Source organism: Lampetra fluviatilis, chromosome 3, assembly GCF_964198595.1.
Source record: "Lampetra fluviatilis chromosome 3, kcLamFluv1.1, whole genome shotgun sequence".
Taxonomy (NCBI): Eukaryota; Metazoa; Chordata; class Hyperoartia; order Petromyzontiformes; family Petromyzontidae; genus Lampetra; species Lampetra fluviatilis.
The window spans coordinates 28809259-28931154 of record NC_136277.1 but is presented as its reverse complement, the minus strand read 5'-3'; the positions used below and the strand labels follow the sequence as shown (position 1 = coordinate 28931154).

The window sequence follows — 121896 nt, the reverse complement described above, 5'->3', positions numbered from 1 at the left end:
TTGCTCTCTCTCTCTCTCTCCGCAGCTCCTCCTGGCAGCCACACCGCTGCCTCTAACAAGCAGCCCCCTCTCTCTCTCTCTCCGCAGCTCCTCCTGGCAGCCACACCGCTGCCTCTCACACGCAGCCCTCCTGGCTGTCTCCTCCCCAGCTGCACACCACTCCGCAGCTTCCTCTTATCTTCGGGGTTGGCTCCCGATGGCCGTCGGCGCCCCCCCCTCTCCACACTTGCCCGCGTGGCCTCACTCTTTTCCGCTCACACCCCGACTGCCTTCCCCTTCCGGTTTACCCGCTTAAGGCCCCCGAACCTTCCCCCCACGTCACATGACTCCACCCCCCGTGACGTCACCTCCGGAAGGTCGCTTACGCCCGCATTACACCTGTGTTGCTCTCGCTATGTATCTTGGTGATATCTGTCTGCTAATATGTCTGTCTATAGTTTTCTGGTTAGATTTTATGTCGCTATTTCATTATACCTGATGATGATTGCTTGTGTTGCAATCGAAACGTCGTATTCTATTATTTAATTTAATTTATTATTTTATCTTTAGACGTGACTTAACCGAAAGAAACAAATAATAATTCCTGCAGTCACGAAAGTTCTAAAATTAAGATTGTCATTTTATCTGATACATAGTTTTTGAACTTGAAATACACATTTGTCATTGGGGGAATAAAGGTAAAGTTATTTTTGGTATAAAATATAATTTGGGAATGTACTGTATACTATCACTGCCTGGACATGCTTTAAAACCTCATGCCCATTGGTCTGTATTCCATGGGTCAGAGGAGAAATTGGTACCACCTATGGTGAAAAGTCTTTAGTTATTGAACAGTTATAATATGTAAAGCTATAAACTTTTATTTATCAGGTCAAGCCCGATCAGCTATTAGCTCTTTTTCAGAAGCAACCTGGTCACATATAATAGCGCAACGAAGTGCTTATCATGTGACAATTTATAGCAGCTAAATAAACGAAACAAATGTTTTTAAAGTTGAGGGGAAACCACAAGGGAGAGAGACACGCAAACTCCAAATATCAGCAGGCGTCAGGGTTGGGATCGAACCCACGACCGCTTGCATACCCAGCAAGGGAGATAATTTTACACTGCGGTACCCCTCTCGCCACCTAGTTTTGGGAGAAGTGGATTCAAGCCATACAATTTAAATTCCATTTGCACATAAAAGCAACTGCTGAGGTGGCATTGCACAAAATATCTTGAATATCCCTAAGCGCCATGACCATAATCACCAACAGCACTATGAGATTGCTCAGTTGTAAGTTACAGCCATTTAACGAGCATCTGCTGAATGAAAACCTCCCAATTCAATATTGGTCACAGGGGTTGTTTGACCATAATTCAGCATTATGGGCAGTGCAGGTTAGAGAATGGTGGAGGATACCGCCCGCCACAAACGTTGGCCGTGACCAGGAATTGAATTCGGGTCGCCGAGATCATAGCATAGCACGCTGACCACCATTGGCACATGCAGACTGCGTGAAGATCATCACGTGTTGCCAGCAAATGGCAGTATAGATATTTGTCATTATATATTATGTGTAGGTGTTCGCTCATAACTCTGCTTTCGTATGACACAAAAGACTAAAAAAACTGAGTTGGCTCGGTGGCTCAGGAATTGAGCTGGATTAAAACAAATCCCAACTGGTGTCAGATATCAGCCTCTTATTATTAAAAAGAGGCATTACTTCAGCACCATGGTTCCACCTAACTTTATGACTAACCTGACCCAACTGGTCATCTGTGAAAAAAGAGCTTCATAGCACATCGGATTCCTCCAGGATGAATACTGATTCTGATCCCTCCTCTGAGGAATGACTTGGCTCAAAACCCTCATGCTCGTCACTCAGAGCTTCACTTTGCCGTTGACGATGCCCTCGTAGATTTGTCGCGTTAGCGGCGTGTAGCTGCACGCTGCATTGTCCAGGTAAAACAAGGGCGCACGGGTGAGCGCCGGGTTGAAGCCCTCCTGCAAGAGGTGCGTCTTGATCTGCTTGAATGTGCTCGTCAATTCCAATGCTTCCTGTGTGACAAGGGGTTCAGGGTGTGACATCCGGAATGGTAAAATAATTAGGAAAACACACTACGAGTAAACAAAATAATCACAGATAAAACCTGCCGCTGCTAGACATCTGTCAAAATGAGTTTTGTAGCTCATCGTTTTCCTCCAATATAAATAAATATTCTGACTATGATTTTGAAATAAAAATAAAAATGTGTAAACAAACTAAAGGATGCCTGCTGTTCTTTGGTATAGATTGTATCAAATGCCCATATGTTCATGTAATGATGTTAACATTTTGCGCATGTACAGCAAATATTATTTACAACATTGCCATGATCTGAAAATAACTCCAAAAGCCAGAGTTTTTCTACTCGAGTAACCATGGGGCAGTGATCATCAGGAGTATGTAGCCCTTAGCAAGTGGTGGAAAGTCTACATTCCTATGGCAGGGTGAGCTAGTATGTACTTCTTTTGCACCATACGTAGTCAACCGTGCTAATCGGAGAGATGTGGGGGAAGGAAAAAAAATCAAACACTGTAAAACTCAGTGGTAGCACAGTGGTTGAGTGCAAGCTTTGCAATCAAAAGGTTTTAAGTTCAAAGCCCTGTTGGGGATCGACCTGAGCCCTTCATCCACCCATCCATCACGATCAGCTATAATCAAACTGCTGGATTAAGGCCTCTCCATATCTCACAGTCCGGCGACGCCACTCTGTAGGCTCCATGGCGGACAACCTCTACCTGCAAGCGGATGAAGGGCGGGCGGGCGTAGGTTGGCAAGTGTCCTACAACGTGGCGGTACAGCTCCGGGCCGTCGAGCGAGTGGCCCTCCTCGAGGATCACAACTGCCATGCCGGCCCGGCCCTCGTTATCTGAGAACAAAAAACGCAGCCACCAGCAGTGGTGGTGGTTCATAGTGATATTTTTTATGGTTTCAAACTAATGTTCAAAGCGTTTATGCGTTCGCTCTGTCCGTCCAGAACTACAACTCTCATAAAGATGATCCAATATATATGGACCGGTAGTATAAAGTTGTCTAGCTATTTTGGACTTGCCTTATTGAAAACAAGATAAACTGATAAAAGAATTACTCAAAACGTTTGCCCTAAAGGTTGCCCATCAATTTCTGTACTGATAATTACACACATTGGTGTAAGAATCCTCTATGCTTAAGTGTTACTTTTTATAACTTGTTTAACTACGTTCATTATCAACAAGAACAACGAGTGAAGACAAAGAAAACGTTCATAACATCACAAAATAGAAAATAATATACATTTATTCAGTGCCTATAAAACGTTTCTTAGCATGTGGTTACCCCCATGAATATTATATTGACGACAATGATTGATGACCACTTATATATAATGCGAACATATTGTTAATTTGGTGAGGGCGATCCGATACATGTTTTACTTCAATAACTAGGGGAAAAAATGAGATCAACATTGATTAAGCTCGTGATATATGATTGCCGAGGACAGGCCCAGAGGCCCAACATGCAAAGCGGCCAGCAACACCCCACCCCGCATTATTGAAAGTAGATAGGTCATCGTTAATACATCTCTTGAATTGAGCAAAGTTATAAGAACTTGAACAGTTGCGAGGGAATAAGAAGACAGAGGTATTTTAAACTGCAGTGTGGTGTGGATGAGACAAGAGTAGTCTGAATAGGAATATTTATTTATACTGGAGGAATTCTACGAGCTATACAGTTATCTTTCACAGATGTCCAATAGGGGCAGGTAAGAACGTTACAACAACAATCGATACAAAAACACGATAGCAGTACAAAGTACAAAAAAGGTAAAGAAATCAGCCAAAAACATACAAATAAAACGAAACCATCCCCACCCTACCAGGCGAAGCCCACTGAGGTATTAATTAGTCTGGAAGATTGAGTCCCCAACATGGGAGCAGGAGGAATCACTGAGTGAAGTTCACGGGGGCAGAAACCATGGTAGTAGCGATAGAAGAGTGGCGAGAAGATGCTGAATCATTCATCAATCTGCTTTCCATTGAAGTTTTGTTTTAAAGTCGATCATTAGCTGCGCCACCAACTTGGGATGGTGACACCATACACTGTGACTTCCTTGATGAAGTCCAGGTCACTCAGAGTGTCTGCCACCTCCATGGTCGAGACGTTCTCACCTTTCCACCTTATGGACAGAAACAAGGAATCCACACGAGTTCAAGCCAGTCGGGTGTACCCGAGGTCGCTCGCAATGGCCTAGCTCTGATCACTGAGCTGACATTTCCAAAATAACTACACCTACATATATGAACCATAACCAAAAGTAGGAATACACGACTTCCATTTGGGAGGAAACTAAAAACCACAACTGTAATTTGATGATGCTGATGATAATTCCAGATGCTGATGATTGATGAGTGTCCTAGGTACAGCATTATAATTTATCTGGAGATAATCTAATAGAACACAATCGATGAAGACCAGGGGAAATCACCTCTACTCTGCTTTCTGGGATCATCCAAAGCAGGGACAGAGGGGAAGCAGGAGGTAGATGAGACATCAGGAGCGTGAACTATGGACCTGTCTCTTATGCGTTGAACTGAAGACAGAGATAATGAAAATGAGAGCGACAATCACCTGAAAGTATCCCCAACCCTGTCGATGAAGTAGATGAAGCCTTCTTCGTCGATGCGCATGATGTCTCCCGAGTTGAAGTAGCGGTCCACATGCATGCAAACGTTGTGCAGAACCTTCCTCTGCGTGAACTCGGCGTTCCCCAAGTAACCATCGAATGGCATGTGCTTCGAGATCAGGGCCACCAGGAGACCTGGCTGTCCTGCTCCATTAACCCACATGCCGACAAATACAAATATCCCACATATAAGCTTTAACAAACTTAGGGCAAGTACTGTTCGGGAGCAGCTATGAATGCAAATAATATTTATGAATCTCCTCTTGGTGTGTCTGCCTTGTTATTGAGCTATGGTCGTCAGTGTCTGGCGCCCTCACCTCTGGGTAAGGGGATGCAGAAGCCTTTGTCATCACGCACTGGTCCATCCTTTTCATGGTCATACTTAACAAGAACATACTTTATGAGGAGCTGAAACGAAGTAAAGCCACACGAACAATTTCAAGGTCACTCATCTTTCCCTTGTAGTCCTCCCGCACAAGGTATAGTTACGTAGTGCCGTAGATGGGCCGCACTTACCGGTAGTGGTAGACGGGGCCCATCTGCAGGCGGTACCTCATACCGCCAATGGAGGGGCTGCAGTACCAGCCCAATAGGGGAGGGGCTGCTGGGGGCTCAGGATCCCAGACAGCTAAGCCCCTCGGTGCTACCAACGGGGGGGGGGGGAGGCTGCTGCATAAAAGGGCACCTCCCCAGCCGATCGGGACCCAGTAGAAAACAGAAGCCGAAGACCAGCTAGATAGGACCCTGAGACCCCTAGCGCGGCAGTCCTTATCAGGGCCGGGACTCTGTGCGGCTCAGTGGTGAGACCCTGGGAACCCCTGGCCCGACGTCCTTGTAAGGGCCGGGTCCAGTGGGTCAGTGGTCGGTACTCGCACCCTGGCTATGGCGAGTTAGAATAGCCTCCCCCTACGCACCCAGAGCCGGAGGACCCTGAGTGTAGTCCTGTGTTAGGGCACGTTAGCTCGGAGGCAGTACCTCCCCAGACAGTGGTATAGGAGGACAGTAACCCTGAGTGTTCTGGGACTGTACTGCCGAGCGAGGTGGTTTAATAAATACTGTTGCCTCCAAGAACCGTCTCTGGCGTCTCCTGAATCCACAACACTACAGTTGTTACCTTTGACTGCTGGGGCAAAGACTGTCTTACAAATATTTTTTAGGTCTATCTTTAATTTCAATCAGGAGACTTACATTTTTGTGAATTTTAAGACACTGTAGATTTAAACTACTTTGTTTGCTGCCTTACGATTATGATAGTTAATTTTCTGCAAATTATACTTTGTAGTGTATTTCTTCTTGATTTGCAGTTCATGTCTTGCTTACCTTGTGGTATGTATTCATTTGCATTCTTAATCATACAATATTCAACGTGCCAAAGTCCATCTGTGTAAGATGCCTGTGGATTTGGCCAGGGCTTACCTATCGACCGTTGCTCATGATGATCCCAATTTGAACAAAACCTGGAGGGCCCCACTCAACAAGGTCTAAATGCTCAGCAACAGCTAAAGCAGCATTTTCACCTCTCATGGTGATCAAGAGTGTTATGGGTCGATATTAACCAGGAAAATAGATTATTTACGATACTGTGTTGGCACAAGTAACCCAAACTCAACACGTTTCTTAATAACGCTGCCTTAAAATTTAAATATATTAAATATTTGTGCTATAAAGAAGGGCCATTGCCCTACACATCACCAATTTCTACTATTTTCCTTTATAAGGTCATAGTGTGGTTGACGAACGTGTTGAGTTGTTGTTAACATCGTCCCAAGACAGCACACCCAAAATAGAGGCACACTCCCTAAGCTAACCTTGATCCAGGCGGTCTGCGAAGAAGGAGGTGTGGCAAGAAGCCAGGATTTGACAGCGGAATGACAACAATAATAACAACGGCTGAGAAATTACGACGCACACGCAGGAAGGGCAGGTCCCGGCCGCAGGCCCCGAGCTTTCCATCCACGTTGACGAAGCCCACGTTGCCCTCAGTGGCGCCGTAGAGCTCACAGAATCTCACGTCCCCGTGCCGCTCAAGAAAACGCGCCCACACGTCTGCTCGCATTCCGTTCCCCACGGCCATGCGTACCGAGTGCACGCGGTCCAGCTCGTTCTTGACACGGCACGCGAGGGAGGCAGGGAGGGTGGGGAAAAGAATGTTCCTTGAGCGAAAGTTCGTTTTCGTAGCATCTATGGAGAGGACATGATAGTGTGTGTGCCATCACTGACAATGCAGGAAATTTATAAGGTGGTGTACTATCACTGAGTAGGTGTTTTGGCACTTATGCTGTACTGTCAATTGCTCCGATGTGTTGTCGGTGTTGTTATCGTGTGTCGTTGGGCATTATGTCTGACATTTTGCTCTGCGTGCCTAGGAGCTTCTTCACTGAATTTCTGAACTGAATTCACTGAAGTATGTTCAACCCCCCCATGACCCCCATGCCATTGAGAAGCACTCCTCATGCAGCAGTGCCTTGACAAAAAGGGCCGTACATGTCCACGTACATGGTCCTTATTTTGAGAGCCCATCACCTGCAATTGCTTGATCCAAATATAAACGCGCATTGATCGGTAACGAGGCAGCACTTGGCACCTTGGTCTGGCTGAGGAGGTAGCGGCAGATCTCGCCGACGTACTGGAATACGGTGACGCCGTGCCGGCGGCAGTCTCCCCAAAAGTGGCTCACGGAGAACTTCCTCCGCAGAACCAAGCGCGCACCTGAAGCCAGGGGATGAGACGACGAGACAACACGGGGGGTGGATAATGGGATCAGTGCTGGTGTCAGTTTAACACGTGGTAGGCTTTCGCGACCAATATCACCCATAATAGAGGTTGTTTTTTTGGGTTAGATTGCGTAAATATATAATTGTGCCGTTAAGCCCGCCACCACTCGACACAGCAAACTAGTAAGGGTTGTCACGTAAACAGAACATGCCAATTCGTCATTAGTACAGCACACCGGTTTGTTGGAGAGCCAAGCCACAACATTTACAATCTGAGTACGAAGTTTCGCCAGTAATTACAACTAGCTTCATTAGGCGACAGCCAAATTTGTGAAGTCTAACTCTTTCGTTCCTTATATAGAGGCGTAGATGTGGTGATCACGCTTCTGCACTCTTGCAAGGTCAGGTGTGTGCGAGGTCAGGTATCATATGACCTCAGTCAACCTACGGCACCTGGGTCTGTCCCGTGACCTCTTGCCAGCGAGCCTTTGACCCGGGCTTCAAAGTGCACCTGGCCTGGAATAAATGCCATAACGTCACCGCCACGTCGTGGCGAATTGCGGATGCTGTTGTTGGTCTGGTGTCATCCCATAACCCGAACGCAAACTCTAGACCTTGTCCTAATCTTAACCCAACCCAAGCCGTAACCCTGTGCTCACCCTCATATAAACCCATGTTAAAACCCTATTCATACCCGACTCCTCACCTCAACCCAAAGCCTCCGGTTAACCCTATTCGTTATGCCCTACATTCGTGGTTCCCACCCTGTGGTCCGAAAAGGCTGTGGGAAGTGGTCCATGGAACTGGTCGATTTTTTTCTTCTTCACAAAGCACCGTATTTTTTTTACTGCCCATTGTACAACTATTTCGATTGTATCGCGACTCGTACACACAAGTTGGCGATTGACTGAATGTGCTCATTTGCTGGCATTGGTTTACTGACGTTATAACACATCAGATTATCACGGTTGGCTTTGTACGATGCGAAATAAGTTCAACATACATGCATATTTGCATGGTGGTCCACCAAACTAATCTTAGCACCGAATCATTTTCTTACCCTCAGCTTATTTCCAACAACACGAGCAATCACCCTCTCCAAACCAGGGCAAAGATCCCCCGTGTAGCCTTTAACAGACTGTTGGGGCAAGTGCTGTTAGCGAGCACCTGTGAAGGCCGGCACTTGTGGCACACGAGGGGGTGTGGTTGGTTAGCGCCACACCCGGTCACCTTTGTCTCCCTCGTGTGGCGATGTTGACACATCAGACCAGGTACTCATTTTAACGCTGAGTCGACCTTTCAGGAGGAGGCCCAAGAACGGTTCAGATAATCGTCACTGGTCTTGACCGTGAGCGGGAATGGAACTCGGGCGGCTGGGTTCGTCGTGCAGCGTAGCGCTAACTGCTCCCAACGACATCTCCCCACGCAAGCAGAGAAAGTGAGACGCACAGTGCCCCCTCCTGGATAAAGTTATATAAGTGCGCAAGATGAGCAAGCAGCCAACGTTCATCATTGGAAGTCCCTTGTCAGGATCAAAATATAAGAATAGGTTTTACCCTTTCCGGCAATAAAACAGGTGTGAAGATGTATAAACACCAAACTGTGGTAATATCTGGTTAATGCAGACATGATTCCTTGCAAAAGGTTTCAGTTTGGTGTTTAAACATATTAACACCTGTTTTATTGCCAGAAAGGGTCAAACATATTCTTATAGCCAACGTTCAGTTTAAATCTGAACAATGTAGTGTGTACATGCGAGGCAATGCAACTGACAAATATGCAACTGCCATTGCAACCGTGATTGGCTCTGCTGGTGGAATTCAGTGTAATAAACTCCTCCAGGATAAATAAAGATTCTGAGTAAAGATTCTAAATGACATGGTCAGGTGCAAGTTCAATGATATCAATTAGCAGTAAACATACGTTTGCATGTGTAGGAATTTGTTTCGAGTTTATTTTGTTGAACCAAGCGAGACAGTTAAGAGACCAGGATAACTTCATTTTCAAGGGTGACCTGGGACACTGTTCTACCTGCAGAGGGCAATGTTTGCTAAGTTGAGTATTTCAGGTAATTTTATAACTTGGATCCTGACAGAGGCGCACAATGGCCTTCTCGTGCGAATGACGTCAAGGGATATTTAACATCCACTATCAAGCATACGGCGCATATTATTATCGTTAACCAGGGCAGTCGCTGGAATTGAACCGTGAACCTTTGCAACATGCGGGAACACACTACCGCTATAGGTTTGGCTCCATTTCTAAGCGACAGGAAAAAGTGATCAAAGCAATGCTGCTAATCATGTCACGTTTTTTGTCGACTATGGATTACTCAAAAGATTAGGAGCGATTCACGAGTATAGTGGCATAAAATGGGTCACTAGGGCATGTAGCGCTAGTTACTGGCAGAGAGGGGGATCTGTGGGTGTAGCAGCCCAGTCTGCCAGCAGGGCATGTGATAGGCCGGGGAAAGGGATGTCAGGCAAAGGTGACGGAGGGGACACGTGAGGTGAAGCTGGAAACCTTCTGGTAGGTTCCAGAAGGGGGCGTGGCCGAGGGCAGAGCTAGGCCACGCTGGGGGGGATGAAAGGGAGGCCCCGACTCAGGGTTGGGGCTGTTGTCTGGAATGGAACTGGTCGTGCTACCAAGTCTTCGTCTCCGTCTTCGTCCTCATCTTCACCTCCTCGGCGTTGTTGGTGAAGCAGTGTGCTAGCTGTCCTGACCATCGAATAGTTATCCCCTGTACTTGTGATGGCTAGAATAAAGCAGAGTGCCTCCTACTATTAGTGTCTCTGAAGTTAATCACAAAATTTGGTGCCAGAAGTAATAAAAAAAAGACAATTCTCTTAATTGTATTTATAGGGAAATAAAAGTTTCCTTTACAATATCAAAGTAAACGAGGAGGAAAGCTCTTACCGTAGCGTCATTGAAAGAAGAAGATGACGGGGAGGTGATCGCCCCAGACAGCCCTGGAATTCGGGACCCCGGTAACTGGTCCCAAAGAGGCGGTACCGGTAGAGCAGCGGGCAGGAAATGACGACTCTGTGCTGCCGTCGTCTGGAGGAGGACGGCTTGTACGCAAGGCGCGCCTCGCGGACCTACTATCCGCGGCAGCAGTGCTGGTTGTGCACCTGGAGGTGGAGGAGCCGGAGGAAAGGGGCAGCGAGCAGACAGCCCTACCGTCGCTGCCGACCAAGCGCAGGAAATGGCGGAGCTCCGGCCCGCTCGAGCGTCCGCCATTTTGTCGATCAGGCAGGAATCGCTTCTCCCCAAATTCGACCTGCCGCCAACATCTCGCCTGGAGGTGCCTTCCCTCAAGAAGCGGCTGTTGTTCGTGAGGGAGTTTCGATGGACAACCATCAAAAATCATGCGGGAACTCTTTGAGATATGCATCTTAGTTAAATGAAGACATTTGGAAACGTTTTGAGAAAACAAGATGCAAGGGTAACAATACAAATGTACAAATTTACCTGAAGTAATAATTTAAATAGTTTATTACACAATCATTACAGCAAATTAAGTATTTACATTTATATAAAATCGCGTAATGTTAAAGAAAACGTGTTAATGGATATATTTTAAGATATGTAAGTAAAAAATATATATTCAATGAATAGGGGGGTCCAGGGAAGATCAGATATTGCTTGCCACGAATGTTTAACATGGCCAGACTTAATTTGGTAAGACTTAATTTGGCCCAAAAAGTATTCATATCTTTTTTATTTACAGAATAAAAAAACATGTGCAAGAAACATTTTTTTTTTTATAAATTCAATATACAATTTATTTGCAAGCTGAGACTGTAGGTAGGTTATTTGATTCAAGTAAAATTCCTTGTTTTATTGGTTATTGAGCAGCTCCAACACTATTATTAAAACTATGGTAATAAGGGGACCGTTTGTGTTTTGTAACTGTTGATGCGTGATCTGGGCCAGGCATTTAACCCGGCCTCCACGGAGCTGCAGATAGTGATGACGGACTGGCTGGTGAACATGCTGTTCCTCCCTGACACCTTTCGACATGATCACCCAGACGGATGTGGAGGTGGGGTCATACAGGTCCTTCATCTATATCATCATATTTGCAACACTTTGGTTTACGAAGCAGTACATTTAAAATCTAAATACATCTAAAACGATCAACATATTGCCAGAATAGGCAAGAAAGATTAGAAGCAAACATTTAAGGGGTGGAGAATGGAGACAGACAGTAGACCATAATTAAAAGAGTATGGAAAGAGTAATAGAGTATGGATTCCTGCAGTCATAAAAGCTTCAAATCAAAATAGACAGGAGAATTGATAGGATGGCGCTGTGGGAAATACAAGTTGGAAGTGATGTGTTTAAGAAGAGATTTTAACGCTAGAAGGGGCCAGTTGATATAAATGAGTGATAGCAATTGTCATATTAACCGCAATGTAATAGTGACATACTGTCACATGTGTTCATCAGGGTGCTTGCATGGCCTGCATGTGTAGCACAGTTGCCTCCAAGGTCAGTGGACCATTTTTTGTAACTTTTGATCAATTATAATTATTAATGGATCAATTAGTTGCACTCATTCCAAAAATATGTGTGCGTGTGTACAGAGCTCAGTGAGCGATTCTACCATGCTGGCCCTCCTGACGGCACGGACACGCGCTCTTACACAGTTACGCTGGGATGTCCGCCAGGATGTCGGCAATGACGCACTCCTCAGCTCACGACTTGTGGGGTACACCTCAGACCAGGTGTGCCAGTCTACACTCTCTAATGCCCGTGTTCACCTTATGTTTCAAAATGTATTTCCCTCCCCACAAATTGTAATTTTAATAGAAGAACATTAAGCATTATCGTACGCTTTTGATGAATGATGCTTCAATCAGAGGGTGTGGAAAATGCTCCCTGCTTCTCATTTTCGTAACTTTTGGCTCTCAAAACTTATACCTAATTGCACCTCCGACTAGCACGTTTGGCTAAGGACTGTGCGAACGACGTTCAACATACATCCATACACAATTACTGAATACGAATGAAGGTGAATTTTTACTCCCGCCAGGCTTACTCGTCAGTGTTGAAGGCGAGCCTCGTGTCGCTGGTGAGGCTGCGCTCGCTGCCCATGAACTTGGAGTTCTCGCTGCGCGGGGAGACGCTCCGACGCGCCGTGGAGGAAGACCGAGCACAGGGACTTGTCCCGTTCTTCGTGAGTTACTTAACTCCAAGCGTGAATTTGTTTATCGATGCAATGTGCACCAACATTTATTATTACAGTACTGCACTTTATTTGATTACCCAGAAAAAAACCCCATCACTGAGTGTCTGGGGCCAATTAGACAATTTGTTTTTAGAAAATTTTCATATGTTTATAAGATACTGGAACATCTAAGAGCCTACACATGTGTAGAGGTGATAGCTACTCATTATTCGGGGACCTACGGTACAGCGTTGCCTCCCTCGGTAAACGGTCGGGGTCAGGGAGAGGTGAGAGCGGATCGTAATCACAGATTCCTGCCAGACAAACGGCCAAGGGTCAGATAAGGTGAAAGAGGATCCAAACGACAGATTGGGAAGAACCAATCAGAAGGGTCCACAAAGTAGCGTGGGATTGGACAAGCCCAGCCACGAACCAGTATAAAAGCCAGAGCGCTGAGAGCTCTGGCCCGGGCTGAAGAAGATAGGACCCTGGACCAAGCCTTCTCGCCCTTCTAAGGGCTGAGGCTCAGTGTTCCAGCGGTCAGGGGAGAATAAGTCCTGGATAGGCAGGACCCTGTGTCCCAGCCTTCCAGCCCTTCCAAGGGCTAAGGCTCGGCTGTACGTCCTTAGGTTAGCAGGTAGGCTGTGTGTAGGTCCCGCCAAGCCCGGAGGCTGTACCTCCTCAAGTTAACGGGTAAGGGAACCATATACCCCTTGTGTGTTTGGGACCGTGTCGAAAGAAAGGCAATAAACAGTGTGTGCTTCAAAGGAGTTTATTCGTCTGTGATTCAAGACACTACAATTGGAGTCAGAAGTGGCTGAATAAAAGATGGAAACAAGACGAACAGCCCTCGTGCAAGGTCCGGACGACGAGAACTCCGACTTACCTGCGGGGGTTGAAAACGCCACTGAAGATACCAGCGTGCTGCCGGCCGCCAGAGGACCCGAGAGCGTGACCGGTGTCAGGCACGCTAGCCATAAGTTGTATTCCCGTACGGTGTGTTATAATAAACAAGTGTGCCTCCAAGACAAGTCTCCAGAGTCTGCAACACTACATATGCAACACGAACAGTATGGCTCAGATGATGATAGCTCTCTTGGTAAAATAACTACGTGTGTATAATGCTTTCGTGCTCTCACCACCGTGCATCTTGTGCGTGTATAGGTGTGCGCAACCCTTGGCACAACAGGCGTGTGCGCGTTTGACAACATGGCTGAACTGGGTCCATTCTGAGATCTGGTCTTTGAATTTCTCTTATTCCTAACACCCTAAGTTCATAACCGTTATAATCGCACCTCCGATTATCACGGTTGGCTACGTACGGTGCGAAAGAAGTTCAGCATACATACACAAATAAACTGAGCCTCGTCTCAATTGGTGCTTGACCAGAGGACGCCAAAAGGCGTACAGCTCAAAGACAATGCACTATGAAAGTAATGAGAGCTCGGGGTTGTCAAAAGAAAGCCGTCTCTGGTGTGGACCAATCAGTTTCAAGGACAATGCATATATTATCAGAGTGTGTTTTTTGTTTGCATTTTGACCACAAGTATTGTGGTTAATGCACACACGATTCCTTGTAAAAAAAAGATTCAGTTTTGTTGCCAGAAAAACGGGGAAAACCCTTATTATATTTTGGTACTGGCAAAGGAGGTCTAATGATGTAGACACTTTAGGTTTGTTTATTTGGATTTTATTTTTCACTGCTCAATGTCAGATATTTATATGACCTGGAAATCATATATACCTGTTTAATATGCTTAGATTTCCTGTCTTCTCGGAAGTGAAGTGCCAAAGAGTGCTGTGACAGCATTCCCACCCCACTGGCAATCGACTGATCGGTTTCTCGAATGCTACAAGGGCATTCAATTTAAGAGATCCCACCCACTGACACCTCTTGAACCAACTGTCACAGTTCAACTACGTAATCGCATGCCTCTTATTGGCCAGCCTCCCACACTTGACTGCACGCTAAGAGCCCGACTCACTGTGCCAGGGTGGCGGACAAGCGGAGTCTGCAGAGCACGTTCTGCGTGGAGCCGCACTAACAGCACGAGCACTCCGGTTCGGTCACAGACTTCATGGTGGGTGAATCTGCTTCACTAAACATATTTTGTTCGTAAAATGGCATGCATTCGTGGAAGAGAACAGTTTATGATCCATTACATTATGTCTAGGCATACCAAGCCAACAGCTCTGATATTCTTGGTGCAAAGAATATGATCGTCTTTATACAATCTTAAATAATTTCACAAACACACCCGAACATTTTATGTGGGTATATTTGCTCTGAGAACACAGCAGATAACATCCTAAAGCACCATCTTGGCAAGATGTCAATAAAATCAGTTACTCTTGCTCTCTTTAAAATAACATAGTTTAGCTAAGCAAATTGACCTTAATATGAAAGTCTATTCTGATGTATTTAACAGCGGTTCCGTTGTATTGAACATGTTTCTCTGCATTCTGTAAGAAAAACACATACAGTGGAACCTCGGTATACATCGTTAATTCGTTCCAGAAGGTAGGACTTATACCGAAAATGACGGATACCAAACGAATTTTTCCCATAAGAAATAAAGAGAAAGGGAATAATCCGTTCCAGTGGAAAATAAATGATATTTTTATGGCATATACATTAATGGGGTTGTATAAAATAATTTAGACACGAATTACTAAAATGCATACAGAAGCCACGTGACCGCGCTGCTGCCAGCTGCGCTGGTCACGTGGCGTGCCTCAACCCCACAGGTCGCGCGCGCCTCGACCCGGGGCTCCACCCTCCATGGGGGCAGCCCCCCACGTCCCCCGCCCCTCTCCCCCACATCCCCCACCCCTCTCCCCCACGCCCCCCGCTCCTCTCTCCCACGCCACCCCGCCCCTCTCGCTTTGTTTCAGTCGTGAACGGGGCATACGTGGATACTGAACGCGGTGACTCATCCCGACCCATACAAGTTCTAGCAAGTGCGTCGTATCCCAAGCAAGACGTCGTATCTCAAGACATTTTTTCTTGAAAAAACACGACGTATACCAAATTCGACGTATTCCAAAGCGGTTGTATACCGAGGTTCGACTGTATTACGTAATCCAAGCACGTGGTGCTGCTGGCGGTGGTTGCCGCGTGTGTAGAGCTAGGCCTCGGCAAGGTAAGGTAAAAGTTAAAAACAACGTGCCTACCTTTACCCTACCTTTTACCTTACCACAATACAATCACTCTACCCTACCTTTTACCCTTTAGCAGGTAAGGTAAAAGGTAAAAAGCAACGAGCCTACCTTTTACCCTACCTTTTACTCACACCCCATACAAATTACCGATTACAGGGTAATTACTAGGGGACTACACATGAACAAGGTTTATAACGGTAAATGCCAGGTAGAGCGCTTTATTCATATAAAATACTCTCGATGATTCCAATTTTACACACTTGTCATCGTCGTTGCTGTATCCTCAAATCTTGTAACTCAATTTTTACCCACTTCCTAATGTGATATCGACTGCAGACTTGGTATGCTTATGTCATACTGATGACAACACTATATTCTATCATAAAATATAAAACATTTTAAACATTATTTTTTATATGTTATGTTTCGGCTTGGATCTAATTGTCCACGCTCAACGGACGTTGGCTGTAATTGGCCACGGTCCCTTACGTTATGGCAAGCTTCGGGGCCACTTCCTGGAGTCGTGGAGTTCTGCCATTACTAGTACATTTCATAAAAGCGTGTTTTAAAAAAGTTTTTTTTTAATATTACTTATTAAATGGAGGCCACGGACTGCGCCACTGAGCTTTTAGCAGTAAACTAGGTACTGTATTTACCGGGTAATTCTTCCGAGCTACCTTTACCCTACCCTTTACCTTACCACTTGGCATGTCGACACCTTTACCCTTTTACCCGGTAAAAATGGTAAATTACCTTACCTTGCTGAGGCCTATGTAGAGCTGCGCCGCGAGGTACGCGGGTACACACGTGCATATTCATACAGTGGTAGGTGTGGTGGCGGTTATTGTGGTGGTGGTGGGCATTGTGGTTGGTTGTACGGCTAGTGGGGCTCGTGCTGCTATTTTTAGAGTCGGAGCGTACGAGGTGAGCTACGCGCTGGCAGCTGCCGCGCTACTTTTAGCGCGTGCACGTGGTGGCCAATATGCGCGGGTGGCTGCGCGTTGAGATCGCGTAAATACATTCAGTAAATATTTATGCGATCTAATCCAAAACACTTATAGTATAGCTCACCAAGCGTATCACGACCTGCCAGCAGCACAATGGACAATGATGAATACCGAAATCGAGGTGAGTTGAATTTACTACACAACGGTGCCAATTATAATGATCATAACTAGTGTAATCGGCCGTTAGATGACAGGTATTTTCAGATCGTAAACGATCCAGTGTTTCTTGACTTCGTAAATTACGCCATCTCTGCTGTCTTTCTCTGTTTAATCGACGTCTTCTTTTGTGTGTAGACCCTTCTTGTTTCATCTGAATGAAATATAAATTACGGAATGTGATGTACTGAATTTAATTTACTCATAGTAATGTATTACAAACCTGTAAATAAAGAATTACAATTGCAAATCACCTTCATCGTAAGGTTATAAGAACAATATGTTTAAATAAAAAATTGGTTTTCCAAACTTAACATTTTCCTCACCTGTGAGAGTGAATAAAAGAATATAAACACTTAGTTCTCGACTTCTGTTTGATGCAAATGTGCAATTGTTGTAGGAATTGTTATAAGTATCGACTGACTGCATTCTGTTTTGATAATTCAAAAAATAAACTATTTCATTTTCGCTAAAAATGTGAGCAGAAGGTCGCTTTAAAAAAAATGAACTTCCACTCAGTTACAATAGCTCACTGGATTCTGAATTGATGTGAATTTGAAAAAAGTTACTACAGTACTTATTATTGATTGGAAGGGGAGAGGTCGGTGTTCACTAATTCTCACAAATTTCCACTATAAATGCGAGCAAAAGTCATGAAAGTGACACTCCACTGAGTTCAAATTAAAAGTGATTCTGCTTCTTTATTTCAATTTCTATTCGATGTCCAAAAAAACTATTGTCACACACAAATTAACTGAATAGATTATTTATCATTATTCTCTAAAGGTGTGTAAAACGAAAAGATAAAATACAAAAATAAGGGTGCACTTAGGTTTTATCAAAAGCGGAGCTGGTATATTTTTGAAAAAAAGTATTATTCTTGTAACAATCCAACAATTATTAGTTACAATTGTAATAAGCCTTTAATGAAAATGTGTTTTTATTGCATGAAAATCCACGTAGCCTACCCAGCGTCACATACAGCGTACAGGGTGTCAGGCGTTAGGCACAGATCACCAAAACTATATAATGATAAAAGGAGTTTCAATTGGTAAAGAAACTGAATAATTCCGTAACTTATGTCAGTGAGATTTCAGTCAAATTATAATTCCCATAGTGAATGACGCATGGGCATAATACTTACATACATTATGATCAATACTTTATCAGTAATATACCAAGTGTTTCACACGATCAAATAAGGCCGTACCCTTGCACAACTGCATATTAGAAGAGCAACGAGATGTTCATTGTGGAATGCTTTGATGTCTGCCAGCCGAGTTGCCCTTGAAAAAGGGCATCTTAGCTCAATGGGCTTTACTTGGGAAAAACCCCCTTCTAAATCTGAATTTAAAAAAAGTGTCCTCTAAAGGTGTAAAGGAAAGTGGAATATAATTGAGTTAGATAATTATAATGACTGATTACAAATGGATGGAATGGCTGCAATGAGTTTGTGATGATGCCATGAGAAAATGCAATTTGGCCAGCTGATCTAGCTTTCTCTAAAAAATTATAGTAACCTATGATAGTATATTTCTCCATGATTTGAATTCATATTTAAGAATATTGTACAAGGTCAAAATTCAGATGTATTTCCATTTACCAGGAAATAGCCTATTGATGTCATGGTTTTCAGACAGCACAATGAATTGGTTTTGGTGCTATCTTTCAGACGGTTTTAAAATGGTGTCAATTGACAATATGTCAGGCACAAAAATCCAAATCACAAAGGGTGCTCCACAAAGTTTGATGCTTGGTCTGCTTTTGCGAGAGCAAAAAATCCTTGCCAGTTGACTCAAAAACTGAATAGACAAACGAACAACACTTGGCAAAGCTTGCAATGCGTCTAGAGAAGCCGTTGACGGTATTAATAGCAATGGAGGGTTTCTAAATGCAGCTTGACATGTTTTGGGATTTCATTTTCGCAGCTATAGTGTAACCAGTTCTTGCTTAACAGTCCCGATAAATACACAACCACGACCCAGGTTAACATTAACATTAGGTGATGGGATTATAGCAAATGTGACCAGCACTGGCAGGCATCATCACGTTCTTTGCAAGAAATTGCAGGGCTGCACCATTACCTTAAGCACAGTTTACCACACCTATCCCTGGCACTATCCCCGGCGGTGCGCGCAGGTAAGGAGATGGTGGACTACATCGCCATGTATCTGCGTGAGCTACGTAAGCGGCCCGTGAACCCCTCCGTGCGGCCCGGCTACCTGCGTCCCCTGCTGCCCCCTGGCCCCCCGCAGCAAGGAGAGCCCTGGGAGAGAATCTTTGAGGACGTGGAGCGGCTCATCATGCCTGGGGTAACGCACCCAGCCACAGAAACATGGATAAGATGTAGAAATTGAGGGAAATATTAGAATTGAGACCGATCACCACTGAACAGCATGGAGTTATGTGTTTGACCACATAGATACTATTAAAATTATTGCTATGAAATTCAAAACAGTTTTTATATATATCGGAGAGTCTTCCAGTGGGTTGTTTGGCTAATTATATTCACGAGTGGTGTGAGCGATGGAAACCAGAGGACCTGAAAACCCACGCATATGAGCATGGGACACTCAAAGCCCTGCACAATTTGATTCAATAATCTATAGCTGTTCAGCCATCTCCTGGCTGCCTTACAGCCCAATTTTTCAAGGCCTGGTATTGCCAGTCAGTCTCATCTAAGTATTAACCAGTCTCTAATCTGCTTATTAAAGAGATTGGGCTCATGCAGTGTGATTTGATGGTTTCCGCACCCTGCGTGCATTATTTGAGTTTGATAATGGCCATGCAGCAGATGTTGACGATTTAGCAGAAAATCGTTTTAAAAAAGGCACTGGTGGCCCACTCCTGTAATCCAGCACTGTGCAGGCGAGGGTTGGTGCATCGCACAAATGTTGCAAAACTCCCTTCCCGTGGCCGTCAAGGTGTCATACCCTGGCTTGCCAGAAGGCAGGACACCAAGTGTGGACTCAACCTGTTCCATCTGTATGGGATAGAGTGGGTTTCCTGTTGGTGCTGTGGTTTCTTTCGACATGTAAAACACTCATTAATTGGCCCATAAAACCTTTCATATATAGTATAGAGAACCACAGAGCTTGCGCAATTGTTGGTTTCGGCTCATCACGTGGCTGCCTTCCTGCTTGTCTGTGATTCCTCGTGCCTCTGAGTTGTTCTCTCTATGAGAGTCAGCGAATACTGTGCACGTTACAAGCTGAAATTGTTATTATTGATAATTTGTTGGATACTCTTTGGTTCTTTCGGTAGAGTCACGTAGTTAGAAATAAAATAAAACAAATCACGACGTTTCGATCGCAACACAAGCGGTCGTCATCAGGCAAAGGAGTCAGCCTCTAAAGGCAAACTGTTTATGAAACGTGATTTATTTTATTTCTAACTACGTGACTTTACAGAAAGAACCAAAGAGTATGGATTCCTGCAGTCACGAAAGCTTAAAATCAATATCTGTTGGATTTTGCATTTGACCACGTAGATTGCTGCATGAATGTAAGTCAATTGTGCCGTGTGCAGGTCGTACACTGGCAGAGCCCGCACATGCACGGGTACTACCCGGGGCTCAACTCGTACCCGTCACTCCTGGGTGACATGCTGGCGACTGGGATGAACGGCGTTGGGTTTACATGGGTAGGTGTACGGCTGGGAGACTTATCCATGGGTCCGCCTCTCTGTAATGCGACAATTGATCACATGTTATGATTGAAGATATATTTATTTTTATGAATTGAACGCCTCCAGCGGCTGCAGGGGTCATATGAACCTCTTATATACAACATATTTAAATGCAAAATAACTGATTATCAAATACACACCTAATTGTCTGTATTGTGAACACAATAATGCATTGTTAAAAGCATAATGGATTCGTAAGGCATACAAATATTGCATAAATGTGTTAATCGTTGTGCACGGGTACGTCTACTCACTGGAGCCTGCTGTGATGGCTCACTTGATCAAAATATCCAATTTGTTAAATAGTGGTGAGATGTGACTCTGACAGTGCCTTAATTCAGTCACTCAGTTGATGACACTAGGCCATATCGATCCCACCACAATACAAGAAGCTTGGCCAAAAATCCAGCTTTCCAAAGAGTCAACTGGAGTAAGAGTTTACCGGAGGTAGTCAACGCGAAGATAAATTTTATCAATGTCATGGTGGTTTCTCTGACATTGGATGAGTCTTGTGTCGAAGAAATATGTATCTCTTACACACAGATAGGAAACGTTCACAAGGTTCACGGACAGAGCTCCGTGACTTCTCTCATTGCTTCCACTGTTGAACTGCAGTAATGGTGCGTGTCGTATCTATCGCCTCCTTAATTCGTTGATGTGGCAGAGCAGATAGGTACAAATGAGAACCGTAGACACTCCATTCCGTTCAGTCAGACATCTGGCATACACCGTCCAGCCGGCAGGTGTCAGGCAATAACTGCACGGTGAGTCGACAAAACGAGCAACGTTAGTGGGCGGTGTTGGGGTTGAGCGTCGTGTTTGTTGTTGTGGGGGATGCGTGACCTGGGTCAGGCGTCGAACCCGGCTAGCACGGAGCTGGAGATGGTGGTGACGGACTGGCTGGCGACCATGCTGTCCCTGCCCGACACCTTCCGGCACGACCACCCAGGCGGACGTGGTGGCGGAGTCATGCAGGTGCTTCATCTAAAACACCATCGTCGTCGTCATTCGAAAACGATTATCATAACAATCAACATAATGCTTCTCTGACTTATTCATTTTCAATAAAAGTAGTACAAATGTCCAAACTTGTACAAATGTGCAAGGGACTCGTGGTGATTTGCGTGCTCTAACACAAACCTAACAATCTGGGTTCAATGCTTGGCCATGGTCACCAATGGCAATTAGATGAATGAATCTTTCTTACGTCGACTCAGCCTTGCACTACGTGATGAACAATGGAAATGGAGATATGAAGGTGGAGAGGTGCAGTGCTTGCACCACTCCCTCTTGTACTGTTCTGGGTTAGTTAGGTGCTCAAGCTAATTGCACGTGTCCACAGTCTTCTTTGAGGCGACAGTGTCTGTGTGTCCCACAGACGGACCAGTTCAATTCCTGCTCACGGCTAACTCCAGTGACGAATATCTGACCCGGTTCTGGGCCTAACCAAGGTCGACTGAGACTCAAGAGCTGCTTTTAAAGTGTTTTTTGTTGTTCTTCCCCCGCACCTTCGATTATCACGGTTGGCAATGTACGGTGCGAAAGAAGTTCAACATACATACAAATGAGTACCTGATGCAGTGTGTAAACATTGCCACTGGGGAGACAAAGGGGATCAGGCGAGGTGCTGGTTGCCCACCTCCCTCGTGCACCGAGCCGGCCCTTCATAGGTGCTCGCTTAAGAGCACTTGCCCTAAAAGTCTGCTAAGGCTATACGGGGGATCTTTGTCTCTTTCTGTGTCCCGCAGACCACGGTGAGCGAATCCAACTTGCTGGCGTTGCTGGCGGCACGGACGCGCGCTCTCACCCGCCTGCGCGGGGATGCGCGCGTGGACGTGGGACAGGACGCACTCCTCAACGCGCGCCTCGTAGCGTACACCTCCGACCAGGTGCGCACCTCTGCCCGGATAATAACTCGTCCTCTAACACGCACCGATCATTATCACCCAGGAGCGCTGCGGTTGTGAAAATCAGATGGTGTGATCACGGATCGACATTGCGATCGTTATCAAGGAGAAAACTACCGTTGGTATTTTTTTGTCACATCAAGCTATATTGCCACACATGTTGAATAACATTGCTTAAAACTTGAATGAGTATTTCGAATGATGAATCAAATATTTTGGCGGCTCAACCGGAATAATGACAACAGGTGAATTTAATGAAGAGCTATGGCAAGCAAACTTGTAAAAATCTATTTTATTTTTGCTGGAAAATTATTATTTTACTGAGACATACCATCAGTCTTCAGGCTAGCTTGGCGTACACTTCCGACAAGATGGCCCCCAACGCGATCCACCCACAAATGTGAACATTGCTTACAAAACAAAATAAAAAAGATATCCCAATGGGGTGAAGTGGTGGTGCAGTGATTAGTGCACTGCATTATGGACCCAACAAAGTTGTTATATTCTTTGGGTCTTTCGGTAAAGTCACATAGAACAAAAAAATTAACAACAAAAAACTACGACGTTTCGATCGGAACACAAGCAATCGTCATCAGGAGGAGAAAAGAGGGGAAAAGCTGCTGAGGCAGGCTGTTTTAAAGGTTTTAAATGGGTGTAGCCCAAAGTTCTTAAACGAAGTGGGCAGGGCTAGTGATGTCAAAGTGAGAAATTAGCATGTTAATGTAAGATCGGAGGGCTTCTTCCACGGCGAAGGCACGGAGGTGGCTATTGTAATGTGAGAGATTAGCATGTCAATGTAAGATCGCAGAGCCGCCGCCACGTCGAGGACGCGAGCGACAGTGGCTGTGTTAGTGTGAGACATTTAACCTGTTAATGTAAAATCAGAGGATCGAAAATACACACGTTGAATATTTCCCAGTGTCATTGACGAATGTGTTTAGTTTTTTATTGTGCGTTATGTACAAATTACGTGTTTTGTAAATGTTTGTGCACATCCGCCAGGCTCACTCGTCGGTGCTGAAGGCGAGCCTCGTGTCGCTGGTGAGGCTGCGCTCGCTGCCCACGGACTTGGAGTTCTCGCTACGCGGGGAGACGCTCCGACGCGCCGTGGAGGAGGACCAAGCACAGGGCCTCGTCCCGTTCTTCGTGAGTCGCTTCACTCTTTGCACAAATAATTTGCGCGTAAGTTGAGGCTTCATTTATACCATGATACTACCAATTATTAAAAACATCAAACTGTTAGCTTGTTTTCACAATGGGAGAAGGATAAAGCTGGTAACCCCTAATTCTGTACAAAAATGTTCTACCTTCTACAATCTTCTACATCTCACGAATTTATGAATAGTTTTGATGATTTTTCTCAGTTTCTTATTTTAAAGTAAATTTTATTTTGGCATCGTTATTTCATTAAAATCTTTTACGAATCAGATTCATTATATGCAAGGTTAGTTGTGTTAACATATCACAGACGACCAAGTTATGGTTAATGTATCAGAGAGCCTTGGTGCCCAGGTCCACCCTGAATATAAAACATCTATTTATTTCTTTTTGCCTCGATATCTCTCTGAGTTTTTTTTTGTGCCTTTCAATGTGTATCCGGCTCTCTGTGTCTTGTGTCTCTCTATTATTCTCTGTGCCCCTCTCTTCCTCTGTCTGCAACTTGTCAGTGTCCATTAGACATTTTCAATGCCTCTTTATGTCTTACGTCTTGGGTAGCCACTCAAATCACCCACCCCTAAGGTCTGGCCTGCTCGCACTGAATATTGAGGATTTCTATGCCAGTTTGTTTTCTTGGGTCGATCATCCGCTCATCTGTGTGCTGGTGGTGGCTGTTCTGACTGCTGTGCATCGTTCCCATGCTCCCTGTAGGTGTGTGCGACCCTTGGATCGACGGGCGTGTGCGCCTTTGACAACTTGTCCGAGTTGGGCCCTGTCTGTGAGACACCATCTTTGAAATGCACCGAATGCCAACACACCATCGTCACACAAATATTATGGACAGAGCGAGGAGACACAAAGAGTAGTTGCAAACACAAACAGTAGTTGCAGGCTCTTTAGTTGGCCTACTTTGGGTCCCATACATGGTGGCCAGGAGACCTGCATGGCAGTCCTACTACTTCTTGGCAGTACAGCAAGCATAATAATTAATCTGCCTGCCTAGAACTGAGTGGAAATTCCAACCGTTGAATAATAAATAACAGAGACAATATTCTTGGTTCTTTTGGTAAAGTCACGTAGAAGGGAAATAATAAAATAATACAAATATAAAACAATAAAATTATCACGACGTTTCGACTGCAACACAAACAATCATCATCAGGTGATGATGATTGCTTGACTTTACCGAAAGAACCAAGAATATGAATCCCTGGAGTCACGAAAGCTTTCAATCCAAACAGAGACAATGTGTACACAAATTAAAGACATAGATTTTTAGGAGAGGTGGGATTACACTTTGCAAGGGGGGATGCTGACTGGTGTTTAATACTAACGATAGATTGGCAGTCCTTGAGGGCTTCACACAGCATTGGATAAATAGCTCATGTTGATGTTGAAATAATCGAGGCAAGCTTTAGTGTTGATACAATTTCTTAGGCATACTGATTTTGTTACTCGTAATAGAAAGCCAAAATGTTAAACAAATGTTTTACTCTTGTTCACGTATGTATGTATGTTGAACTTATTTCGCACCGTACGTAGCCAACTGTGCTAAATTAAGGTACGATGTAAAATACTTGTATTACTGCACAATACTTTCAACCAGTGCCGGATTTAGCTAGTGTGGGGCCTGTAGCATATGTTATAAAGGGGCCCTAAAGTAAAAAATACACGTAAATATTAAAAAACATTTTTTACTTGCATAGTAAAGAAATAGGGTTTTTTCATTTGCTATACAGCCAGATAATACGACAAATTAAACAGCCAGTTGTTCATAAAGGTTGAAGGCTGTATCGTACTATAGTAATAGAGCAAGTGCAGAATCACTAAACCGGAATTTATATTTTATTTTGTTTTATACCTATGTGACTTTACCGAAAGAACGAAAGAGTATGGATTCCTGCAGTCACAAAAGCTTCAAATCAAGACGGAATTTATAGCTTGAAAGCATTTAGCAGTGGGGCCCTTGAAAGTGCGGGGCCTGTAGCATATGCTGTTTTTGCTACTAGTGTAGAAGAGTGAAATACGCGGTGTGCACAGTTAACCGAGGGCAACTGAGGCCAAACAGGTGTGCATGTGCAACATGGGGTTTGCATGGACAAACCGCCAGTTGTTAAGGGGCGAAGCAAGTGCAAACGGGGTCGACTGGTTGTGCATGTTGATACCGGAGGTGTTGCCAGGGAGACGGGATATAAGGGTTGATTGATGGGCCAACAGGTGCCAGCCTGGCGAGAGCCTAAAGAGAAGCATGAGAGGTCTCAGATAATTAGCAGAGGGATGTAAGGGTGTGTGCGTGAGCAGAGAGAGGGTTGTTGCCGGGGTCCAAGTGTGAAGACATCTCGCCTCTGCCGCTCTAGCCGCCAACGGGACCTCAACCCTCACGCCGTCGCCGGGCGGGTGTTAGCTGATCCCCCCGCCCGGGTCAGATGGGTGAGAGTGGGTCTGAGGGAGCGTAGGTGAGAGCAGCGGTGGAGATGTAGAGTCGCTGTGTGCGAAGACGCTGTGTGTAGAGTCGCTGTGTGCGAAGACGTTGTGTGCGGAGACGCTGTGTGCGAAGACGCTGTGTGCGGAGACGCTATGTGCGAAGATGCTGTGTTCGGAAACACTGTGTGTGGAGACGCTGTGTGCGGAGATGCTGTGTGCAGAAACGCTGTGTGTGAAGACGCTGTGTGTGGAGACGCTGTGTACGGAGATGTTGTGTGCGGAGTCGCTGTGTGCGAGGACGCTGTGTGCGGAGTTGCTGAGAGCAGAGCTGCTGAGTGCAGGATAAGGGAGGTGAAAGGTAGATAAGAGTAGGGAGAGGTTAAACATAAGTGACCGTATAGATAGTTATAGGAGTTCCTACAACTGGTGCAATAATAGGTGAATAAAGTGTAAGCAGGTGACTTGTTACGTGTCGGTCTGAGTAATTTCTGAAGACACAACATTTGATGTTATAAGTGCCAACGAACCGTCATGTCCAAGTCGGCGATGAAACATAAGAACCCACCTGTTGCGTCGTCCAATGAGGATGCCGAGCAAGACGTCGTTCCTCCAACAGCTCCAGTTGCTGGAGCTCTGAGCGCCCGCACCGACGACGTGCTTCGGTCGGCTCTGGAGTGCATGGCAAGTCCAGCCCAGCCACCTCCGCAGAGCTGGCTGGACATCGGCGGTCACCTGGGGAGATTGCTGTCGGTCGCCGCTCATCTTTTTGAGAAGATGACTGCTGCGACTTCCACTGGACGCCAAGATGCACTTCCCGCCACTGTCATGACCGAGGCGACTGGAGAGCTGGGCCTTCCCGCCATTTCTGGGGCTGCAGCCATGCTCCACTCGGCTGCCATTTCGGGCGATCGGCCCTCGCCGCAGCAGCAGCCGCCGGCTTCCAAGTTGGAAGTCGTTCCCAAGTTCCGACGGCTGCCGCCGGTGCGTCAGTTCACTGCTGCAGGAGGAGATTGGATGGCTTTTTGCCACCGATTCGAGGCCGCCTACATCTCCTTGGGATGGACATCCCAGGAGGCGCTTCAAGCTCTTCCCACGGCCCTCGACGATGACTCGTTAGCCGCTTTTTTCACTATCCCCGAGTCAGATAGAGCGACCCTCGCACGCGCCTACACCGAGATGGCCGTTATTTTTGATCCCCCGTCTAATGTTCAGAGAAGATTCAGGCTGCGGCGACGGTGTGAGAGCGAGACGCCGCTGGCCTATCACAGTGCACTCCTCGCCTTGAGGCACGCGGTTTTCCCTCGCATGTGTAGTGCTTGAGATACGCGTCACGCGCTGGGTCGGTATGCGCGCACGTGGCGGACCGTGAGGGCGAATGAGGACACAGGGCGCTGATTGGCTGGCCGTTGTTGTTCAAATTAAGGTGGCGTGATAGTTAAGGGGGCCGCAGGTGGCCGGGGGTAATTAAGGATGCAGGGCGTTGATTGGATGAGAGGGGCTGTTGTCTGAGATTGGCGCCGGCGTGTCTGGAAAAACAACGCCACGTGGCACTGGGGGCGAGTGGCGTCGCGGGGGATGACCTAATTAATTAGGGGTAATTGGTTCAGGGATAAAGTGAGGGATTGTGGAGTGAGACGGGAGTTGGTGCCTGGGAGCAGAGACAGACGGATGGAGAGACGGAGCAGCGGATAAAGTGAGTACAGCGTAGGGTAGCAGTAGATAGTGAGTACAGCATAGGGTAGCAGTGGAGAAGAGTGAGGATAGTGTAGGGTAGCAGCGGAGTAGCGCAAGCATCAGAGAGACGACGGAGAGTAGGAAGCGGCTGGGTGTGGAAGGAGAACGGAGTTGGTTACGCCGGAGTGGGACGGCGGAGTTGATAAAGAGCAGCCGAGCTGGAGAGAGAGAAAGAGCGGGGAGGAGAGTCGACGGAGGAGCAGAGGGGAGCGAGCGAGGCCAGCGGAGGGCAGCGAGCGAGCGGAGGAACATTGAGCGGTGTTGACGGAGAGTTGTGGGTTGGTGTGAACGGAGGAACATTGAGCGGTGTTGACGGGAGAGATGTGGAACTATATACGTGAATAAAGAAACGAGGAAAGACAAGAAGCTGTCGTGTCGGTTTGAGCACTACACATGGACAGAGTCGCCTTGGATTCCCTCGCCTTGGAACGGCTTCTCTCCTTGGCTCGGGAGTTGGGGGTCACCTTCATGGTGGCAGAAGAAGACGACCTGACTTCTCTGCAGGTAGCCTGCGGTATCCAAGCGCACCTCAACCTTAAAGACTGGCCGGTGGTGGTGGCCGGCGCAATGGAGCTGGCCGTACATGAGCAGGCATGTGCCTCCTTCGCCTGGGGAATGGAGGAAAGGAGCGCTGGCCTGCACCCATCAGCACGGGAATGGCGCCCCAGGCTGAGCCAGCCGCCTGGGCGTCCTTACCGTACCTGCTACAGGTACGGCTGCACGGGCCATATCGCCGTCGATTGCCGCCGCGGGACTGGAGGGTTCACGCAGCATCCATCCTCCTCCCGCAATCCAAGAACCGGAGAGCCTAATGGCCATGGACGGAGCATTGAGGACTCCTGCAGTGGACCATTCTTCACACCCGAGCGAAACCTCTACCCGTGGGGACGGTCCTGCCACACACACTCGCTCGCAACGCGTCACTTTTCATTAATAGGACGGTTTGTTCATGCCATCAATTCCCTTGTTACTGTTTATTGTTGTTGTTCTTTGCTCTTTCATGGTCACTGCTTATGATTACGTTAGTTCATGGGTCGGTCACAACACATACGCGCGCGCTTGCATAGATATGACAGCCGGGACGGATGCGTTTTTATTCGTGGGGGTAGAGGAGTGAAAATACGCGGTGTGCAAAGTTAACCGAGGGCAAATGAGGGCAAACAGGTGTGCTTGTGCAACATGGGGTTTGCACGGACAAACCGCCAGTTTTTAAGGGGCAAAGCAGGTGCAAACGGGGTCGACTAGTTGTGCACTTTGAGACTGGAGGTGTTGCCAGGGAGACAAGGGTTGATTGATGGGCCAACAGGTGCCAGCCTGGCGAGAGCCTAAAGAGACACATGAGAGGTCTCGGATAATTAGCAGAGGGATATAAGGGTGTGTACGTGAGCGGAGTGGGGGTTGTTGCCAGGGACCAAGTGTGAAGACATCTCGCCTCTGCCGCTCCAGCCGTCAATGGGACCTCAACCCTCACGCCATCGCCGGGCGGGTGTTGGCTGATCCCCCTGCCCAGGAGAGACGGGTGAATGGGTCTGAGGGAGCGTAGGTGAGAGCAGCGGTGGAGATGTAGAGACGCTGTGTGCGGAGACGCTGTGTACGAAGACGCTGTGTGCGAGGACATTGTGTGCAGAGTCGCTGAGAGCAGAGCTGCTGAGTGCAGGATAAGGGAGGTGAAAGGTGGGGAGAGATTTAACATAAGTGACCGTATAGATAGTTATAGGAGTGCCTACAACTGGTGCAAGAATAGGTGAATAAAGTGTAAGCAGGTGACTTGTTACAACATGTCGGTGTGAGTAATTTCTGAGGACCCTACACTAGGATAATCCAGCACTGCTTTCAACAAATGGTGCTACACTATTACAATAGGAATCCAGACATCCACGTGTAATATGTGTAAACACCCACTTTGCCTCCACCTATGCTCCCCGCAGGCCACCAGGAGGGGCTGTGGCTGCACGTGGACGCGGCGTATGCGGGCACTGCCTTCGTGTGCCCCGAGCTGCGCGACCCCCTGCACGGGATCGAAATCGCCGACTCGTTCGTGGTCAACCTGGGCAAGTGGATGATGGTCAACCTGGACTGCGCGGTCTTCTGGTGAGAAGTGACGTCAGTAACGGCTCAAAACCGGCGGCTTGAGCAGAATGCCAAACTTTTGGAGGGCCGAGTCACGATTAAAGTGATGTTGTTATACCTGTTTACCATCAATATTATTCATAGCAAAGTTTGTTTTTGGGTAGATTACGTAAATATAAATGTGTCGTTAACCCACCACCACCCGACACAGCCAACAAGTAAAGTTTGTCAGATAAACAAAACGTGCCAATTAGTTATTATTTCAGCACACCAGTGTGTTGGAGAGTAAATCCCCACTCAACCCCGTCTCGACTCACTAGTCTCTCTCCGTGCCCTCAACTGGTTACCCATCGCCAGTAGGGTAATATACAAGATCGCCTGCCTCTGCCACAATGCCTTCACATCTGCCTGCCCGCCGTACCTTCATTATTGACAACTTGCAGCTCAGCACACGGCAGATGCCTGGCAAGCGCGACTCACGACCTCCTCTTGATACCAAGATCCAGTTGGTTATGTCTATGCGCCACTTCTCGGTGGCAGCCCCAACAGTCTGGAACGCTATCCCTCTGCACATTTGCAGCATCACCTCTATCGCCTCCTTCAAGAGAGACTTAAAAACTCACCTCTATAACCATGCTTTCGAGCGACTCTGAGCTGGGCTCCGCGCCTCTGAGTTGCGGCCCTTACGTCCGCAAATTTGCGCGTGTTATAATTTGCATTATTAACATTTACAATTTGAGTATAACGTTTCGCTGGTGATTACAACCAACTTCATCAGGCGATTTATCAAAATTGTGAAGAAGTCTTCCTGTTTCCTGTCTTGTTATACCAGTGCCGGTGCGGAATCCACTCTGTTTAATGATGGAGCCAAATTCGTGCACGTCTTCATTTATTTGGGTTTCAAGTAGAAACCCACTTCGTTTTTCAATCCACTGCTGGATGGCCTCCCCACACGGCGTCGGTTATGGAGGTTGTTTGACCATTCTTCATCATGTTGTACAGTGTGTTGTTAGCTGTGGTCAGTTGTACCCAGCAGAATCAGAATCTTTATTTAGACTGGAGGAATCTGATGAGCCAAAAAGATGTCTAGTAAGGGCGGGTCAGTAGAATGCGCAAACGACTGTGCCACCCCTGCCCTTGCACTACATTTAACTTCCTGGTGCCAGGTTGTACAAGTATTTGCTGTATGCAGGTAACGATGCACCAGTTCATGATGCACCAATCAAATCGTTTATGTAGTAATCTGGTGAGGTTTATTCAAACCATATATTAATAATGTTGTCACTTTTAGGATAAAACTGTGATAAAGTGATACAACAGTGAAACTTCAAAAACGTGACGGTAAAAACGGGACAAAACATAATCTCTTCTTGAGTCGAATCACGACTCTGAATAATAATTAATTGCATCCCTGTGAGGATGAATTATTCGATGCCCAACTGCTGCACCCTCACCGCACGCTAAGAGCCCGACTCACTGTGCCAGGGTGGCGGACAAGCGGAGTCTGCAGAGCACGTTCTGCGTGGAGCCGCACTACTTACAGCATGAGCACTCTGGTTCGGTCACCGACTTCATGGTAAGTGGATTCTGTCCACCTGCAATTTATATATATATTTTTCAATTCGTTTAATTTAAACTAATTGTCTTTATTTTATTAAGCGATAATCCCAGTGCATTTCAGATAAGTTTCAAGTGGATATTGGTTAACCAGGTGAAAACTCCTGACGTCTTGTGCAGCACTGGCAGATCCCCCTGACTGTGCGTTTCCGCTCGCTCAAGCTGTGGTTTGTGATTCGCTCGTTCGGGCTGGACGGCCTGCAGGAGCACGTGCGCAGGGTGAGGGCCTCGTGTGACACTCGCTGGCATTGCCGAATGTGTAAAAACCTCACCGCACTCATTCATTAATCGATGAGTAAATGAACGCATAATATACAGGCGTTTAAAATTGTGTGTTTCTGTGTGCATTTTTATTACAAACGCAATGTTAAAAAATTGCACGTGGTACATATTACTTTGTATATGTAGTGGGTTCTTCAGACGCCGTAGATGGATAGTTGAGGCAACACGTATGCATTATAACACCAACTTGTTAACACAACACAACACCTTCTAACAGGAAGGTAACGGCCCTTCCACCCGCTAGCTAAGGAGATACACTTCTCCACGGAACTCGCCCTATTCCTAAGCTAGGGTCTTGGGCTAGTCTGACCTGACCGCGCCAAGGTGCAGGTCTTGACCACTGGTTACACGGACCCGGCCCTGACAAGGACTGCGGGCTCCGAGGCTCCAGGTTTACACCACTGGCGCAGTCTGCCCGGCCCTGACAAGGACTGCGGATCAGACGAGTCCAGGGTCCTAGGCTAGCCGACGTTCACTAGTTCTGATGCAAATCAATTTATAACATTTTTGACATGCATTTTTCTGGATTTTGTTGTTGTTATTCTGTCTCTCACTGTTCAAATAAACCTACCATTAAAATTATAGACTGATAATTTCTTTGTCAGTGGGCAAACGTTCAAACGCAGCAGGGGATAAAATACTTTTTTCCCTCACTGTACATCTCCCCACCGAGGGGCGGGGTTCTATGGGATTCCAGGACATCCCGCAGCCCCCACCTGTTGGGAGGGGCACGGGGGATCTAAACACCCCACAGCCCCCTCCCCTCGGGAGGGGCCCCAGGGGATCCCAGGACACACCACAGCCCCCCCTGCCCTGGGCTAGGGATATCGTGATTTCCCCCTACTGGTAAGCAGTGGGTGCTAGCCGGAGATGGTGTACGTTCGTCCAATAACACCATTACACATACACCGGTGGAATGTTATTAAAATACTAGCCTTTTGCACGTCCAAGGACGGGTGTATTGCAGTAAATCTGAAACTTGCAAGCAAAAAGCAGACCGCGACGTGATATTCATTGCATTAATGCGTGTGCAATTTGTAAGGGCGCGGTGACACAGACCAATTTCGCTTCAAGGTTATAATCCCTTTTTCATCATGACGTCCTTTTTACGTTTGTAATAAGCGTCTCCGACACGGGTTAAACTTCAGTTGTATTTATTCTCAAGTTGCAGTACAGCACGTGTCTCCCTCGTTCCTTCGCGGCCTGCTTCTTTTTTGCTCTCGGGACGCGGCTCACGCTTGCCTCTCTCCGCCCCGCCGCTGGCTGACAGCGTGTCGGAGAGAGGGGAGCCTCTGCTGGTGGAGCCCGCCACATGGCTGATGGTGGGAGCGCATGCGGTGACGACGTTCAGACCCAGGCTCTTCACAGAGATGACCCCGAGTCCTTTGCTCCTTCTGCTTATATCCCTCTCGGCGGGGCTAAATCCCGCCTCTAGCCAAGCCCCTATCAGAACCTTCTAGAGGGCTCTCGAGGCTTCCCGCTAGCTCCGCCCATTTACCTTTCACCCAGATGGGATCCCCCTTACTGATTGGATGTGAGACAACATAGCAGATGTCTGCAATAACCCCCCCGGTCATCCTGTAGGTGACTATTGTAAGTGACGCACTCTCATTACACTTTGATGTCTAATTAGCGTTACGGAGATCGCGTGATGTGAGAGTTCCCGCCATGTGGAGTGACGTCAACCACTAATTATTATGAATAGGGGGGGGGGGGTGTCCATTTGGAAGACGTCAACTTATAATGATTATTAATGAGGTGGGAGGGTGCTTAATTTGGAGTGATGTCATCTGCTCATGATTATTAATGAGGGGGGCTGGTCGATGTGGCGTGACGTCACGAGCGTTAAGGACAGACATTCCTGGGTGATTATAGTAGGTCTACTTTCATTGACAGCCTTGCATGGATGTCATATTTCTTTAGCAGGAGTAAGTCAGAGTTGTTCACCTGGTTAGACAAAATAAACTGATGAGTCCTGTACAAAACCGCAGTTGACTTCTCACCAAGTGATTTATGATTTATCGACACCAGATTATGGGCCGAGTTAAACTCCCGACCAGGATTGATTTAGAATCACGACGTTACAATTCGGAGTTGAGTGCTTTAACTGACTAAATCATAACTCATCAGATTCCAGTTATTCGACCTGGCCACAAGTGATAGCTCAATTCATAGCAACCAACGACTCTAAACGCATGTTTTTACATCTAACACACGAACATCGAAGCGTGGGGCCCCTTAAAACACGGGGCCCAGAGCGGTCGCTCCGATTCGTTGTACCCTAGCAACGGCTCTGCTGGGAGACTTGTGAAAGAGTTCATTTTCTTCATAAAACTGCAGCCATGAGCCACCATAGACCATACTTTAGTGACAATGTATGGAAGGTGAATAGTGTTGTCATGTGTTACAGGGCGTTGAGCTTGCCAGGTATTTTGAAAGACTCGTCATAGATGACCCCCGGTTTGAGATACCAGTGAAGAGAAACCTTGGACTTGTCGTGTTTCGCCTCCAGGTGAGTTGCAACAGCCATGCTTCTCTCATTCATCATGGAGTATTTAAGGTGTTGACCCCTCCAAATGCAGTGGGATAATGTTGGTATGAGTACTGGGTGCAGTTGCACCTCCTGCACACTTGTTACGGCATAGGCTATTTGGCAGCTACCTGGTGTGTGAATACCTGTTATCATCCTTAAAGTCTTCTTATTCAGAGATATACCATCAAACCTAAGCTTGGAATTGTAAAGTATCAATGAGATGGCTGGGTGGCTGAGGGGGTGGACACTTTTAAGACCACTGGCTGAGCCAGTACCACTGAAATCCTGGGTTCGAATATAAAAAAAACACCCAACGACTATAGCAGCTTCTCCAGTATAGCAAGTTGAGCCTGGTCACAAAATACTGCACAAATTAAATAATAACTTCTTGAAATTGGTTTCCACTAAATCATATTTCTAGCCGAGGATTGCACAATTTTGGTTTAATGCAATAAACAATTCCATAGTGGGCCATGTAAGAAGGTGCATCCCACCCAATGAGGATAACGGGTAATTATAGAGACCTTAGAGGTAATCTTTTGAAATTACCTTCTGGGTATCAATCCTTGAGTAAGGAGTGATGCACTCTGTATGAGTGTCCTAATGGAAATATATCTGCATCTTGGCCAAATCATGATAAGCACAGTTATAATATACAGTTAAGAGAAAAGGCCAAAACTACATCTTAAATACTTTTATTATCTCTTGACAAGGCCATTTGTAATGGCTGAAAGTGTGAGAACGTTTTTAGGGCCCACATGGTCACATCTCTTTCAGTCGCTACGCACGTTTTCTCTCTTCACTTTGAGGCTGTTCTCATTGCAGGGCCCTAACGAGATGACGGAGAAACTACTCAAGAAGCTCAACGCATCGGGGCAGCTATTTCTGGTGTCAGCCATGGCTGGAGACAAGTTCGTCATCCGCTTCACCATCACGTCCCAGTTCACCACAGAGGCGGACCTGCTACAGGATTGGAGCCTCGTGTCACAGGCCGTCTCGGGCCTCCTGCAGGGCTTGGTGGAGAATGGTGAAGAAAGCGCTGAGGGTTAATCTGTTTAGATTTGGATATTGGATTTGAGGGAAAAGGTGGGTCGGGAGGTTGTTCCAGATTAATGGAGTCAGGATCAGGGCCTCTGGAGACCTTGATACTGAAGGCAGATGTCCATTTATACATATAAACGCCTAGCTTTATCTGTGATGAACGCTGCACTTCCCGTCGTTTTCATGCAGGGGGCGTGTAGGTTTGAACAACGGAGGCGCACGGACAGACGTTCGATTACGTTGGAATCGATCTGCAAAACGAGGTGGTTCTGTGTAGATTCCCAGAATCGATTCCCAGAATCAACTTGGCCCCCACCGACACGACTTTGTCATTTGTTTGGCGACAATTTTTTATTTGTGATGCCGTAAGGGCAAATTAAAGTTGCCAAAGCAAAAGGACATTAACAGAATTGAGCTGTAATATCCTGAGTTTCTCCACGCATTGCTGACTGACCCAACTCATCTGAATCACGCTCACTTCCGCGATCACATACGATCCTACAACAGCGCGGTCTCCTTCGCGTCGATGGGAGTGAATATCGTCGATTTGCCAGGACGAGGCCCATATGTCATCAAGGTCCACGGCCAGACATATCACCGCACATCTCACCTGCAGCCACTTGACAATCAAGCACCGCAGTACGCGCAGCTGTACGTGCTTGACAGCACGCAAGCAATGGAGATCCGTCAACAGCACACGGAGAATGCTCAGTGTCGTCAACCTATCCTGGACGAAATTGATCGCTTTTTCCGCCGGCACAACAGATTTGCCAACAGCTACCAGTTGATGCGCGACGTCGAAGCACAAGAAGCTGACTGCACTTCAAGTGGGAGAAGAAATTCCGTTGGTCAGCATGGTGCTGAGACGTGATCGTCAGTCGGATCAACGACGATACAATGCACCAACATCAAACGAAGTCACGATGGTCTTCGTCAATGAGCATGGCAAGCCGCTGTTCGAGCGTGACATTCGCATCTACCCGAGGAATCCACAGAATCCCAATCAGCAATTCATCAACCTCAATATTTTGAGTCCCAAAATGGATCCCATGATGTACGCGATTTTGTATCCGTACAGCGATCCCGGATGGCAACCGAACTGGCAGTGCGAGGCTTACGAGGGAGCACAACTGAATAGAGTTCGGAACATCAGTATGCTTCAGTGGAAAGCAGCTCAAAACGGCAATTCGAGGCAACTTCAATCCAGTCATGAGTGCCGGAAAGCTGACTCAACAATGGTTAGTGGATTCGTACCTGCAAGTCGATGCAAACAAGCTCAACTACAACCGCCAAAATCAGCAGCGACTGCGAGCACAGCAGTACCAAGGTCTCGTAGACCACGTCGCAAACTTAGCCCAAAACGTAAACATTGCAGCTGGCGTTGCAGTCATCCTCCCTTCGAGCTTCGAGGGATCACCGAGAAACATGCGCGAGCGATTCTGCGATGCAATGTCGATCTTTGCGAGATGGGGTGCACCCAACCTCTTCATAACATTCACCGCAAATCCAAGCTGGCCAGATATCACCGACAGCCTTCGACCGGGCGAGCAGCCATCAGCTCGACCCGACTTGTTGGTACGTGTATTCAAAATCAAGTTCGACGCTCTGATTGACGATCTGACCAAACACGGTGTGTTTGGAGAATCAAAGGCGCATGTCTACACCATCGAGTTCCAGCAGCGAGCCCACATCTTGGTTACTCTGCGAGCTCAGGACAAGTTCACAACTGCCGAACAGATCGACTAGTTTGTGTGCGCCGAAATTCCAACGCAGGACCATCCACGACTGCGTGAGATTGTCACGAGATGCATGATGCACGGTCCGTGCGGTGCTGCAAACCTACGCACACCCTGCATGAATGACGAAAAGTGCAGCAAGGAGTTCCAAAAAGTTTTCCACAACACCACAATCCCCAATGTGAGCGGCTACCCACTCTACCATCGTTGATACGCTGAGCAGGCAGAAGTCAGAGGCGTTTCGATGGACAATTGATACGTCGTGCCATACAACCCCTACTTGACGCTCAAGTACAATGCGCACATCAACGTGAAAGTGTGCAATTCCCTTCAAGCCATCAAGTATGTTCTGCCTCACGGCAGGTTTGGGGGTGTGTGTACACAGGAATTTCCTGTTTTGATGCTGAGTTTGGTCACGTGACCAGGAAGTTACGATTTAAGATTCCCTCTCAGCCACGCCGCAGAGTGTCAGCCATTACACAGAGTACAAAATGGTGGCACAAAGAGCGTCCCCGTGAAGACATATGCAACTGTTCATTGTGGGACTTTAAAAAGCATTGTCTGTAAGTTCGTTTATGTTCTTATAATACTGGGAATGCTGTTATAATGTTAGAATGACCGTTATAATGCTGTAAATGCCTTTATAATGATGTTAAATTGTTAACAACGAAGCCTGCAACTTGCCTTTTGTGAATGTTACTTGTAATTGAATAAGTCGAGTCAGACTTGTACCCATGTAACCTTATTGCGATCTTGAGAGCAAGGATGATGAAATATCTCATCCACAGTTCAGTGTTATGTGTAGTGCTGTACATTTAGGCTGCAGTATGGTGATTACACGAAGTGCCGTTATTTAACACAGTAGCTTATTCTCTTGTATAGCTGTTCAGTACTAATGTGGGTGCTTGATCCATCCAAGATCTATTGTTGAGTTTCAGGTTATCTAAGACAATGTTATGATGCTGTAGTATTCATTCATTGTATTGATATTCCCAAGTATTAACAGATGCTGTATTTGTGCTGTGTTTTTCCATCAGTTTTACCTCGTTCAATTCATTAAATACGTTTGGAGTCGGATGTTCACCCTGGCTCTGAAGGTTTATTGAATACGAGGTTATCTACTCGGATAGTGGTGCAACGTAGCGCATAGTGAGGCCGAGACAAAGTACATATATAAATACATCTTCAAGGAATTTGATTGTGCCAACATTGCTCTTACTTCGAATGGACAGCTGGAACTGCGCTACGATGAAATCACCATTTTCATCGATTGCCGGTACGTGAGCACTCCAGAGGCAATATGGCGGCTCCTCAACTCGAAGATGCACGATCGCTCGCACACGGTGATGAGACTGCCGGTCCATCTGCCCAACCAACAGACAATAATGTTTCAAGCTGGACACGAGGAGGAAGCTCTGCTAGCAGCACGTACCAGTAGCACAAAGCTGGAATCGTGGTTCTTGCTGAATGGAAGCGATCAAGACGCACGTCAGTGGCTCTACACGGACATCCCGCAGCACTACGTCTACGTTCAAGGCAACTGGCAGAAGCGGCAGTGAGGAGCCGACAAGATCGTGTTCCACATGTACACGGTCAGCGTCAAAGACGAACAACGTTTCTATCTTCAAATTCTGCTGTTGCATGTTGGAGGCGCGACCAGCTTTTAGTCGCTGCGGACCGTCGACGGAATGGTGTGCGAGAGCTTCAAGGCAGCAGCTTCAGCGCGAGGTCTTCTTGATTCCAACGACCAGTGGGATCGCTGCTTGACAGATGCCGGCACCTACATGATGCTGAAGCAGTTGCGCGAGATGTTTGCTTTCACCTGCTGCTTCTCTCAGCCTGCATCACCTCAAGCTGTGGGAAGACCATAAATTGGACTTAACTCTCGACTACATGCGAAGAGATTCCGACGACACCGCCATCAACAAAGCACTTCACATCAACAGCGTTCTGCTGCAGCACGGATTCTCTTACAAAGCATTTGAATTGCCAACACCAAAGGGAAACCCACCGGAAAAAGATGTGTATGACCAATTTGAGGAAGAAAACGAGGGTGTACGACAGGCATGTCCAAAGTCCGGCCCGCGGGCCAATCACGGCCCGCGGTCAGATTTCATACGGCCCGCAGCTTCGGTCTTATAATGTGTTATTTATGGCTCGCGAGCTCTGTCAGAATAAATAAATCATAAAACTTTAAAGATGTTATTTTTCTTTCCGCCACACGGTGGCAGCACCATTCTAATGCTATCTGGCTGAATGCGCTGAATGTTAATCTTCAAGGGAAAGATGCAGTGGTGAGCCAGCTATATGCTCACACCAAGGCCTTTCGAACCAAACTGCAACTTTTCCAAAGACACTTGTCCCAAACAGAGCCCTGCACCACGCACTTCCCAGCTTTAAAAGAGGTCATTGACAGTTTCTCACAGGACAACATCGGTGCGCAAATGAAGAGTTATGCAACAGCTATCGCATCTCTGTGGAATTTAACAAACGCTTTCGGGACTTTGCAATTATTAAAAAGGACATGTTGCTTTTCTCTTCTCCCATCTCCATGGACCCTGATCATGCTCCTCCACAGCTGCATCTGGACCTCATTGAGCTGCAGTTTGATGATGAGTGCCGCGGGAAACACCAGCAGTGTTCTCTTGTTGACTTTTACCGGCAGCTGGACAAAAGCAGGTTTCCAAAAATGCGGTCATTCGCTAAGAAAATGCTGAGGTTATTCGGCTCTACATATTTGTGTTAGCAAACATTCTCAGTCATGAACTTAAATAAGAACCGATTTAGGTCAAGGATGAGTGACTCCAAATTGCGTAGCATTTTATGCATCTCAACCACTGCCCTCAAGCCTGACCTGGTCTCTTTACTGAAATCTAGATCTCAGTATCACCCTTCTCATTAGTGTCAGCAAGTTATCTGTTCCTTGATCAATCTGAAATTGAGTGTTTTGAACGGTAACATCTGTCACTATTAACAGTGAAAAGCCTAAAGCACACTAATGCACTTGGACTTATGGCACTTGTTTTTATTAAACTCTTGAATAAGATTTGGTTATAACTGTTGATGTTATGTACCTGTAGATGCGACACAAACTCTTGCTTTCTGAAAGATCTTGTAAAAGACAAAATTCACTTGTTTTAAAGTTTAATGATAACAGACCACTTTGCATTACTTATAACTCCTGTTTAAAATGTTCATGAGGCAAATATATTTAACTCATGGAAATTTAAGGTATTCTATACAGTTTGTTCAATGTTATCTGACTGAATGAAAGGCAGAATTGTGTATTTAGAGTTGTTCACGTCTGCCTGAGCGGCTTATATTTGGTTACATTGTCATTTGAAAAATAAAGGTAATTGTGACAATGAAAATGGTTTTATAACGGTGTCTTTTCACGTAACTTTTGTGGTAAAAATGTCGGAATGAACTATTGGCCCCCGGGACATCTTCACTTTAACAAATTTGGCCTTTTTTTGCAAAAAGTTTGGACACCCCTGGTGTACGAAGTCTCGCAATGCTCAACGAGAAGCAGCTCGACGCGTTCAACAAGATCATTATGGCTGTCGATGACGCGAATGTAACGAACCGATGGTTCTATCTCAACGGTCCCGGAGGTTCGGGCAAGCCCTTCCTCTACACAACTCTCATGGCGTACATCCGGGGTCGAGGACAAATTGCACTGCCATTTGCAACGACACGCATCACCGGCACAATGCTCAAAGGAGGACGTACTGTTTACAGCGGATTAAAGCTTCCAGTTCCCTTGATCAACACTTCAGTCTCTTCCATGCGGCCTGCATCACCACAAGCCAAAGTTCTGCGCAAAGCTTCGCTCATCAACATCGACGAAATTACTATACTGCCGAAGAACGGACTTCGCTGCATCGACAAGCTCTTGCACAAGGTGATGGGCAACGATAAACCATTCAGTGGCAAAGTCTTCGTTGTAGGCGGCGACTTCCAACAGACTCTTCCCATTGTGCAGCGCAGAACGCGAAGAGACTTCGTTGAGTGCTGTATCAAGGCAAGCCGGTTGTGGAAGAACTTCACGCAGCTCGTGCTTACGACAAACATGCGCAGCGAGGGACACAATGAGCACAATGAATGGCTGCTTAAAGTTGGAACAGGCACCTTGCCCCCAGTGCTGGGAATCTTCGAAGAGGGCACAATTAAAATCCCCGAGCAGATGGTGGCAACGGAGGATCTCATCAAATCCATCTTTGGCAGCATTGCAGACATGTCAATAGACGACCTTTCAAAGCGAGTCATTGTAGCACCGACCAATACACAGACACTCAAAATGAACCGCAAGATCATCGGACAGATGCCCGGCGAGCCCGCCATCTACTACAGCGCCGATTCTGTCGTGAACGAAGATCTCAGTGACACAATACATTTCCCAGTAGAGTTTCTCAACGACCAGACGCCATTGGGAATGCCACCACACATCGTGATGCTGAAGAAGGGCATCATCATGCTTCTGCGGAATCTCCACCCAAAGAAAGGACTTTGCAACGACATGCAACTGATTGTTGAGGAGCTCGCGAGATCTTTCATCAAGGCGCGGATCATATCCGAGTGTAACCCAGGCGATTCGGTGTTTATTCCCAGAATCGACTTGGCCCCCACCAACACGACTTTGCCATTTGTTTTGCGACGACGACAATTTTCCATTATGCCCGCATACGCTATCACAATCAACAAGTCGCAGGGACAGACTTTCGATTACGTTGGAATCGATCTGCAGACGGCGGTCTTCTCGCACGGCCAGCTCTATGTCGCCTTATCTTGATCTCGCAATCCCAAACAGGTGAAAGTTCGCATCGAATCAAACCCCCAGCAAGGACATCTACTTAACGACGAGAGAAAATTCACACGAAATGTCGTTTTCAATGAAGTCTTCCAGATGTAAAATTATATAAGCTTTTAATGAAGAAATAACATTTTCTACTTCTAAACATAATACATTCAGAGATCTTTCATTTTAAAACTTAAAAATGGAGCATCGGGTGCTTGCGAGAATGCGTCATTTGTGTGCAAATTTTGTGACTTTCCTAGCCGAAGGCCGGAAATGCTTTTGTGAGGGGGTGCCATAGGCGCCTCCGAACAACTAGTGTTATTTAATTGTGCTGGACCCAGTGATTGCTTTTCGTAGTTTTGCCTTGGGAAATTGTCTTATGAAGGTAAAACATGGGACACCAAGGATGAATGTAGAACCAGATGGAGACGAAGATTCTTACTTAAGGCTGCTTGCCGTTTATTTACTCATGCACACTCTAATCACTGTACACTCACTGCTACCTTACACTTTCTGCACTCGACGCTTACACCCGTTATGGCGCACGTCAGGACTCTGTCCTTCACGCGGACATCTCTTCATTTATCTATGCCCCGGTATGGCTCCCCTTTGTCTACCCACTCGTCTGTCCCGGGCAGGGGATCATCCAACACCACCCGGCGACTAGGTGCGACCTCTACATCCCAAGCCCTCTTTGGCTGGGATGTCGTCCTCTCTCTCCCAACGACGACGACGAGCTCACGCACACTCCTGCTTATATATCCCTCCTCATTCTAAGTCTGCACGTGCTCCCACTTAAGCTGCAGTCTCCATGGCGCTCCTCGCACTTGTTAATCCTTATCATCACTCCCATCTCCACGGCGCCAACCCCGTGCTCCCACGCGCACACCTGTTCGCTCCCAATTGCCCCCACTCACAGAGTCTTGCGCAAGGTGGCATCATGCATGCCCTTGCACGACCTTTCCACAAACTCACACTTTGTCGCGCTCGCCCCTCGCGGTACTCCTCTACAAATGTAATCCAATTTGTTTAAATATGGTTGGCTGCTAGTAGTGTCCTTTAGGATACACTCAAATTTTAAGGCAGTACCAATGGAAGGCAACCCCATTTATAAAGTCAACACTTGAATTTCTTGCATTAAGTACTTCAATGTTTTCTACTGCATATATATTTAAGATATATTTATCTGATTCATAACTCGTTGAAATAATATATCGGTCGACAATAAATAAATTACATTCAGTTTATGAAGTTCGGAACGAATACAACTAAAAGGTCCGTAGTGCCAATTGGGATTTCCAATGTTTTCAGTCTTCATGCTGTGTCTGCATTTTAGAATGACTATTTCCTTATATTATGATGACCTGTTATGTAGTTTTCTGTTAACAGACATTGTTAATGATAAAAGCCATCAATGTCCTCTGAGTTGTCCATAAAGGTACAATCCGTCCTGGAACATGCTCTTTCCAATTAGCATCTTCGCTCGTTCGGGCTGGGCGGTCTGCAGGAGCACGTACGCAGGGTGAGGGCCTCGTGTGACACTCGCTGGCATTCCCAAAAGTGGAAAAACCTCACCGCACTCATTCATTCATAAAACCAAAGTCCAGGGAGGAAGCAGAGCAGATCTAATATATTTTTGAATGCTCTACATATTAACTTGGAACACCCATACACTGCACTTTAAAAAATCCCCTGCAAACGTTATGCCGGTGTGGTGGGGAAAATGCATATTTGGCAGCTTGAGGAGGCCTTTTTCAAAGCGTTACTCAAAAGACATGTACACTGTCATCGATATTCCCTTACGAAACACATTTAATGTTCGGTATTATTAAATAGTAATTGTTTCAATCATATTCTGTATTTTCATACTAATAATGATGAGGACAATTATGAATTGTTAGTTAATTGCTAAGTATAGATTTCTTTCGTTGAGGAAACTTGGCACCACAGACAGGAGTTTTTACTGACTTGAGAGCTTTGTTACAATGAGAACCCTGTACAAATGCAATGAGGTTGGTTCATAATGTGCTGGAGATACTCCCTAGTAATTAGCTCCGCTGCACAGGGACACAAAACGCTAGGACAAAGACACCTATTTTTTATCTCCAAAAAATGAAAATTAACTATGACCAAATCTAATAATAAGCGTAATCCAATCAGACAATAAAATTGGTTTTCAAATCTTAAGTTACAGGGAAAGCCTATACAAATAAGTGAGTTTACAATAAAACGGCTGAAATAGAGTAACTGCTCAAGAGGTATTGTGGTGAAGCAGTTGAGAAGGTACGTAGTAAAACATTGAAGAAGTTAAAATAATATTTTAAGAATAATATTGAGCCAATATATATGGCAAGTGAGATTACGGAAACTAAAAGTGAGTAATGGAGAAGGAATATTGCAAGAGAAGACAGATTTGCTTACTAGAGAACGGAACTGCTACAGGATCATGTGCCATGGAAGATGGGAGCTAAAATAAAACCGTTGAAAAAAATGTAAAAACAACAAATCCGTCAATAATTATCCCAGTGAAGGAACATCTCTACGTCGGATATTGAGGAAAGGTCAATCGCGCTATGTAACACGATTTTTGTTCCTGTGACCAGCACAGTGAGATTTTGAAATGTACCTATTTTCAATGAGAAAACGTGTGCATTTGTGTCATTCTTTCACATAAAGTCCTGGTCACAAAAGCAAAGTTTGTGGGGAATAATAGCCATTTTCTGTTCTTTTGAGGCATAAGCAATTAGGAAATAACACTTACTACCCAGGAACAAAAAAAAATACATTTGTTACGCAGTGTTATTAATGGAGTGGATTATTAACTTTGCTTTCGTGTCCTGGTCACAAAATAAAAGTTTGTGGGGAATAATATCCAATATAGATTTTCTGTATTTTTGAGGCATAAGCAATTAGAAAATAACACTTACTACCCAGGAACAAAAAAAACATTTTTTTGTTACACAGTGAATTATAACTCTTCCAGGGAGTGAAGCTTAGTAGCTAGCGTATACTGTTTGACGGGAGATACACTAGATACACAGGAGCGAGAGACACGGTTATACAGTTACCGAAAGGGTAATGTTTCTTGTTGCTCCGTTGTTTAATAAATACTTAGGTTGAGAAGTAATGTGTGCCGTGTGATTACGTGCCGCCAGGAGTGTGAATCCAGAGGGGAGAGCGGGACAGCAGAGCGCGGGGTGAGATGTGAATCAAAGTTTGTAGCTAACGACGCGTGTGGTGCTTGTGTGGGGGTCGCTGGCCCCCGAGATCCCTCCCTCGATAATGCTAACGGCCGGGCTAACATCATCACTCGCCCCCCCGCTGCTATGCGAACCGCTGCTGGGTTCCTCACCCATGGTGTGGGAGCCGTCGCTCGAGGATTCCCCTCCACCGCGGGTCCGCGTAATAGGCATGGTTACTTACCGAGTAATATTCTGCCCCTCGCTACTACGATACCTCCCTTTCCTAATCGCGCGCCTGCAACCCACACGGAGCGAACGTACGCACGCCCACACACACACACGCCGCTCCGCGCACTCCAACTCAACACTGACTACTCACGTTATGATCGCGCACCTGTATCGCACACGGAGTGAACGCACACACGCACACATGCAGCTCCACACGCGACACACTGATCAACAAGATCACACGAGACCACGTTTCGCTATTAGTGATTTATTGTCTGCTACCTGCGAATTGATGTTAAATCAGTGAGTCGACGAGGCTGGCCTATTCCACTACCCCTGTACCTATTCCCTATTTATCGGCTATGATCCTCCTTCCCCTCCTTACTTACTGTTAGGTGCCCACGGCGGTTCGTTGATCCCGTACTCGCAGCGTACCTCGATGCGTCTCACGGACGTTCGGGTCGCTGGGCTGGAGCTGCGTCTTGTCGCCTGGCGCTAGAGTAAGAGAGCGATTTCCCCTTTGCGCCCCCTTTTTATCCTCCCTACATCAAAGGGATGCAGCTCTCAGTTTTTCCTTAACAATGGGCTCGCGTTTCGGCACGCGCACGGCGGCTCTGGGCGCCTTTGATATGCTAATCGGATGTGCTGCGGCACCGATTCCAAACACACTCCTTCGGAGTGGGCAGGTAGGAACTTGGTTGGACAGCGCATTCGTGCACGACAGACAGACCAATAATTCCTGGTGGGCAGTGTGGAACATTGTTCCTACCTGTATTAATCTTCCTCTCATGCATGGCGCCGTGCTCCTGCGCACCCTAACTATGCCGCCCCGTCCCTCCTCCGCCTGTCTCGTCGACCCGTGGGGGTGTGTGTGGGGGGAATGCGCCTCAACCGCGGTGGCCGAATGCCCCTCGCCGCGACCATACCATATTAAGGCCGGTCGCAGCGCCGCGGCGCAATGTAGCGTCGGGGGAGGTTGTCCAATTCCCTGGTCGCCGGAAACCGTGAAAGTCAATTCTGATAAGGGCTTCCCGGATAAAAACCGGTCGATCAGGTGATCTCCCCTTCCAGCTCTATGGGTGGGGGGAAAATGCGTGCGGGTGTGTTCATGTGAGGTGAGGTGAGGGGGACGCGGGATCGGCTCCGTCGCTTGGTGGTGGCGAGGTCGCAGATGGGGCGCCTGCCGAACGGCTTCGTGGCGGCGGCATCACGCATTAACAAGGCCACAATGGGTGCGTAAAGCAGAATTGTTGCATTGCTGCTAAAGTAAGCTTGCCATACACAAGTGATGAGACTTTAAACAGATAAGACTTCATTTTAAGCAGGGATGCAATGAAACGCCATGCCCCCCTCACCACCTGGTAACATCGTGATGTATTGTCCAAGGGTAACGGTCGAGCAGAGTCTGCAGAGTATTTTAAAAAAAATACTTTTATTGAACTTGCCCTTTTATTTGTTTATATTCTTTCAAATCTTTGACCTTGATATATTCAGATCTACGAGGCTTAACGAGCTGAAATTTTCTACACAGACTCATCTCGCGGATAACCAAAATCGTGAATAGCTTCTTCCTAGCATTGTTCCCGCTGTGGCGCAGGGTCCGCTTTTCGGCATTGTCTTCTCCATTTGGCTCGGTCCAGGGCATCTTCAGGGGATGCGTTGACCATCTTCATGTCTTCCTTTATTCGGTCCATCCATCGCTTCTTCGGACGCCTGCGTGGACGGCGGCTCTCTGGCTCAATACGCAAGGCAGTCTTGGCCACTGATGACTCTTCACTTCGCATCACATGGCCGTACCACCGAAGCCTTGCCTCAAGCATCTTGTCCGCAATGGGGGCCACACCAAGTCGCTTCCGAACGTCTTCGTTCCTGACACAATCCCATCGAGTGAGCCCGAGGCTCCATCTGAGCATCCTCATCTCCATGGTGTGGAGAGCTTGTTCGTGTACAGTTGTGGCTGGCCAGCACTCGGATCCATAGAGTGCCACCGGTCGGACGATGGTCTTGTTCGTGAATAACGAATGAACTAGGAGAGCGCATTGAAATATAAATCCATATTCATGTAGGAGCAGTTATTTGTGTTGTGAATCATATCTTAATGATATTTACATAGCACCTTTACCAAGGCGCTTTACCGCAATTATAAAATTGTACATAGCAAGACAATAATTTGAAATAAAGAATTGGGTTATTGTACGTGGTATAGATTTTATGCAGCAAAGCAAGATGGATTGATAAAGAGGGGTTGGGATAGGTACAGCCTTGACCCGGCTTGCTTGCCATGGATGCGAAACTTCCCTCCATCTCCGGCATGCTGATACAAGAGGACCCCTGGTGGGCGGGGGGTCAGGCACAAGATGAGGGAGGGGAGCAGCACCGATCGTAAGGGGCAGCGAGGAAGCCGCAGGGTGCGGGCGACGATGCGGACCAGCGAGGAACCAATGGCAGCCAGGCTGCCTATAGGATGCCCAATGGGCACGGGGTAGGCAGGAGACGTGGTCGGGGAGTGGCGCCTCCAAAAAACAAAGGTGTCGCCAAAATAATAAATAAAATAATAATGGTCGAGGACGGAAAAAAGAAGGGGAAGAGAGGAGAGAGAGATCGGGGAGGGAAGGGATGGCAGAGGGAAAGTAGGGATCGAGCAGATGGCTGCTGCTGCTGCTGCAAGCTTGCACAGCGCTGCCGCCATCTTGCTCTAGAGAAAAATTATTAAAAACTTAATTTTAAATTGTACCGTGGAATTTGCTCTGTAACTGAACGCTTCTATAATTGTGGCAGAAAACCCCAAATATGACACATCTGGTGATTTGAGAAACATCTCGTTCAACATTGGCAGATACCGCTGACTGTGCTGCCATGGCCTAAGGTTGTGGTTTGTGATTCGCTCATTCTGGCTGGACTAGCTGCATGGTGAGGCCTCATGCAAGACACGCTCTTGTGCTGTTACATCTATGGTGACGTCATAGAGAGAGGCAGGGCGATCGTGGCGCTTCTGGGAGAGGAACAGAGCGGGGTGACGCGTAGGCACTGAAGGCTCTCCCCATGGACCTGAGCGACGACGCTTTGATTATTTATTCCTCCATACCTTACAAGCTCAAACTTAATTTGGAGCTTCCGTGACTGCAGGAATTACTCTTTGGTTCTTTCGGTAAAGTCACGTATAAAGAGAAAATAATAAATTAAATACTACCATACGACGTTTCGATTGCAACACAAGCAATCATCATCAGGTATAAATGAAATAGAAACACAAATCTAGTATTTCTAAGTATACTAGATTTGTGTTTCTATTTAATTTATACCTGATGATGATTGCTTGTGTTGCAATCGAAACATCATATGCTAGTATTTAATTTATTATTTTATCTTTATACGTGACTTTACCTTACAAGCTGCTTATCGAGAGATGGTTGAGATTTTTGACCCACCATCCAGTGCAAAAAGACGATTCCAAAACAGTCGGTGGGAAGAAGGAGGATCAACCTTGGCCCACAGAAGCGCTTTCATGGCCCTGGCTTCTTTCCTGGGCCTGGGTGCAGGGGGCCTTGGACTTTATGGTTGCTGAGCAAATTTTAGCACTGGCACATGCCTTAAGAATAGTTTAGCCAGTCAATGATGAGGACAAGCAGACCTCCTTGTGGATTGCGAAGAGCATAAGAGCCCATGAGGAGGTGATGAGGCCATAACGTATCGTCACGCAAATAGCAGATCCATCAACCCATCAAGGACTAGAGGGGGTTCAGAGAAAATGGAACGTGAAAGAAGACGCCGAACCGGGTTGTATTTAGTCGAGGACGACTTTTCTTCAGAAGGGGGGGAAGACTTGATGTAGTACTGATACTTACGTGATCCGAGGGTAGAAATACACGCGTGATTTAAGGGTAGAGTATCAGAATGACATCACGAGAAAAGAGAGAGAGAGAGTGGTGACGTCATCGAGAGAGGCGGGGCGATCGTGGCGTTTCTGGGAGAGGAATGGAGCAGGGTGGACATGTACGACGTGAGCCCACGCGAAATTAAGAAAAGTGTCGACCCTCAATATTCATCTGGTGGACTCTCTGCATATATATAAATTTCCAAAATAAACTACTGGCATGTGGAGTAAAACATCAGATAGCATGCAGTACCATAATCACCAAATCTACAATCAACATCACCATAATGACGTGGGAAACATACGAATGCATACTTGATTATGTACGTCATGGCCGGGAAATAATGCGCATGATCCGTCGATTATGGCTTGCTTTTGTGAAGGACTTACTGGACGTCCGTGAAAAAGAGCTTAATAGCTCATCACATTCCTCCAGTCTAAAGAAAGAGTCTGATTCCTTATCCACAAATAAACATGAATAATTAGGATTTACTTTCACTTCCAAGCAGTGCAATGGCTCGGATATTAATGATCGTGGATTGATAATAGGAAATAGCACAGATCACTTGGATAGTATGGATAATAGAAAACATGTATAACACGTATTCCTAGGTTTTTTCGGTAAAGTCACGTAGGTAAAACATTAAAATTAATGAAAGTAAAATAAAACAAAACAAAAAAATAAAATTCACGACGTTTCGGAGGCAACACAAGTCTCCGTCATCAGGTGGGACCGTCACAGCCGAATTAGCTGCATCAAGTGAAGCAATGATTCAAGATGTAATCCCTTATAAGCAAGTTGAAGGGAGGTGGAGAGGGGGGGGAGAGCTTATCAGGCTGTGGTAGCCAATGAATGGAAACGTATCGAGAGGGAGGAGGAGCGGTGATCAAAGACTGCACGTAGTGCTCAACACAATGAATGGAGACGTGTCGGGACGGAGGGCGAGCGGCGATCAAAGACTGCACGCAGTGCTCAACACAATGAATGGAGACGCGCCGGGACAGAGGGCGAGCGGTGATCAAAGACATCACGTAGTGCTCAACACAATGAATGGAAACGTGTCGGGACGGAGGGCGAGCGGGGATCAAAGAACAATGAAGAGATTACTGTTAAACACTGGGGATGTTAACACTCGGTGAAGTAAATTAAAATAGTGCCTGTCAGATAAGATGACAGGCACTATTTTCTGACAGGCACTATTTTAATTTACTTCACCGAGTGTTAACATCCCCAGTGTTTAACAGTAATCTCTTCATTGTTCTTTGATCACTGCTCGCCCTCCGTCCCGACACGTTTCCATTCATTGTGTTGAGCACTACGTGATGTCTTTGATCACCGCTCGCCCTCCGTCCCGGCGCGTCTCCATTCATTGTGTTGAGCACTGCGTGCAGTCTTTGATCGCCGCTCGCCCTCCGTCCCGACACGTCTCCATTCATTGTGTTGAGCACTACGTGCAGTCTTTGATCACCGCTCCTCCTCCCTCCCGATACGTTTCCATTCATTGGCTACCACAGCCTGATAAGCTCTCCACCCCCCCTCTCCACCTCCCTTCAACTTGCTTATAAGGGATTACATCTTGAATCATTGCTTCACTTGATGCAGCTAATTCGGCTGTGACGGTCCCACCTGATGACGGAGACTTGTGTTGCCTCCGAAACGTCGTGAATTTTATTTTTTTGTTTTGTTTTATTTTACTTTCATTAATTTTAATGTTTTACCTACGTGACTTTACCGAAAAAACCTAGGAATATGAATCATTGCAGTCACGAAAGCTTCAAATCTAGAATTAATGTATAACACGGCCTCGGTTAAGATTCAGGAGTATCAGTATACAATATTTACGCTGTGGTTAATGTAGCCCAGTAGAATGTAAGTGCAGAAAAACGAAAGTTGATTATAAAGCTGTGTCCACGAGTGTTCATTTTTCCACAGCTTTAAGTATTATTGTGAATAATGAACTATATATTTGTGCGACAAACACATTAAATGTATCAGATATTCTACCAATGTGGTGATGGGCATAAAATTGTTATTAATGTATTGGGGAATAGACTATAATTGGTGATTGAATCTACAGTACTTGTCAAAAAATAATGAATTAATTTGATTTCCCAATATTCTGTATAATGTAATGAATTCATAATTGTGAGCAATCCTGGTTAATCTGACATTTTTGTGAAATTTCTCCAAATGACAAATCAGAAGTCGTTGCTAACTAAACTTTATATTTCACTAGCTTTACTACCCGGCTTCGCCCGGGACTTGGATTCACCACGCCCGGCCCACCTTTGTCTCCCCAGTGGCGATGTTCACACACCACACCAGTTACTCGTTTGAGGCTGAGTCGACCTAGGGGAGACCCAGGACCGGTTCAAATAATCGTCACTGGTGGTGGCCGTGTGCGGGAATCGAGCTCGGGTGGCCTGGTTCGTAGCGCAGCGTGCTAACCACTACACTACAATACGTTACGCTTCCACATGCGTGGGTCACGTGACAGATTTGACGTCACAGATCACTTGCCGTGCAAAAATATATGCATTATTGAGCTCCCCCCCAAAAAAAGTATATATTTATAATTTTTGCATGGTGTACAGTCTGGAAAGTACCCACATGGCAAATTTCCAGTTTGTTGCATGTCGGGAAGTACGCTAAACATTTTGAAAATACACACATTCACAACTTTGCCTTTTATATATATGGAGAGAAATGAATGCTAAACAAAACTTCAGTCAACATTGACTGATTCACGTATTCTCATGATTTGGTCGTATTCATAACTCTGATCCAAAATTCAATTGTATTCATTTATACCAATTTGTTTTTCCAACATAATTCGTTATAAGTTTATGTTTCAATGGACACCATAGAGTTTAGAAGATCGTGTCTTCACGTAAATTGCTGGAACGGTGTTTAGCTGTTTAATCCTGGAATGTCACGCAAGAACAACAAACGTTCTGGTACTATTAATTGTGGAATATGTGCTGGTACCTTAACCTACAATATACAATACCGAGCATTCATTATTTATTTTGTCAAATATAAAATGGACACGGGAATTACATGGGCAAAACATTTTCTCAGACCACACCGACGGGCCCACTGCACGTCCACAGCTGCTCGTTCTATAATTATGTAATAAAGGTCGTGGAAGCGACTTCTGGAATCAGGGTCTTTATTTGTCTTTCGTTCATATAAATTCCACTCCTGTCTTACTCCTTCACGCTACTAACAGACAGCGTGAGAGGGAGAGAGACTCGTGCTGCCACGTTGCAGGCCTGGACCCCCACTCCAGCGTGGCCTCACCCTTCGTTCGTTCCAGATCTGACCACGTGTTGTCCGTCTCCACCCCTTTTAATACCCGGGTCACGTGGTACCTTTCCACCAGTCCTGGTTAACCTCCATGGAATCTTCCAAACTCCGTCGTACGATCCCAGGACCACGCCCCTGACTCGTCCCCCCATTGGCTGTGGTTTAAGCCAGCAGATCCAATCCTCTACTTGCAGATGTCACCTTCCCATTACGTCAGGGCCACGCCCCTAGACTTCTCCCCATTGGCTATGGGCCAGGACCGATAGAGCCAATCATCGTAACGAGGTGTGATCATTCAACCCCCCGGCTATACCCTCACATTACAATTGATCTGAGTTTAATCTTAATTTTAGAACTTTCGTGACTGCAGGAATTATTATTTGTTTCTTTCGGTTAAGTCACGTCTAAAGATAAAATAATAAATTAAATTAAATATTAAACATAAAATTAAATTACATTTCTGGTTAGATTTTATGTCGCTATTTCATTATACCTGATGATGATTGCTTGTGTTGCAATCGAAACGTCGTATTCTATTATCTGAGTTTACCAGTCTGTTCAACAGCGCAACAGTTGAAGTGTAGTCTCCAACTTAACAACTCGGCATCTACATCAACACCAGCCTGCCACAGCCATGGACGCCGAGGAGTACAAAGTTCGAGGTGAGTTGATGTCTCGAAATAAGCATGGCACCAATTAGCCAAACTTAAGTCGTGGTATTTCCCAAACGTGTAACAAGTTGCTTGGGTTTTTTCTCTCCATGCTTCGATGTCCTCTATAACAGTTTGGAATCTATCGAGACCAAAAGTGTAATTTCTAAGGGCAAAACAATAGCAGTACAGCATTAAAGAAAAAAAGCATTTAAGGTACAACACGGGCATTACAGTATTGTCAAGTTTACAATACGTATTTGATTTACATGGAAGTTGATGTAGTATTTTATGGTGATTATTGTACATGGGTATACAGTACTTTTAACGATTTATAGTGGTTGGAAATGATGCATAAAATATGCTTGGACTTATGGGTGCATACAAGATGTAATTGTTAACCTATCCTGTAAAGTAAGGTTTACATCCACAACTTGGAAAGAGTCTATAATCACATCAGGGTTAACATTTGGAACGAGAGAAATGGGAAAGCATGAATTAATACGGGCACACGGGTAAGAATTTTAAAATAACCACTTTTGCAATTGTATGTATGTTGAACTTCTTTAGCACTATACGTGCTAATCGGAGGTGCGAATTTACAGTGGCAATTCAGTACACTATTGTACATTTTATAAATTGACATTGTAAACAAAAAAATTACAGTACACAAGACAACACAACAGAGGTACAAAATGAAGAAATTAAAGACATTTTACTTGGTTAAAACTCCAAACCAAAGATTATACAAATTCTAATCACATTCGTTAATGACACTGCCTTCCGAACATCCTCAGAAAAATGTAATAGGTCCAAATTTTTTTGAATTGTTCATCTATAACACGAGCGTTTTAACGTACTTTTGACACGGGCGAACTGAGCTCGATTACCGGCCATGATTAACATACATAAGTGGATTGGTAAAATCCTGTAAATTATGAAACAAATGTCGACAACAGAAAATTGTTATCATCAGTCTGAAATCGGCTTTAGTATTTATACTGTATTCCTGTCCATTTATATAATAGAAACATGTAGTTAGTATAAACTTTGCAAAATGTACATATCTACAAAGTATTAAGGTCCACCCTATTGTTTTGTAATGATTATGTGAATGGTATCACAATGCCCTTGTCCAATCATCAGAAACTCTTCTGCGTTGCGTCATATTCAGAATAAATTTTCTTTTGGCATCCAGTTTGGACTGAACATTTGATAATCACATGTCATACATCATTAATATTAACCCGCATATCTGACAACCATCAGTAGTCATAATATGCAACTGATGCCACAATCCTCCGGATTGCATCAACACCTGCATAGGTATGTAGCCATTAGATAAGGAACGTTGGGTCAACGTTGGCTCAACGTTGCAAATTTACTGGGTTTTGAGCACCTGTTGTGGTAGGTTCAAGTACGGTTACAAGGCAGATTTTTTAAGTGATGAACTTCATTAATGAATTTCGATTTAAAGCTTTCGTGACTGCAGGGATTCATCTTCTTGGTTCTTTCGGTAAAGTCACGTAGAATGGAAATAATAAAATAATAAAAATAAAACATAATAAAATAATTCTCACGACGTTTCGGCCACAACGCAAGCAGCCGTCCTCAGGTGAAGACCAGGTCTGTCGGGGAGACAGCGTCTGAATGAAACACCACCACGCTTGAAGCGTATATTTAAGCTGGGTTGGAAGGGGGGAAGGGGCGCCTTGACAAAATAATTTATACAGCAGTGTGATATACAGTAGGGTGGATAGAATAATACATAGTGTAATATTACACTATGTATTATTCTAAGGTATAGGGTGGTGTATAGTAATACAGTATATAATTTAATGTTGGGTTTGTCTATGGCAGCATATAGTACGGGGTAGACCCGTGTGATGTAAGGAAAAAAGTTTAGCTGGAAGCATATTATAATTTTTGCGACATAGAATTGAAATGTATTACTTACTGTTAGTAGCTCAGCTTATTGGAGAGTATATTTAGTATACTGATGATACTATGTAGTTTATACTTTTTACGTGGTGGTTTAGTTACTGCAGCTATATACTATTAACATTTCTTCCCTTTATTAATGCTACCCCTATCCCCTCCCTTTGATGCTGCTAATCCTGCATAATGCACGGGCATAATATGACTTCGAAACCCCTCGCCCACCTACGCATTTCACAAGTTGAACTAATCACATACCTGCATTTCCCATAAATATGCTAAAATTCCTCTTGATATGCAAATTCTTTTGTCAAGGCGCCCCTTTCCCCCTTCCAACCCAGCTTAAATATACGCTCCAAGCGTGGTGGTGTTTCATTTTGCTTCCTCTTAGTACTCGACGGTCAATGGTATAGTGCAGGGGTTGGCAACCAAAATAACAAGAAGAGCCATTTCTTTCCAATTCGGTACAAAATTCAGTATTTCAAGAGCCGCAATGCATCTGAGTACATACTGTACATACGTACATATTGTCAAGAAGCAGCCCGTAAAGAGCCGTATGCGGCTCCGGAGCCGTAGGTTGCCGACCCCTGGTATAGTGTATAGCAGATTGTATAATAATAAATAGTATAAAATTGTAATGTTTAATACAATGTATAAGGCAATATATAGTATCGTAATTGTATAGTGAATATACAGCAGTGTGATATACAGTAGGGTTGAAAGAATAATACATAGTGTAATATTACACTATGTATTATTCTAAGGTATAGGGTGGTGTATAGTAATACAGGATGTAATTTAATGTTGGGTTTGTCTATGGCAGCATATAGTACGGGGTAGACCCGTGTGATGTAAGGAAAAAAAGTGTAGCTGGAAGCATATTATATTTTTTGCGACATAGAATTGTAATGTATTACTTACTGTTAGTAGCTCAGCTTATTGGAGAGTATATTTAGTATACTGATGATACTACGTAGTTTATACTGTAGTTTTTTACGTGGTTGTTTAGTTACAGCAGCTACCTACTATTACATTCCTTCCCTTTATTAATGCTACCCCTATCCCCTCCCTTTGATGCTGCTAATCCTGCATAATGCACGGGCATAATATGACTTTGAAACCGCCCTGCCCACCTCCTACGCATTTCACAAGTAGTACTAATCACATACCTGCATTTCCCATATATATGCTAAATTCATCTTGATATGCAAATTATTTTGTCAAGGCGCACCTTCCCCCCTTCCAACCCAGCTTAAATATACGCTCCAAGCGTGGTGTTGTTTCATTCAGACGCTGTCTCCCCGACAGACCTGGTCTTCATCTGAGGACGGCTGCTTGCGTTGTGGCCGAAACGTCGTGAGAATTATTTTATTATGTTTAATTTTTATTATTTTATTATTTCCATTCTACGTGACTTTACCGAAAGAACCAAGAAGGTTCATTAATGAACTGAAGAGTTTTATGAATGAACAGAACTCCATGAATGAATCACTGTACAGTACTTTATTTGTTCTCAATAACATTTACTACAGAGGTATTTGTGCTCGCTTCTCAATCTATCTTCTCTGAGGCAACATTTTAGATACGTCATGTTTTCCCGAGATATGTTCGAACTAATGTTTTGCATCGTGGACTGCATGTTGATCATTCAGCAAAGTTCTATTGCAGGATGACGGCAAATACATTAAGTGCCCCATTATTTAAAAAGCTATTTAAAACTTATTTACATTATTGTCATATACGCAATAAATTACGTTCTTTCAGCAACGCGCATTTTTATTATGCGCATTACAAATGTGTTATGTATTCGTATTATATTATACAGGAGCGTACTGTGCTGTATATTGCTTGTGGATTACAGTATAGCTTGTCAGTTTCAATGGTAACCAGGATAGCTACCGTGTATTATAGTAATTCTCTCAAGAGTCATGCTGAAGGGCCATGCTTGAATATGCTTTACATATGTAATAAACGACTTCCACGACAGGTTGAGACTTGCGTCCTTTCTTTATTTAGTGATGACTGCTCGGCTCCGCACTCCCTTCTCGATGGTCACCTTCTCTCCCTCTTGCCGCATGCACGCGCTCACTGCCCCTCCATTCCCGCGCGGCTTCTCTCGCTCTCGCTTCCCCGTGCCCCGCTGGTCAATGGCACGCCCGGGAGTCAGGAGAGCTTCGGCCCTCGAGGCTGCCATGTGGCCGGTGGCGTGACGAGATGGCGGAGATGCAGTCTGAACCCAGGCTTCCACACCGACCCTGAGTCCTCCCCTTGCCTCTCTTTATATCCCTCTCGGCAAAGCAAAGCCCTGCCTCTAACCACGCCCCCCTCAGAACCTTCCCGATGGTTCCCGCATGCACCCATGAGCTCCGCCCATGAACTTTGGCCCAGATGGAACCCTTAGCCCTGATTGGCTATGACCAATGCAGCAGTGCCTATGCAGCCCTCCGTCGCCCGTCGGTGTCCTCTCTCATTTCATTACATCAACCCCCCCCCCCCCCCCCCCGGGATAAAAAAAACTAGCCGTCCCGGCTAGGAAGAAGGTTAACCCAGATAATGGGAGAGCAATACCGCAGAACCCGGCGAGAATCAGAACAACAATAACAATGCATAAAATTGAATGCAACGAACGAACACGAAAAAACCAGCGTGAAATAGGAAGAATTAACGAAATCGGCTCGACTTGGAACGTGCGGCCTCGCTGGCTCCGACGCAGCCAGAGGTGAAAGTGCCGACGGTGCGGCAGCGGATGCAGCCGACGTAGGGCTGGCTCGAGCGGAGTCGTCAGCAGCAGAAGTCCTCAGGGCCTGGGCGGCTGTGGGCGGCAAAAAAGAGTCTTTCGGGGGATCAACCGGCAACTGGGTTGGCGCGTCGGATGCATCAGTCCCCGGCAAGCCAATCTTTGGAGATGACGAACAGACGCGCGGAGGAAAGAATGGTTTCAACCGGGACGTGTGGACGAACTAACGACGGGATCCCACCCGGATGCGCACACACTGAGGATGCCGAATTTCAACCGACTCCACAGGCCCCTGCCACGGCCTGTGAAATTTGGGAGAGATGCCCAATGGCCAAAGGCACCTCTCCCAAAGGCATCTGAGGGCAATGAAGCCAGGCCCGATCACCCACAGATCACGGCATTCCGCGGCCAGACCTTCGTGCACAACGCCCGTTACGAGCTTGAGTTTTGGCCGTACCAATTCACGTCGCCTCCCGCGCCTCAGTAATGCGGCGTATGGAGTCCTGGACCTGGTCGGGAAGGGTCTGTTTGGGGCCCTTTAATGGGCATCCCCAACTGTGCACCAATGGGCAGCACATTCTCCCGTCCATACATGAGAAAAAACGGGGAGTATCCGGTGGAAGCGTGTGGGGCCATCCAATAGGCAGAGAGCACGCCGGGCATATGCAAGTCCCAATCGGCCTGTTTCTCACTGACAGTGTGGCACAGCATGGCGGTCATGGTACGATTTAGTCGCTCGACCATCCCATCAGTCTGCGGATGGTAGGGCGACGTCCCGATCTTTTTAGTGCCCATTGCGTCACAAACATCGCGCAGTAATTTGGACGAGAAATTCCGACCTTGATCCGTAAGCAATTGTTTCAGGGCACCTTTGTCCATAACGTAACCATAAAAAAATGCCTCGGTGATAGAGGACGCCGATTGATCCGGCAATGGCCACACCATTGGCCATCGGGAACAATATTCCACCGCCACCAAAATAAATTTATTGCCACGGGGGGTGGGTGGAAATGGGTAGTGGCATGAGCCAGTACCGTACCAGCAGGGACCAAAACACCTTCTGGACCCCCATTTAGAACCTGCAAAAATGGGGCCTGCCCGGAACGGACAATCGTTTGCACGCCTACAAGAGAAAGAACCTTGGTAGCGGTGTTCGAGGGGGTCAAGAGTATTCCCGCCGCCATATTCGCACCGCAGAACCCTTATCGATACCGCAATGGGACGAGCATCTGGGGATTTCGACTGTAACATCTGCCAGCGCCTATGTAAAACGCGTTGAGGTAAGGTGCTCTATACATATAAAAAAAATAAAAAAGTGTTTCAATGCACGCACTTTTATTTGCACTCAAAGGTAGAAAATGACTTATTGTCACCCCAGAAAGTCAAATTTGATGTGCTGAATAAAAGTGGGTGGTTTGTATAAATAAATTAAACATTGATAGCAGTCTGCATCAAAGATCAAATTCCTCGTGTCCTGTCCATATCCCGCCGCTGCTTCACCTTTCCAGCTGATGCTATGATTGGTGAATCCAGAGCTGTTGAGGACTGTTGTTCAGGCTTAGCAACCATGGTCACTTACATTATTTTAGTCAAACGTTGTACAGAGAAGCAGCATCGTGCGACAGAAAAGCATCGAGATTCAGATGCAGCTTTGATTCAGTAAATGGTCACATGCAAGTGTAATAAACGACTTCCACGACGACTCTGGACTGGTGTCTTTTATTTAACAGAATGTCCGCACAGCACCGCTCTCTCTCTCTCTCTGGATGGCTTCCCTCTCTACTGCCGTGACGCGCGCTCTCCCTCTTCCACCATCGCGGCGCATCTCTCTCTGTCTCCACACTCGTTGCTGGCTGGCGGCGCACTGGGAGGAGAGAAGGCTTCGCTGGCAGAGCCCGCCTCGTGGCCGGTGGCGAGTAGAGGTAGGCGATAATACAGACCGGGACTCCAGGCTCCCCACACCAACCTCGAGTGCTCTCCTGCCTCTGCTTATATGCCCCCCGGCAGAGCTAAGCTCCACCTACGGCTATGCCCCCTCATGGAACCCTCTAGATCAGGGGTCCCCAACCCCCGGGCAGCGGACCGGTATCGGTCCGCGGCCTGTTAGGAACCGGGCCGCACAGCAGGAGGTGAGCGGTGAGTCTGCGCATGGCCCGCCCATGATTTTATTTACCACTTCCATCCGCACCTCTTTCCTGCACTGCGCACTTGTTTCAGTCACAGTTTTGGTAAGCCCACAAGCTAACCGTAGCCAAAATTAGTAAAAAACAAACGTCGCTGGAGAGCTTCTTTGAAAAGGGGGAAAGACCCAATGATGAACCCCTTCCCCCCCCCCCCCCCCGGTCCGTGAAAAATTGTCTTCCACGAAACCGGTCCCTGTTGCCAAAAAGGTTGGGGACCGCTGCTCTAGATGGTTCCCGAATATTCTCCGTAGCTACGCCCATTACCTTTAGCCTAGATTGAATCCCTACTCCCGATTGGATACCGGTTACCTAGCAGTGGCCGTGCAGTTGTCTCCTTTAACCCCCCAGGTGGCGCTCTCTCATTACATCACCCCCCCCCCCCCCAGGAAGAAAAAAGACTAGCCGGTCTGGCTAAGAATGAAATTGGACGAGTAATGGAGAGACGCAATTAAAGACCGCGCGGCAATGACAAGGGTGTGTAACAGACATAAAAGCAACACGAACTGTACAAGCCAGCATTAAAAGGCGAATAACCAAGCAAAGATAAATCAGAACATCAGGAAAATCGAGGCGTTTTGGAATGGGTCCGCGACGCCGGACCCTATGTGGTAGCCGTATCCTGTTCTGCGTCGATCGGCGCGGCTGGAAGTGTAGCGGTCGTACGGAAGAGCGGAGGGGTCTGATGTAACAGGACCGGACCCGGCAAGACCATCGTCCGCGACATCAGTCAGGAGTTCGGATGATGTGGACGGCAAAACAGAAATCTTCAGAGGATCAACGTGTAACCGCACCCCCTCTGGCTCATCGGACACGACAGACCCAGGAAACCCAATATGTGGAGATGACAAAGCAACACGTGGAGGAACGAAGGGTTCAACTGCGACAGGTGGACAAACCAATGACGCCGAACCGCCCGAATACGTACACACTGTGGGCGCTTAACCTCAACCACTTCCACCGTGGCATGCCACGGCTTGTGCAGGTTGGGAGAGGTGCCAACAGGCACCTGAGGGTAATGCAGCCAGGCTCGGTCACCGACGGACCATGACAAGTCGTGGCCGGACCTGCGCGCACAGCGCTCATTGCGCGCCTGCGTTTTAGTGGTGTTAACCTGAGCCACCTCCCACGCCTCAGAAATCCGGCGCAGGGAGTCCCGCACATGGTCAGGCAGGGTCAATTTAGCGCCCCCAATAGGCGATCTCAATTGAGCATCAATAGATGGCACATTTCCCCTTCCATACATGAGAAAAAATGAAGAAACCCCGTGGAAGCATGCGGAGCCATCCTGTAAGCGGCGAGCACGCTCGGAATGTGCAAATCCCAATTGGCTTGTTTGGCATCCACAGTCTGACAGAGCATGGCTGTCAAAGTCCGATTTAGATGCTCGACCATCCCATCAGTCTGAGGGTGATATGGCGACGTCCTAATCTTCTTGGTACCCAAAGCATCGCAAACGTCGCGTAGATAAATTTCGGCCCTGGTCCGTAAGCAATTGCTCCGGGGCACCTTTGTCCATGACATAGCCATTAAAAAATGCATCAGCGATGGAGGATAGGGATTGGTCAGATAAGGGCCAAGCCATCGGCCACCGGGAAGAATATTCCACACCCACCAAAAGGTATTTGTTACCCCTGGGAGTGATCGGGAAGGGCCCCAGGACGTCGAGAGCCACCAACTCATTGATGCGCGTAACGTAAATAAATTGCAGCGGCGGATGGCACTTCAGGCGCCAACGGTCCACTATATCATCCCTCCACATCAAAAGGGCCCTCCTGAAAAGCCAATCGACCACCTTCCACTGACACAGAACCTTCTTGCTTTTGTTCCGCCTGACGCCGCAGAGCCCCTAAGGAGTCATCCAACAGCTGCTCGCGCATCCATACGGAGCAGGGCAACTGCAACACATTGTCGGCCGGCACATCCACCCCATGCAAGGAAGACTCGTTCACTGCGGACATGACCATTCGCGGCAGCAAAGCGAGAGGCGAGCAACGACTTATCCTGGAGAAACACGCACAACGAGTCACCGGCGGCAGTCGATCCAGTATATCGGCATTACAATGCCGAGAACCCTTACGATAAACGACGTCGAACGAGAACTCCTGTAATATCTCGAGCCAACAAGACAGCTGACCGGCTGGCTACTCAGCCTTCAACGAGTATTGGAGAGCCGCATGATCAGTGCGGACAACGAACTTTCTGCCATAAAGGTAAGGCCTATACAGGCGCACAAAATAGACAATGGCCAACAGTTCCCTCCTGGTAACACAATAGCGACTTTCCGCGGGGGAAAGAACACGGCTGCCGTACGCGACCACCTTCTCCACCCCGTTTTCCGACTGAGATAAAACTGCGCCTATGCCCATACCGCTGGCATCGGTGTCGAGGATAAACGGCAACGAAAAACAGGATATTGGAGCGTCGGCGCATCGGATAAGCGAGCACGAAGTGCCACGAACACCGCTTCCTCCTCAGGACCCCATTTGAATCTCTGATTTTTGTCAGTCAGGGCGTGCAAGGGCTAAAAGACTGTAGCGAAATTTGGCACGAATCAACGGTAATACGACGCAAAGCCGACGAAACTGCGAACATCACCCACACACGTGGGGGTAGGCCAGTCATGGACACAGTCAGTTTTTGTCAGATCCGTGGCAACACCATCGGTACTCACCACGTGACCCAAATAGCGCACCGAATTTTGCAGCAGATGACACTTTTTAGGTTTAAACTTGAGGTTGGCAGAGCGCATTCTCTCAAAAATGGAGCGCAGGCGTAGGAGGTGTTCGTCGAACGTATGACTAAACACAATCACATCGTCTAAATAAATAAGGCACGTATCCCACTGCAAGCCAGCCAACACGAGCTCCATTAAACGTTGGAAGGTAGCCGGAGCCGAATATAAGCCCATATGAAGGCAGTTAAACTGAAAGAGTCCGAGGTGTGCGGAAAGCGGTTTTCAGCGTCGACGAGTCGTCCAGTGGCAACTTACAAAACCTGGATGACAAATCGAGAGTGGAAAAGTACCGTGCCCCAGACGGCACATCAAGGGAGTCATCCATGCGTGGCAGTGGATACGCATCGGCCACCGAAACCTTATTTGTCACTGACAGCACTCTGGACGCGCTCCTTCTCCTCTGGGCGCAACCGGTGTGAGTTTTGGCAAATAGGGTTGGCCCCATCCGTGTCAATGTGGTCAGACAAAAGGGACATGCGCCCCAAGTCGAAATCGTCCTTACTAAAGACGTCAGAAAAATCGCGCAGAAGCGCGCGCAACCTATTCCGTTGTTCGGGCGACAATGCCGAATTTTCACGACAAAACTCTGTAATCCATCTATCGTCTGAAACAGCAGAAGTATGAGTCGCCCCCACCAATCGATGCGGCTCCACCTCCGCGCATTCCATAAAGGTGGTGGTGGAATGGGCCAAAACAGTGCCGGTGGGAACGAAAACCTCATCCGGACCCCCATTGAGAACCTGCAGAAATGGTGCCTGTTCGGAGCGAACGATCGTCTGAGCGCCGACCAGCGTCAGACCACGAGTTGCAGCATTAGATGGGGTCAGGAGCACCCCAGCCGCCGAATTACTGCAGCCACCCCCTTTTCATAGCGCAGCGGCACCAACATCTGGGAACCCGGCGGGATCTCAACCGTGACATCGACCAGCGCCTGCACTTTGGCACCCCGAGGTGAACAACTCAGCGATGAGGACAGAACTAACAAATTGGGACCTGAGGGCATTTCTAAGCAGCCCTGGTCCACCAAGATCTTTATAGGCAATCAGTACCCAACAAGCACGGCACAGCCAAGGGCGTGGAGATCAGAACCGGCCCCAACACGGCGACCTCCCCGATCGCGATATGAGCGTCCACCTGACCGACGATGCCCATGCTACCCCTGTTAGCAGTTACAAAAGCCGGATGAACACGCAAGACGGGAATCGATAACAATTGAAAGATCACATCCGAAATGATCGTAGCGGAAGCCCCTGTGCCAACTAAGACGCGGACATCTACCCCCTGAATGAAACCAGGTACCGCCGAGGATCCCGCAGCAGCCGGGACTACACGACGCGCCAATTTTTTCCATTGGGTCACCATAACAGGCCAACGAACACAGCCCATCAGCCCCCGAATCGCGATACGAATAACCATGCCCCGTGGTATGAGACGCATGAGGTGGCGAATTTGGCCGGGTATCCGACGTGTACCGACTCGCCTGTGAGGGATGATGGTGATCCGTCGGAGAAACAGCAGGAGTCGGAGCAGCAGGCAGAGTCGGCGATCGAGGGCGGCCCCTGCACTCCCTCGCGAAGGGGCCCAAGCGGCCACACCTGAAGCAAGTGATGGCCGTCTGCCGGGCATCCCCATCCTCACGCTGATGCAGACTGCTGAACCTCCGGCATCGCGAAGGGTCATCTCGACCCCGACCCCAACGAGGCACAGCAGCGGCCAACTGCCCTCAGCAGTTGCGTGCTCCGGCGGGATGTCCACCACTTTAGTCGGTGACCACCCCTTGGGCTCACCATCCCGAGCAGGGTCGCCCATCCACGCAGACATCTGGGACCAGCACTGCAGGCTCTCATGCACGTGAAGACACCTAGCACATCATGCCCGCAAGAGGGCAAGACTATTCCAATGTCCCTTGCCAAGGCCAACATGCAGTCCATGACCAACGAGTCAAGAACCTCCTGCTTAACATCGGGGTAGGAGTCCAAAGCCAATGCTATAAGGGTACTTCAGTAGGCGAGCGGAGACTCCGAGCTTCTCCTTCTCCGTTGCATAAACTTTCATCGGGTGCTGGAAGGTGGTTCATAGACCTCCGCAATTTTGGCATAAACACTTTCAAGCGTCTTCTTCTTCTTCTCAGGAGGGATCGATCTAAAGACCGCTAGAGCATCGTCGTCCAGGACAGTTGGAAAAGCGACCAGCGCCTCCTCCTCTGACCACTGCACCGACCGGAACGCTGCCTCAAACCTCCAAGTGAAGGCACTCCAATCACCGCCGGCAGCGATGAATTATTTTACGTGCGGAAGCTGGCGGGTGCGCTCAGCCCCGTGTTGCCCAGCAGGAGCAGCGGCCCCCGCAGCCAGCGCGCACCGCGGCTCACTGGAAATGGCAGGCTCCGACCGCGCCTCAGCCGCGCCTACAAAGATGGCGGCGTCCTGCCGCGTGGTCTCCGCAGCGCGCGTAATGGCGGACGCCTCCCCAGTGCCCGCGACGGCGGCCGTCGTTTCCGCAGGGGGACTCTCCGAGGCTCCAGTCTGGAGCCTCTGCACGTCACCCCTCAGCAGTACCTCCTGCGGGCGCCCCGACGACATGGACAAGGCGACGAGCGAAACCAGCTGGAGAAGCACTGTCCGCAGCAACTCCAGCTGCTCCTCCATCCTCCTACAGGCGTCTTCCACCTGCAGTGGTGAAGAAGCCGCAGCCGCCCCGCCCACTTCTGGCGCGGCGACTTCACCAGCCGTGGTTCCTGTAACCGGGACCATGGATCCCGGGGTCGGCAGGTCCTGGGTCACCGCCTCGTCGGAAGACTCAACAGGTGAGTTCTTCTTCTTGAGATGCTTGGACATTTCTCTTTCTATGTTTCCGTCTCCAGAAGAACCACTTCTGACTCCAATGTAATAAACGACTTCCACGACGACTCTGGACTGGTGTCTTTTATTTAACAGAATGTCCACACAGCACCGCTCTCTCTCTCTCTGGATGGCTTCCCTCTCTCTCTACTGCCGTGACGCGCGCTGTCCCTCTTCCACCGTCGCAGCGCGTCTCTCTCTCTCTCTCCACGCTAGCCGCAGGCTGGCAGCGCGCTGGGAGGAGAGAAGGCTTCGCTGGCAGAGCCCGCCACGTAGCCGTTGGCGAGTAGAGGTAGGTGATGATGCAGACCGGACTCCAGGCTCCCCACACCAACCTCGAGTCCTCTACTGCCTTTGCTTATATGCCCCCCGGCAGAGCTAAGCTCCGCCTACAGCCATGCCCCCTCGTAGAATCCTCTAGGTGGTTCCCAAATATTCTCCGTAGCTCCACCCATTACCTTTGGCCTAGATTGAATCCCTATTCCCGATTGGATACCGGTTACCCAGTGGTGGCCGTGCAGATGTCCCCTGTAACCCCCCAGGTGGCGCTCTCTCATTACACAAGTACTGCATTGTTTCATGCACAGGTAAGGAGATGGTGGACTACATCGCCACGTATCTAACTGGGCTACGTGACCGGCCTGTGAACCCATCCGTGCGGCCTGGCTACCTGCGTCCCCTGCTGCCCCCTGGCCCCGCGCAGCAAGGAGAGCCTTGGGAGAGAATCTTTGAGGACGTGGAGCAGCTCATCATGCCTGGGGTAACGCACCCAGCCAGAGAATTGTGAATAAGATAGGATCAAGCAAGGATCATGCCTTACAACATGTGGTGTAACCTGAAAAAACATCGGACCACTGTTTAATTTCTGCTGTATTAATTTAAGTTGTGACGTGCATACAGATTGCACACTGGCAGAGCCCACACATGCATGGATATTTCCCGGCACTCAACTCGTACCCATCGCTTCTTGGTGACATGCTGGCGACTGGGATGAATTGTGTCGGCTTCACATGGGTACGTCTGTGCGTAAAGTGCTGTATTTGCATAACGACAGCAACGACTATTCACCACTAAGTGGCGGTGATGTCACCACACAGCGCTTGTGCCAGGCTTGGTGCATATACAATGAGTGACAGTACAACCATCACAAATCATGCGGGAACTCTTTGAGATATGCATCTTAGTTAAATTAAGACATTTGGAAACGTTTTGAGAAAACAATATGCAAGGGTAACAATACAAATGTACAAATTTAACTAAAGTTTGAAAACATTTGCTAAATCATTTTAATAGTTTATTACACAATCATTACAGCAAATTAAGTATTTACATTTTATATAAAATCGCGTAATGTTGAAGAAAACGTGTTAATGGATATATTTTAAGATATGTAAGTAAAAAATATATATTCAGTGAATAGGGGGTCCAGGGAAGATCAGATATTGCTTGCCACGAATGTTAAACATGGGCAGACTTAATCTGGTAAGACTTAATCTGGCCCAAAAAATATTCAGATTTTTTTATTTACAGAATAAATAAACACGTGCAAGAAATATTTTTTTTTACAAATTCAATATACAATTTATTTGCAAGCTGAGACTGTAGGTAGGTTATTTGATTCGAGTAAAATTCCTTGTTTTATTGGTTATTGAGCAGCTCCAACACTATTATTAAAACTATGGTAATAAGGGGACCGTTTGTGTTTTGTAACTGTTGATGCGTGATCTGTGCCAGGCATCTAACCCGGCCTCCACGGAGCTGCAGATAGTGATGACGGACTGGCTGGTGAACATGCTGTCCCTCCCTGACACCTTTCGACATGATCACCCAGACGGATGTGGAGGTGGAGTCATACAGGTCCTTCATCTATATCATATTTGCAACACTTTGGTTTACAAAGCAGTACATTTAAAATCTAAATACATCTAAAACGATGAACAGATTAACAGAATAGGCAAGAAAGATTAGAAGCAAACATTTAAGGGGTGGAGAGTGGAGACAGACAGGAGACCATACTCAAAAGAGTATGGAAAGAGTATGGATTCCTGCAGTCACGAAAGCTTCAAATCAAGACAGACAGGAGAATTGATAGGATGGCGCTGTGGGAAATACAAGTTGGAAGTGATGTGTTTAAGAAGAGATTTGAATGCTAGAAGGGGCCAGTTGATATAAATGAGTGATAGCAATTGTCATATTAACCGCAATGTAATAGTGACCTACTGTCACATGTGTTCATCAGGGTGCTTGCATGGCCTGCACGTGTAGCACAGTTGCCTCCAAGGTCAGTGGACCATTTTTTTTTTACTTTTGATCAATTATAATTATTAATGTATCAATTTGTTGCACTCATCCCAAAAATGTGTGTGCGTGTGTACTTGCGTATTTGTCGAACAGAGCTCAGTGAGCGAATCCACCATGCTGGCCCTCCTGGCGGCACGGACACGCGCTCTTACACAGTTACGCGGGGATGTGAGCCAGGACATTGGCAATGACGCACTCCTCAACTCACGACTTGTGGGGTACACCTCAGACCAGGTGTGCCAGTCTACACTCTCTAATGCCCGTGCTCACCTTATGTTTAAATGATTATTTATTTCCCCCCCCCCCCCCACACAAATTTTCATTTTAATTCACGTATATAATAGCCCAGATCTGTCCTTCTGTGACTGTGATTAACGGCCCCGGATTGGTTGAAGTACGTCACGTGACCGCGAGCTAGCAGCCAACCAGAGGTACGCCCCTCCCAAACATGTACGCTCCCAGATTGGTTGACGTGCGTCACGTGACCGCGAGCTGGCCACTTCCGTATGTGGTGCGCCCCGCACCTCGGAGGCCCGAGAAGCACCAACAGGACGGCCAAAGCGCCGGAGACGCAGCCACGGAAAGCTGACGGTCGATCCACTCACACACGGCTCCCTCATACACACAGCTCACTCACACACACAATCGCATGCAGCTCAGAGGAGATGGGTGAGTCAGAGTGAGGCAGAGCCATGCTCCGTCCACTGCTGCCCTGAGGGACCCCCCTGCTCTCCACTGCTGGCTTGAGGGAGAGCCGCGCTGTCTCCACTGCTGCCGTGAGGGAGCCAGACGCACTCTCTCCACTGCTGCCCTGAGGCTGAGCTGTGCTCGCTCCGCTGTTGCCCCGAGGGAGAGCCGTGCTCTGTCCACTGCTGCCCTAAGGGAGAGCCGTGCTTTGTCCATTACATTAGTACTCGAGTTTTTTTGGTGCTTAAATCCACTGCTGGATGAAGGCCCACCGCACACTGTGCGAGTGGATCGTAAGGATTCACTTGACCAGTCTGTTGGGGGCCGCCGCACGCTGTGGTTGTTGGGGGGTGCCGCAGGCTGTGGTTGTTCGGGGACGCTGCAGGCTGTGGTTGTGCGGGGGCGCCGCATGCGCCCCCGCACAACCACATAATATATTGTTGGGGGGCACCATAGGCTCCCCCCAACAACCTAGTAGAAGAATATTGAGCATTATCGTACGCTTTTGATGAATGATGCTTCAATCAGAGCGTGTGGAAAATGCTGCCTGCTTCTACTTATTTTCGTAACTTTTCCCTCTCTAAACTTAAACCTAATCACACCTCCGATTAGCACGTTTGGCTACGGACTGTGCGAAAGACCTTCTTCTTGGTTCTTTCGGTAAAGTCACGTAGAAGGGAAGTAATAAAATAATAAAAATTAAACATATTTGATTTTATTATGTTTTATTTTTTTATTTTTATTATTTTATTACTTCCCTTCTACGTGCCTTTACCGAAAGAACCAAGAAGATGAATCCCTGCAGTCACGAAAGCTTTAAATCGAAATGTGCGAAAGACGTTCAACATACATCCATACATAATTAAAGAGAACGAATGAAGGTGAATTCTGACGACCGCCAGGCTCACTCGTCAGTGCTGAAGGCGAGCCTCGTGTCGCTGGTGAGGCTGCGCTCGCTGCCCACGGACTTGGAGTTCTCGCTGCGCGGGGAGACGCTCCGACGCGCCGTGGAGGAGGACCGAGCACAGAGACTTGTCCCGTTCTTCGTGAGTTACTTAACTCCAAGCGTGAATTTGTTTATCGATGCAATGTTCACAAACATTTATTATTACAGTACTGTACTTGATTGGATTACCCAGAAAAACCCCATCACTGAGTGTCTGGGGCCATTTAGACAATTTGTTTTTAGAGAATGTTCATATGTTTATAGGATACTGGAGCATCTAAGAGCCTACACATGCAAGGCAAAACACTGAAATTCCACACATATGTCAGAAACCTACTTGTTGTACAGTACTGTATTTGACTGCCTAGAAGTTACTGAATTACTCATAATGGGGTTTGTATTTCTATTGAGATTCTGCACCACATGCTTGAATATTTGTTCACAGGAGTCATATAGTACCTGTATTGATTCTGTTTGAAGGATTCTTAATTTTTAAGCTTGACACACATAGCAACTGTTACTTATCAACATAACTTGATGATATCACGTGCTCTGAAAAACCCATTCATTCAGTCATGCTGCAAGAAAATGCCTTGAAACACAACCAGGCCACAATATGAACATGACAAGGATGCAATAACTTTCACATTAATTAAAAATTAGGCTTTGGTGTGGTTCAATTAGATGTGGTACTTGGTGTCACTTGTGTAATACGAGAGTTCACCGACGGTCGCCGATCGGTGGGATAGGCTCCGCCGCTTCAGCCATCAGCCAATTAGATGGATACGCCAAGTTCAAGGGCGGAGCTCAAGGGTTCTTGTGGGTAACCATCCAGAAGATTCGTGAGGGGGCGTGGCTATAGGCAGTGTGTGGAGTCTAGAGGCGAGACCATGTCTCGCGCCTCCGGCACGCCAGCGGCCACGTGGCGGGCCGGAGGCTGTCTCCTTGCGCGCCGTCTGTCAGCGGCGCGCGGGAGCGGGGAAGCGTGAGCGAGCTGTGCGCGGAGCGACAACATCTAACGCGCGGAACGAGAGTGGAGCGGTGTCGGTGTGAAGAGAACACGGAGCTGTCCAGCCGACGAGAAATGCACAATAAAGAAGACACGAACTACATATCGTCGTCAAAGTGCTTTATTACACTTGTATGGAACAAAAGACATGATGGGGGTGTAATTTCCCTGCTAATTAGCCATGTAAGCTGACAGAATGTATGCAACAGAGGTACTCGGTTTGTTTGATCGTTTCCACGAACAGTATGGCTAAGATGACGATAAGCTCTCTTGGTAAGATAACTACGTGTGTATAATGCTTTGGTGCTCTCACCACCGTGCATCTTGTGCGTGCGTGTATAGGTGTGCGCAACCCTTGGCACAACAGGCGTCTGCGCGTTTGACAACATGGCAGAACTGGGCCCAATCTGTGAGATGTGGTCTTTGAATTTCTCTTATTCCTAGCACCCTAAGTTCATAACCATTCTAATCGCACCTCCGATTATCACGGTTGGCTTCGTACGGTGCGAAAGAAGTTCAACATACATACACACATAAACTTAAGTCCTTACCCATGAGATTTAAAAGCAGGAGCAAAATGTTTGCTTACTGTAACTCATTTGTTTAGACCTGGTTTAGGAAACCTTTTTACAAGCAAGAGCCAAACATCAGGGTGAAACACGGTTATTGGCTTTTCTTGCGATCCACTCAGGCCGCCAGGAGGGGCTGTGGCTGCACGTGGACGCGGCGTACGCGGGCACTGCCTTCCTGTGTCCCGAGCTGCGTGACCCCCTGCGCGGGGTCGAGTTTGCCGACTCGTTCGTGGTCAACATGGGCAAGTGGATGATGGTCAACCTGGATTGCGCCGTATTTTGGTGAGGCCTCCGTGAATCGTGCAAAATACGTTTTCGACAAGATCGTGTTTGCCTTGTTGCACGAAGCACAAGTTCTTAAGGTTTGTTTATTTGGATTTTATTTTTCACTTCTCAATGTCAGATATTTATATGACCTGAAAACCGATCATATATACCTGTTTAATATGCTTAGATATCCTGTCTTCTGGGAAGTGAAGTGCCAAAGAGTGCTGTGACAGCATTCCCACCCCACTGGCAATCGACTGATCGGTTTCATGAATGCTACAAGGGCATTGAATGAAAGAGATCCCACCCACTGACACCTCTTGAACCAACTGTCACAGTTCAACTACGTAATCGCATGCCTTTTATTGGCCAGCCTCCCACACTTGACCGCACGCTAATAGCCCCACTCACTGTGCCAGGGTGGCGGACAAGCGGAGTCTGCAGAGCACATTCTGCGTGGAGCCGCACTACTTACAGCACGAGCACTCCGGTTCGGTCACAGACTTCATGGTGGGTGAATTTGCTGCACTTAACATGTTTTTTTTCGATTTAAAGCTTTCGTGACTGCAGGGATTCATCTTCTTGGTTCTTTCGGTAAAGTCACGTAGAAGGAAAGTAATAAAATAATAAAAATAAAACATAATAAAATAATTCTCACGACGTTTCGGTCACAATGCAAGCAGCCGTCATCAGGTGAAGAATGAAACACCACCAAGCTTGGAGCGTATATTTAAGCTGGGTTGTTAAGGCGCTCTTCTTCCCACCTCCCCCCCTCCAACCCAGCTTAAATATACGCTCCAAGCTTGGTGGTGTTTCATTCTTCACCTGATGACGGCTGCTTGCATTGTGACCGAAACGTCGTGAGAATTATTTTATTATCAAATTATTTTGTTAAGGCGCTCTTCTTCCCACCTCCCCCCCTCCAACCCAGCTTAAATATACGCTCCAAGCTTGGTGGTGTTTCATTCTTCACCTGAGGACGGCTGCTTGCGTTGTGGCCGAAACGTCGTGAGAATTATTTTATTATGTTTTATTTTTATTATTTTATTACTTCCCTTCTACGTGACTTTACCGAAAGAACGAAGAATGTTAACATGTTTTGTTCGTAAAATGGCAAGCATTCGTGGAAGAGAACAGTTTATGCTCCATTACATTATGTCTAGGCGTACCAAGCCAACAGCTCTGATATTCTTGGTACAAAGAATTCCCTCGTCAGCTCGTCTGCTCTTCCTCGCACCCCGCTGGTCCTGACAGCGGACCAGCGTCTCCTCGCGCGTGCCCACGCGTGCTCCTCCAACAGCTCCTCCACTCTCCCACTCCGCACACTGCTGGCCAACGGTGTGCCGAAGCCCCATCAGCCACGTGGCTGATGCGCGGCGGCCACCCAACGTGGTCCCGCTTCTTTCTTCACTCCAACAACTGACCCGGATCCCTTCCGGGCTCCCACCTATATCCTCTTTACCACGTGACCCTGACTCCTCCCCTTCCGGATCGTCAGATCTGGCCTTCCCATACTGCCCTGCTGGCTCCACCTCCATTCACCTCGCTTCCAATTGGACCCGAGGTGAACGGCGACCCCTCCCACACGCCCCCCATACTGGGCTCCGCCCCCCAATACCCCGGGCCGTGTGATTGGGCCAGAGCCCAGCAGCGAACCCCGTTTACGCTTGCATTACACATGTGGGGGGCTCATATTTTCACCCACCATGACACCATGATTCAGCAACTGTCCTCATGCCAAGTACAGTACATGATTGTGCTGTAAAATTTGTGTTAATGATCGGGGTGGTGTTTTCGTGCAGCACTGGCAGATCCCGCTGACTGCGTTTCCGCTCGCTCAAGCTGTGGTTTGTGATTCGCTCGTTCGGGCTGGACGGCCTGCAGGAGCACGTGCGCAGGGTGAGGGCCTCGTGTGACATGCGCTCCTAGTCACTGACACTCAGGACAGTTGAAACCAATGATCATATTTACTGATACTAATTGTGGAAGAGGTATATCAATGTTGTATGTTTTTCTACAGACCAATAAACTTGCAAGGTATTTTGAAAGCCTTGTCAGGGAAGACCCCCACTTCGAAATTCCAGCGAAGAGCAACTTGGGACTCGTTGTGTTTCGTCTCCAGGTGAGATTTTACAGCTTTTCCCCATGAAATTGCAGATGCAATGGAACGCTTTTAATTACTGGCCTCCACGTTAGACTCTCCCCCTCGCTTTCCTCCTTTTGCTCTGCCCTCAGGTCTTTTTTTTTTTATCGCTTATTCACTTCCACTGCCTCCACCCCTACCGGTTCCTTCCCCCACTTCTAACCCACTCCCGGTCCACTTCCTACTACGACCCTAATTCCTGACCCAGCTCCCACGTGTAATTTTCTCTGTGCACCTAACCACATCTCTCCCCCAGTCATCCACTCTGCTCCTCAATCAGCTCAACGATCCGGCCACCAGACCTCTGCCCCTACTACCCTTCACCTACCCTCGTCCATGTCCAGCCATACCACCTATCTTACCACTTCACGCACGTGCCCCATAACTAGCTACCTCTCATGCACGTTGCACCCATCTGTCACCCTCATTCACCATCACACTCCACAGTATTACTCCTTCCCTACCCTGGGCAACATCATGCTCCATTCCCAGCCCATGTCCCTCTATCCCTCCATCACCCCCCTCACTGACAGCTGCTCCACCCCACCCGTTGCTCCCCTTTTGCCCCTTTGTGTACCGCCGTTAGCTTGCATTGTAGAGGGCCCTGGAAAGGGCCCTATATAAATCTTAAATATAATTTACTACTATAATGAGCCAAGAATGTCTGCGTGTCCTGCGCGTGACGTCACTTCATGTCGGCCAGCCCCCCTCATTAATAATCATGAACAGGTAACGTCTTCCAAATGGACACCACCCCCTCCATTAATAATAATTAGCGGGTGACGTCACTCCACATGGGGGGGGCGAGGCGCCTCCTCCCCCCTCCTCAGCGTCAACTTACAACCCTCACTACAAAGGCAGAACCCTCACGTCACGCTATTGAGACATAGACGTAAAAAGGACGTCATGGTGAACAAATGATTATAACCTTAAAATGAAATAGGTCTGTGTCACCACGGCCTTACAAATTTCACACGAATTGATGCAATCACGTCGCGGTCTACTTTTCGCTTGCAAGTTTTAGATTTACTGAAATACACCCGTCCTTGACGGGCAAAAGGCTAGGAGAATATAATTAGTTACCTAGCCTGTGGCTTTATGTCACTCTTTGAGTCTTCTTATCCAGTTAAACCCTCTTTCAGTTGTGGACTGCAAGACCGTTAAGCTCATACACAGAACCCTTCGATTGGTGGAGTGGTAGACTAACACGGTGGATGACAACCAACCGATGTAGATGGCTGCAGGCTAGGAAAGATGTGACCATATCTATGGGACCATTTTGCCAATATCAAAGTATGAAAAATAATAATAGGTTTTATTGCCAGAAAGGGTAAAACCTATTCTTATTTTTCATCGCTGTTAACCTGTTGAGAGGTACAAAGGTTTAACGGCTGCAATAAAATAGACATTGCTTTATTCAAGCACCTTATTATATTGAGCCTGTTCTCCTTGCAGGGCCCAAACGAACTGACAAAGACACTTCTCAGGCGACTCAATGAGTCACAGCAGCTGTTTGTGGCGCCAGCCATGGCCGGGGAGAAGTTCATCATCCGCTTCGTCATCACGTCTCAGTTCACCACAGAGGCGGATGTGCTACGGGACTGGCGGCTCGTGTCGCAGGCTACTACAGACCTGCTGCAGGGCTCAGCAGCCAAGGACGACACGAGCGGAATGGAGACCTGCATTGTGGGCAGAGAGGAAGAGACTGCCCTTGACCACCAGAGTCAAGTCAAGGGTGTCTAGAGGTCATGGCACTGGCCAGGAGTTAAGAGCTCTCTCGTGCCAGATGGTGGAAATCTCCCTGATATTCACCAAATAATGTTGTATTTACTTGAGGGCCTGATTGAAAAAGTTTGAGATTTTATGATCACCCCCCCCCGCCTCCTAGAAGTTTCTAGATCTGCCTCCATTGATATTTTCAACATTTAATTTGGAAGTGATGTAATACAAGTTGTGGGTACTAAATGATGGGGGCATATGGATAGATGTTCTTTCATAAACAATTTTAATGTCATTTTATCTGATACATAGTTTTTAAACTTGAAATACACATTTGTCATTGGGGGAATAAAGGTAAAGTGATTTCGTTATAAAATATCATTATTTGGGAATGTACTGTATACTATCACTGCCTGGACATGCTTTAAAACCTCATGCCCATTGGTCTGTATTCCATGGGTCAGAGGAGAAATTGGTACCACCTATGGTGAAAAGTCTTTAGTTATTGAACAGTTATAATATGTAAAGCTATAAACTTTTATTTATCAGGTCAAGCCCGATCAACTATTAGCTCTTTTTCAGAAGCAACCTGGTCACAAATAATAGCACAACGAAGTGCTTATCATGTGACAATTTATAGCAGATAAATAAACGAAACAAATGTTTTTAAAGTTGAGGGGAAACCACAGGGGAGAGAGACACGCAAACTCCAAATATACAGTAGGCGTCAGGGTTGGGATCGAACCCACGACCGCTTGCATACCCAGCAAGGGAGATAATTTTACACCGCGGTACCCCTCTCGCCACCTAGTTTTGGGAGAAGTGGATTCAAGCCATACAATTTAAATTCCGTTTGCACATAAAGGCAACTGCTGAGGTGGCATTGCACAAAATATCTTGGAATAGCCCTAAGCGCCATGACCGTAATCACCAACAGCACTATGAGATTGCTCAGTTGTAAGTTACAGCCATTTAACGAGCATCTGCTGAATGAAAACCTCCCAATTCAATATTGGTCACAGGGGTTGTTTGACCATAATTCAGCATTATGGGCAGTGCAGGTTAGAGAATGGTGGAGGATACCGCCCGCCACAAACGTTGGCCGTGACCAGGAATTGAATTCGGGTCGCCGAGATCATAGCATAGCACGTTGACCACCATTGGCACATGCAGACTGTGTGAAGATCATCACGTGTTGCCAGCAAATGGCAGTATAGATATTTGTCATATATTATGTGTAGGTGTTCGCTCATAACTGTTTTCGTATGACACAAAAGACTAAAAAAACTGAGTTTGCTCGGTGGCTCAGGAATTGAGCTGGATTAATACAAATCCCAACTGGTGTCAGATATCAGCCTCTTATTAAAAAGAGGCATTACTTCAGCACCATGGTTCCACCTAACTTTATGACTAACCTGACCCAACTGGACATCTGTGAAAAAAGAGCTTCATAGCACATCGGATTCCTCCAGGATGAATACTGATTCTGATCCCTCCTCTGAGGAATGACTTGGCTCAAAACCCTCACGCTCGTCACTCAGAGCTTCACTTTGCCGCTGACGATGCCCTCGTAGATTTGTCGAGTTAGCGGCGTGTAGCTGCACGCTGCATTGTCCAGGTAAAACAAGGGCGCACGGGTGAGCGCCGGGTTGAAGCCCTCCTGCAAGAGGTGCGTCTTGATCTGCTTGAATGTGCTCGTCAATTCCAATGCTTCCTGTGTGACAAGGGGTTCAGGGTGTGACATCCGGAATGGTAAAATAATTAGGAAAACACTACGAGTAAACAAAATCACAGATAAAACCTGCCCCTGCTAGACATCTGTCAAAATGAGTTTTGTAGCTCATCGCATTCCTCCGATATAAATAAATATTCTGACTGATTTTGAAATAAAAATAAAAATGTGTAAACAAACTAAAGGATGCCTGCTGTTCTTTGGTATAGATTGTATCAAATGCCCATATGTTTATGTAATGATGTTAACATTTTGAGCATGTACAGCAAATATTATTTACAACATTGCCATGATCTGAAAATAACTCCAAAAGCCAGAGTTTTTCTACTCAAGTAACCATGGGGCAGTGATCATCAGGAGTATGTAGCCCTTAGCAAGTGGTGGAAAGTCTACATTCCTATGGCAGGGTGAGCTTGTATGTACTTCTTTTGCACCATACGTAGTCAACCGTGCTAATCGGAGAGATGTGGGGGAAGGAAAAAAAAATCAAACACTGTAAAACTCAGTGGTAGCACAGTGGTTGAGTGCAAGCCTTGCAATCAAAAGGTTTTAAGTTCAAAGCCCTGTTGGGGATCGACCTGAGCCCTTCATCCACCCATCCATCACGATCAGCCATAATCAAACTGCTGGATTAAGGCATCTCCATATCTCACAGTCCGGCGACGCCACTCTGTAGGCTCCATGGCGGACAACCTCTACCTGCAAGCGGATGAAGTAAGGGCGGGCGTAGGTTGGCAAGTGTCCTACAACGTGGCGGTACAGCTCCGGGCCGTCGAGCGAGTGGCCCTCCTCGAGGATCACAGCTGCCATGCCGGCCCGGCCCTCGTTATCTGAGAACAAAAAACGCAGCCACCAGCAGCAATGGTGGTGGTTAATAGTGATATTTTTTATGGTTTCAAACTAATGTTCAAAGCGTTTATGCGTTCGCTCTGTCCGTCCAGAACTACAACTCTCGTAAAGATGATCCAATATATATGGACCGGTAGTATAAAGTTTTCTTGCTATTTTGGACTTGCCTTATTGAAAACAAGATAAACTGATAAAATAAATGCTCAAAACGTTTTCCCTAAAGGTTACCCATCAATTTCTGTACTGATAATTACACACATTGGTGTAAGAATCCTCTATGCTTAAGTGTTACTTTTTATAACTTGTTTAACTACGTTCATTATCAACAAGAACAACGAGTGAAGACAAAGAAAACGTTCATAACATTACAAAATTGAAAATAATATAAATTTATTCAGTGCCTATAAAACGTTTCTTAGCATGTGGTCACCCCCATGAATATTATATTGACGACATAATGATTGATGACCACTTATATATAATGCAAACATATTGTTCATTTGGTGAGGGCGATCCGATACATGTTTTACTTCAATAACTAGGGGAAAAAATTAGATCAACGTTGATTAAGCTCGTGATATATGATTGCCGAGGACAGGCCCAGAGGCCCAACATGCAAAGCGGCCAGCAACACCCCACCCCGCATTATTGAAAGTAGATAGGTCATCGTTAATACATCTCTTGAATTGAGCAAAGTTATAAGAACTTGGCAAATGGAAGGAAGTTCCAAAGTTGAGCAGTTGCAAGGGAATAAGAAGACAGAGGTATTTTAAACTGCAGTGTGGTGTGGATGAGACAAGAGTAGTCTGAATAGGAATATTTTATACTGGAGGAATTCTACGAGCTATACAGTTATCTTTCACAGATGTCCAATAGGGGCAGGTAAGAACGTTACAACAACAATCGATACAAAAACACGATAGCAGTACAAAGTACAAAAAAGGTAAAGAAATCAGCCAAAAACATACAAATAAAACGAAACCATCCCCACCCTACCAGGCGAAGCTCACTGAGGTATTAATTAGTCTGGAAGATTGAGTCCCCAACATGGGAGCAGGAGGAATCACTGAGTGAAGTTAACGGGGGCAGAAACCATGGTAGTAGCGATAGAAGAGTGGCGAGAAGGCGCTGAATCATTCATCAATCTGCTTTCCATTGAAGTTTTGTTTTAAAGTCGATCATTAGCTGCGCCACCAACTTGGGATGGTGACACCATACACTGTGACTTCCTTGATGAAGTCCAGGTCACTCAGAGTGTCTGCCACCTCCATGGTCGAGACGTTCTCACCTTTCCACCTTATGGACAGAAACAAGGAATCCACACGAGTTCAAGCCAGTCGGGTGTAGCCGAGGTCGCTCGCAATGGCCTAGCTCTGATCACTGAGCTGACATTGCCAAAATAACTACACCTGCATATATGAACCATAACCAAAAGTAGCAATACACGACTTCCATTTGGGAGGAAACTAAAAACCACAACTGTAATATGATGATGCTGATGATGATAATTCCAGATGCTGATGATTGATGAGTGTCCTAGGTACAGCATTATAATTTATCTGGAGATAATCTAATAAAACACAATCGAGGAAGACCAGGGGAAATCACCTCTACTCTGCTTTCTGGGATCATCCAAAGCAGGGACAGAGGGGAAGCAGGAGGTAGATGAGACATCTGAAGCGTGAACTATGGACCTGTCTCTTATGCGTTGAACTGAAGACAGAGATAATGAAAATGAGAGCGATAATCACCTGAAAGTATCCCCAACCCTGTCGATGAAGTAGATGAAGCCTTCTTCGTCGATGCGCATGATGTCTCCCGAGTTGAAGTAGCGGTCCCCATGCATGCAAACGTTGTGCAGAACCTTCCTCTGCGTGAACTCGGCGTTCCCCAAGTAACCATCGAATGGCATGTGCTTCGAGATCGGGGCCACCAGGAGACCTGGCTGTCCTGCTCCATTAACCCACATGCCGACAAATACAAAGATCCCACATATAAGCTTATACAAACATAGGGCAAGTACTGTTTGGGAGCAGCTATGAATGCAAATAATATTTTTGAATCTACTCTTGGTGTGTCTGCCTTGTTATTGAGCTATGGTCGTCAGTGTCTGGCGCCCTCACCTCTGGGTAAGGGGATGCAGAAGCCCTTGTCATCACGCACTGGTCCATCCTTTTCATGGTCATACTTAACAAGAACATACTTTATGAGGAGCTGAAACGAAGTAAAGCCACACGAACAATTTCAAGGTCACTAATCTTTCCCTTGTAGTCCTCCCGCACAAGGTATAGTTAAGTAGTGCCGTAGATGGGCCGCACTTACCGGTAGTGGTAGACGGGGCCCATCTGCAGGCGGTACCTCATACCGCCAAGGGAGGGGCTGCAGTACCAGCCCAATAGGGGAGGGGCTGCTGGGGGCTCAGGATCCCAGACAGCTAAGCCCCTCGGCGCTACCAACGGGGGGGCTGCGGGGGATCTAGGATCCCACGCAACCCCACCTCTCGATGGGCAAGGGGCATAAAAGGGAACCTCCCCAGCCGATCGGGACCCAGTAGAAAACAGAAGCCGAAGACCAGCTACATAGGACCCTGAGACCCCTAGCGCCGCGGTCCTTATCAGGGCCGGGACTCTGTGCGGCTCAGTGGTGAGACCCTGGGAACCCCTGGCCCGACGTCCTTGTAAGGGCCGGGTCCAGTGGGTCAGTGGTCGGTACTCGCACCCTGGCTATGGCGAGTTAGAATAGCCTCCCCCTACGCACCCAGAGCCGGAGGACCCTGAGTGTAGTCCTGTGTTAGGGAACGTTAGCTCGGAGGCAGTACCTCCCCAGACAGTGGTACAGGAGGACAGTAACCCTGAGTGTTCTGGGACTGTACTGCCGAGCGAGGTGGTTTAATAAATACTGTTGCCTCCAAGAACCGTCTCTGGTGTCTCCTGAATCCACAACACTACAGTTGTTACCTTTGACTGCTGGGGCAAAGACTGTCTTACAAATATTTTTTAGGTCTATCTTTAATTTCAATCAGGACACTTACATTTTTGTCAATTTTAAGACACTGTAGATTTAAACTACTTTGTTTGCTGCCTTACGATTATGATAGTTAATTTTCTGCAAATTATACTTTGTAGTGTATTTCTTTTTGATTTTCAATTCATGTCTTGCTTACCTTGTGGTATGTATTCATTTGCATTCTTAATCATACAATATTCAACGTGCCAAAGTCCATCTGTGTAAGATGCCTGTGGATTTGGCCAGGGCTTACCTATCGACCGTTGCTCATGATGAACCCAATTTGAACAAACCCTGGAGGGCCCCACTCAACAAGGTCTAAATGCTCAGCAACAGCTAAAGCAGCATTTTCACCTCTCATGGTGATCAAGAGTGTTATGGGTCGATATTAACCAGGAATAGAGATTATTTACGATACTGTGTTGGCACAAGTAACCCAAACTCAACACGTTTCTTAATAACGCTGCCTTAAAATTTAAATATATTAAATATTTGTGCTATAAAGAAGGGCCATTGCCCTACACATCACCAATTTATACTATTTTCCTTTATAAGGTCATAGTGTTGTTGACGAACGTGTTGAGTTTTTGTTAACATCGTCCCAAGACAGCACACCCAAAATAGAGGCACACTCCCTAAGCTAACCTTGATCCAGGCGGTCTGCGAAGAAGGAGGTGTGGCAAGAAGCCAGGATTTGACAGCGGAATGACAACAATAATAACAACGGCTGAGAAATTACGACGCACACGCAGGAAGGGCAGGTCCCGGCCGCAGGCCCCGAGCTTTCCATCCACGTTGACGAAGCCCACGTTGCCCTCAGTGGCGCCGTAGAGCTCACAGAATCTCACGTCCCCGTGCCGCTCAAGAAAACGCGCCCACACGTCTGCTCGCATTCCGTTCCCCACTGCCATGCGTACAGAGTGCACGCGGTCCAGCTCGTTCTTGACACGGCACGCGAGGGAGGCAGGGAGGGTGGGGAAAAGAATGTTCCTTGAGCGAAAGTTCGTTTTCGTAGCATCTATGGAGAGGACATGATAGTGTGTGTGCCATCACTGACAATGCAGAAAATGTATAAGGTGGTGTACTATCACTGAGTAGGTGTTTTGGCACTTATGCTGTACTGTCTATTGCTCCGATGTGTTGTCGGTGTTGTTATCGTGTGTCGTTGCTCTGCGTGTCTAGGAGCTTCTTCACTGAATTTCTGAACTGAATTCACTGAAGTATGTTCAACCCCCCCATGACCCCCATGCCATTGAGAAGCACTCCTCATGCAGCAGTGCTTTGACAAAAAGGGCCGTACATGTCCACGTACATGGTCCTTGTTTTGAGAGCCCATCACCCGCAATTGCTTGATCCAAATATAAACGCGCATTGATCGGTAACGAGGCAGCACTTGGCACCTTGGGCTGGCTGAGGAGGTAGCGGCAGATCTCGCCGACGTACTGGAATACGGTGACGCCGTGCCGGCGGCAGTCTCCCCAAAAGTGGCTCGCGGAGAACTTCCTCCGCAGAACCAAGCGCGCACCTGAAGCCAGGGGATGAGACGACGAGACAACACGGGGGATGGGGGGGGATAATGGGATCAGTGCTGGTGTCAGTTTAACACGTGGTAGGCTTTCGCGACCAATATCATCCATAATAGAGGTTGTTTTTTTGGGTTAGATTGCGTAAATATATAATTGTGCCGTTAAGCCCGCCACCACTCGACACAGCCAACTAGTAAGGGTTGTCACGTAAACAGAACATACCAATTCGTCATTAGTACAGCACACCGTTTGTTGGAGAGCCAAGCCACAACATTTACAATCTGAGTACGAAGTTTCGCCAGTAATTACAACTAGCTTCATTAGGCGACAGCCATATTTGTGAAGTCTAACTCTTTCGTTCCTTATATAGAGGCGTAGATGTGGTGATCACGCTTCTGCACTCTTGCGAGGTCAGGTGTGTGCGAGGTCAGGTATCATATGACCTCAGTCAACCCACGGCACCTGGGTCTGTCCCGTGACCTCTTGCCAGCGAGCCTTTGACACGGGCTTCAAAGTGCACCTGGCCTGGAATAAATGCCATAACGTCACCGCCACTTCGTGGCGAATTGCGGATGCTGTTGTTGGTCTGGTGCAGGGGTCGGCAACCTACGGCTCCGGAGCCGCATGCGGCTCTTTACGGGCTGCTTCTTGACGATATGTACGTATGTACATAGATGCATTGCGGCTCTTGAAGTACTGCATTTTGTACCGAATTGGAAAGAAATGGCTCTTCTTGTTATTTTGGTTGCCGACCCCTGGTCTGGTGTCATCCCATAACCCGAACGCAAACTAGTCTAGACCTTGTCCTAATCTTAACCCAACCCAAGCCGTAACCCTGTGCTCACCCTCATATAAACCCATGTTAAAACCCTATTCATACCCGACTCCTCACCTCAACCCAAAGCCTCCGGTTAACCCTATTCGTTATGCCCTACATTCGTGGTTCCCTCCTTGTGGTCCGAAAAGGCTGTGGGAAGTGGTCCATGGAATTGGTCGATTTTTTTCTTCTTCACAAAGCACCGTATTTTTTTTACTGCCCATTGTACAACAATTTCGATTGTATCGCGACTCGTACACCCAAGTTGGCGATTGACTGAATGTGCTCATTTGCTGGCATTGGTTTACTGACGTTATAACACATCAGATTATCACGGTTGGCTTCATACGATGCGAAATAAGTTCAACATACATACATATTTGCATGGTGGTCCACCAAACTAACCTTAGCACCGAATCATATTCTTACCCTCAGCTTATTTCCAACAACACGAGCGATCACCCTCTCCAAACCAGGGCAAAGATCCCCCGTGTAGCCTTTAACAGACTGTTGGGGTAAGTGCTGTTAGCGAGCACCTGTGAAGGCCGGCACTTGTGGCACACGAGGGGGATGCTGGTTAGCGCCACATCCGGTCACCTTTGTCTCCCTCGTGTGGCGATGTTGACACATCAGACCAGGTACTTATTTTAACGCTGAGTCGACCTTTCAGGAGGAGGCCCAAGAACGGTTCAGATAATCGTCACTGGTCTTGGCCGTGAGCCGGAATGGAACTCGGGCGGCTGGGTTCGTAGTGCAGCGTAGCGCTAACCGCTCCCCACGAAATCTCCCCACGCAAGCAGAGAAAGTGAGACGCACAGTGCCCCCTCCTGGATAAAGTTATATAAGTGCGCAAGATGAGCAAGCAGCCAACGTTCATCATTGGACGCCCCTTGCCAGGATGCAGACATGAGTCCTTGCAAAAGGTTTCAATTTGGTGTTTAAACATCTTAACACCTGTTATTTTTCCAGAAATGGTAAAACATATTGTTATAGCCAACGTTCAGTTTAAATCTGAACAATGTAGTGTGTACATGCGAGGCAATGCAACTGACAAAAATGCAACTGCCATTGCAACCGTGATTGGCTCTACTGGTGGAATTCAGTGCAATAAACTCCTCCAGGATAAATAAAGATTCGGATTCTGAGTAAAGATTCTAAATTACACGGTCAGGTGCGAGTTCAAATCTATAAATTAGCAGTACACATACATTTGCATGTGTAGGAATTTGTTTCGAGTTTATTTTGTTGAACCAAGCGAGAAGTTAAGAGATAAGGATAATTTAATTTTAAAGGGTGACCTGGGACTCTGTTCTACCTTTAGAGGATGATGTTTGCTAAGTAGAGTATTTTCAGGTAATTTTATAATTTGGACCCTGACAGGCGCACAATGGCCTTCTCGTGCGAATTGCGTCAGGGGATCTTTAACATCCACTCTTAAGCATACAGCGCATATTATCGTTAACCAGAGCAGTCGCTGGAATTGAACCATGAACCTTTGCAACATGCGGGAACACACTACTGCTATAGGCTTGGCTCTATTTGTAAGCGACAGGAAAAAGTGATCAAAGCGATGCTGTTAATCATGTCACATTATTGTCGACTATGGATTACTCAAAAGATTAGGAGCCATTTACGAGTATAGTAACATAGAATGGGTCACTAAGGCACGTAGCGCTGCTTACTGGCAGAGAGGGGGATCTGAGGGTGTAGCAGCCCGGTCTGCCAGCAGGGCATGTGATAGGCCGGAGAAAGGGATGTAGGACAAAGGTGATGGAGGGGACATGTGACGTGAAGCTGGGAACCTTCTGGTAGGTTCCAGAAGGGAGCGTGACTGAGGGTGGAGCCAGGCCATGCTGGGGGGGATAAAATGGAGTCCCCGACTCAGGGTCGGGGCTATCATCTGGAATGGAACCCGTCGTTCTACCAAGTCTTCATCCCCGTCCTCGTCTTCACCTCCTCGGCGTTGTTGGTCAGGCAGTGTGCTAGCTGTCCTGACCATAGTATAGTTATCCCCTGTACTTGTGATGGCTAGAATAAACGAGAGTGCCTCCTACTATTAGTGTCTCTGAAGTGATTCACTACATTTGGTGCCAGAAGTGTTAAACCAAAAAATTAACTTCATTAGAAATATAGGGAAATAAAAGTTTGCTTTACAATGTCAAAGTCAACGAGGAGGAAAGCTCTTACCATAGCGTCCTCGGATGAAGAAGTCGACGGGTAGGTGATTCCCCAGACAGCCCCGGAATCCGGGACCCTGTTAACTGGTCCCAAAGAGGCGATCTCGGTGGAGCAGCGGGTGGGGAACGACGACTCTACGCTACCGCCGTCCGGAGGAGGACGGCGTGTGCGCAACGCATGCCTCGCGGACCTACTGTCCACAGTGGCAGTGCTGGTTGTGCAGCTGGAGGTGGAGGAGTCGGAGGAAGACGCAGCAGTTCGGAGGCAGCGAGCAGACAGCCCTACCGTCGCCGCCGACCAAGCGCAGGAAACGGCGGAGCTCCGTCCCGCGCGAGCGACCGCCATTTTGTCGATCGGGCAGGAATCGCTTCCTGCCAAATTCGACCTGCCGCCAACATCTTGCCCGGAGGTGCCTTTCCTCAAGAAGTGGCTGCCATTCGTGAGTCGTGAGGGAGTTTGCAGCTGCGGGGGGTGACTGAGCAGCCTTCCAGTGCCGTTTCGCCGCTTCGTGTGCGCTTGCGGGATGGACTAATGCAGAAGCGCTGCGAGTTCTTCCCACCACCCTGGACAATTACGACGCCTTGGCGGCGTTCTATGCTGTTCCCCCAAAGGACAGGGCGATGCTGTCACAGGCCTATGCTCAAATGGCGGCAATTTTCGATCCACCGTCCAATGCGCGCCAAAAGTTTGTGATGCGAAGAAGGGGGGAGGCCGAGACGCCCCTCGCCTTTCACAGTGCGCTAATATCGCTAGACCAAGCCGCATACCCGAAGATGGAGCAGGCAGGCCTGGACTCTCTGGTGCTGGAGAGACTGTTGACGTTGGCCCAGGAAATTGACGTTTTTCTGCCCGCCATGGAGGAGGACTACCTGACTTCAATCAAGATAGCTCGATGCATCCAAGCCCATTGTAACCTGTGATGGCGAGCCGGGGTGGCTGCCTGTACAGGACCCTCGGTGGGAAGTGGACGAACCGGAGCGTCAGGAGCCCCCTCAAGTCTGTGCCTCACTCACCGGGAGTCCATGCGGGAAAGCCGACACGGGACGCGACGGGAGCGGGAACAATGGAGCATAACCTTCCCTCCACCGTGGAGGGCCCCCGTCACTTGTTTTAAGTGTGGCCTGCGGGGCCATATCCCCAAGGGATGCCACGCCGAACCTGGGCAATTCTTCCTGCCTTCGCCGTCTTCCACCCTGCCAACCTCCACTCCTTCAGTCCCAAAGGATCCCAGCACCTGACACCCGCAGAACTACCAGTTGCGCAGTCTACAAGCCAGCCAAGGAGGATGGAACGACCACCACCTGCTTCCTCTTCTTCTTCCCCTTCATCTTAGGGGCCGAGCCTGTTAGGCAATTTTCAAGTCGTCCCCGGGGTCCCTGGAAAACCCGCTCTTGTTCTACCTGGGGGCCCGGCGATGAGGACCCGTTCCCAAAACTGTTTGATTCAAATAACCCGCCCTCAGTCGTCCTATTTATTCCAATGCCATCTGGCGGGAAGACACAGATGCAAGCCGGGCTGTGGCTACCGGTTGAACTGGGGCCCTTCCTGTTGTTCATGGGCTGCGGCACGCTGACGGTCATTGGGGGTTGTATATATTCTGGGGGCCGGGTGTATTGCCATGTGTTCGCGAAATTTTGCTTGTCTACTCTAATGTTCCGGTTATTTATTGTTCTTGTTATTTGACTCGCAAGTGGGATGATGGTTGTTGTTGTTATTGTGTTATCATCCCGCTACGCGAGGTATGAAGGTCAGCCGGGACGCCAGTTTTTTTTCACAGGGGGGGTGATGTAGTGACATAGAATGTGTTACTAGAGCGCATAGCAATTGTTATTGGCAGAGAGGGGGATCTGAGGGTGTAGCAGCCCGGTCTGCCGGCAGGGCATGTGATAGGCCCGGGAAAGAAATGTAGGGCAAAAGTGACGGAGGGGACACGTGAGGTGAAGCCGGGAACCTACTGGTAGGTTCCAGAAGGGGGCATGGCCGAGGGTGGAGCCAGGTCACACTGGGGGGGATAAAAGGGAGGCCCCGACTCAGGGTCGGGGCTGTCATCTTGAATGGAACCCGTCGTGCTACCAAGTCTTCGTCCCCGTCTTCGGCCTCGCCTTCACCTCCTCGGCGCTCTTGATCAGGCAGTGTGCTAGCTGTCCTGGCCATAGTATAGTTATCCCCTGTACTTGTGATGGCTAGAATAAACGAGAGTGCCTCCTACTACTAGTGTCTCTGAAGTGATTCACGACACGAGTATTGAGAGGCTCACAGATCTCCGATGATGATGTCACCAGCGTAGGTTAACATCCAGGGCTTGGACAAACATCACAAGCTTGGGAAAGCAGTTACCCCAGGAGTCTTACCGATGTCGAGGGAGCCGATGAACGCAGCCATGATAGCCGAGCTGTGGTAGAGTGGCAGGAAGATGTACACCACATCCTCTGCTCTTACGCCGGACATTAAGTAGTTGAAGTTTCCGGACCATGCACGCGTGTGGCTGACCTTCACAGCCTTTGGGAGTCCTGGCAATGTGTGGGATCGGGAGAGAATCAATGGACCTGTTAAACATTTGAGTATTGTCTCCTTTAATTTTTTTATTGTTATTTGTAGCACAGCAGTTGGAAATTATTTCGCTGACAGACTAGAATACAACAGAAAAATAAGACAATTACCCAATTATGATATTAAAAGTCTGGCATCGATGATGGTGAAATAATGATCATACAATATGGCGATGCCAATGCTACTGATGGTGATTATGATGACAATAGGATGATGGTGAACATGATTATAGCAGTATGGGTCATCAGACAAACCAGTGGTGCCGGACGTGTAGATGTATATGAAGGCGTCCTTCGCGGTAATGTGCGCACGCACGCTGGCTGCTGGGAGGTTGCAGGGGGCCTCACGGAAAGTGGAGGCGAGTGATGGCACAGCTGTCCCGGGGGTTGCGTCGCCCATGGCCAGAGGACGGATTTGAAGCTCATTCATCTCCACTGACATTTCCTCCACCGCCACCAATAGTGGCCCTGTCCGTGGTTGGAGGTCAGGCACAGCCATATATCACTGATCTTTGTACTGCATAATTCAAATAGGTTTGATTCTTATAACCAAGGTACACGAAGCAACGATGGACTCTGCCAACAACATAATACTGGCCGTTTGAAACATACAACTTAAATATATTGATGGTATTAGATGGGGCGAGTAACCCGGGAAGGTGGCACCCGACAAGTAGCCACAGGCATAGCGAGAGGTAGACAGGATGTGGCTCGTGTTGAAATATATTCCAGGTTGCTGACATGTACAGACCCAATTGAAATTAGGCCCTAGTTTTAGAGAAACAGAAACACTGCGCGACAGAACTTGTGAATTTAGTTGAATTCCTGGCCATGGTTAACATCAGTGACGAGTGATATATGAAAGGGACCTGGGCCCTTGCCTTCACGAACCCACACTGAGCCGTGTGGGAAGGTATGGTCAAAACAACCCCCTCGAGTGAAAAGGATGGGGAGGACTTCGTAAATTAGGGGAATGATAAAAGGGTTGTAAATTATTATTATTATAAATTCTGAATTAAGTATATTTAGAACATAATTTAATGGAGGGTTAAACTATTGAAACCTTAAGGAACTGAGAGTAGCTGTGACTTAACAGCAACTTAGCTTAAAATTTGTTTTATTTATTGATTGCATCTACAATTGACCATTACCCAGTGGCAAACAACAATGCACGTGAAACGAATGCATCACATGTAAAAAAGCAAAAATTACATCATAGGTCAAACTTATTCTAAACCCCATGAATACAAGGAGTGTCGTAGCCCGCAGGGCACCGAGAGCATCCACGTGCAATCGACGAGATGGGAGTCTCACCAGAACCAGTGACCAGGAATTGCGCTTTGCTCGTGGTCAGGCAGTGCAGGAGCATGCGACCGCGCAGATTCGTGTTCATGAGGATGGCGGGGCACGCGAGGGATGTGCACGCGAACAGCACGAACAAGAACGCCGGCTCGTTCTCCATCAGCAGAGCCACGGTGTCGCCCGGGCGCACGCCCCCAAACTGAAAAGACAACACGGCGATACCGCACAAATTACATTTGGAGTTCTCAAGCATCTAAATGCAACTGTATCGCAAGGGGTCGTGCATAGAAGGGCGGAGGGGAACGTGCAGTAATCATGATGTGTGCTGTAGCTACTTATGAATGACGGCAAAGCACAGCAATAACAACCGCCGTTCACCACTGAGTGGCGGTAAATATATCTTGACTACGCCCGTTCTCACAAACTGAGTCGAGCGTATAGGGCAACCCACCTCCTGAAGGGCGTGCGCGGTGCGAGCCACGTCGCGCACGAACTCCCCGTACGTCCAGCTGTCGTCCTCGAAGGTGAGGAAGAGCTTGTGCGGAGTAGCGGATGCTCGCTCGAGCAGCCGGTCCAGAACGGAGAAGATGGGCTTGCGGGACAAGTGGCGGTGCCTGTACATCGCATCGCGCAGGAGACGCAGGGAGCGCCAAGCACCCAGCCACAGCTGCGGCCAGAATATCCAAGAGGCCAGCAGAATGCAAGCCACCGTCACCACAGCCCCAGCAAGGAGAGAGAGGAGCTCCATCGTAGTCACGCTGCGCCGCCGTGCCCTCCGCTGTATCTCAGCCACGTGCCAATCGCTGGTGACAACAAATCTTGCTGAAACAATCAAACCCTTATTGTTTTCACTTGACAGTGCGTTTTGACAGTGCGTTTTTGCCACACTTCACATAAGCAACATTATTCCTTTTTACATGAATAATAATTCTCACCCAGCTCCAACCCTATTCAAATGCTGGAATGGGAGAAATGACTCCGGTTAAACAAGCTTACTCGGTCCAAATTCCACACCTACTGCTTCAGCTTGCACTATGGACAAAGTTCACTGAGTGTACTCTGTGATAGTAATCAAGCTCTTCAAACAAAATAAGATAAGAGGCTTGGGCGCATCTCTGTCCATCCTATCAGTCAATGAAGCAAATTATTTGCTGACGCTGATGCATAAGCAGTGGTGCAAAAGCATATGTAACAACAAAACACTTCAACACATTCGTCAAAATTAGCATGACCATACATATAACTATGTTTCGGGCATGTACATTGAAGAAGGGCCGTTGTCTAAAACGTCACCCTATTATATTTTTCCTTTGAAGGCAGTTTATTTTATTATCTATCTTCTTCTTCTATATATATATAAAAATAAAAAATTGTGTGGATTTGTGGGTTTGTGTGTGGGTTTGTGTGTGGTCGTGCGCTTGGCTCTCCAACGGTGAGGTAACTAAAACAGCCAGGTACCACGCCGTAAGCCCCGCGGTGAGCAAGCGCTATTCCTTTTTCACATCCGTTAACTTTAAATTATCTTAATTAGCGATTTACTGCGATCTGTGTGCGCTTCCCTTTAATTTATTTATTTATGACGAGTGCACGACCATAGCAACTCACGTGCCTTTGGTGGGGTAGACGGTCCCTTGCCAGTCGCATGCCTTTGCTGGGAGTGAGGGGGACATTTTCTTTTGTGTTAAAATGCTATAAAATACAATAAACGCTCAGGTAAATTCTTCACTGTGTGATGTCCCCCCCCTACCTCGATGCGTCCAGTTATTACTACTAGACAGTCGCTAGATGTTACCACGATAGGCCCTAGATATTACTGCAGAGCGGCCGGGGAGATCGTGGCTCGGGAGGGGATCATGGGGAGCAGCCCAGCCCCAGCCTGCCAAGGTGCCACCTCGGCCGGCTGGACAATCTAGGCGAGGCTGGAGGCTTTGCACGGGACTAGGCCTCACCATGCCACTCTGTCAGGTGAGTAATTTGTGCTATACACTCGATAAATACTGCTATAGAGTCAGCATGTACTACTGTAGTGATAGCACATACCACCACAGTCGGTATGCACTGCTGTAATCATAGCAAGTACCACCACAGTATGCACTGCTGCAGTGAAAGCAAGTACCACCACAGTATGCACTGCTGTAATCATAGCAGGTACCACCACAGTCAGTATGCACTGCTGTCATCATAGCAGGTACCACCATAGTCAGTACGCACTGCTGTTACATTTTTAAGAGTAGTTTTCAAATATTTTTAACACCCGGGCAATGCTGGGTACTTTCTGCTAGTTATTTATATATTTCAGTAGCAGGGTGCATGCTCCCCCACACGCCCAATCACTGTTCACTTCCCGCAGGGTTGTGCTTACAAAATCGACTCTGGATGGGTGATACGCCGAGTTGATCCAAGACCTGGGAATCAACTTGAAAATCTCCAATTGTGAATGAAGCTCTCAATGTGCATGCTGGCCAGACATCTCAAAAGAGGAGGAGGTATAGTCCACACAAATTTACCCAACCACGTGCGGACGACCTGGCGATCGACTGTGATGTACCCTCGACTGTGGTGTACTGCTGGGTGTTTTATGGCGAGGTAGTTCACATCCATGATGTCTTGTTCTAAGGCACCAAGAAGCAAATTCACCAAACAAGCTGTCCGGAAACAACTCACCATCACATTTAGCCAACTACCGCAAGCAATAGATTGAACAAGGCCATGCATGGTCGCTGAAGTGGAAAAGTGGTCCTCAGGGCCACTAAGTGCAACAAGGCACTGGGTGGGATGTAATGGCCTGCGTCCAGAGTTCCTCGTGAACTTGGTACTACGTGGAAGCCAGTCAAAGTCATCGCCCTCTGGCTGCAGACCAAAATCCCTTTTGTTCTTCACCCCCAAGTTGATAGAACGTGCCGTTCTTGCCATATTTTCTCCCATTATCGAAACCCCCCTGGGACTGCCTTCCCCAACAAGCCAGAGTTTTGGCAGCATCAGGTTTTTATCATCGGGTTTTTCATGGTTTTAATAAAAAAAAACGATCATCTCAGATGGCCAAAAATCTGTTTTTATTCGATTTGATAGCCCCCACAAAGAGAAGACAAACAACACGTTCCGCTACAAGATGATGGTCAAAGGTCGCAAGATGCCGATGGAGTATTGGCTGTCCGATGGCATTGAGTGGCCTGAACTGCAAAAGATCGCCGTCAAGCTGTTCAGCATTGCCACGTCCAGTGCCGCATCTGAGAGGAACTTCTTCACCATGGCCTTCATTCACTCCAAGCTGAGGAACAGCCTGAGCGTGAAGTCGGTGGAGGAGCTCGTTTTCATCAAGAGACTTGCCGGATTAAAACCATGTTTTATGTCGACTAAATCGGGGTTTTTTTTTTAAAACCAATAACCCGATAAAAATTAGCAAAAAATCGGGTTTTTGCCACCCTTGAGCTATTGACCTCTCTGCTGCTGTCCGGGGGGTCATGGCTTGCTGGTGCTGCTGTTGGGCTAAAATCATCAGACGTCGTTCCACTTGCCCGCACCGGCGATTGGCACGGTTGGCCACATACGATGCAAAATAAATGCAACATAGTTACTGTACTACAGGGTGGTCCAGATGCCTTGTGACCCCCCCCACCCATAGCATTCTCTTAAACTTAATATTTTTTTTAAGTAAGGGTTTTATTTAAAACAGAAACGAATATGCAAAGAGAGAAACATGTCAGGGGTCAATTATAACAAGACATAATGTACAGTGATACCTCGGTTCACAAACTTAATTCGTGAACTGACTCTGGTCGTGAACCGAATTGGTCGTGAACCGAGGCACATTTTCCCATAGGGTTCAATGTAAATCCGGTTAATCCGTTCTGACCTTTTTTTTTGGTTTTTGAAGCACAAAAATATGAAACAAATGACAATACACATTACTGTAGTACTGTACAGTATAGTAATGTATAAAGAGAGAACACTAACCTTGCTTGAGATGACTTCTGGCATGGAGGAAGGCAGGTGGGAGGCGGGTGGGAGACAGTAAGCACTCAAACGGGTGAACTGTACAATACAGTAAGTACATTATTGTACAGTACAGTAATACAGTACAGTACTGTATGTGCTAAAAAGCACACCAAAAATCAAAAAGTCACTGAAAGTGTCTTCACAGTACTCACAGTACTTATTTCTGTGTCTCTGCTTCTCTCCACGATCTTCCTACAGGAAGTCACGACCATGTGACAGCCTGGAATTAGCATAAAAATGGCCGCGGCTCCTGTTCGTGAACCGAAGCGGAGTTCGTGAACCGGAGCATATTTTTATGAAATTTTCTGTTCGTGAACCGAGTTGTTCGTGAACTGAAGCGTTCGTGAACCGAGGTATCACTGTACAACTAATCGAAGCGATGCACAACGAAACTTCCAGGGTCACACCTCGCTGATGAACACCACAGCAAGATAATTCTGAACAATGCCCAATTCTGAACAAAGCTAGTGTCCTCGAGCCCTCGCTATTTAACATACGTATAAGTGACCTGCCATGTACGTCATCTCGTAAATGAATATACGAAGACGACATAGCCCTTGTTGCAAAGGGCGTACACCTAAAAAAACATTGCCAATACTGCACTAATAACTTCTATTGGAGGCATATTTCCGTCCGTCGAAGGGGCACGTTTGTAGGCCCTGTTCTACTATTACTACTACCTTGTTCATGGTATTCGTATGTTGTGAAGAAACTAATTTCATTAGCTTTGTAAACGAAATCTACATCGCCGCTGCACTATCATCACCCACCTCATTCATCCTTAAAGTGCTGCCCCCTATCGTCCGCAGAACATAATAGGTCTATTATATTCTTGGGTGTTTCGGTAAAGTTACGTAGATAGGTTCAAAGAAAATAACAAAAAATAGCTAAAAACTACGACGTTTCGATCGCTACACAAGCAATCGTTTTTCTTTCTCCTGATGACGATTGCTTGTTTGTTATTTTTGGTTATTTTCTTTGAACCTATCTATGTTACTTTTCCGAAAGACCCAAGAATATTAATTCCTACAGTCGCGAAAGCTTTAAGTCAAGATATAATAGCTCTAAATCACTGTTCTTGAACCTCACTACGCCATCAAATCTCACTTTGCTTTAAACCCGTCTTCAATTCAGAATCAAAATCTTTATTTAGACTTAAGGAATTCGATGACATACCAAGCTCTTTTTCACAGATTTCCAGTGTGGGTGGGTCAGTACGTTTTTATTCGCTTACCCAATTACCCTTTATGGCTAGATTACTAGCTGTAGTGTAGTATCAGAATGCATGTTCAACAGGTGTACAGAGGCAGGCGGGATGTAAGAAATGTACCCATTATTTCAACTGCCACGTTGGGGCAGATCGAATTGGTGACCTTTGGATTACAAGTCCAGTGTGCTCACCATTAACACCATGGCAACATCATTTCTAACGGTACACGAAACTAGTTTAGACTTTCTAGCGTCTTAATACTCGGAGAATGTATTTGGAGCTGTACAGAAACTAAAATGAAAAAGGGTTCAAATGGAATACACGTCAAAACCAAAATACGCCATCTGACCAGATATATACAACTAGGCTTTTGGCCATCCAAGGACGGGTGTATTGCAGTAAATCTGAAACTTGCAAGCGAAAAGCAGACCGCGACGTGATATTCATTACATTAATGTGTGTGCAATTTGGAAGGCCGTGATGACACTGACCTATTTCATTTAAAGGTGATAAGCCCTTGTTCATCATGACGTCCTTTTTACTTCAATGTCTCAACAGCGTTACGGAGATCGCGTGACGTGAGTGTTCTGCCTTTGTAGTGAGGGTTTTAAGTTGACGTTGAGGAGGGGGGAGGAGGCGCCTCGCCCCCCACCATGTGGAGTGACGTCAGCTGCTAATTATTATTAATGTTGGGGGTGTGCATTTGGAGGACGTCACCTCATGATTATTAATGAGGGGGGCAGTTCGATGTGGAGTGACGTCACCTGCTCATGTTTATTATTGAGGGGGGTCTATGTGGAGGACGTAACTTGTTCATGATTATTAATGAGGGGGGCTGGTCGACGTGGAGTGACGTCACGAGCGTTGCACACATACATTATTGGCTCATTATAGTAGGTAACTAGGGGTTGTTCGGGGCGCCTATGGCGCCCCTCACAACCATTTACGGCCTTTGGCCAGGAAAGTCACGAAAAAAATAGCACACGAACGACGCATTCACGCAAGCACCCGATGCTCTGTTTTGAAGTTTTAAAATGAAACATCTTTGAATTGTATTATGTTTTGAACTACATGAGGAAAATAATGGGGGGGGGGGGAGGTGTCCATTTGGAGGACGTCACCTGCGCATGATTATTAATGAGGGGGCTGTTCGATGTGGAGTGACGTCACTTGCTCATGATTATTAATGAGGGGTGGGGGGTCCATTTGGAGGACATCAACTGCTCATGCATATTAATGAGGGGGGCTGGTCGATGTGGAGTGACGTCACGAGCGTTAAGGACATTCCTGGGTGATTATAGGTATTCATACATGAGAAATCTGTTCACCATATTGTCGATATCACTCAACCCAAAAAAAGTTCGTATAGTACAGGGTTGCATCATGTGCTGTATTGACTTTTTGTATTAAATAAATTACCCCCAAAAATCAAAGCTGATGCGTTGTCCAGAGGACCAAGCCTCGAAGTGGACTGGTGAGGACATTAGAAAGCACAATTAAATTTTCATCGAGATGTCATGTTCTACGAACAATTGCAGTGCTTTTTCTGCAGTGTGATTGACAGAAGGATGTATATTGCTACGGAGAAAAGCATCAAGTTACTTTACACCTCTTCAATGTTTTTCAGAACATGCCCAGAATATAAGAATCGTAACTGTTCGAATTTCTAAATGTCCTGTTCATGCATTTTGCAAGATTTTATACTAATTTGTTTTGGAACTAAACTTCGCGTTTAAATCAATTTCTTTGGAGATTTTGTTAATCACATGGACATTTCATTCAAACTGAAAGCAAAAATTTGATGGACATGTCAGTCGAAATTTGACAGTACTGTATCCTACAAACTACATGCACTTACGGTCTTTAGATGAAACGTAAATTAAACATGGCTCACTTCGCGATATCCCAGCATTGCCTCTGCATGTTTTCAGCGTTGGTGTACGGTGCTTTTTCTGGAAGACTTTCCAGTTTTTTCTTGGATTTTTCTGTTTGAGCATAGTCACTTTAAGATGTTTTCTTGTTCATGTGTTTTGTTTGTTGCGGTTGCACCCGATTCAAGAGCCGAATGGCTCACAGGGCTACACCTAATAAATGAAACTGCTGCACACTAATGCAATACCACTTTTGCTCAGTCAATATATTGCACATACATTTCTCCAAACACTGTGCACGCCATGGAAAGGTATTGTAAGTTAAAACATTTTTAAGAAAATGTCAAGTTTATTTTTTTTTAATGAACAAATTTTCAATTTTGAAGTCTCCTCCACAAACTTGGGAAATTTAGTTGCGATCTTCCTTGTGCTTTTCGTCGGTTTTTTTCGGTCTGTGGTAAAAACAAGCTAAACATTTTTCGTCAGAATGGGTGGTGGTACGCATATCCCGACAAAACTGGCAACATTTAATGCAATACTTTTCCTTGACGGTATGAATCCTGTACCCCCTTCCCTCTCCCGTGTGCTTAAAGTGCAAGTGATAACTGGTTAATATATAAACTGAGCTGTTTGGGGCAATGGTACTAATTCCGAGGTTAGTACCCTATTATCTGTATCTATTGAAAAGCAGTGCTCATGATGGCGGGGTAAGTTGTGCGTGTCCGTCCATCAACCTAGTCTTATTATCCAATTTTTTCGTCACGTTCGCCTTTTAACAGGGCTTTTCAATACATTTTTTGTTATCAAGGCTAACCAGCTCCAACACCAACAAAAGTTTTTGCATTAGGCTACACTAATCTGCAAAATGTTAGATGCAAATTATTTTAACTGCAAGTGCTTTATGTGGAATCAAGTGCAGGTACAAGTAGCAGTGGATTCCAAAAGGTGACCAGGTGTTTATAGTTTCGAATTTTTTTACAAGCTGTTCACATGATTTGCAGCGTTTTGTTTTGCGTATGCAAAGAAACCTGCATGTGTTTAAACAAAGTTGGATATCCTGCATTGGCAGTGGAGCACAAGAACAAATAACAATTGTGTTTAGCAGATTCATGCGAAAATGTGTATATATTTTTTTTAGAATACGGCTCCAGAATTCAAATATATTATCTTAATTACCAACGTTTAGACAAAGGGGTCGCCAATGTTATGCTGCGAGACTACATGGATTAACGGAGCATAAAACATACGTTTTCGGCTTCATTAACAAATAGTTTATTTGGTACAGGGGGAAATGGTGGAAGCAAAAATATATTCAACATTGCTAACAGCTGACCGCAATGTACCTACACCCTACAGTCAATGCTACACTTATTTTTAAATCAAAACAAAAAAATTAAAATCTCTCCAGATACATGGCATGATCTAATCTTAAGCAGATACTGCAGGTAATACAATGAAAAAGTTGTAACTGTGCAGAATAAAAGACGACGCAATACAGCACACAGATTTTTTTTTTACCTGAACTAGTAGATGCATTTTTTTACGCGAGTGCGCACTCACACAAAATAAAATCTCCCATCGAACTTTGCGAGAACACGTACAGCAGCGCACCATTCATCACAAGCAATAGAAATGTCGGATGCCTTGGCATAAGTTCTACCTGTGCACAGGTGCTGCAAGGATGCTTGTGCAGGTTTTGTCTCAAACCCGTTGACTATAGTACTTAAGAGGTAACACCGTTTTCGTCAGGACATTTGGAACACTGGTCAACAGAAGTTGAACCAGGGGGTGGCTGAATGTGGCTGTCAATCTCCCGCCCGTCATCAGGGGCTGTGTCCACAACATCTAGCCTTGGTTGCCGTTGGAAACCATGTGAATTTGGTCAATGCGTTTCAGCTTGACATTGGTCTTGCCTGACAGTTAAATGGTTACTTAAACATATACTTAAAAGTGTAAAGAACTAAATAAAAGACTGCAGATTCTGGTGCTATTTTAATTGCCCTGGCTGGAAGACATTAAAAGTTACTACTTGGCTGAAGTAGATGAAACAAACTGAATGAATCATTGCCCACGTTAAAAATCAAAACTCTTAAAAAGATGGCCACTCCACTATTCCACGATTTAGTGGCATGTAAATTAAAACAGCCATTTGTGCATGTGCGCTGTATTTAAACATAAATGTAACAATCTCGAGTTATCTTCATGACAACACCTGTTCAAATGCCAAAGGCTCGAGTTGTATGCTGGTCACCCATGACTGGATGCAAAGTTGTTCAAAGCCCTGCTCTGCAGGCGGGAGATGGCAGAGAGTGGATGACGATTCACAATCCTGTCTCACAAAATGTTGCGCCTACTTCAGTATTTTAGCAGTTACCATCAGGAACAGCTGTGAAAAGCATGATTTTTTAAAAGTAATTTTCTCAAATGATTATGGGAAACGGTCACATTTTTATGACATTTCCTTACAATTATAAAACAGATTCACTTGTAATGTGTGAAGTTGCTAGGCTATAAGCTATCCAGAGCAGCAGAGGGAGAGGAAAAATACTGGCAGAACAAGCTGAAATTTAATTGTTGGCAAAAAAAGTTAATCTATGTACCATGGACTGCGAAGACAAATGATATCTAAAGAAGCTAATAAGCTAAACTATAAAAAAAAACTCAAAACCTACCCGTGTGATTTTAACTTTAAAAAAACACACATATATATATAAACACACATTGTTTCTTAAAAATAACAACAACCAACCATCATAGCCAAGGTGCCAAGTACAAATTTGGAGCATAACAAGTGCCTTTCAATGCGTATACTATGTCATCAATTTATTTGAGATTATTTAACATTAGCAGTGTAGTTTGTTCCTTCGTAGAGATAAATCCACAATGACGCAACGATGATTTCCCTTCATTAACATTTATGATAGAATTTCAAAAAATCCATCAAGAGTTCAATTAGACTAGAGTGACTATATACAACAAGGGGTCTTAATCTTTGATACCACTCTAAAAAAACATATGGCGTGTTTGTGTGTCCATGGCAGGGCTCTCCAACCTTTTTGCGGTAAAGGTGCACACCACCCCAATGGGCACTGGATTGCAGGGGAGACTATATAACATTACACCAATACCCCACTACATTATTGCACCATTGATTAGGGAGCCCTGTGCTAGGTAGGGTACTGCTAATGAAAACACTGAACACCTCAAGACGCAACACATCACTCACTACACCTTCTTCATGGGGAAATATGCTACTGCAAGCAAAGTATTTTTCTATTAGATACACTGTATTTTCGAGAGAAGATTGTGTCAATACCCAATTTCATGCTCTCATTGTAAATTTACACACGTCTTTAAAAACCATGTGTTCGACTTAAAAGTTAGGCAGTGGTCACTGTCAGTATGCTAATAAAAGGTATTATGTTAAATGTACACCCTTTTTTGCTTTTCCCAATAAATACACTGCAATGGGTCTGCAGAGACGCTGCCACGCAGCGGTGTAACTATAAAACAAAACAAGGAAACAGTTTAAAAGTAACCGTCGTGCAACCAATGAAAACTCCCGAGGCCACAACCCCATTGAGGGTGGTAATGGCCTGCGGCGGAGGGCAGGGGGTGTAGACAGGAGAGGTGGGGTGAAGTAGGGAGTGGGAGGGAGGAGAGAAGAGGGGTGCAAATCTCCTAAGACATGCTGGAGCAGCGGACTGATGGCGATCCCATCTGGGTGAGCACCTTGTCCAGCCACTGTAGGGGTCCATTGAGGTGAAGCTCAATCCAGCAAGGGGTGCTGGTCACAGTCTGCCTCCTGCCACCAAAGGTGGGGGGGGGGGCAGAGAAGCAGAAATAAAGTTACTCCAAGCTCAGTTATGCTGGAATAATGATACTGTTGTGGTAGGATAGGGGTAGGCAACCTCCGGCTCTAGAGACACATGCGGATATTTGGATTCCCCCTTGTGGCTCTTTGGCTGCCCCCTTGTGGCCAGCAGTATATGGCAGGGAATGGGTCACTGTAGAGAATGTCTTGGTGACAATAAAATGTACAAACTGTGTTGTTAACAAATAACTAAGGGAGAAATAAACTAAATATATGCAGTTTATTCTATCATCTATTTTGTTTAAGTCAGAATTGGTTTGTCATCTGTTGTATATCTGCTATGTTTGTACATGTATACAAGTTGCTCTGCGTGTGATGTGGCTCTATTTTAGTCAAAGACAAAAACATGGCTCTTCTTCTTTGAAAGATTGGTGACCCCCTGTGCGAGGACGAATCTGCTTGCTCCAAAGTACTCAATGATGCAGCATACTGCTAAGCCTACCCCAGGTGTACTTTTTAAGATACTTCTGGTCTCAATGGGCTATTAAATTAATAATGGTTTATTTATCTACCTAAAATCATCATTCAAGCACAGTGTAAATTTTAATCAAGACTACACCAACGCCTATGAATATTTTCAATAATTAGGAAGTGGTATTCGAACCGACAATTTTTTTTAATTAGTAGGTAGTTTAATATTAAAATGTACACTCACTAAAGCCTCACTCGGTTTACAACTGATGAGGGTCATATGCTGGGTATGCAAGGCCAATTCCTTGTCATATTTCTTTCTCTATGTGGGATGAATCCAGAAACTGAAGAAAACCTCCCATTCAAGATTTTTGTTAAATATATATAGAATAATCTGCCAAACCTACTCCAACAGCACACTATAAAGGCACATAGTTACCCAGCATTTTGGGTCTCACTCCTATGCAGTGCAACACTTCACAATTCACCAACCCCACCTCCGCAATTCACTGGACGAGCGTGCATCACCCCCGCGCACAAGAGCCAAACAAATACGCTGCCTGTTGTGGCATCAACGTACCGATATTCGGCACCCCAGCCCTTGACGAAGCTCATGCGGATGGTGCACATGCGCGTCAACTGGTATACCGCCTCAAAGCCCTGGTTTACAGACTGTGCAAGCAATGCCGCAAACTCCTGGTTGTTGAAGATCTTCAGATTGCAGCCTGCGGGGCAGAGATAACAAAGGAACACAGCCATTATATTCAGCAGCAGAACCTGTTGTTCAAATTCGAAGACAAAAAACATAAAACATCTCTAGTCAAGGACATACGATTATAAGACACGAGTCTCACCTGGCGGAATTTTACATACAGTGGCAGGATGCCACCCATAGCGCTGATTGCAGTTGGGACTTTGCACAAAGATGGCGCTTTCGCTGAGGCACTCCGCAAATACCTCCCCGCCAATGTAGTACAGCCTTACGCCTCGCCCTGTAGGAAACACAGCACGATCCTTCACACACTGCAGGCTGGAAGTGCAAGAGGGCTTGCCACTTTTAATTTTAGAACTCACAACACAAAAATGTGCAGTTCATAAAGTTTTAAACAGGTCACAAGCTGTAAAATTAAAAAAGGCAATAACAGGAAGTTGGCTACACCTAAACAGAAACCCTCCCGCACTCCCCCCACCCCCAAAAAATAACATTTCAGCTCGTGTTATGGGAGAAATGCTAACCAATGTGCCTGCGGGTCATCTCAACCGTCTGATTGCGGTTAATGTTGGAGAGAAGTCCGAGGCAGAAGCGTTCAGAGTTTGAGGGGTCAGTGAATCCGTCCACCGTGAGCGAGGGCTGCGACGCGTGAAAGGTCTCGCCGACGCGCTGGTTCAGCTCGTAGTAGGAGATGGAGCACCAGAACGCTGGCTCGCAGTACGTTACGGGCTGTAGGTCAGCGGATGACACCGAGCCTGGAAAATATCGAGACATGTAGCTCCGCTCAGTGAGGACTTGGGCTACTAGGACCTCAAGCACAAATGAGCATGCACACAATTCACAGAAAAGACCAAAAGCAGTGCTCCAGGGAAATTGAAAAGCCTTTTAAAGACCAAGACTTACACTCTGATATTGTTAATCAGTTGCTGACATTACCTTGAACTGAAGTGGCAGGGGACACCGGATTTGGTGAAAGTTCTGCGGGTGAACCTGATGGAAAGCAAAGTAAAACAAACAACTTCAGTACAATACAAAAGACCCAAAGAATATGAATTCCTGCAGTCACGAAAGCTTTAAGATAGAATACAAACTGAAGCAGCAACATGAATGAGTAAAAACACATTGATAAATGCTTGTCAAATATATTTCAGCCAAGTAGAGTTATTTTTACTTACTTGTGTCCATGCTATGGTTCATCTGTTGATCACTTGTTTCCCCATCCTCGCTGATGTAACCAGGAGGAGGGGTTTCTGTTTAAGTAGGCGATGGGGAAAATATAGGGAAATATAAAAAATTAGCACCACATTACCATCATGATTTTGGTGACAAGCGTGTGTAGTCAGGACACCCTGAGGGGAGATTGCAATGTGGGTGGGATGGATGTTGCGGTTGGGCGGGGCCTGTCCGGACAGTTACTCACCAGGTATGTAGTTCCCCTGGGGCTCCAGTCCGACGGGGAAGTTGGTGTTCTCTGGAATTGACGTCGTGTAGTCGTCCAGCTTGGGTAACTCGGCGGGAATGTCTGTGTGTCTCGGCACTAACACGGGAGGCAGCACTGCTTCCACCAAACAACAATAACAAAACAAAAAAGGCTACTTAGAATCCACTCATGACTACCCAGTCTCAAGACTATTGTTGCAAGCTCTCAGCTGCATCGGAACTTGTCACAAACGTGGCAAAATTGGCAAAGCCGCCACAATGAAAACGACCGACATATAACACTGCACAATTTTATAACATTTCTCGAAACATAACTGGCAATCCTGGCCATGGCAATTTGGAATTTGCTTTTAATGTTTACCAGTGATGCCAAATGCCACACTGCTCTGAACAAAATGAGCACTCACCGGGAGTCTCGACGCGCTGGTAGTGGTAGGGGTTAACGCAGACCTCGTCCTTCTTAAGGTGGAAGGCGAACTCGCAGGCGTCAATTGCGTGGAGTTCGTGATGACTGTGCAAGTCTGGCCAGCGCCAAAGCCGGCAGTAGATGACGTGCGGAAGGCCCTTGCGGTGAGACACCTGCAGCCGCCCGTCCAGGGACCTGCCGCCACACGGCACCGCACAGTGGGCCGCACCACAAGGCAATGTTCATTCGACTGCGCAGGGAAGGGGGAACTCTGTTGTGAAGGAGGAGCAACCGCAAGGAAAAAAAACAACCGCCCTGCTCATTTGCTTTCACGAGGAAGACTTTCAGTGCGGGGGACCTCAAGTTTTACAGATGCTATTATGTTGCTCATTGTAACCAACCTATGCATTGGAGAGCAGTTTCAAAGAGGTCATCATCCTTCTAAGCCTTGAGTTTCTTATGAAGATATAAAGTTAGAGCATGCTTAATATTGTTAAGTTTGGAGACCGCTACACTGTTGAAAAATACGAGTTCCACTTTGCCTTGAAATAGTGAATGGTACCGAAATAAAGAAAAGCAAATGAAATTCTAATAAATCAACATGTTAACAGGAGCTGGGATGGCCGAGTGCTTCGGACCTGCATCCAAGACTGCTAGATTTTTTTCTCCATCTCTTTTGTGCACTGTTCCATAAAACCTCAAAAACACTGACTGCATAAACAAGTAAAAAGGCACCATGGTTCACTTTTAATAATCAGACTATAATCTGACCATTCAGATAATAAGGTTACCTATCATTTTATGTGCTCTGATAAATGGCTATTGCCCAAAACTTCACCTTTTAGTTTTGCTTTTTAGGCAGTGTTGTTGATGAATGTTTTTATACAAATGTGGCAGTTTAATGGCCAAATGAACCACAAACAATGTTTATATGTAAATAGAATGCTTTAAAAAGGTTTATTTTTAAGTAAACGTCCGATTGGTCTTGTCCTCACTGCATATAAGGCAAATGAATAAAATCAGTGCACCCGACACCAAACTTCTACTGCAAACATCCTGAAACTGGGCAGGAATGAGGCATAAATAATCCAGCCCTTTTAAAACATCACTATTACATGACTTATGAGTAGGCTGTCTATGCTCTGGATCAAAAAACATAACTTTCAAGCGACACCTTCCTCCATAAACCAACCATCAATGTTGCACCAGAGTGCAATTGAAATTGGTGGTTCGTTTGTTTACAGCAAACTTGGGTTATAGTAGCAAAGATGCAGGGCACTTGCCTCCGACTCCAAGGTACGCCAGCTGAAACACTCTTGTCCCTGTAATGTGTTGAGGAAAAGTTATGACTGCATATGAACTTCATTTATATTGGAGGGGGCTTCTCCATATACATGCAAGGACCACACAATGCAGTTCAAAAGAGTGGTCCTTTGTGTACTAATGTTATGCCCAAAGATACTAGCAATTTGTCTCGCAACCATCAAACTTACTCCTACAGGGTTTCTTAAACTGCTGAGTATGACGTTCAAAACAAGAAAATACATTTATATGCAGCAACATTTAAAAACATTTTGACAATGAGATACTTTTTTTCTAATTTGTCAGTGGTTCCATTATTTCAAGTCAAAAGAATTTGCCCAAGCCACATTTACTCACCCATGGCACAGATTCTATGGCTGATTAGGCAATGAATTAAACACTTGGCAACTTGTTAAAACAATGTTTTAAAACACTTTCAACCTCAGAAGCTAAAGCAGTAGCCATGTGTAGTGCACAAAATCGTTAAAACATACAGTACAAGAATAATTAAATATCACATATACCCATCGTCAGTTTATCTAGGAGGTGTTAATTGCCTCAGTATGTATTTTCAAAGTAAACAACTAAAGGCTTAGAAGGTTGTGATATCAGATGATTGTAAAACATCAATGAGACCACACAGCATACCTGATCCACATCTACAAACGAGGTCTCTGTTGGTAACTTGTATGCGTTATCAGGTATGCTCCAAAAGAAAAATACAGTACAGTGTACAAAAAAAAGGTACGAGACCCCAACTTGTTGCATTCCACCTGTGTTGAGGCAGAGGGGCCGTGCTAATTCAAGCTGTGGTCCCTTGTCAAACCCCTACACATGAACCATTACATGTTTTGCAATAGCTGCTCTTTGCAGTCCCCCCCACAAAGCAGGTTTTCCAAAATGGGTTTACGAGTCAATGCCATGTCCCCATAAAATGTTATAGGAACAAAACAAAAGACCACATACTGCTTTGGTTGGCGTTTCTGATTGCAGGGTTCAATTCCTTAACCATACTAGATGTGTTAAATAAAACAAACGTTGCCGTCATCTAAAACGGTATTCGCAAAAATGTAACGTGAAACCATTAACAATGAGCACAAACATTAAACAATGCATGCACTTAAACAAACTGGGGCAATGCATACACTTAAAACTGGTGCAATGCCAACAAAGGCCCTTCACGGTGAACAATACGGCCTAGCTGCTGCAATCACGTTATAATACCAACAAGGCTTCCCCATATTGTACTACATGTTGTGAATGGTAGTGTGGTGTAAAACAACACTCACCGGCCACTCATACTTCAACTCGGTGCAACAGCACGAACAGGGGGCTTGGGGACGACACTGGCAGCTACGGGTGTTTAAATACATGCGCCTCAAGGCGCGGTGACCTCCCCAGATCAGCAGTTTTACCTCTGGAGCTCTAAGATCCAGACTGTTCTGTTTCTCATCCTGAGAAGTGAATTGAATTTGTTTAAAGAAAAATTCGTGCCGAGATTAAGTTAGTTTAAAGGGGTGTAAATTTTACTTGTTACCGAGGTGGAGAAAACAAACGTAAAAACTTTATTTGCCACGTTGGTTATAACTAGGTCTGTGATGGCCAATTATTGCACTGCAGATTTTTTTAATTCTAGAGGTTTTGCAAAACGTGTTAGTTTTAGTATACAAATCTAGAGGTTGTTTTACATGTACCCAGAAGTTTTCCCCCTCAGATGTGACAACACTGGGGCGAGGGATACATACAGGGAACACATGACACACCGCAGGGCATACTCCAACATAGAACGACAAAGCACACAAACTACTCTTTGGTTCTTTCGGGAAAGTCACGTAGAAGGAAAATACATTCAATAATAGAATACGACGATTCGATTATAACACAAGCAGTCGTCATCAGGTAGAACTAAATTTGAGAGAGACAAAACACAGACACGGAGCCACACAGACAACATAGACACTGTTTGTCTATGTTGTGTGTCTCTCTGTGTTGTCTCTCCTCTGCTTGTGTGTCTGTCTGTGTCTCCGTGTCTGTTTGTCTCTCCCGAAAGAACCAAAGAGTAATTCCTGCGGTCACCAAAGCTTCTAATCAAGTTTAAAGCACATACCTTACACAGGACACACACTCCCGAACAGAAACGCACACACACGCCACATACAGTATAAGAACCACATACCCACTCCCTCTCACAAATCACACACGACTTACAGGACTAGTAAATAAACACAAGGCACACAGGGAAAAACGGGGCGCGCAAACAACGCACACGGACGTGCAAAACAAAGCGGACACACGCATGACGCGCACAAACACACAGTACACAACATACACCGTGCAGGACATCGTGTGGTCTCTAGAACAGTGTCTTAATGTATTTTCTTCTCCCTCGAAAGCCACCCACCGTGAAGGCACGTCAGTCTGTTCCGTTAAGAGGTACAAAACGGTACGAGACAACGGCACGGCGAGCTTCACGCACATCAGCGGCGGCGTCATCGCACAAAACTTCAGCTTCCATCTAAAAAAAAACCTCCTCTCCCCTCGCAAACCACGCACACAACTTCTGTTCGACTCACTCACAATGAACAAAACGCCAAAACAGAAACAACAAACGCTGTTCATTTCCATTTCTAGCGACCAACAACGCGGTTGTTTTCGCCACCCCCACACCCCAGCAACATCCCCGGTCTCGCCTAGCTATCCCGGCCGCCTCTCCGGGCACCTCCGCGGGCACAGCTTCCAGGCAAGGCCGAGGCTGCGCGTTCGGGCTTGTAGGCCGCAAGCGGTTAAGGGCCGTCACCGTGCACAGAGCTCCAGTTACCTGGGGATGGTGATGCACTTGGTGGAACTATTCTGCGCGGCGATCGCTCGCTCAAGCTCGTCGAGCTGCCCGCTCTTCTTGAGCTTCTTCACGAGGCTCTTCACCGCCTTCTCGCTCCACTTGTCCTCCAGGCCGCCCGGCTCGCCGCGCTTCCAGCCCAGCAGGCGCTTCACGACGGGCGGCGTGAACGGCAGCATGGACGACATCACAGCCCGCTCGCCGCCGCCGCCGTTCTTCCCACCCGCGCGAGCCCACCTATTGAGAAGTTCAACTCGTTATGTACAACAACAGGAAGGTGGTGTGGTGGTGGGGGAGAACTAAGCAATTCAATTGCGAAGTAAAACAATGTTTTCTTCTAACAAGAGGAGCCCCCCACCAAAAAAACGGACGCTGAAAGGAAAATGAGATCCGGTCTCATCACCGCCCCCCCGCCCCCCTGCGACTGCCGCTGCCTGCCGACAGATCCCTCCGCCGCGTGTTTGAGTCGGCACGAGCCTCTTCGCCGCCTCTCGGGCCTCTGCTTTTGTTGGGCACCATTGCGCTTACCAGACAAGGCTCGTTCCGCTAACGAAAAATAATCCCCCCCCCCGCCCCGCCCCAATGTATCCCACACTAAGCGCTCTAAACAACAAAGAAAGGAGGCTGTGGGTCGGTGCAAAGCAAATGGATTGATGCCCCCTTTCGCTGCATTGTTTATTTTTATCATAGATGTGACTCTACAGGCCTTGCCCTCCATATTTTTTTTAAATCAGCCCACTCACTGCTGGAGATGAGATGGTGGGTGGCGAACAGGCACCTGATATAAAGTTGTGCGTGTGGGTACTGTTTGGCTATACTTCCCCACGATTTGATGAAAGCCTGCGAGTAAAGCGATGCGGAGGACATACGTACATCGTGCAGCACTCCCGCCTGCAGCCCACAGCGTAGACCCCCGCAAGAACCCGGATTAACCGGTTTATATTGCACCCATCCAAGCATGGAGCGGGCTCAACGCCTGCTTAGCTTCTGATAAGGCGCGTCGAGAGTGATTTGGTCACAAGCCATGAATTGTTATGGAGTTACTCATAGCTGCCAACCCCACACGGTCTACCCGTATTCTTTTACAGGGGAATTGCATTTTCAGGTCCATACGGCATACAGCCATTTCAATACCTGCAATAAAAAAAACATCTCCATCTGTTTGTGTTTCTTCCCTTGTTATGGGACTTTGTTGGGTGAACTTTGAGATTTATAAGGGGCACGGGATGACCAATTAGGGTCTGTATTGGTCTGTAATAAGGTAGGCACTGATACGGGGTGACAGGTATGATGTACATATAGATTCATATTGTGTACATCACGTCCACATTTGATGTGTTACTGAAACAAAACCTCTTAACGAAATACAGTAAATCGACATGATGACTTGTATGACTCTGCTTCATTTTATGGGATAGAAGCGTTAAAATAAGTGCACTAATGTGCATCCAAACAGCATATTGCACTGCACATTGTTATTTATTACGTACTGCTTCTATGTATTAAATTAAGAAACAATGTCAGGTAAACTTTAAGAAGTTACTAGATTATATTGTTATCCTCTGCTGTCGCTTTACCTTTACCCCATAGTATTTATATTCCCCGTGTATTTCGAATGCTCCTTTGGATGCGTGGCAATTAAGGTAACACCGTAGATTATAACTTCCGTAAATCTCTAATTTTGTACTTGGTGAAGTTTTTTGTATTAATTCTAGATTTGAAGCTTTCGTGACTGCAAGGAATCAAATTCTGAGGTTTTTTTGGTAAAGTCACGTAGGTAAAACATCAAAATTAATGAAAATAAAATAAAATAAAAACAAAAATCACGACGTTTCGGAGGCAACACAAGTATCCGTCATCAGGTGGGACCGTCACAGCCGAATTAGCTGCATCAAGTGATAAGGCGCATCAAGTGATGCAGCTAATTCGGCTGTGACGGTCCCACCTGATGACGGAGACTTGTGTTGCCTCCGAAACGTCGTGATTTTTGTTTTTATTTTATTTTATTTTCATTAATTTTGATGTTTTACCTACGTGACTTTACCGAAAAAACCTAAGAATAAGTTTTTTGTAGTTTTGGAATTACCCTTTCATACGTAAATTGGCTACAGTATGTTTGCACACTCGTTATTTAGCATTTTTGTTTTTTCATTTGCATTGCTACTTTACTCAAAAATTACTCATTTAAGTACAACCCCTATGTTGTTGGCCCAAAGTCACGTTGATGAAACCAGAGTGGCTCCCCGTGGGAAACCCGTGTCCATGAAGGGTCAATGTTCCAATTCCGCAAAGGATGCGCCAGCAATCCCACTTGCTGTGCTGTCATCTAACCGGCAACTCGATACCCACTCACACAGTTGTGTTTGACTACACAAATTCAGCAGATCTTTGTGTCACTCAACCAACTCGAGGTTCACCGGGTAATTCGTCCCAGAGTTATGGCTCAGGACCGTCTCTGCGCATTTAATGTTGCGTGCGTCGTTTCTGTACAGCGCCTTTTTGAGATACAGTCACACATAGACGCTATAAACAGCCGAATTGAGTTTACAAGCCAGACCATCAAGAACAAATGACACTCAGCCCATCAAAAGCGAAATACGTACAATCAGCATCGCCCACAGCACTCACATCTCCACGCGCACCTTACGGCTCCAGAGGGCAGCACAGGACCTTGCATCGTGCGTTTTGAAGAAATTCCATCCCCACCCCACGGTCCACCCCCACCAAAATAAATAAATTCGTTAGCGTCGTAGAGACGTCGACCACAAAAGGCACGAGGAATGTTCACAAGAAGAATGCCAAAAACTCAGCGTACGTTGCCGTTCCGCTCATTTTTACGCAGCAGCGGGAGGCGACTTCCTCGGAGCGCCCGCGTTGGTGGAGGTGCCACGGAGAGAGCTGCTTTTTTGTTTGCCATAGTGACGGTGGGATTAGTTTGGGCTGGGCAATTGCATGCAGCCCCTTCTCGGATCTGACACCTACCTACCCGTTCCCTGCATCTCTAAATATCACCCACAGCCACTGGCGGAGTTGGGGGTGGCACCTGCCCCCCCCCCCCAATGATCGGATCGAAATCCCTAATTTCGATCGGATCATTGGGGTTTATTCGTAATAAATCGGCATTTTGCGACCCCCACTGCCACTGTGTAGCATATTATGTGCCAGGGACTCTATGAAATGATAGGACAATAGTCTGAGTTCATAATTGGCAATAAGTAACGGCAAACTAGTTATAAGCGACTCACAGAATTGTGCACAGTTGCGTATACATTCCACGACTTCCCTGAAAGCATTCACCTTCAGCGAGCGCGATGCCGATCACACAACACGGTTCTAGTTCGACCCTCGATCAGTGGCTGCACCATCGCCGCACACGCGTCGAATAAAAAGCAAGGGACTAGTCCTTACTTACTAACAACTCCTTACTTACTAACAACTCCTTACTTACTAACAACTCCTCTATCATTTTTAATTGCTGGAGGGGTTGCCTCCCCCCTACCTAAAAATTCTGGCTCCGCCATTGCCCACATCGGTCTTCGTTTACTCGTGAATGTCTTACTTGCATTTCCACGCAATTTCTGCCCTGCCAGTTGCACTTGCTGGTGTTTTTACATGACCACGAACATTCATATGTGCTGTATCCATTATAGCGTAGATTTGAAGCCCCATTATAGCCGTTGACAACATTTTTTGTTGAACTATCTTTTTGTATTTTTCCCTCATTAAAATTGTGCTATTGATGTCACGTCATGAGATATAGTATCCATTCGGATCTTTCGCGAATGAAGTGCATCCCTTTATCTTAGAGAGACCCACGGAGTGCAGATATCACAGAGCTACTTCAGAAATCCCTTCAAATGACCTCTGGTCCACGCAGTAGGGGGCAGCACTCTCCCATCCACCCTGACGCAGAGAGTAATGCTTGTCGCATGACAGGCAAGCTGGTATTTGTTTTTCCTCACAGCTGGAATTTGGCAATGTTAAATGCAGAACCAAACTTACCTTAATTTTCTGTGTGCAATCATTGGCAACCAATCTGAGACCCTCAACTCACGACACTTGAAACCCTGGTTTAATGAGTTAACTAAAACCTGGATTTGAACTCGTGTTCTCGGCGGTGCAAGCTCGCAGATTTTACCTCTGAGCCACCTGGATACGTCTATTAGCATACATTCTTAAATTATTATTGTTACAAAAATACCTCCCTTAAACCCTCCCACTCAAGTAAACAACCTCCTGAAATACTCCCGCACAAGCAAACAGAGTTGACTGAAGTGGTCTCGAGGTCACAAGAGTTTTGCATCCCTACTTTAGGGGCTGCCTTTTGTGTTCTGTGTTCACTGTGTGCGAGCGAGTTAAAGCAGTGTGCCACTAAAATGGATATCGACCAAATACCCTGGTCCCTCAAATGTCGACGGCAGGCACACATCCTTCCATGCTCCCTCTCGCTTGCCCACTTCCCTAGCCATTGCCCTGATTAGCCAATAATCCGATTTCCGATTCTGATTCAATCCTCTTTGACTATGGGCTGCGATTTTACGATGCTACTTTCATTTAAACCGATTTGAAATCCGGCTCCACAAATCGATTATCTTACAAATTTGGCCAACAAATTTATCCCAACTAAATTTATTTCAATGTTTTGCTCACTTTTAACATTCAACACTTATGTCAATTACAGCTTTAAATGGGCAGAGCATCAAATATGATCAAGATAAAATTGTTATTCAGACAATTATGAGATTTAGTGAAATTTTGGTTATTGTTAAATTATAGGTCATATTTCATGGACAATATTTTTGCAACGGTGCTATTATGCAAGGGTTGAGTGGTGACACATTGGTTAGCGTATTGCGTGATGAATCAGGCAAACTGAGTCCGATTCCCAGCCACGGCTGAGATCAATGGCAAGTGATATCTGAACCGGTCCTGGTCATCCTGCAAAAAGTTTGACTGATCAGCATGATTAAGTATAACCCCCATGGCCGACGTACAGTGGGGAGGCTTTCATCCAGCAGTGGTTTGACAACATCTGAAGATTTGTATTATAACTCCATAATTGAATATAGAGAACATCACTGTTTTGAGGCTTTAAACTATTGAGACTAAAAAGCAATGGGGGTTTTTGCTTTGTTATTGCTATTATGGAAATTGTGAAAGAAGCAAAAGTATTTTTTCTCACAAAAAAAAGCTACATATTTTAGCTCTGGCTGAACCACACAGGGACTTTCAGTAGAGCTTTGGGCATTGGCACCAGTGCTGACTGGAAAGAGGCCAATGTATCAAAACGGACGGTAACTAGAGTTACATTAAGAAACACCCTCTTTCACTTCCGACAGGCTTCCTGCACGCAGCACAAAAATATTTGCCCCCAACAACTACCTGCATAGAACAAGAATTAGTGTTTGTGAGAGAGAGAGAAAAAAAATGATGTAAGCCGGAAGCAATTTCAGTGAAGGAACAAAGTTGTGTGCACACAGCAGTAACTTGTCAATCAAAGAGTCACACGCAGTTAGTGCCGTGCGCCGTTGACACGTTTAAGCACCAGTCCCCGAGACGTCAAGCTGTACAGCAGACGTAAAGAGCCTGTAACATCGTTTCCAAGAGCAGGCCATTTGCTGTGCATTGGCATAGCCTATAGTTTTAAATTTACCTGGCACTACATTTTCTTTGTATATGACCAAACTCACCTGGAATGCGCCAGAGCACATAATATGTCAGCGGAATTGAGCCTGGCTAGTGCTTCAACGGGTGACCACCATGCATTACAGGTTGTTATAGGCTACTTTCGGGGCAGCAGAGGGCAATGCAGCAAAACCAATTGGCTGTACTGTACTTCCACGCTACCACCTGCAAGCTCCCCGTCTTCAACAATCTGCATTGATGAGCATGGTGAAGTATGGTCAAATAGCCCCATGACTCGCGTGGCTTTGAAAGTCTATCATCTCGACGTGAATTGGCCAAAAGCGCTTTACGTGTGTACATTTGCTTTAACATATGGATAATAAAGTCTTCCTTGCAAAAGATGTAATAATAAATAAATAAACCGCCACGCCAATGATTTCTTTGAACGGTTAAATAAAGGTGGCGGAATTGAGTGGTGAGTGAATGACAGCAGCACAGCGCAGTGTATGCAGAGAGCAGGGTGCTGGAGCGGGGCTGACTGATGTGCCCTGTAACGCAATGCGGTGAGCCACTCAGTCGGCACGCATTCATGCATTCGTGCGTGCGCCCTGCCCCACTTTCTGTTTGCTTTCTGCCAAAGTGACCTGCCCGTGAGATTTACTACCTCCGATGCCGGTTTTTTTCCCTTCAAATTATCGAGGGTAACTTTATCGTGCATTATTTTATGGTGCACACAAAGGTACGAGGAATAAGAGGTGCAATGTCAAAAATTTCCAACGGGAGCGGTGGGCACGGTTGGGGTTAGCACACGATGGCCTGAACCCAGCTGCCTGAGTTCGATTCGATTCCTGGCCACAGCGTCAGTGGTGAGTGGTATCTGAACTGGTCCTGAACACTCTCCTTATCCCCCCCCTTCACTAATCTACATTGACCAGTATGGCAAAGTATTGTGAAACAACCCAATTAACGACATGGCTTTGGGAGGCCTTCATCCAGCATGTCTTTAATCTATACCATTGTAGGTAATATATACTGACCAATTGCATTTAATTGCTGTTGAATTTCCCGATGATCAATCATGAAAATCATGACTGAAATCTATTAGATGTTCGCACACCATACATGCATAAGATACCGTTTGCTAATCAATGAGTAGTATACTGCCTGCGTGGCATTTCACTAACCAATTTGGACATTACAGTTAGTAATGATTTACCTCCTGCCCCTGCAATGCAACGAATTGTTGCAATACAGGATCACAATACAATAATACTGAATATAGCAGCCTCTAAAAGCTGAAGGGGTCTTGTGAACCCATTACATAAAAAACCTCCAATAAAACATTGCTTCTTTTACACGCGATTCCATGCATTTATCATTTCGCTTAAGAATCCATTTAAACAATGAATAGATTCCCCTCGTAAACATAGCCCACTCAGTGTAGTATCATTGCCTATGCTGTATATACATACTGTAAATAGTACGCTGCTTAGCTGTGCAGCTTAATGATGCATTTTAGAGGAAGGAAAGTCACCCGGTCTGTGGGATTGGCTGCCCTTTAATACAATCACGATAGAACAGGAGCTGGAGGATATTAAAGAAGACACACACTCACTTGCTCATACATAGTGGGGGGCAGGGGGGGGCAGTTGAGGCAGTTTTTCTTGGGCGTTCGATCCAAGGGGACCTCAGTTAAGGGCTATGGGGGCCTCAGTGGGGGGCCCATCTGGCATTTTGCCCCCAGGCCTCAGAAACCCTTTCGGTGACCCTGTATTCATACAAGCAGGCATAAGCTTCACAGCAGGCGTAAATGTTATAGTGGTACGAGTGCACGCAGAGAGTGCACCTGCCTGAGAGCGTTAAATGTGGCGTGCGGTGGCGTGGTTATCGTGCGTGCAAGCGGTGCAACTGAACTGGGGGTCCATAGGCCGGAGGGGCCGAGGAATTGGGCTACGAATTCACATGATGGCAATCGTCCATTATCATCTGATTTTTAGTTGTTGCAAATTTGTACCAATTTCTCCATCACCAAGCATGGGGCAAATCGCCAAGGCTAAGGCAATGTGTTTTGGCTATTTCGTCAAGGATGGCATAGTCCAAGTATGATCTAAGTATGGAGACCTCTCAATACACACTGCTGATAAATCCTTCATAGAATGGCGAGTACAAATGGATCAAGGTAAATCTCCCACTGTTCCGGATAACTTCTTGCATTTAGACTGCATATGAATCCAAATTGTATTTATCATTGTAAATAAAAGAAACATGACAAAAATTGTCTTGTTAGTTCACAATTCTCATGTGGCATTAAGATATCCGACACTAGGCTAAATAGTCCAAACACACATTGTTTATGTGTGTGTGAATACACGTGGTTGAATGGATGTGTGCGGCTGCATGGGTGTGATATTGCCCTTGTTACTAGGAGTGCGTGCGTGTGTGCGTGTGCGCGCGTATGAGTCACGAAACCTGAGACTTCCAAGGAATTTTGGCAGGCTGAAAGCGTAAACTTATCCCCGTTTCCCAGGGAGGGTGGAAATGTTTGAATGGAGCACGCCAGATTTAAGAAACACTCATACTGTATGCGTGCCCGGGGTGGTGTTTTGCACCCCCATAACATAATTTTGCTCACAAAAATTCAAAAACAACAATTTTTTTAGGATTAAAAACTATGTTGGTATGATTGATGTGAAATGATTAACTGAGTTCACATCCTAAACACTGAAATCAACTTGAGTTAATATTTGCATCTGAAAATAACCTTTAATTTCCACAACAGACAATGATATAATCTAAGACCAAGTAGTATAAGGCTTTTTTTTTTAAGCCCTTTGTTAATCCACTGCTGGACGAAAACCTCTTCACACTGTGTCGGTCATGGGAGTTATTTGACCATACTTCACAAGGCCGGGCGATGCCGATTGGTGAAGGGTGGGCCCAGGACTGGTTCAGATATCACTAGCCACTGCTGTTAGCTGTGGCTGGGAATTTAACTCAGGTTACCAGGTTCATATTTCAGTGCGCTAACCAGCGAGTCACTGCTCCTTAACATATTATTAAGTGCTTAAATGTCGTGGCATCTCAAAGACAAAACGCAACATTGCGAAATTACAAATCACCACCAGAACAAAAAAAATCTAAACCTCTTCAAGGTGCATAATAGAGGGTTTTTTTGGGTTAGATCCGCGTTAATATATAAATGTGTCGTTAAAACCCACCATCACCCGACACAGCCAACTAGTAAGGGTTGTCACGTAAACAGAACATGCCAATTCGTCACTAGTACAGCACACCGGTGTGTTGGAGAGCCAAGCCACAATTAATTGCGAAACGTCGTACTCAGATTGTAAATGTTGTGGCTTGGCTGTCCAACACACCGGTGTGCTGTACTAGTGACGAATTAGCATGTTCTGTTTACGTGACAACCCTTACTAGTTGGCTGTGTTGGGTGGTGGCGGGTATTAACGACACATTTATATGTTTACGCGATCTAACCCAAAAAAACATCTATTATGGATGATATTGGTCGTGAAAGCCTACGTGTTAAACTATTCAAGGTGTTGCAGTTGTACCACACATGCTTTACATCAAGAAGGGCCTGGGTTCGATTGCTGATTTCAGCACCTTTCTGTGTCGAGTTTGTACGTTCTCCCCCTGTTCTGCATGGGTTTCCCCTGCATTCTCCAGGTTTTCCCTCTTCGCCAAACAAAAATTCAATCTCGGTTAAAATATGCAAAAAAATTACCGACAAATTATTCACATGCCAATGATCGCCCTCTACTAGAAGACTATTGCTCCTCGCCGAGCCAGGTGATGGACCACGTTGTGCCGCACAGAGACAGCTGCCGTTGGGACTGCCCCTAGGCTAGACCGCATGGCAATCATTGCTCCCTACTGGAAGACTGTTTTGCCCATCGCTGAGCCAGGTGATGATTCACGTTATGCCGCACAAGAACAACTGCCCATCGAGTGTTGTGCGCGCTTAGGCGTTTCACTACTTGATCGAGAGAATGCCATATCGATGCAAGTTCAATCATTCATACGCTGCACAATTGAACTTAAGTATCAATTTTGGCAAAGGGTAAAATATTCACTAATTACAGTGATATGAGTTATACAACTGTTGGTGCAGGTCATGGTTGAGTCGGCAGCCTTAGAAGCTCTCATTTAGATTTTACATTGTATACACGGCATGTAAAATGTATCTTGTTTATAAAAAAAACAATCTTATAATTAAAAAAATATATCTCCCTGAGAAGTAAAGAAACACTTTACAGGTGAAAATATATATTTGTCTGCAAAGTCGTATCTTAATAGAGGTAAATAAACACTTGCTCTGTATCTCCACATCAAAATAAGATAGATTTTAGTCTATCAGTCTATGGGCTGTTGACACTTCTGCTAAACACCTGCATTTGCTCAAGGATGCAAACTCTGGACCAGTTTCACCCTTCTGCGGCTCATCAGCAAAGTTAGGTGTGCTAAACAAATATTTCTGGCCTACAAAATGTTGACCTCTCTCTACACCATCAGCCACCAGTCCACAGAGTATCCAAAAGTACTGCACAAATGCAGCTGGATTAAATCATTCTGGAAAGCTGGTAGACCGATATACTGAAATGCATATTGTATTTATGTGGAGATGCAGAGCAAAAGTTTACTTGTGTTATTATCCATAAGTTTTCAATATTGTGTTCACTGAGGTTTTCATCTATAATCACAAGTAATAAGATGAACTAAAATGTGATTACGATTCTTAAAAAAAAAACCTTCCTGATTAAATCCAGCTGAGTTGCTTGAAATGCCAAAGTCATCTGTTCCTCTCAGAGAGATTTTAAAACATACATTTGAAAAATGTTATTTCTTCTAAGATCAGCATTTATGTAATACAGTAGAATATTAATAATGCCCTTTATTCAAAAAAGTGTCCTTCAGTCTTGAGAGCCTTTTTTTTCTACGGGAATGTTTGACCAATTCCAGTCGTGTTTTGCATATGGTAAAAAAACAGAGTACTGTACCTGGAGAAATACCACATTTACAAGGGGACATCACTCAAAATTTCCGCACAAACATACGTATTCGCTACCTCATAAACCAAGCATACAACACCTGGTTTTCCAGGCAGTCTTCCATCAAAGTACTAACCGGCTCAAGCCCGCGAAGCTGCCAAGATCTGACGAAGTTGAGCACACTCAGGGTTTTGGCCACGTAGTTTTTTTTACGTGTAATTGTAACAAATAGCGTACCATTACCATCGTTTATAGTTTGTAAATCTACGGCTGGATGAAGGCCTACCCACTCTTTTGCGGGCCGTGACAAGATGTGTTTACCATACTTCACCAAGCTCATCCATCTGGGTTGGTGAAGGTGGGATGAGTGTAGAACCACATTGGATTTTGCTGCACCGAGTCTCAACACATTTTTAAGAGGGTCCTGTTTAGAATGGTTCACCACTTTTGTAGTATTTTCCACAGTACCTGGAGAAAACCCACACGTAGAAATGGATAATAGATGGGTGTTTAAAACACCTGATTCTATTTGTCATTTTCTCAAAGGCTGCCCGCTTTTTCCCACCAGACTGGTCTTTTAAAATGCATTGCTTACATTTTACCTTTTGACTTATTGTAGTTTGTTTTTTGACCCCTTACCCTGCCCAGAATTTTGTATGCAGAAGAAAATACACATACGAAAGCACTCAAGCTCCAGACAGCCTGGAGAAACCTACTTTCTGTCCTGCGTTCTACAGGATTTCATTGTCCACATACTGTATACCCTCACAGTTCCATCCTTACATGGTTCACCGACTCCACTTATAGGTCACTGCACTGTAGAGGTAAAAAACATGTTTACACATTTGTCAATAACACTGCCCTAACAAAGAACGTTTTTGGCGATGCTCCTTCTTCATAGCAGAGATAATCTGATTGTATTTGATAAAGGGGCATTGCCTGAAACGCGACTTATTCGTTTTTTTCCCTCTAAGGACAGTGTTCTTCTTTGAAAGTTGTTATACTGCCACCGCAGTATAACAACTTTAGTTTTGTTGAATATTGCAGGGGTACTTCACCCGGCCATAATAAGAACCCTCTCTGTCTGCGTTCGAATGTATTGCATGTAGATCGACTGTGCTAGCTGTCAGCTTTGTCATCTTCGAGAGAGACTTCACGAGGATATTTTGTTGCAGCAAGCAATCTTACCTGCCAGGTGCTACGAGTGACACGGTGCATGATGCCGCATCTTACTTACCCAATGGCCACGAATTCCACGCCTCGAAGCCAGCGAAGGACAGCCACGGGTGGCGCTTGTGTTGACTCGACAGGAACCGCGATAAGAAAGGTTACAGCCAACGTCACTGTAAGAAAACATTCTTCTTCGGGGGGGAGGGGGGCAATAAGGAAAGTATGGCATGTGTGCCTGTGTGCGCTCCATACTCCTGAAACCAACACCAACCACCATCACCGCCAAACCCCGTACTACTAGCCAGAGGTGTGGACTCGAGTCATGTGACTTGGACTCGAGTCAGACTCGAGTCATGAATTTGATGACTTGCGACTCGACTTGGACTTGCATAACAATGACTTTGTCCCACCTCTGAGATGTGGACTCGAGTCATGTGACTTGGACTCGAGTCAGACTCGAGTCATGAATTTGATGACTTGCGACTCGACTTGGACTTGCATAACAATGACTTTGTCCCACCTCTGCTACTTGCACCACCAAACTCTACTATCACCATGAAACAACCACCACACCTCTATTACTGTAGTACCACCACGACCATGATGACATCACCACCATCTCCAACCTCTATTACCACCATGAAACCATAACCACCACCCTCTATTACCACCACCACCATCTCTAATCATGCAACCACTCCTATCTCCCTCCTCCTCGCAGCGTAACTCGCTAAAGCTGCAGGAGGCATGGATGTGCCTTAACATAAGACCACTTCACCTCATTCTAACTGTAAACCTACCCTTAACCTAACTACAGTACTTTTGCCTCAATAAAAGCCCTAAGTATGATCTTATCCCCGAACCATATTCAAATGTAATGTTGACCCTAACGCCTCTGCCACTCACATTGCCCTCTCTTGAAAAAATTGTGACCTCAACCTATCATGCATATCTTCACCCTAATATTTACATTTCAACTTTCTGATATTCACCATATGAATCTGAAATGGATTAACCATGACCAATCCACTGCTGGATGAAGGTCTCCCCAAGCTGTCAGCACCTGCACACGAGACCATTTCATGGCTTCACCTCCGTGGAGGACGTCCTATTTGACACATTTTTATAACTAGGTAATTATGAGCCTTATCCACACCCTACCCTAACATCGTCGCAATAAATCTAACATATATGATCCCTCTATCGTTAAAAATAGCCTGCACCTCCGATTGGCACGGTTGGCTATGTACGATGCCAAAGAAGTTCAACATACATACATACGTAACCCGTGTTGATAACTCGCACGCTTAACCATCGCTGCAACTTTCGGGATTAACCCCAACTCCAGCCCATGATCACACTTGCCTTTGCACAAGGTACGACCATACTGCAAAATATTTGAAGCCGTAGTGATTATAATAAGCCTGCACTGCCGGCATTAGTGAATTAATTGGAAGCAGATTATTGGCATGGGACGTTCCTTTTGGTTGGTGCTTTTTCTAGTTTCTGAGTGGTTTAAAAAAAAACCCCATTCCTTTCTAGATTCCCCCCACGACGACGACTTGTGTCGTGCAGGGGCCGGTGGAAGCGCTTTAAAGGGAATGAATGGCACCGATTCATCCCAACGTTGCATGTGTTGCTGCCTCTGCGCACACAGGATAGAACCTTGAAATGTGATCCCTTCACCACCGACGCGTGCACACACACGGACACAGACCACACACACACACACTAGACAAATGTCACTCGAGTCCTCCGGGGATTCTTCACCGAGTGAAATTTTCAACAACAAAAAAAGAAAAAAAAATAACAACTCAAGTTGTGCTTGGCGTCAAGATCGTTCAGCGTTGAAATGTACACCGTGGGTTATTAGGCGTGTGATGATGCATCAGCCATCGTCAATCTACTTTTGGATGAAGATCTCTCCAATCCGCCACTATCCCTCATGATCCTGCAATATAATAATCCATCCGGCACCTCCACCCGAGCTGAATTTTAGTAATGCATACTTACGAAAAATTAATAAAAGTGTGCGCACAACAATTCCTTATTTTATTATATACGTCAGTTATAATAACCATTGAAATACTATACACTGAAGAATAATCCACAGCCCTTTGTCAATCCACTGATGGATAAAGGCCTCCCAAAACCATGTCGATCGTGCAGATTGTTTGACCGTACTTCCCCACGCTGGTCAGTGCAGATTGGTGAAGAGGGGGGGGGTAGGATTTGATCAGATCTCACTCTGCACTGTTGAACTCGGTCACTGAGTTCATAATGCGCTAACCACGGCACCACCCCTCCACCCCATACTAAACATGTGTGATTGAGATCGTTACATATAGTATTAGGCTAACGGAGCACACAAGCATATACAATTTGAAAAAAACAAAAAACCTAACCAAAAAATAATGAATACAATAACCTACTCTTGACCCTGCATGGCGTCAATTCCCCAACCCGTTGGAGGGGTGAATAAGTTAAATTGCCTCCCATGCGTACATGACCTTGTATACATATTACACACGTGGCATATACAATTACCTTTCTTTCATATACACAACCCTTTGTATAAATGCATAAGCCCATGCACTTTAACTCTAGTGAATGCATTACTCTGCATACATAATACAAATACTGTATACAATACCTTACATAAAGTACATGCAAACATCTTGGATACAAATACAAAATCTATGATTGACAGTGTTGCTCAAGCACACATTAAAACCAGAACGCACCACAATCATCAATATGATTCTTGCGTTAATAAATATATAACAGCCTAGGGCCAATTGAATTTCTTCAGAATAGAGTTAGCACAGAGATTGACTCATATATATATGTTACAATGTGCTGCCTGA

The 121896-nt window shown here is 46.3% G+C and overlaps 4 protein-coding genes across 5 annotated transcripts; 1 reads left to right on the top strand and 3 right to left on the bottom strand.

Moving 5' to 3' along the window:
- Positions 1–1152: 1152 nt before the first annotated feature.
- On the bottom strand, positions 1153–8078 carry LOC144950223 (long-chain fatty acid transport protein 2-like). Its single transcript, XM_078880284.1, has 8 exons — positions 8063–8078; positions 7274–7398; positions 6599–6793; positions 5007–5097; positions 4635–4833; positions 4085–4182; positions 2765–2895; positions 1153–2041 (listed from the first exon to the last, which is right to left on the bottom strand). Exons 1-8 carry the CDS (start codon positions 8076–8078, stop codon positions 1865–1867), a joined length of 1032 nt encoding a protein of 343 aa, XP_078736410.1. The 3' UTR covers positions 1153–1864.
- An 8760-nt stretch (positions 8079–16838) lies between these two features.
- On the top strand, positions 16839–75891 carry LOC144930974 (histidine decarboxylase-like). Its single transcript, XM_078854796.1, has 12 exons — positions 16839–16866; positions 19041–19213; positions 20430–20543; positions 21441–21563; positions 22337–22477; positions 23498–23641; positions 24365–24431; positions 29740–29902; positions 31367–31457; positions 31619–31717; positions 73367–73468; positions 74945–75891. Exons 1-12 carry the CDS (start codon positions 16839–16841, stop codon positions 75230–75232), a joined length of 1533 nt encoding a protein of 510 aa, XP_078710922.1. The 3' UTR covers positions 75233–75891.
- Positions 75892–75991: 100 nt separating this feature from the next.
- Positions 75992–89915, bottom strand: LOC144930973 (long-chain fatty acid transport protein 2-like). The gene is made up of 11 exons (XM_078854795.1): positions 89619–89915; positions 89180–89366; positions 88121–88333; positions 87668–87826; positions 82196–82320; positions 81542–81736; positions 79913–80003; positions 79541–79739; positions 78988–79085; positions 77640–77770; positions 75992–76922 (listed from the first exon to the last, which is right to left on the bottom strand). The coding sequence occupies exons 1-11, from the start codon at positions 89913–89915 to the stop codon at positions 76746–76748; spliced, it is 1872 nt and encodes a 623-aa protein (XP_078710921.1). The 3' UTR covers positions 75992–76745.
- A 7262-nt stretch (positions 89916–97177) lies between these two features.
- Positions 97178–109869, bottom strand: SMAD3 (SMAD family member 3). 2 transcript variants are annotated; one of them, XM_078854793.1, is made up of 11 exons: positions 109854–109869; positions 107208–107462; positions 104371–104409; positions 103089–103282; positions 102662–102796; positions 102417–102491; positions 102178–102231; positions 101766–101996; positions 101384–101521; positions 101110–101254; positions 97178–100049 (listed from the first exon to the last, which is right to left on the bottom strand). In XM_078854793.1, coding segments are annotated over exons 1-11 (1392 nt in total). In that variant the 5' UTR covers positions 109856–109869; the 3' UTR covers positions 97178–99925. The 2 variants fall into 2 exon arrangements, with proteins under 2 accessions (XP_078710919.1, XP_078710920.1); XM_078854794.1 differs by lacking the exon at positions 104371–104409 and having other exon boundaries at positions 97179–100049.
- Positions 109870–121896: the final 12027 nt, after the last annotated feature.

Bases quoted from the DNA above. Each gene is read 5' to 3' on its own strand.
- LOC144930974 (XM_078854796.1), top strand. From the start codon at position 16,839: ATGGACAATGATGAATACCGAAATCGAG. The intron at 16,867-19,040 runs GTGAGTTGAATT...CGGTGCGCGCAG, and splicing joins TGATGAATACCGAAATCGAG to GTAAGGAGATGGTGGACTAC. The intron at 31,458-31,618 runs GTAAGTGGATTC...CGTCTTGTGCAG, and splicing joins GTTCGGTCACCGACTTCATG to CACTGGCAGATCCCCCTGAC.
- LOC144950223 (XM_078880284.1), bottom strand. The intron at 5,098-6,598 runs GTGCGTCGTAAT...ACTTCGTTTCAG, and splicing joins GGGACCTGCCCTTCCTGCGT to CTCCTCATAAAGTATGTTCT. The intron at 2,896-4,084 runs GTTGGTGGCGCA...TTTTGTTCTCAG, and splicing joins GTATGGTGTCACCATCCCAA to ATAACGAGGGCCGGGCCGGC.
- SMAD3 (XM_078854793.1), bottom strand. The intron at 102,492-102,661 runs GTGAGTAACTGT...CTACTTAAACAG, and splicing joins CCAGGGGAACTACATACCTG to AAACCCCTCCTCCTGGTTAC. The intron at 101,522-101,765 runs GTTAGCATTTCT...TGTTTCCTACAG, and splicing joins GATGACCCGCAGGCACATTG to GGCGAGGCGTAAGGCTGTAC.
- LOC144930973 (XM_078854795.1), bottom strand. From the start codon at position 89,915: ATGGAGCTCCTCTCTCTCCTTGCTGGGGCTGTGGTGACGGTGGCTTGC. The intron at 79,740-79,912 runs GTGAGGGCGCCA...TTAATGGAGCAG, and splicing joins CTGCATCCCCTTACCCAGAG to GACAGCCAGGTCTCCTGGTG. The intron at 77,771-78,987 runs GTTGGTGGCGCA...TTTTGTTCTCAG, and splicing joins GTATGGTGTCACCATCCCAA to ATAACGAGGGCCGGGCCGGC.